Source organism: Glycine max, chromosome 18 (assembly GCF_000004515.6).
Source record: "Glycine max cultivar Williams 82 chromosome 18, Glycine_max_v4.0, whole genome shotgun sequence".
In the NCBI taxonomy this organism is placed as follows: Eukaryota; Viridiplantae; Streptophyta; class Magnoliopsida; order Fabales; family Fabaceae; genus Glycine; species Glycine max.
In genome coordinates, this window is record NC_038254.2 from 48879250 (window position 1) to 49023428 (window position 144179).

Below are 144179 nucleotides of genomic sequence, written 5' to 3' on the forward strand. Positions count from 1 at the left end.
TTCACTACACTTCAATGAGGTCAGCCCTCTTATATTCCTAGGAATATAAATGTTATGTTATGCCTTATAGTTTTCACTTTTCACACCATAACGTTGTTTGAAGGTGCTTATCGTACACCCTCTTCATTTTCTTTTCCTTTTATGAGTTTTTTGTCAGTTTCAGCATTGAGTTGCATTGCACATAAATGTAGTGTTATAGCTTGCAAATCTGCATCATAGTATTGTCTATGTTAACCCTTTTTTTCCTTAATGAATGTGATTAGGAATCTATTCAAAGAGTTGTCAGAGAACATTAACAAGTTCTCAGCACTTCTGTTTGCTCTGATCACATCAACAGGCTCTTTGTTCATGAAACAGGACAAGCTGATGATGTTTCTAGTTTTTACCATTGTTCTATACTCAACACTTCTCAACACTTCTTGGTGATCATTGATACAATACTTCAGATACATAACAATAGAAGCCTTCTTCCAATCATAACTTGTGCCATGCTTATTGTGGGAGGCGTTGCTTCATTTCTAGCTTTGAGCATCTTCTCATTCACTTTTGCTATTATCAGTTTGGGCTTGTGGCTTGGAATTTTGGCATTGTTTGTGTATATCTATGTTGTTCCTCAACGAAGCTCAGGGTTGTTGCCTTTCTAGACAAAAGCATAGCACCCCTGCCAAACACTGTTCACACTTTTTAGTGTTATTGTGTCTCAATTATATTTTGTTTGGTATCTATTAATGGTATACTTTCCTTTGTTTAAATTTGAATTTGGATTCTTGAGTTAGAAAGAATCTGTCATTGGATTGATGAAATAACAATGTTCTTTTTACTGCTTAATGGAAGGTGTTTTTCTTTTGTTGTGTCTAAATAGAGATAAGGATGCAAAATAGATGTCGGTCAAAAAATAAAGATGATGGACTTGATTGAGTTAAAGTTAATCAGCTATGTTGTTTATTAAGAAAAAAAAATCTCACAAATAGATGGTAAATCTGACTTCCTTGCTTATTATCATATAAATATATAAGTAAAATTAGAGAATTGGTAGAAAATAGAAATGATGTCACATATAAATATATAAGTATAATTTAAATTTTATTTTATCAAAATTTATACAATTCAACTTTGAAATAAACAAATTTTAAATTAATCATTAAAGCTAACAAATTGTTGTAAATATTTCGTTGACATCATGTGTCATCAGAGTTCACTTAGTTTCTCTCCATTGTTGTAAATATTTGTTTCCTGTGCTTGTTTAATAGCTGAAGGAACATTCCTTTGAGAACTCAATGTAACTTAGTACAGTCACTCTATTTCAGAAAATTAACAGAGTAAGATTTGGTTCTTCAAGTTTTTTTAAATTCTTTCTTTTTTGGTTTGCTTCTAAAATTGTTTCTGTTTTTGTTAATATTTTATTACTAATTTTTATTTTATGTTACTATTTTATGGTTATTTTCTTATCTATTATGATACTGATAAATGTTAATTTGGTACTCATATGGTTATTTTTGTACTAATTTTGGTTTCCATTATTTTTAGTTGTTAATTAATTGCAAGTGAGGCAGATTCTAATAGAACTTGTCAACCACCAAAAGTTCCAACAGAATCACAAGAGACACAAGGAATCCCAACACAATAAGCTCAACAAACTCAAGAAACACAAGGAGAGGCTAGACAACAAACTCAACCACAACAAGGACAATACTTTGCTAGGTGGAGATTTAATGCATATGAGATGTGTTGCTCACATTTTGAACTTGATTGTAAGTGATGGATTGAAAGAAATTGACCTTTATGTTAGTAGAATAAAGGCTGCATGTAAATTTGCTAGGTCTTCTCCATCTAGATTGGCTACCTTTAAAAGGTGTGCATATGAGGTAAGTATAACTAGTGAAGCTTCTATATGTCTTGATGTATCAACTAGGTGAAATTCTACATATTTAATGCTTGATGTTGCTGAAAAATTTGAAAAGGAATTTAAACGGATTGAATATGATGATCCTCAATATTTGATAGCTCTTGCCAATGAGGGTGTCCTAATAGTGATGATTGGAATCGTGCATGTATGTTTATTAAGGTGTTGAAGGTGTTTTATGATGCAACCCTTATGTTTGTTGGTTCATTGCATGTTACAATACACATGTTTTTAACAAAATTGTGTGACATTAAAAAATTATTAAACAAGTAGAGGAAAAGTAATGATCCAATCTTGCAAAAGTTTTACTACACATATGCAAACCAAGTTTTTGAAATATTGGGAAATAGTGAGATAAATAACTTGTTTTTTGTGGCTGTGTTTCTTGATCCATGCTATAAGCTTGAATATGTTGAGTTTTGCTTTGGTCGGTTGTATGGTAAAGAGAGGAGTCAAGAGATGATAAAAAGGTTAAGAGAGATCATTGAAAAGTTGCTTGAGTGTTATGTTACAATGTATCCTCTTCCTATTAATGGTAGTGATTTTGGTAGCATATTATCAAGTGTTGCTTCTCAACCTAATTTTTCCACTAATGATGATAATGAAAGGGATTGGGAAAATGAGTTCAGGATGAAAATTATAAATAAACAAGGTGAAGTGAAGAGGAATGAGATGGATGGGTACATAGAAGATGATGTTGAAGACTCACGTCCCAATATTGAATTTGAGATTTTAAAGTGGTGGAGAATGAAGTTAGCGAAGTATTATATTCTTTCCCGTATGGCTAGAGATATTTTAGCCATCCCAATGTCTATTGTATCATCTGAGAGTGCTTTTAGTATAGGAAGTCGAGTCCTTGACTTATTTTGAAGTTCCTTGAGTGTTTCTACTATTGAAGCTTTGATTTGTTGCCAAAATTGGCTAAGGGCCTCTCCTAGTCCTAATCATATTGAACTATTGTAAAGGCAAATATCACAAGAAGGAGGGTTGAATTGTAATTTTTACTAAACTTAATTTTTTTTTAAAACAACAAAGTTATCGTCTGATGAAGTATAACTAAGGAAACAAATATTCGATTTTCGCAAGGCAAATCAGACAATAGTTTAAAATCTTGTAAAACATAACCTTTTTCAAAAGCAAACATCAAATTCAAACCATGAGTCAGTTTAAAGTGAAGAAGAGGGAATAAACAAAATAAGACATAAGAAATTTATACTGGTTCATCTCAACCACCGAAACTACATTCAATTCTTTGTAAACCACAAAGTTCCAGTAACTTTAACAAGTTACAAGTATTTATCATTGTCAGTTCTAGCTCCTTAGTTCAAGCTCTACACTAAACTTGTTGCAATCAATATTTTTTACCCTACCAAGTCACTACTGGCTTTAACAAAAATCAGAAGATTATGTTGGTTTGGTTGCACAATGACTAATACTCAATCATCTTACAGATGAATAGACACTTTCAGCACTTAGTCTTTTCTCTAAAGAGAAACAAAGTTTTTTAAGAGCTTTACTAAACTTTACAAGAATTTAGACAAAAAGCTCTTTACAAAAATAATTTGAATAATAAGTGCTTCAATTCGTACTTAATGTCTTTAAAGCTTTTGGTATTTATAGGTCATCTTCAATCAAACCTTTGTTGTCTCTAAACATACATATTTCCTCTCTTAAGCTTGTGTCTGAAGAATGTGGTTGTTGGGGGCATTAAATGCACGTACTTATTTTTGTTGAGAAACCATTCTTCATCGCTAGCGTGTTGAACACCACAACAAGAAATCGCTTCCTTTTGCATCAGAGCAGGTCTGTGCAACATAACTCTTCTTTTAATGACAATTGAGAAATTTCAGAGTTTGACTTCATTTATTCTTCATAGGATTTGACAGATCCTAAGATATTATCTCTGCAAAATAGATCTCAAACACAGAATATTAAATTAAGTCTTAAATGTCATATTTAATGTTGTATCAGATCATGATTTCATCTTGCTATCGTCTGAAATATCAAATATAGACTTCGTGAAACATATTTTGATAGCGTATAAGACGTAGTTTTTAACCTTTGTATTTGTTTACATCTAATCAAAATAATTAAGGATCTTGATTCATCTCAAGACATAAATGTCTTTTGACTTCAAAACTACGATATGAGATCAATCACAAAAGCTTGAATCAATTATAAAAAATTGTTTTATTATTCTCAGGTTTAGTTTGTTAATTTATGCTTATAGATTTATGGTCTAATTTGTATTTGTATTGTGTAGAGTTGTTTGGACTAGATATAAGTGATGGTAAAGCTATTAATTCTACATCTGGACCTAATTCATCTTAAGGTTATCAATTTATTTTAAATTTATGAATTTGTTTTAAAATAAATAGTAAACAACTTATAACATTTACTTTCACTTGATATCTTATTGTAGGTTGACATTCAAGAATTAATTCCCCAATGGTTAAGAATAATGCATGAAGAGTGAAGACTTTAATTATGTTGGACAATGGACATTTCTTTCATTTTTGGACAATTTAGTTTATCTTGTATGTTTTTTGTTGGACTATTTGGTTTGTGTCTTTGTTTAATTAGACAATAAGGTGTATGTTGGTGGATCTAGCTAATTTGGTTTATGTTTGACATTTTGGTTTATTTCATGTCTATTATTGTAGATGGATTTGACTAATATGGTGTATGTCATGAGATTATTTGTTAATTTTGGTATAAAACTATTATTTTATATTTTTTTACGAAACATATTTTTTAGTATTTTTTTTATCGAATATCCAATGATCTGAATTGAATCAATCCATTCAACATTCGTTTAGTTTGGTTTGGGTTAGACAAAAAAAATCTAAAATCCAAACCAAACTAAACCAATTAAAACCAATCGGTTTATATTTCATTTTCCCCCAAAACTGATCCAACCCCACCCATGAGTAACACTATATATAATATTGGTTTAATGGTTGGGAAGAGGAAACTTAAGGATGAGAAGAGGAAGCAAATGGTTGTGCGTCCAAATTTTTCCATTAATATTTTTAACAAAATTAACAAACTAACATATATGGATTAAAAAATCTATACACTATACTATTGCAAAATTACAATGCAGCTAGATTGGTGCCTAGATGCACGAACAACGTGCATATATGGGTCATGCATACTTTGATGCAACATAAGAAGCAACATTGAATCAACAGTACCGGTAGAAATTCTCTTGGTTAGTATGAATTTCTTTTACTAAGTTGATCCCCCCAACCCATCCACCCACAAAAAAAAAAAAACAGTGTAAATCATTAGTAGTTGAAGATGTGCAATATCAACATAGAATTAGACACCATATGTGCCACACTTCAACAAATTCCAACAATAGAATGGTACAAATTTGTGACTCGATGTACAATTGTGCAAATCCATTATTATTCTTAATAGCAAACATTTGACACGCAAAAACTATGACAATTAAAAGCACAATAGATATGGATATTATTTAAAGTGTTATTTTATATTTCTTCTATTATCATTTATTATTAAAGGAGAAAGTATCCTAATTAGTCATTTTGTTTTTTGCTTGATTTTTTAATGAAAGTTTATTTGTAAAAGATTAATTGGCTAGAAGTTGTCCAGCTAATGATATTACTCTGTTAAATTACATTTATTTCAATGGAAATTGCATTATGATAGGTGATGAAGCTTAGCTAAATCTAAAGCAAAGAAAATCGAGAAACCGATGCTATGTTTTAGTTGCTTTCAGGAATAATGATTATCCCCACAAACCAACATGAGACTTTTTAATGTGTTTTGTTCTCACTCACATGCTTTTTTGGAAAACTTTTCAAAAAGTCATTCATCTCAGTAGTAGATGCATCTTGTTTGTATATGTAATATTAATTAATTCACTTAAGTCATCCTCAACTGTACAGTCTCATACTTGCACAACCTTTGGATCCCTCTCTTTCTGGTGTGATTTGTCAGGGTTTTACAATTGGTGTGCTAAGCTACTATCATGTAATTAATCTTTATATTTGTTCAACTTTATTTCCTATGTTATTGCTTGTTTTATGGTTTGATTACCTTATCTCTAATTCTTTGTTTTGTCATTGGAAAATGTTTGAAGACTGAGTTTTGAATATAGCATCTAATGAATGTCTCATCTAGGAATGGAGGGATGTTTGTTAGTATCATTAGTGATAAACAATATAAACATGTTTCATAGTTAAATATCATTGGCAAATGGTTTTTAACTAAGATTTGAAAGTGACTTCTAATGAGTGTTATGTCTAGGGATGGAATAACACTTGTTAAACTTGTTCTTGAATCCAAGTGGTTTAGCTTGACTTTTCGAGGGTTTAGGAGTTGAATTAAACAACTTATTAAGTTCTCTCACATAAGAAATCATGGTTAGAACACTATCGTAAGTTGAGGTAACATTAGAATAAACATTGGATAAAGAAAATCCTTGCAATGATTGAGATTGTTTGTTTAGTATAGTCAAATCTCCAACACTTCATTTATTTTGCATTTAGTTCATCTTCTCCACTAATTGTCTTTGTTTTTGTTCACCTTTAATTTGTTGTTTTTTTAGTTTATAACCAATTTTATTTTTTTCTTTGTTACATTTAAAACAAAATCTCATTTGCTTAGAACTTGAATTTGCACGAATAGCTTGATACAAGCATGTCTTTGTGGATAGATATTTAGACTTTTCTTTATATTATTTGTACAATACTTTTATCTGTTTTGCCAATGACTTATGAAGCAAGTTGAAAGTAAACCTATAGAAAACCTTTATAGCAACGTGTAAGTTGTTCTTATTTAGCCATCTCATGTTTTTCATTTTATATTGTGTTAACGACAACCTTTATAGCAACATTGCCACTAACATAACTTCCAACTAACAAAAAAATATTAACGTAAAAATATCTTAAAGGACTAAATTTTTTTAAAAAAATAAGTTTAAAAGCTAAACTAAAATCCGAATTATACTTTTGAAGACTGAAAATTATAATTTTGCCAAATTAAAATTTAGAAACCTTAGATTTAATAGGAAACAAAAGATTAACATGCCATGTTAGGCTAAGAATAGTATGTGATTATATTTTTTCTGTTTTAAAATCAATTTTTACACCGAACCAAATTAATTTTAAAAACATAAGTCAAACAAATTTCAAAGATAAATAGAATTAATTATAGGAAGGGACTTATCAATTTTTTAAAAGTATTCTTACGTCTTCAAAAATACTCTATTATACTATTTATTTTTTTAATGTAATATTAGTGTAAAGTATAAGTAATCTTCATTGGAAAAATTGACAGAACATTAAATAAATTTAATTCTTTTAAGCTCAGTATTAAAATATAATTTCAAACCTTAAATAACTTTTAATCCATTTTTAAATCAAAGTATATATAATATTAATTCCTGCAAAATCAATTTTATAGAAAGTTAAAGTAAATAATTCTTATTTGGTTTAAAATTCTAAAACTTACTCAATTTAAAACTCGACTAAGCATGAAAAAGTAGAGATGCTTTCATAAATCCAACAATAGATTCTTCCTGAATCAAGAATCTAGAATCCTAAATCAAACCAAATCAAAGAAAAAACACAACATAACCACAAAACACAACAGAACTGATAAACTCTAACTATGTGAACAGAGAGTATAGTCAGAGTTTGGCAAAGGTACTTTCTCTAGAGAGGCAACAACCTTAGCACCGTGTGATGCGACCGGTAATCCAATTTTTGTCCTTTTATGAGCACCATACTCATGAGAAATCAATGTGAATATTCCAACCCACAAGGCCAAAGTGATCCAAGCAAAAGTGAATGAGATGAAGCTCAAAGCCAGAATTGAAACAACACTTCCCAACATAAGCATAGCACATGTTATGATAGGAAGAAGGTTCGTGTTACTGTTATTATATGTATGAAGTTTTGTCCCAAGAGTAGCCAAGAAGGAATAAAGAACAACGGCCAAAACCATACGTCCATACTCATCATCTGCTTGTGTTGTTTGTGAACAAAAAATTTCCTGTGTCAGTGTTTGTTGCTGCAATCAAGGCAATCAACAGTGTTAAGAATCTGTCATGAATCTTTTCCAATTCCGTAAATAGATTGTGTACTTAGTCCCTAAACACACCCATTGAGACAAAACAAGAAAAGTTAGATACACTAGAATTACGATGTAGTTTTGCTAGAAATAAATGTAGTTAAAAGCCAAATCTGGCAGAAAAGCTAAACACAACAAAAAAAAAGTCCAAATTAGTCGATAATAAGAAGAAATGGGATAACCTCGTTGAAGTGAATTGTGAGATGACGAGTGTGTTTCCCGTTTGAGAATTGTTGGTTGGTGTTTGAATTGTGATCATCATATATTGGATGGAATGTTAAATAGGGGCAGAGGATATGGATTATTGAAAATAAATACTATGATTCTGAAAATTCATGTAGGACCCCCACCACGTACTAAAAATATGTATTTTATTAATTTTATCTTCACGCACAACACTCTTTTGAGTTTTGGCCTACGTAACTTTAGAATGTTAACTTTTTTTTCTCATAAATAGACACTTTTTTCGTCTGAATGTGTAATTTGCTTATAAATGCTCTAAAAGATAAAAATAAAATTTAGTCTCCAAAAATGTAAATAACATGACAAATATATTCGACCACCTTTAACTTATGCACTGTTAATAAAATATCCAATGTGACACAAAAGGACAAATTTATGAAATGAAATAATTGTCAACGTAGTTATCCCTAATTGTCAACATATAAATATATTGGTCATATAATATTTTCTTTGACTTTTTATCTCCTCATTCTATGGGAATATGAATATCTTGTGACATTAATAATTTTAAATAAAAAATCATCCTTTAGGTTGTCTCCTCTTCTTCTTCTTACACAGTACCTTGGCTCTTTTTCTTCTTCTTGTATAGTTTTGTTGCTCCCTTCCCCGAGGTGCTTCCTTTTTTAACTCGTTGTCTTTTCGATGACAACGATCACCATAGCATTTTTGTCTTCTCTATTGCACACCCAGATTTGCATTTTTTTTTCGTTTCACTATTAGAAAATATGTTTTCTACATCGATTGTTTATGACTTTCAACATCGGTTTTTGAACCGATGTTGAAAGTACCGACACTGATAGTATTATCGTTAACATCGATTTTTTAAAAATTGATGTTAACATAAAATTACCAACATTGGTTATATAAATAACCGATGTTGCTAATATGAATTACACCCAAAAAATGTATATTAATGTTGAAAGTTAACATCGGTTTTTACAAAAAACCGATGTTAACGAATGTATTAATGTTGACAGTTAACATCAGTTTTTTCAAAAAACCGATGTTAACTAAAAAACTGATGTTAACGAATTTGTTAATGTTGACAGTTAACATCGGTTTTCTGTAAAAAAAACCGATGTTAACGAATGTGTTACTATTGACAGTTAACATCGGTTTTTTGAAAAAACCGATGTTGTTTTCAGGAATTGTTGTTACATAATTGTAACACATTCCACAAGTTATCAGAGCATTCACATAGATAGATATATTTATTATTCCAATTTTTATTATAATGCCCTAAGAACTAAACATGTAATTTTGTGCAAATGTATTCCAACCCATACATAGAATAGAACCTAGTGCGAGATAGAGTTACCTTTGCGCTTGAGCTGTTTAAGTTTCAAGGCCTTCTTCTTTGAATGAATTTTTGGTGAAGGTCTAAGGGTATCTTTGGTATCCAAACCAATGTCATATTTTCCAAGTACCTTCAGCAACTGCCATTTGAACATCTTCCATGGTTACCAAACCATTCTGTAAGGCGTCCTTTTGGTCCTGAAAAGTGAAAACGCAAAGGGTTAGGGTTAGGGTGGGTCAAGATTTGAAGAGAAAACAAGGAAAGAGAAAGAGAGAGAGAGAGCTTGCGTTTGCGTTTTTCAGAAATCAAATGTTGTGAAGGGTCTCCATGAAGCTGTCTCTTCTTCTCTGCTATTAGAGCGGTTCCTTTGTAAGGGCTTAAGGGCAGCGAGGTCAGAAATCTCGTCTTAAATCTCACGCTGCCTATGAAGACCAAACCCCTTTTCTTTCTCGTGAAATAGTGAGAAGAAGAGCCCCCTATATTTCACACGAGTACCAAGGCCTTTTCCGTGTGAACTCCACGACGTGCAATATTGCTCCAAAAGAAAAAGGAAATATACACCTGCAAGTGCAACTACATTCTTCTTTTCTTTTCTTTTCTTTTTTGAGGTTACATTCTTCTTATTATTTCATTTAGATGTTGAAAAAATCACTAGCATTTTAACGTGCGGAATATATAGGATAAATAAAATATTTGTTTTCTATAACACTAAAATTTATTATAAACTAATAGCAATTAAAACCAAAAAAAGTCTATATAATATGCCATGGTTTGATCGATCCAATGTAGAATATGGTTTGTGGAATTCTAACAAGTAGAATGGCTAAAACTAATAGCAATTAAAACCAAAAAAGTAAAAAAAATTATGGGGGCATGCACTTTGTAAAAAGTTAGTAATTAATAAGTATTGTGAAAATTCGTATGATAAAATAATAACTCATATATATATAGTTAAAATGAATAAAAAAGAAAATACTGTGTCAAGAAAATGAAAATATTTTTATTTTTGTTCTGAAAAATTTATTTAAAAATAATGAAAATATCATTTTTTTTAATCCTACAAATATATGAGATAATTATAATTATTTAAATTAAATTACTGTAACATATATTTTCAATAAATCAAATTAATATATACAAATATTTTAATTGACTTTAAATTTAAAGATAATACGATAATATAAATATAGTAGGATTTCATAGAATTTTTAAACAATATTCTCCATTTACCTTTTTAAGAAGAAAAAAACTAATTTTTTATTTTTATAATAATTAAATAAAAATATATTAATAAAAGATTTTAATTTTTTTATGATATAATTGTTTTTACCAACATTCTATAAAAATTCTATAAAAGTTAAACTCTATTATTAAAAACAGTTTTTTTATATATTTAAATTAACTAATATAAAATAATTTATATAAATGTGTGTTATATTTAAATGATAATCATGAAATAATAAAATTAAAATTAAAAAATTCATTTTAAAAATTTAGTTTAATTTTTAAATGCTTACCTTTTGAATTTATTATTGTTTATTAATTATTTTATTTTTTAATTAAAATATAATTAATAACGCAATATATGATTTTATTTAAAATATATAAATAATTAAAAAAAATTATATTAACATCGGTTATTTGAAAACCGATGTTAATAAAATATTTGAATGAATAAAATTAAAAGCAATTTTCTATCTATGTAACGTTCCACGAGTTAAGTGGCATTAATTATCAACTTTCGACAAACTTGGCTAGTTAATTTATTATGTTTTCTTGAGAGAAAAAAACAATAATTTTTCTTCCATATTTATGTAAGTGCCAACGCAATTAATTTGTATAAGAAAAAGAAGAATAAAAATATGACCTGTATCTCGGGGAGCAAGCCACTGATGTTGCAAACAATGATGACGGAAATTGCACCAAAAACATTGAACACCTTACTCATGACTTCACTTTCGCCAATATCGTAATCCCTATTCGAATTTGATCTCCCTTCCAACCACAATATATAATTTAACGCTAGTTATTATTATGGTTTGAGGGCAAGTTTGGTGAGAACAGTTCATTAATGTAGTAATATTTTGAAAGCGAATGCTTAATTACCATCTTTGATTAAAACAATCAAAAGAAATATAATATATGTAAAACAATCAGAAGAAATATAATTTTTTATTTTTATAATAATTAAATAAAAATATATTAATAATATTTTAATTTCTTACGATATAATTATTTTTACCAACATTCTATAAAAATTCTATAAAAGTTAAACTCTATTATTAAAAACATTTTTTTTCAAATTAACTAATATCAAATAATTTATATAAATGTGTGTTATATTTAAATGATAATCATGAAATAATAAAATTAAAATTACGAAATTCATTCTAAAAATTTAGTTTAATTTTTAAATGCTTACCTTTTGAATTTATAATTGTTTATTAATTATTATATTTTTTTAATTAAAATATAATTAATAACGCAATATATGATTTTTTTAAAATATATAAATAATTAAAAAAAAGTTTATATTAACATCGGTTTTTCAAAAATCGATGTTTGTTAACATCGATTTTTGAAAAACCGATGTTAACGTGTATGCATTAGCATCGGTTTTTTGATCATTAGTTAACATCAGTTTTTCAAAAAATTGATGTTAATGCATACACGTTAACATCGGTTTTGTCCAAAACCGATGTTAATAAGTCGATGTTAAAACTGCTTTTTGTAGTAGTGTTTGTTCACTCTTTTTTGCACACATCTTCTTTATGTCATTTTTGGTTGGCCGTAATGGCACCGTTGGCGTCCGTCGTCGATGTCCACGATTATTTTTTGAAAATTCGTTGGTTTTGGGTTTCGAAATCTCTAATGATGTTGTTGCTGTCGCGTCGTCCATCGTTGTCATCATTCATTTGGATTTTGAAATTTGGAACACAGGGATTCATTTTGCCTCTATTCTTAAAATTTGACGGTTATTTTACTAATGTTGTGTTTAAACAGAGTTTGTGAAAATAAAAATAATAGGGAAACTAGGTTGGCCATTCCTAAGGATTTGGATTCTGCATTGGCTATTCCTAAGGATTTGGTGTTGGTAGAAGCAGAGGTTAACATCCATATGTGTATAGGGTTTCTCCTGAACAAAGCAAGGCTCTTGGCTCTGGTTCAGCCAAAGCTTTGAAGGATCATACGAAGTCTTCTGCAACTGATGGTAAAATGCAACAGTGGTTTGTGAAGGTTTTGCAGGTGATTATCTATATATTATGGCTTTCCTTGTGAGTTTTCTCTGTATAGGTTGCGTGATAGGGATGAAAATGTTAGATTAACTCTTTCTCTATTGGCTTATGTTATGTCCTCCTAATTTTTGTCTAATCTAATTGTGAATATTCTAGCACATATTATAGTTTTAAGGCTTTTAATTTTGGCGATGATCAAGTCTTGAATATGCTAACATGTTTTGTGTTTCCTCTTTGTTCCTTAGTTTCCCTCGACTACAAATCATGTTATTTGATCATTGAAAATTTGTATGATATAAATATTTATGCAATAAGTTTCCTTAGTTCTTTCATATTTCTTTCAAATTGGTTGGTTAGATGGACTAGTTTGATGAGCATGGTTTTAAATGATCTTGAATTAAAAATATCTTTCCAGTAATTTTTGCATTGTTGGTTCATTTCTTCATTGTTGTAGCTATAGAATAGCTTTTTCTTAGGCCATGATTAGGGGTGGAAATGAGTCAAGTCAAGCCAAGTTTTACTAGGTTTGAGCTTGACTTAAGTTCAATACGCAAGGCTTAAGCTTGACTCATTACCTTTCATAGACTTTTTTTAAAGGTCCGGCTTACATAAAAGTCTGGCTTGGCCTACGAGCCTAATTAAAGGTCTGCTTAAAGACATCTTTGACCAATTAATTGTTTTAAAACCTAGTGAAATACTAACTAAAAAAAGAAACTTATAAAATTTTGTATAAGTAATGTACAAATCAAAAAATAATTGATAAACAAAATCATATTGAATTCAAGTTGTTAAAACACAAAGTATATCAAAAGAAAATTAAAAAAAGAGAACATAATATTAAAAAATATATGGATTAGAGATGATTTATATTAATATAGCCAAATAAAAAGTATTTAAATTATCTAAAAATGTCTTTACAAAACATTCTTTTCTTTGGAAGTATGAATCCAGTTGCATTATCCTTTTAACTTGAGTCTTTTTCTTTTTAAATTTTTTTTACATGCAAGTGAATTCTCTAAACACTTTATGTCACTTCATCCTGTCATTCATAATATCATAAAAATGATATAGATAATAATAATAATTATTATTATTATTACTTAAACAAGTCGGTTTGTCAAGCTTAACAAGCTTTTTTATAGTTTGACTTTGATCTTTTTATCTAAAAAAAACTTTTTAAAAAGCTTGAACTTGACCTTTATAGTAAACAAGTCAAGCCGAGTCGGGTCTTAAATAGACCGAGCCAAAGGCCCTTTGACAAGCGAATCGACTCGTTTTCATCCCTAGCCATGATATACACTCATTATTGATGGTGTCTTCTTGTGAATATAAGAGCTGAAAACAATGGCTTCACGGTGTCCACCTCTCAATCATGCCTGAGCAAAGTTTTTTTCTTTTATGCCAAAATAAAGGACCCTGTTGGCCTATTTTGATAACCTACATAACGTTGAAAATACATAGAGTTTTCTTGTTCTCTGATATAGGGCCAATGTTAAGTTCTGGCATGTGCACTGAAGTTTTCCAGTTTGATGTTTCTCCATGTACTGGAGCAATAGTTCCTATAACATCAATAGCCAATGTTTCCACTGAAAACCATCAGAATACTACCAGTGTCAAGAAGACCAGGAATAGAAGAACCCTTCATGAGCTCCCAGAGCCGCTTAATGGGGTCTACACGTCTAGTCTAAACATAACTGAAGAACAAGTGAAAAATTTGCAGGAAGACCACCTTCATGTGGTAACAAGTCTTCTATGGTGGTTTCAGTCCTTGTTGATCCCAGAGAGGTTGGTGATGGTGATGTTGATGGCATGATGAGGCCAAAATCACTCTCTTGGATTTTTGTGGTTGTGCTAATTGATAGTGTCAAGTATGTCACTTACTAGTGTGGTCTGCCTCGTGCTTCTCCTCATTTGGTGACTGGTTATGTATGACAAATTCGTCCTTCGGTAAAAAGTTTTGATGCAGCCGAAGCATCTAACCTGAGTTGTTCTAGTTTCTGTAACAAAGGATGTGGGGGACTGGGAAGGAAAGAAGCTAATCTCCAGTTTTGTATACATTAACATATTTAAAGTAGCAGTCTCAAAAATGTATATGAGAATTTAGAAGTTGGGCTTGACCAACTGCATGGACTGAGGTTTTTTTATGAATACTGTGTGTACTGAGTTGAGACCTTTCTTAGATACTTAATAATATATGCCCACCTTAGAGTTTAAAAGTGGATCCCTTGTCATGGCATTGTTGAATTTTTAGTTGAAATGTGTGTTTGGCTTGATTTTGGATAATTATGATTTTATACAATTGATTTTTGTTTTTATCAAAGCACGAGCTTCATTTTATGATGATTATGTTTTTGCAAAATTGATTTAGACTAAAAACCCAGTGAAGTGTTTTAGTCGCTTTCATTACATATTGGTTTATTGGTTATTATTTGACTAAATTATTCTTTTAATTTCTAAAAGTGGATAGTACTTAGTATCGAAAAAACATTAAAGTGGATAATACTGTCATATTGTCTTTGAATTTAGAAAAAAAATAAAAAAATGAAAGTGTGATGTTGTGTTTGTGCTAATAAAAATGATAAAAATTTATTCTAAAATTATATTTTACGCTTAAATAAAATAAAATTTTGAGTCTAATAAATTAATCTAATAAAAACATATGAATATTTAGGTTCAATAAAAAATTAGTAACATTTGCATCTAATAATGATAACTTATTGATACTTTGGTCCAATGGGACGTATTGACATTTAGGTTAAAGAAATCACTGATATTTTTTTAATAAAAAATATTGATATTTTCGTCCACTAAAATTACTAATGTTCAAGTCCAAAAATGATATCTTTTTGACATTGTTATCTAATCTAGTCAACATGATTACGTTAACAATTACTTTAATGACAAATTTGTCTATCTGTGTCACATAGACTATTTTATTAACTGACAGACAAAAATTAACGGTTAGATATATTTGTTTCACTTTTTACACTTTCGGGAACTAAATTTAATATTTTTATCTTTTCAAATACGTATTTATCAACAAATTACATGTTTAGAAAAAAAATCACAATTTACCCTTTTTGTTTTCAACTTGGAAATTGCTTTTAGAGGGGATGTTTTTTCTTCCTTCGAGAGGATTTCCACCGGTTATTAATAATAGACTACTTATAAATACTGTAAAGATGTAATAAAATTTTAACTTAGTGTTAAATGGAATTACCACCCACACCAAGGCGTTGCAAAAAATCGTATAAATAATAAAGAGCCAATTTAAAAAGTCGTCTTTACCCTTCTTGTTTATATCCTAAATTTAATGTTGTAGAGCGATTTTAGAAATTCTCACTTTCTCCACTAAGTTTCATTCTTGATTTGGACTTATAACCGATCTTATAAATAATAAAGAGCCAATTTAAAAAGTCGTCTTTACCTTTTTGGACCTCTGTGCTGCGAAATCACTTGTTTGTAAATAAACCCACAAGGATTGGTTTATTTACCTTTTTGCCATAAGCAACTCTACCCTCGTATTAAAACCCTCAACGATTGGTTTATTTACCTTTTCGCCATAAGCTACTCTACCCTCTTATTAAAACCCACAACGATTGGTTTATTAACCTTTTTGCCATAAGCAACTCTACCCTATTTACATGAAACCCCTTTTCTTCTTCAGACATGAAGCCTCATTATACATCTTAAGTTCCCTCATTATCAATATATATATATATATATATATATATATATATATATATCCTAGCACATGTTCCTTCCCTTAACAAATTAAGTGTGAAGAAGCCTTCTCAGGATACAACAAACAAGCATGTCTGTCCTGAATTCCATTCATTTCACTTCATTGAGGTTATTATATACACTATATGCTCTTTCTTTCCCATGCATTTTGATAGCAAGGAAGCAGCAGAAACCAGACCCAAAAGGAAGAAGAAGATACCAGCATACCTCAGAGACTTTGTTTGAGCAGAGGTGCTGAGCTGGATAACCGAATTTGATGAGTTGGACATCTAAGGATCTGTGCCTTGATCTTGTCTACCATTTTAGGAATATTCTCTCATTTCTGTTAGGCCTTGTCATCACAGAATTACAAATTTTGTTATTGTAATCCATTATAAATACCATCTAAATGAAATAAGGTAGACCATGAATTGCAATCACAAACTTAGCTTTTCTTTTATTTTGGGAGGTCTGGCCCTCGAAGCCCAGAACCACTAATTGCGTTCCTAACAATTTGGTGCTCTCGTCTTGCACTCATGGCCTCGAAATCCAATTCTGACAAGTTGGAAGACGCCATAGCCAAGCTCACCATCCATCAACTCAGCCTCAGTGAAAGCCTGCAAACCATGACTCATAAGCTCAATACCCTCATTTCTACCTTGACAACCAAATCTCCTGAACCTTCCCCAACCTCACCACCACACGTTTCCCCGTCTTCGCCCTCATCCCCTCATCCTCGCGTCAAGCTCGATGAGCCCCGGTTCGATGGGTCTGATCCATTGGGTTGGATATTCAAAATCACTCAATTTTTTGAATATCACCACACCCCAGACCACGACCGGCTCACCATCGCGTCCTTTTACATGGACGACAGAGCTCTGGTCTGGTACCAGTGGATGGCCGGTAACGGCCAACTTTCTTCCTAGCAGAGTTTCCTCCATGCCCTGCAAACTCGCTTTGCATCCTCCCAATACGAGGATCCAACTGGGGCCCTATTCAAATTGACACAGAAAACCACAGTGCAGGCTTACCTCTCTGAATTCGAAGATCTTGCGAACCGCGTTGTCGGTCTCCCACCTCACTTCCTCCTCAGCTGCTTCGTTTCGGGCCTCAATGCTGACATCCGTCGCGAGGTTCAACCCTTGCAACCATTGACGGTCACCCAAGCTGCTGGTCTTGCTAGATTGCAAGAGGAGAAGCTCTTCGAGGCGAGAAAGGCTTTGCGCCCCCGTTTACCACCATCTTCATCTCAGCCTCTACCCATGAGCCCTTTCCCACTCTCGCACCCCTCCTTGCCCTCAGGTTCCACAACCAAGCCACTTTCCATCATTCCATTGAAACGCCTAACCCCTGAGGAATTAACTTCGCGCAGAGAGCTCAGTTTGGCTTCAATTGCGACGAACGATACCATCGTGGTCATCGTTGCAATTCTAGGGTAAATCTCTTAGTGGCTGATGAAGACGAGCGCCCCGTAGAAGACTATACCCTATTGGGCCTGGAACCCGACCCGTCTGACCCATCAATTGTCAACGAGGCCCAACTAAATTTACACTCCCTCACTGGACCCTTAGCACCTGAAACTCTGCGTTTCTCCGGCCTCATTGCTGATCATCAGGTGCTCATCCTTGTAGATGGGGGGAGCACCCATAACTTCATTCAGGACTCCATGATTACTGGATTTGGCCTTATCCCTCGTCCTACCACACCTCTGAAAGTTATGGTGGGTAATGGGCAATTCCTTCGGTGTCAACAAGTCTGCCAAGCGGTACCACTGACAATTCAGAACATTGTCTTCATCGTTGACCTTCACGTGTTGCCTCTCTGTGGTGCACACGTTGTCTTGGGGGTCCAATGGCTACGTTCCCTTGGTCCAGTCTTAATGGACTATACCTCTCTCTCGATGAAATTCATGCATCAGGGACAAATTATTGAATTTAAGGGTGATGATACTTCCACCCTTCAGCCTCTTACTTCAACCCAAGTCCGGCGTCTGGTTCGCACTGCCAGGGCCACCGTCTACTTCCACCTTTCCGTTATTCCCCTAGACACTTCCCCTTCTGATACACCCAATCTTTCTTACCCTCCTGCTATTCAGTCACTTTTAACCAAATTTGCTTCCCTATTTCAACCCCCCACTGCTCTCCCTCCTTCCCGATCGACAGACCACCATATCCACTTAACCTCAAACTCACAACCCGTCAATGTCCGCCCATATAGATACCCCCATTATCAAAAGACTGAGATTGAATCCCAAGTTGCTTCTATGTTGCAGAGAGGGATAATTCGTTCAATTACAAGTCCCTTTTCTTCTCCGGTTCTTCTTGTCCGAAAACACGATGGAACCTGGAGATTTTGCGTGGATTATAGAGCGCTTAATGCCCTCACTATTAAGGATCATTTTTCGATACCCACGATAGATGAGTTATTGGATGAATTAGGTGGTGCTTCCTGGTTCTCTAAATTAGATTTATTACAAGGCTATCATCAGATTCTCATGACTGAAGAAGACATCTACAAAACTGCCTTCCCTACACTCCATGGGCACTTTGAATTCAGGGTGATGCCCTTCGGGCTATGCAATGCACCCTCGTCTTTTCAAGCTACGATGAATACCATCTTTCGCCCTTACCTTCGTCAATTCATTATTGTTTTCTTTGATGACATTCTGATTTATAGCGCCACGTTGGAGGATCACGTGCTTCATTTGGAGCAAGCTTTTCAAATTTTGTTGCAGGAACAATTCGTTTTAAAGCTCTCCAAGTGTACATTTGCGCAGCCTCAGGTTGAATACCTGGGTCATGTTGTATCAGCACAGGGTGTGGAACCAGTCATGGCCAAGGTCCAGGCTATACAGCAATGGCTGGAACCGCATTCGGGGCGCGCACTCAGGAGTTTTTTGGGTCTTGCTGGTTTTTATAGACGCTTCATTCGCGGCTATGCAACCATCGCAGCTCCTTTGACCAAATTGGTCACGGCGGAACCTTTTCAGTGGACCGACGAAGCTCGTGCTGCCTTCACTCACCTCAAGCAAGTGTTGACCTCCACTCCTGTCTTGCGGTTGCCGGATTTCTCTCTTCCCTTCACGGTGGAGACGGATGCTTCGGGAACAAGCATGGGAGTCGTGTTGACCCAACAGGGACATCCCATTGCGTATTTTAGCAAAGCTTTTCCTCCAAAATTAATGGGTGCCTCGACATATGTTCGAGAATTGTTCGCGATCACCGCCGCCGTTAAGAAATGGCGCCTGTATCTCCTTGGCCGTCGTTTCCACATCTTAACGGATCATCGCAGTTTGAAGGAGTTGCTTACTCAGGTGATTCAAACACCTGAGCAACAGATGTATCTCGCTCGCTTGATGGGCTACGATTACACCATCATGTATCGTTCTGATAGCTCTAATAAAGCTGCTGATGCACTCTCCAGACTGCCGAAATCTTCTTCCACTAATTTAATGCTTTTGTCAGTACCCTGTTTCACCTTTTTGCAGGAACTTAGGCAACAATTGACACAGAACACTGAATTCACTTAACTCCGTCAATCTATCTTGGCACACCCAGATGCTCATCCTGAATTTTCAGTTACTAATGATTTGATCCTCCATAAAGGACGTATTTGGCTTCCCCAAGCTCTGCCCTTCACTACAACTCTGCTCTCTGAATACCATTTGACTCCCACCAGCGGTCACATGGGTATAGCCAAGACCTTAGCACGATTAACGGAAAATTTTTATTGGAAGGGAATCCGTCAAGATGTAGAGCGCTTCATAGCTTCTTGTGTCGATTGTCAACACACGAAGTACGAAACTCGTAAGCCGGCGGGGCTGCTCTGTCCATTACCAATACCATCAAAGCCATGGGAGGATTTGTCCCTCGATTTCATCACAGGACTCCCGGCGTTTCAAGGACATACCGTTATCCTCGTGATAGTTGATCGATTCTCCAAAGGCATTCATCTTGCAATGTTACCCACGCGACACACTGCATACACGGTGGCCGATCTTTTCATGGACCTCGTCGGAAAACTCCATGGAATGCCCCGGAGCTTAGTTTCCGACCGAGACCCTTTATTTTTAAGCAGATTTTGGCAATAGCTTTTTCGTCTGAGTGGAACGAAGCTCAGGCTCACCTCTGCTTATCATCCTCAATCTGATGGGCAGACTGAGGTCCTAAATAGGGTGATCGAGCAATATCTTCGTGCTTTTGTTCATAAGAAACCGTCGTCCTAGGGCAAGCTCTTAAGGTGGGTAGAATGGTCATATAACACTTCTTGGAATTCAAGTTCAGGCCTCTCCCCGTACAAGATTACCTTTGGGAAGAAGCCTGTTAATTTCCCAAGGTACTTAAAAGGTGACTCCACCATTGTTGCAGTTGAAGATATGCTCTCTGAACGTCAAGCTGTCTTCGAGGAAATTAAGAAGAAACTGGAAAAGGCCCAGAGTCGTATGAAACGCTTTGCTGATGCGAGAAGGCGTGATGTCCACTTCAATGTCAGGGACATGGTCTTGGTCAAACTAAGGCCCCATCGTCAGAGGTCAGTGACGGGTCAACTCAGTGGATTTTCTAAATTAGACAAACGGTTTTATGGGCCGTTTCGGGTCATCGAGCATATTGGGCCAACTGCTTATAAACTTCAGCTACCAGATAATGCTCGTATACACCCTGTCTTCCACACTTCACTCCTCAAGCTTTTTCGTTCTTTAGAACCTAATAATGACCAATATTGCAGCACATTGCCTAGCCACTATGAGAATGATCAACTTGTGGTTACTCCGTTAGCCATTCTCGATACACGTCACTTTGCAGACTCTAAACTCGAGGTTCTTGTTCAATGGCAAGGATTATCTCCTGATGATACTACTTGGGAGAATTGGGATCAGTTGCGTGAAGTATATCACCTTGAGGACAAGGTGCTTCCGGAAGGGGTGAAGGATGATAGCAAGGAAGCAGCAGAAACCAGACCCAAAAGGAAGAAGAAGATACCAGCATACCTCAGAGACTTCGTTTGAGCAGAGCTGCTGAGCTGGATAACCGAATTTGATGAGCTGGACATCTAAGGATCTGTGCCTTGATCTTGTCTGCCATTTTAGGAATATTCTCTCATTTCTGTTAAGCCCTGTCATCACAGAATTACAAATTCTGTTATTGCAATCCATTATAAATACCATCTAAATGAAATAAGGCAGACCATGAATTGCAATCACAAACTTACCTTTTATTTTATTTTGGGAGGTCTGGCCCTCGAAGCCCAGAACCACTAATTGCTTTTCTTCTTTCTATTACTAGACAATCCTTGTGTTTCGCTTTTCTGTCAAATTCTGCCTTCATGTGTTTCTAGCAAAATACTACCTTTTATTTTCCCATAATTGTGCTTAACTAATTACTTAGGGACCAAGTGGTGAATGTATTCAAGGAATTGCAGGAGATCCACATCAAATTCTTAACACTGATCATTGCTTAGATTTCAGTAACAAACATTGCGTCAGGGAAGCTTTTGTTTACAGAACAACACAAGCTAATGGTGTCTCTGATTTTAACCATCGTCTTATACTTCTTCTGTGCTACCATTGGAACAATACTTCAAATATATGAGGGAAGCCTTCTTCAACTCATAATTTGGATCATGCTTATTGTTGGAGCTGTTGTTTCAGTTCTTTCTTTGAGCTTCATTTCAGCCACCGTAGCTTGGATCACTTTGGCCATGTGGGTTGGAATATTCACAATGGTTGCCTATGACTATGGTGTTCCTTAAAGGATCATCAATTGGATTAATTAAGGGTCCATCACTTTGTCCTTTGTGGTTAGTTGTTGTTACTTATGCTTTTTCTTTCTGATATGTTGTATTATACGTTTCTAGATTCTTGACTTAGGAAGAATCTATTGTTGGATTTGTGAAAATATATCTTCTTTTTAATGATTAGGCAAGTTTTGTTTTCCTTTATCTCTCCCTTTTTTATGACTAATGGAGTTAATTAAGAATGCCAAAAAAGAATGATTTTGATGTAAGTAAATGGATTATTTAGTTTAACTTGTGATAAAATTGATTAAAAAAATAATATCAAAAAGAATTATTTTTAAAAAGTATGTTAAAAAATTAATTTATGTTTAGAAATGATATTTTAATCAAGTGAAAGATCTTTTACTAAAAATAGTGTTAATATTGACATTTTTCAATTGTCGAAAAATAATCTTCAATAAAGTATTACAAAATTATTTTTTAATAAATTATTTTGACTAAGTGTTAAAATATAATTTGTTAACTAATTGTACAATGATAGAACTTATGAAGACTTAGAAAGCATCAAGATGTGAAAGCATCAAGACACTAAAAGATATCACCGGTGGAGATTGAAGATACATGTTATCAAGGGTAAAGATTGAAGACAAAAATCAATGATAGTGAACATGACGATTAAAAGTTATTTGGAAAGTTATGAACAGGTAGAAATTATTATCTATAAAAACTAGTTTGTACCATTTTAACAAGGGTTGGAACAACACCCTCATATCCTAAGTCCACTCGATGTCTACACATTGACGGATTAGAACAATATTTTAACTCGTATTTCAATTCTAGTTTTTATTTTTCTCTAAACACTTTTACTTTTTTTCAATTCATTTCTTCTTGAAACTTTACTTTTTTTTCAATTTTCGTTTCTTCTCAAAACTTTTACTATTTTCAATCCTTATTTCTTATTATTATCATCTAAATTACTATCAAAATTATTTTTGAAATCTCTATTAGAACTATTATCAAAATACTATTAGAATTATTATTGGAGTCAATATTATCAAAACTCATCATTTTTTTGTTTTAAATTTGTTTCATCGATTGATCTTTGATATTGATAGAAGTTTAATACATAAACCTATGATGAAGGGTCTACCAAGAAGATAAAAGGCCTCCAAAGAAAAAATTATTATCTTCCTCGAATATACCTCTCGATTATGTTTGTTAACGAAAACAATCGCAAATTTCATGGTTAATAAAATGGTGCCCTAAGTAAGGGACCCAAAAATGGATAGCATGTGTTAAACTTTTTGTTATGACTATTAGTTATTGGCCAACATTATTACATTCAAAATCCCTTCAATTGATATTCTTAATAGTCAATATGATTAAATTGAAGATCTTCAAAGAATAAATTTATTTATGCTTTTGATATTACTCGAGTTTATGTATAATAATTTTCTTTTAATGGCGGATGATTATTTATCAATAATCATTCATGAAAAAAAATTTGAAAACACCAGTGATAGATGGATTACAAGTCATTGAAATCTAATTGGACATGAATTGAATTTAAATGGCTTAATAAAACTGGTTATTTTAAAATGAAGACTTGTAAAGAAGTTTGGAAAAACATGTTTCAAAATAATAATAAAAAATGAAAGTGCCGACGGTTTATTAAGAGTTATTTTTGTTACACTTTAAAATTAGTTAGCATTTTCTTGTACTTTTCCATAAGGGACGTCTAAAAAAAAATTGGTTGTTTTTCAATTGTGGAAGTTTTAATTGTCAATTTAAAATTTATAACGTCACGAAAAAAAAAGGGTTGATTTCGAAGTAAAAAAAAAAAATGAAATGACAAAGTCTCATATTGTGTTAATCGAAATCCTAAGTTTACCGATTGCAGACAATCATTATTGAGAATAATTCTCAAATAGAGAGAATGATGATTCTCGAAGGATAGCATCAAGAACACCTGTATCACTAAGGAAACCTAACTAATATTTTCATTGGCAAAAAGGAATCCCTTCGAAGAATGTGCAACTTCCATCCCCATGGAATACTTGAGAGGGATCCAATGCCCATGATACCAAGCTAATGATGCAGAAATCAATTCACCTTGGAAAGCTCTTACTAAGTTTATGATCAATTGCTGATTATATGAAGTCATGGTTAATAAGGAAGAAATAAAGCCTTTCATACCACTTCTTCCTAGCATGCTTAACTCCATAAAGGGACTCGAACAACTTGCACACCTTTCCTATATGTTTCTAAGTATCAATCAACCATGTTCAATTAATAAATGGCAATTGATTAATTAAACTACTAATAACCAATTAAGAGAAACTAACTTATTGATAATCGTTATTTAACAAGTTAACATTTTTTTAAAAATAAACTGTAGTGTTCCATATTAGTATAGACAGCCGTGTTCAATTAATGAGTTTCACATACAATATGAAAGAAAAAGAAAATGGAACAAATATGATATACAGATTATTAATTCATTCATCGATTGATGAATATTCACATATATGTGCTCTTTCATAGTTAATTGTGTTCAAATAACGAATGACAATTGATTAATTCTTAAGTACCAATAACCAATTAACAGAAATATAGTTATTTGTTAAACTTTTTTGTAACATAATTATTTGATAACTGCTATTTAACATGTCATTTTATAAAATACATGAAAATAATAAAAATAATTTTTTAAAAAGTATTATCTTTGATGGGATAATTAATTAAAGGAAAATAAAATATGGATTTATTCAATATAAAAATCCACAAACATATGTAAAAAAAAAAAAGAAAGACACTCAACTACAAAAAAAATTAAAGTTATTATAATTTAAAAAATATAAATATTATACAACAGATTTTTAACATTAAAATTAACGTAAGTTTTACTTTTTATATAATAATTTTTATACAGTAAAAAAATATAATATATTTTATTTAGCATTTAATAAAATTAATATGAAATCTACTTAATAATAAAGAATATATTAAAAATAAAAATATTAACATTTCTCCCCATCTTTAGAACAAAATCTTATATTTTGTAATCTAATGATAAATGATAAATAACTTGGAGCAAGTCATATAATTATTTAAAACAAGAAATGTCTCCTAGTATTTTTTGATTGTTTTTTTTTTCATTACATACATGTTGTAGTTTTAATTTTTTGTGTATAATACAGTACACAGCACAGTACCAAAAGGGTAATGTACTATAAATAAATAAATAAAAAATAAGGGGAAAAAATGGAAGGTAAAAACCCTACTCGTTTGTACTCTTGCAACGAAAATGAAAACTCCTATATAAGCCAAAGCTGCCTGTGGCTGTAACCCTAGTTGCACAGGAGCACCGTTTGGCTCTACAAGTCTTTCCTTTTCTATTTAATTCCTAAAATCCCATTCTTCTTCGCTCATTCCTCTGCACTGCCATCATCCCCAACTTCCTCACAGTGAGTGTTACTTCAAAATCCATCAATTTCCGAATGTTTCATCTTGGTCTTCTTTGTTTATCGGTTTTTCATTCTCTTGCACGACCCAATTGGATAAAGATTGGTTTTTTGTTTTTGTTTTCCTCATTTCTTTGTCCCATTTCATTTGGGTGTTTCAGAGGTTACAAGGACTAAAGAGTTGTGCCACCATGTCGGACGATGAAAGGGAGGAGAAAGAGTTGGATCTCTCTTCTGCCGAAGTTGTCACCAAATACAAAACCGCTGCTGAGATCGTTAACAGTGTGTTCCTCACTCTCTTACTCTTAATATTTGTGGTCTCAAATTTTATCTGGGTTTTGGTTATTTTATACATTGGACACAATTTTTTTCTGGAACCTTGCTGGAGTTCACTTTTTTTTTTTAAATTTACATTTTTTGTTTTGCTAAGATTGCACTGGATTTTTTTTTCTGTGTTTGTCTATGATTTTACAGAGGCCTTGAAGCTAGTTATTTCAGAATGTAAACCAAAGGCGAAGATTGTGGATATTTGTGAGAAAGGGGATTCATACATTAGAGAGTAAGCTTATAATATTCATAAATGAAGGAGCATTGTCTGTTCTTAACATATATGTACATTCAATTGCTGGTTTGTGTCTTTTTTTAATATTTATGGATTAGCTAATTGGGTTTGGTTTGTGTGTAGGCAAACTGGAAATGTGTACAAGAATGTGAAGAGGAAGATTGAGAGAGGTGTTGCTTTCCCAACATGTTTATCAATCAACAACGTTGTCTGCCATTTCTCTCCACTAGCCAGTGATGAGGCCGTGTTGGAAGAAGGTGATATATTGAAAATGTAAGATTTTCAGGACATGAATTTGCGATGAAGGGGGGGGGGGGGGATGGAGTCGGTGATTTCTGCTAGTATTCTGAAGTTGATGTTTGTTTCTTTGGTTGGTTGCAGTGATATGGCATGCCATATAGATGGGTTCATTGCTGTGGTAGCTCACACCCATGTTCTTCAGGAAGGTCCTGTTACTGGAAGGGCAGCTGATGTCATTGCTGCTGCTAATACTGCTGCTGAGGTGGCCTTGAGGCTTGTCAGGCCGGGAAAGAAGGTAATCAGTTGTAACATTTTCTTTTTACTGTATCTGCATTTTTATAATCCAAGTTGATTTGGATTTTACTACATGTTGCCTTTCTTGATTTGTATCTTTGGTTAATAGGCATAAGGTCATACACTATTATAAGCAATTCAGCTTAGTAAAATTGGAGAGAAATTAGGTTGTTTCATGTGTATCGTTTGAAGGGTTTTCTTTGCCTAAAGACATGCCTTATGGATTTTGATCTCTAAATGATGAAAACTGCTGTGGGCTATGGATAAGCTCCGATGAAGCTTTATTGTCATAGTTACACTGATAGAGATCATTCATGTTTTTTCTTGTGTTTTCTCTCACATTACTTTTTGGAACTCCTCGTCTATAATTTGTATTTCTCACCTTATGCTATATGTTTTGTTCTTTTGAGATTACTTGGTTCTCATTTAAGTGTTTTTTATCTACATGATGAATGCTGTCATGCATTTGCATCAAAAACTTGATTTGTTTTCTATTCTGATTCAAATTGTTGTAAAAAAATTCAGCTGGATATGCCTGCTTTCTTTTGAAACTATCTTAATTTGGTTCATAATATATTGTAAATTTGATAAGCTGATCTCTGTATGATGAAGACATTATTGGCTACGGATAAAAAAAAATTCAGCTGGATATGCCTGCTTTCTTTTGAAACTATCTTAATTTGGTTCATAATATATTGTAAATTTGATAAGCTGATCTCTGTATGATGAAGACATTATTGGCTACGGATAAACTCCAATTAAGCCTGTTTCTGTCATAGTTACGCTGACAGAGATTTGTTCATTTTGTATTCCACTCTGTTATTTTACCTGTATGATAAATGCTATCATGTGCTGTCATCAAACACTTGTTATTTTTTATTCGGATAAAATTTTAGAAAAAATCCTGATGGGATCTCTCTTGTTTCTTTTCATATTCCCTCCTCTTAAAACTATATTATTTTGATCCATAATATTATATTGTATATTTTATGAACTGATCTCTATATGATGAAGATATCATAGGCTATGGATAAACTCCAATGATGCCTGTTTTTGTCATAGTTATACTGATAGAGAATCAGTCATCCACTATTCTACACATGCATGACTGTCCAGTGCCCACCATTTGTCATAGTTACACTGAGAGAATCAGTCATCCCGTAATTTACCTCTCATGTTAGCTTTATCAGTGTATATGTGGATTCTAATATTTTGTAGCATATGCGATGGCAACTTTGCCGAGGTGATCAGTACCATATTGGTTTCCTCTTTTCCCTGTTGCCGATACTAGAATTGGCTGAAAATAATTTCATGGTTGTGCTGATATATACAGTCAGTACACTTATCTAGTATAGCCAACATAGTACCATACTACCGTATTAACTATTAAAACCATTACTTAACACTTGCATAGAACTAGAAAAGAGGAATAATATAATACTATATTCAAACCATTAGTTTGGTTGAGTTATTTTAATATTCATGTGGGATTGAATACAGTAGCATTTATAAAACCTTTAGTAAGGAAAACTTTGCTTTGATGATTAATGGTATATTGATTTCCTCCTTGCTCTGTTGCCTGATTTAAAATAAGCTGGAAATTATTATGGTTATGCTGATCTATTATTTTCAACATGTTTGTCTAGTTTAATCAGCACGTTATTAAAATTATTATTCGTATACATAAATGATCTTATTTTTAGCAGTGGGTACTCATTTTTAATATATTTTTTTCTTTTATCCACAGAACAAGGATGTAAGTGATGCAATTCAAAAGGTTGCTGCTGCCTATGACTGTAAAATTGTTGAGGGTGTTCTTAGCCACCAAATGAAGCAGTTTGTTATTGATGGGAATAAAGTTGTGCTTAGTTTGTCTAATCCAGACACAAGGGTTGACGAAGCAGAGTTTGAGGAGAACGAAGTTTATGCAATTGATATAGTAACAAGCACTGGGGATGGCAAGGTAGGTCAATTATATTAACATGTATACTAGTATGGTAGAGCTTATGCATGATAAAAAGTAAATTTTCATTCTCTTGCAGCCTAAGCTGTTGGATGAGAAGCAGACAACTATTTATAAGAGGGCTGTTGACAAGAGTTATCACTTGAAGATGAAAGCGTCTAGGTTCATTTTCAGTGAAATAAGCCAAAAATTTCCAATCATGCCATTCTCTGCTAGGTAATTTGATTATTGCATGTTTTTGATACTGTGTCTAGCTGGTGTTCTAATTATTATTCTTATTTCCTAAAATTCCATTTGTTTTATAATAGGGCTTTGGAAGAGAAAAGAGCTCGACTTGGTTTGGTGGAATGCGTCAACCATGAGCTCTTGCAGCCATATCCTGTTTTGCATGAAAAGCCTGGTAAAAAACTTTTGCCCAGTAGGCATAATTAAATCCTGTGTTGTCATTTATGTGCGCCTTCATGTCATGCATTACATTGGTTGCATTACAGGTGATTTTGTTGCACATATCAAATTCACAGTCTTGTTGATGCCAAATGGATCGGATCGAATCACAACTCATCCACTCCAAGAATTGCAGCCCACAAAAACAATAGATGATCCTGATATTAAGGCCTGGCTAGCCTTGGGCACAAAGACAAAGAAGAAAGGTGGTGGAAAGAAGAAAAAAGGTAGGCTGGAAGAGCATGTTGCTATTGTTCTATTATTCCTTGTGTTGCATCATGCTTCTGTATTATTGCACAGAACTGCATCATTTGCACATGCAAAGTTTCAACGTTACTTATATCGAATGGCTCAACAAATAATGCTTCTTGGTTGTTTGCACAGGTAAGAAAGGGGAGAAGGCAGATGAGTCAGCTGAAGCTGAGCCTATGGACTCAACAAACGAGGCCACTCCTCAAGAGTGACTTAACTCTCCTCCCCTCTCCTCTCCCCCAAACAATGAAAGAAGTTTTTTCATTTCATTTTCGATACCCCTTTTCAATTTTGGTACACTGTTCACCAAATTGTATTTTGCTTGGATATCAATTTTAGTATAGTGTTCCGACATTGATTCTAATAGCAATTTTCATATGCTCATTTTAGTTGGGGTGTGTGCATGGTTCTTTTTTCTTTTTAACAAATAAAACCACTTCCATGGATTGGTTCTTAATCCAAACTGTTTGATAATAATTGAAAAGGGTGGTCTGGTAGGCTGCAATGCAGGAAAGAAACCAAAAAGGCTTTTTGAATTATCTTCCATAACTATGAAAAGAAACTGATAAGTTATCTTCCATCTTCTATAGTACTTTTTATGCAATGCAGGGCATTCACTTTTTTAAAATCAGTTTTAATGATTTTGTTATCCCCCATATCAATTATAAAAAAGATCCAATGTTGCTGAAAGATAATGCAATGAGAACCGAATTAATATCAAATTATGAAAGGTAAAGGGAGTGTGAAAGGAAGTAGATTTAAGAGTAAGCGTGTGTTTGGTTTTACGTAAGATTTTTTAGAATTTATTGAATTCTCCAGAATTATTTACTTTAGGTTATATGGTTGATTTTACTTTGAAGAATTGATTATTACAATAAAAACATAAATTACATTATTCTAAATGATAGTATCTTTCTAAAATTAGCAATAAATTATGGTGATCCTTAGCATACGACCATGCTGACCTCCTTTTGAAAAGGATTGGGAAGTTGAACTTCGTTTTTCTCCTGGTAATTCGAACAGTATTTCACATATTAAGTTCAAGTTTCGTTTACTGACATCATATTTTATCGTATTCCTGACTTGTGACAATATTATTTTGCATCAATATAGTATAAAATGACTTTTAAGTCAACAATTCTATGCAAAATAATGTCACAGGTTTCATGTGCATGATAAAAGAAGGTAAACAAATGTTAAATTTCATGTGCATGATAAAAGAAGGTAAACAAATGTTAAAAACTCAATTTTGATTCATTGCATTGTTTTAGTGAAATTTAAAGATTGATTCATCGCATTGATTGGTGAAGGTTTACAGACATGAGTTTATATAACACTCTGTCAGTATCATTCAATCATGTTCAATTAACGAGTTTCAGGTACATGATAAATGAAGAAAGGGGAACAAACATGTTTTCAATTATTGATTCATTGTAGTGACTAGTGAAGGTTCACATTATATAATGAGTTTTAAATACATGATAAAAGAAGAAATGGAAAGAAACATATTAAAGACTCAATTCATTGCATTGATTAGTGAAGGTTCACATACAAGAGCTTATATAACACTATCTTCCAGTATCAGTCATTGGTGTTCAACTAATGAGTTTAACATATAGGATGAAATAAGAAAGTGGAACAAATATGCTCAAGACTCTCTTATCGTTACAGAAAAAAAAAAAAAAAGACTCTCTTGTTGTTTCATTGCATAGATTGATGAAGGTTCGCATACAGGATCTTGTTTAACGTTCTCTGTCAGTATTAGTCAATCGTGTTCGATTAATGAGCTTCACGTACATCATAAAACAAGGGGAACAAAAATGTTAAAGACTTGATTATATTGATTCATTGCATTAATTAGTGAAGGTTCACATACAGGAGCTTATATAGCACTCTTTCTCAGTATAAGTCAATTGTGTTCAATTAATTAATTCCATGTACATGCTAAAAGAAGAAGAAAAGGGAAACAAATATGTTAAAGACTGAAGTGTTGCATTGATTGGTGAAGGTTCACATAAAGGACTGATACAAGATATAACCCACTGTCAAAATCAATAGTGTTCAATTAATGAGTTTAACATACAAGATATAAGAGAAGAAAGATGAACAAATATATTAAGACTCGATTATTGATTCATTGCGGATGGTAAATTAAAGGTTTTCATATAGGAGTTTATAGAATGATTTTTGTCAGTATCAAACAATCATGTTTAATTAATGAATTTCAAGATCATGATAGAAGAAGAAAAGGGAAATTAACAGACATGTTAAAGACTCAACTATAGATTCAGTGCATTGATCGATGAAGGTTCACCTACAAGAGCTTATATAACACTCTTTGCTAGCATCAATTAACCGTGTTCCATTAATGTGTTTAATACACAGAATAAAAGAAATTAAAAAAGAGGAACAAAATTTGTTAAAATAAGATTTAGTTATATGTTAATTCATTGCACCTATTGAAGGCTCACATATGGCTTTTATAACGCTCTATGCCAGTATCAATCACTCAATCGTATTCGATCAACGAGTTTCATGTACAAGATAAAAGAAGAAAACGGAACAAATGCTGTGCAAAAAAAAAAAAGAAAACGGAACAAATCTGTTAAAAAAAATCATTGATTAATTGCGTTGATTGGCGAAAGTTCACATACATGAGCTTATATAATGCTTTTTTTTGTCCCTTTAAAAAAAAATATAATGCTTTTTATCGGTATATATCAATCAGTTGATAACTTGTGATCAATTAACGAATGGCTGTTGATTAATCTCTAACTACCAAATAATCAATTAACAGGAAACTAATTCATTGATAACTCTTATTTAATAAGGTGTCATTTTGTAAAGTACACGTAAATATGAAAAATTAAATAATTCAAAAAGTTATCTTACTAATAGTACGTAATATAGATTACAATTTATAAAAATCACAAGCATTTAAATTTTATAAATTCATTTAATTCATAAAAATTAATTTATAAAAATTTCAATGTTTTATTAATATGTATATAATGATTAACAAAATATGTATGGAATTTTAATGATGTTTTAATAAAATTGGTATTTATTAAATAATGAGAGGAATTAAATGTTATCTTTAATGGATAATTAATTAAAAAAATGTCAATTTAATTTGATATAAAAATTCATAAAAATATGCCGTAAGATAAAGATGATACACGACTAGACAAAAGAAAATAAATACTAAAGTCATTCTAATTTGAAAAAAGATATATAATAAATAAAATATTTTCTAGCATACAGTAACATAATAACATTTATAAAACCTTTAGAATAAGGAAAACTTTTCTGAGGTATATTTAGTGGTACATTGATTCCCTCCTTTCCATGTTGTCTAATTATTCAAAATAAGCTGGAAATTATTTTATGGTTATGCTAAGTTATATATTGTCATTTGCCAGCATGTTTATCTATTTTAGACAGCACAGTATAAATGACCTTATTTTAGCAGTAGTGATATACTTATCTTTTTTAAACCAAATTTCTTCTTTCCTCAGAAGAAGAAGGATGTAATCGGTGCAATTCAAAATTTTGTTGCTTCCTATGACTGTAAAATTGTTGAGGGTGTTCTTAGCCACCAAATCAAGCAGTTTTTCATTGATGGGAATAAAGTTGTGCTTAGAGCATCTCCAATACAAGAAACTCATATGAGTTTCTTAATCATCTTTTTGTGATCCTCGCATCACTTTTTATGGTCCCGGCAGTGTCATGTCATTCATAAAAAACTCATAAAATTTTACTCAAATGCAAGAAATCGTAAGAAATCACAAGAAATTCAAACATTAGAGTTTCTTATATAAGAAACTATTTTTAACAATGAAGGAATTCACTTTGTCACGCCACTATGTTCCAATGCAGAAGAACTCACAAGAAATCGTTCCTTAGCTTAAGAAATCATGGAAGCACCTCTCATTGGAGATGCTCTTAGTTTCATGGATGAAATCATCTAGGTCAGTGAAATAAGCCAAAATTTTCAAATTATGTCATTCTCTACCAGGTAATTTGGCTTCTTTCATGTTTTTAATACTGTGTCTAGCTGGTGTTCTAATTATGATTCTCTTCATTCCTCCTAAATTTCATTTCATTTCATGATTGGGAAAACTTAACAGTGAATCGAACGGTCCTCGGTGGTGTGTCGTCATGTATGGAATTTCTAAAGATAATCGATAATACTAAATTAAATTTCATGACGTTCTCCAAAATAGAGACAAGAATACCGGTAAAGCAGATTGTCTTTTACTTTATCCCATGTTTAGGAAAATTGTTACATGAAATCAAAGCAGCTTAGAGTTCAGTTCAATACATTAAAAGTTGTATTTGAGTGAAAGAATCTTAATTGTACGCCCAAGTGTTTGTTAAAATTACATAAACATATAGTGTTTTACATAAAACATGATTGTTGAACTCCTTAGAGTGGAATGCACTAAAATCTTACATTTGCATACACCTTTCATGTCTTCTTTAGAAAACTCTTTCCGAAAGAAAAATAAATAAATTATACCGCACCCTCAATATAAATGTAATATGCTGTGTGCTTACTACCTTTACGAGGATCTTATGCGTCAAAAAGCCTCTAGACAACAAGTGAAAAAGATATATCCACCTAAAATATGGGATAACCATAATTTAAAAATAATTAGATTATAAGTAGGTATTATAATTAATTTTTATATAACTGGTCATAATCAGTTATTATTTTTAAAATAAATATATAAACTAATTATGAATTAATTAATTATATAACTGGTTATATCTAAAATCAACATAATCATAAATGAATAAAAATAAATTATTTAAAAAACTCATTTTTTTAGATAAAAATAAATTATTTGAAATAACCATAACTATAAAGCTGATTATAATTTTATAACTACTTTTATATAAGTAATTATATAAAACTAGTTATAGTTATAGTTATTTTTTAAAAACTAATTATTTTAGTAACCCTATTCCACACTTCATTGTGGCTAGTAACTGATAACCAGTTAAAGAAACGGCTAAAACTCGTTCCAAGTGAAAGAAGTAACATGGGGAAAACGGCCTAATGAGAGTAAAAATTCTAAGTTGTAAATTAATTTATAACTTGTAAGGTATCTAGATAGAGATAAATTGTAAGGTATCTCATAACTTCTAAGTACAAATTCGTAAATTAATTTATAACTTTTTTATTTTCTTTTCTACTGAAGTTGTAAAAATGTTTATGACTACTAATTTATTTTTTAATTACAACTTTAAAGTAATAAGTTTTTTAATTTTTATTAGAAGTTGTAAATGATTTACGACTCCAAATAAGTTTTTTTTATTGATAAGGAATCTTTTACTCATATTTTGCCTAGAGGGGGGCTTCTGAATAAAATTTTATAAGCCATGGTTAAGAGTACAATATTTGTGATAGCTTATAACTGATAGCTTAAAGATGAGATTCTTGATACCTGTGCATGTTCATAAGCATATAGACATATCGTGGTAAAAATATTATAATGCAACTGACAATGAATCAAGGTTGACGGCTTGGCTTTGACATCTTTGGAGTCACTTGTTCTACGGTATCTAGAATTTGGTTTGATTTGGTGAAGAAACAAGCCATCAGGATTATTATGGAAGAAGCTTCTTGGGTGTTGTTATTAATTAATTTTAATAATTAATCTTAAGAGTTCTAATAAAATTTCAAAAAAAAAATTAAAATAATTGCAACTTTAAAGTCATCATTAAAAAAATCAAAAATAAAATATTTATTTACAAGTAGCAAAAAAAAAAAGTTATATATTTACAACTTTGTGCCGTGGGACACCTTATCCCAAAACTTATTTCTTGGTATTAATTTAAAATTTAGCCTCATTTAATAATTTTAAAAAATTATTGTGGCCATTTGATCTTTTCGCCAAGTAACTTGTATTACATAGTTGAGTGCTACTAGGTGCACTCAACAATTTTGCTGGTGCACCCAACAATTGCTGTGAAAAGGCTATAATGCCCTTCACTAATTTTTTTTTAAAAAACGTAACCTCTCTCTCTCGCCTCTTTCTCTCCCGTGCACATTTTCTTCTTCCTCAAACGGTTCTGCTTCTTGCTTTTTCTGCTTCTTCAGTTTTCTTCTTCCTCCTGCACAACTTCTTCGTTCTTCTCTTCTTCGCCGCTAGTCTTCTTCTTCGCCGCCATCGCCGCCATTGTTGCCGTGTTTAGGAGGAAGGTGTGGGTCTTCGCGTTTCTGCTTCTTCTTCGAGGTAAGTTTGTCGTTCGCGTTTTGATTTTTGTCGGCGATGGCGAAAAACGCTGTCGGGAAGTTGCTGGGTTGTTTACGGATCACTTGATCCGTAAGCATTTTCCGGATCAAGTTGATCCGGAAGATGCTTACGGATCAAGTGATCCGTGAAGCATATTAAGTGGTTTACGGATCACTTGATCCGTAAACTACTCACAACTTCATTTTATTTGAAAAATTGTCAATTATTTGATACATTGTGAGTTTTTTTTTAAATTAGGAATTTTGGTTATTAGGATCAGCTCTGAATGTATGCTAAATATTTGATAAATATTGTCATTTTGGAGAATATCTACTGTTTCAATTTGATTTAATGTGAATATGTAATTGCCTTTGATGTAATTGCCACTTAGAATTGAATGTGGTATTGGAAAACTGATTCAAATGTCTAGACAACCTCAGCAAATTAAATTCAAAAGTAACATGATTAGGACAAATCTCTAAAACTTGATTAAATGTTGATCCTTGAGAGAAAAAGGAAAATGGGAAATCATTGCTTCACCTAACTCACTTGCCTAATGTCTATGAATTTATTTTGCTCCCTCTAAAGCTCAAAGGCTTGCAATCATTTCATTCTTCAAAAAGCAGCCCAACCTTCTTTGCTTTGAACAAAGACAATGAATTATTCATGTCTTAAAAGGAGAAAACATTCATTATCCGGTGGTCACACTACTAACTTCAATTTCAACGTTCACAACATATTTAGGACTAGCATTATTAGCTTTTTATAGAACTGGTCAACAAAAACATATTGGTCAATGTGGATTATTTCTAGATAGAATGCTATAAGGACAATCAATTAGTGTATATAGAAAACATTTAGAGAGAAAGTTTTATGAGGGTTAGGAGAACAATTAATCCAAATCCTATAATGATTGCAACTTTTACTAGCTGTTCTTATTTCTATTTCAGACTGAACATCAATAGTGTTCTATATATTAATATATATTGTTCTTAGATGGAATTGTCACAAGCAGTATAACAAGGAATGGTCCTAGTTGTGATAGCCAACAAGGGAGGGAATTGACATTGATATCATAATGAAGTGAACATGTTATGGCAATTGAATTAGTTTAAAGTAGTGGGTTACTTCTATTGGAGCCATCCAAATTTGTAAATTTTAGTAAGAATTTAAGTCTTCTTCTGCACTTGTTCAAGTTAGCTATTTTATTCCTTTACTCAATCCTCTAATGGGTTTTATTCTAGCTTTGGTCAATCATAAAAATAGAACAAAACACAATATTGTGTTGAGAAATGGTATATTTTGATTCTATTTCGTTTATCCACACACATCATTCCTTCATGAATCATTGTTTCTCAGATTCATAAAGCTCAGCAAGTTTCCCACTAAGCATTTGAGATGTTGTTGACCATTGTTTATGCTTAGTTTGTTTATCCACACACATTTGAGATGTTGTTGACCACAAAACAACACCTTGCTGAATCAAGGTCAATACCACTAAGCATTTGAGATGTTGTTGACCATTGTTTGTCAGATTCATAAAGCTCAGCAAGTTTCTCTCTAATAAGTAAAACATATGATAAAACAACAAGTGGTCATTAAAGTAATTGAATTGAGTTAACCAAATGCTTGAAATTTGAGAAAACGAAATGAGTGATGGATTTTGTGGTACTCATTTGCAGATCATGGTTAGGACTAGAGGATTAGATCATGCCTTAGGTCAGGTCACTGACATAGGTCTGGGTAGAGGAGATCGTGATGATTCCGATGATGCTCCGCAGGGTCTACGGCCTACTGCATCCGCACGGAGGCTGCGAGTCGCTGTGACTGCGGATCACGTCGATGAGCCAGTCATCCTTGCGCCAGATGTTCAGGATGACCCGATGGAGGCACCAGCTGCTGTGGAGGACATTCCTGCGGACGCAGGCGCAGAGGCGGCTGAGGATCAGTACCAGGGATTTCCGGGTGGTTCGAGCGACCCATCCGTGTTGACAGCGTATGCGGACCACGCTGCTTGCAGCGTATGGACGAGAGAGGTATTTATACTATTTATTTTTAGTTACTTGTAAATTATACTATTAGTTTTCCTTTAAATGATAATTTTAACGAATTTTGCATTCCTTTTATACTTCAATTCAGGAGCGTCCTGAATTGAAGCTATCCTCTCATGGGAGGAAGGTCCACAGTTTAGGCAGGCCTGTCCCTACCATTGAGGGACTTATTGCTGGTACAGGACTAAGTCCTCTGATCGCGTGTTCGGTAGACACCGGCGATCGGGGACTTTTGTCCGCGTTTATGGAGCGGTGGCACCGGGAGACGTCTAGTTTCCATCTCCCGATGGGAGAGCTCACCATCACATTGGACAACGTCTCCTCTCTTCTCCATCTTCCCGTTATAGGTGACTTACACGCATTTGAGCCCTTGCACGTGGACGATGCGGTTCAGATGCTGGTGGACTTGTTGATGGTGTCTCTAGAGTCTGTTAGGGCTGAGACAGTCCAGTGTCGCGGACCGTATTTACGCCTACAATGGGTATGTGATATATATCAGTGTCGATGCCAGGCAGGTCATTGGACAACTGCAGCTCACGCATATCTTCTTGACCTACTGGGTTGCACTCTGTTTGCTAACAAGAGTGCAACCAATGTCCATGTTGTCTACTTGGAGGCCCTTCGTGACCTCAGTATGACAGAGAGGTATGCTTGGGGAGTGACTGCTTTGGTTCATATGTACAATCAGCTGAATGATGCATCTATGAGCCACAGTCGACAACTTGGCGGTTACATCACACTACTGCAGGTAACAAATATGTTTTTCATTCATTCAGGCTAAACAATGTTCAACTTTAAATTTTGTTACACTTTCATTATTAATGTTTATAATTTGAATGTTACATATGTAGTGCTGGATTTACGAGCACTTTCCCTCGGTTGCGGAGTCCACCGCTGATCAGGACTACGACGAGGCTTCTCCGCGTGCGTGCAGGTGGATTGCGATGAAGAAGACCGTGAAGAACATTCGCACGCCGTCGTACAGGGAGCGCCTGGACCGACTCCGGATTTCGGATGTCTGTTGGATCCCGTATGGGGAGCATCGGGAGGTCCGGGACTTCCACGTCAAATCATGCTATTTCGGTTTCTTGCGTTGGGGGCCTTTTGTTGTTTATTATCTACCAGAGAGGGTTGTGCGGCAGTTTGGTTACACGCAAATCATTCCTGCTCCTCCAGTCGATTCATGGGTCTCGTATGATGATATACACGACAGGTGAATGCACTACGAGGATCATATCGTACCTGCAGGTGACGTGTGCGTTGTGCCAGGGGCGTGTTCCAGTGACTACATCGACTGGTTCTTCCGCATCTCCCATCCTTTCATGACACCAGGCCACGCATTAGATCCTCTGCCTCATGGTCACGCCCCGCAGTCCCGAGTCGTCCCTCAGGTCCCGCAGACAGATATCCCTCGCGTGCCGGAGCCAAGAGCATCGTCGACATCTGTGGAGGAGCCCAGACATGCAGTGGTAAGTAATACTAATAATTTACGTCATTTACCTCAATATTTGCATAATAATTTGTGTAATTAGTTTGTTTTGTATGTAACAGGAAGTTTGTGATGACATTGCTGAGAGGTTAGAGCGTCATCTGAGTCTAGGGGTGGTCACGCCTGGCTCATCGACACATGAGGTGATCGAAGAATGTTTCAGATTGGCCAGGAGTATGACACAGGACCATCTAATATACGTTAGGTGTAGACGCAGGTGGCGCACTGATCAGGCGTAGTTTATGTACATATTTTACATTGATATTCCTTGTATATACAGATATTGTACATGAACTCATTTCATGAGTATTGTTAGTTTTATTTATTTTCATTACTAATGTTAGTTTTATTTATTTTCATTGATTGTGTATTCCATTTGTGTCTATATATACGCGTGTTATTAAAATGGTCTAGTTAATTTAGTTTACCAACTAATAAAAAATAATTTAAAATATAACTTTAAATATAATTGAAATAAAGAAGTTGAAAACGGGGTAAAAAAAATAATTAACCAAAAAATGGACATCATTCGTTATCTAAAGTAGTTAGTATTTTAATTTTTTATATAAATGGACATCAAAATATAACTTTAAAATGCATTATAAAGTAGTTAGTATTTTAATTTTTTATATAATACTAATTATTTTTTTTATATTCTTTATAATATTAATAATTATATGATTAATTCTTTATAATATTATCTTTTATGTATTTATTGATTTTTATTAATATGTATAAAATAACCTTAAACAATAATTATAATAGGACTAAGTAAGTATTTTAATATCATCTTCTAAACAAATTTATTCTAAAAAAATATATTAAAAAATTAATTATTTATAATAAATAAATATTTATAAATATATTATAATTAATAAAATAAAAAATAGATTTAATTATATTATAAATAAATATATTGTATTTTAAAGTATATTATAATTATTTTTCCTCTTACGGATCAAATTGATCCGCAAGAGACTGCCGGATCAACTTTATCAGGAAGTTACGAATCAACTTGATCCGTATGAAAAAAATTAAGCAAAGGCAATTTTGCCATTTTTTAAGAATACTGGGTGCACCTAACAACACTCTACATAGTTTGACCATCATTTGCCGATTTTAAATAAATAAACTGGATTCTTGTAATGGTTTATTGTTCATATATCCCTTACTTGAATTAACTAATTACCCCAGCCAGTAAAATCAATAATTTAGTTAACGACTTATCATTTAAAATATTTACTCATTAGAATCGATCTATCATTTGATTTAACGCAACAGCTTAGTATGAGAAAAGGTATGAAAAAGTATGTGCGCAAATGATTATCCACGGGTGAAACCTGCAATTCAAAGAACTTTTGGTAAAATTTGCACTACACATCCGAATGTGCCCAAAACAGCATCTACAAACATTTCACATTTCCTGTCATTCTCAGTAAAGTAAATGAAACACTATGGACTCAATGCTGCCCCTTTCTATATATGATAAGGGAACAACATCCTATTTACATAGTTTCACGCTGCCAACAGGCATAGACAAATGATTTTTAATGAGGGGAAAACCATGACCTGGAAACAATTTTAAACAAGTGTGTCAAAAACCACCAGTCCAAGTAATAAAACTTCACTATCATCCTGGAAAAAAAAGAAGAAGATATTATTAACATCAGAATGATCAGATACAACTAGAGAAGTCATAAATTGCAATAATCCATAATCACAGTTTTTAGACAAGATAGTCACAGTAATTTCAATCAACATATAATTTCAATCATGATCACAGTAATCTTCATTTTGATCACTCGTTGAAATGTCTAGGGCCAGATAAAACTACTATGGGAAAATAGAAGAAAAGGAGAGTTGGAAAAAGGGAAACTGGAAACAAACCAGTCCATTAAGATCAGGCAACCCTTTCCAACATTTTATTATTATTATTGTTACTATTCACCATGAACACACAACTAAATGTTTCTCAGTCCAATGATTTACTGTCCAATAAGTTCATTGCTATTATTCTTGGAAGTCACAACTTATACGGCCTACAATTTGGAAGTTATTCTGTATGACTGATTCTGTCATCAATTGTGGCACTCAGGTTAATGAAAATAGAGAATGACTTGTATTACTGTTAAAGAAAAACTAACACATTAGGGAATTGGTAGGTACGGAAAGTAAAATAAAAATAGTAAAAGAAAGGGAGGGGGAGTAGAAAAGCAAAGTAGATGGACACAGAAAGGAAACATACCCTATAAGAAGTATCAATCTATGAACACAAAAACTGAGCCTGCACATAGCACCACCAGAATAAGAATTAAATGTCACCCAGTTATGTCATCTTTAACGCCTGCTTCAATTGTGCAAACGCAGATGGATGCATACTGCTCATTGCAGCATTGAATGATTCTCCATGAATAGCAGCACATGTTTGTAGATTTTCTCTCACACAGTCCTCAAGAGACAGCTGATTGATACGGTCTGAAAATTTGATCTAGTAACAAAATAAATAAATGCATTAGTTCCTTTGTTACTCTCATGATGTACATCATTCAAAAATGGAAATTTCATCTAGTTTTCATAGATTGTTACCTGTCTTTTTCTGAATTCTTTACTAGGAATAGTGCCCTCATCAGGAGACGTGCTGGAGCTTATGTCACCACTGTTATTGAAAATAGACGTGAAGAATTATGTTTTTAAAAAAATTACTGAATGCCATATAAAGCTAGGGAAATCCCCCATTATAGTTTCTAAACCATAAGACTTCCTTCAGAACTAATAAGCTTTTTCAAGTTATGGCAAGTCTCATTATATGAGACCTGCCATCACCAACTATTGCAACAGCTTAAGCTATTAAACAAAAATACATGAATGGTATCTCTAATAAGACTAAAAAACAAAACACATAAAGAAACCAGATCAAGAACAAGAATCAGCCAAGGTTCCTACCTACTACTCTTTACTAAGTGCCAAAAACAGACTACAAGTACAAAAAACTAACCTGGACTCTTCCTCAGTTAAGTCATCATTTCTGCCCAGAATTACACTAGTGCAAACACTGCACATCAAAACATATACAGGGGTCACTTACTCCTTATTTGCAAACAATTAATAATATTTAAAGATTAGTACCTCAAAATTTGATCCAGTTTGTCCAGTACTTGAGGCAGTCTTAACGTCAGAATTATTGAGAGGGCTAAGCCAATTGTCTTCTTCTGGATGGAAGAAACATTATCTACCTGGAAAAATTATATGCATAAATTCACAATAAAGAAAGGATACAAAATTAAATTGGCCAAAATGACCCATTTACACATAACAACTAAATGCCAACTGAAAACTTAATCAGATATTGATCTTTAAGACATGATGTGACATCCTACAGCACATAGCAGAGGACATCATATAAATTCTTCCAGCCATGGGCAAACATTTTTCCCTTACACCCTTGACATGGTGGTGCATATTGCATAAATTAAAAAGTAAATGTATCAAATGCAGCAGAGTAGTGGACCTAGACTAGATCACGATACTGTCAATGAGATTCAAACAAGACACTTCCTTTCCAAAATTATATACACTTCAGACACTTGTACATTCATCAAAAGTCACACAAACATAAATCATTTTAAAGTTGTGGTGTATTAATTAATGCAACTTACAGGTTAGTATAAGCACAGACAAGACAATATGCAATATATTTAGAACAAAACACTGTCTCTAAAGCATAGCCACACCAACCTTATCAACCCAAATGTCAACCAGACAAAGAAGTATATTTTCTTGAACTGGGATGGATGCTGTCTGAAGCAGTTGAGAAGTTGATGGATCTGATGCTAATTGGGCAAGTGAATTTGTATTCATCACCAAAAGCCTAGCCAGGATGGCAGCCGAAGATGCTTTAACAGATGTTTTAGAAGGATCGTGATCATCTCCTCCACTCAAACATATTACTATTAACTTCTGCAATAAAAAATTCAAGGGCTTCAAAAAATTTCTCTACATTGTGAACTATGAAACATTAGTTGAATGATAGATGGGGAAAGGTGTATGCTAGGAGATATCCTTGGAAGAGCTAAAGTGTTGTCAGTTAGTTAGGACAACTAGGTTAACTAACAGTTGGTTAGTTATAACTAACTGTTAGTTAGTTAGTTAAGAAACTATAAATAGAATTGAGAGAAGTTAGTTGGGGGTTAGAGAGAAAATTGAGAAGTGGAGGGTGGGGAGACCTCGAACTCATTTTATATTCTGTCTTGGGTGTTGGAAGCACCATCATAATAATACAATATTTTCCTCTGTTTCTGATCCAGTTCTATCAACTGGTATCAGAGCTTCGATCTTGGAGCTTAGAATTGTTAATGGTGATGAAGACGAACGCGAGAATGGAGACGTGCATGGAAGCCATGGAGAAAGCAATAGAAGAGAATCACAAAGCAATGGAATTGCGGTCGAGTTCGATTGAAGGGATGATACAAAAGCTGGCGGCGGCATGGGAAAAAAAATCTCCTACTACAAACGTCCACACACAGTTGACCAGTAACAGGGGAAAAGATTGTATTATTATGGTGGTGCTTTCAACACCCAAGACAGAATACAAAATGAGTTTGAGATCTCACCACCCTCCACTTCTCAATTTTCTCTCTAACCCCTAACTAACTTCCCTCAATTTTATTTATAGTTTCTTAACAAACTAACAATTAGTTATAACTAACTAACAATTAGTTTTCCTAGCTATCCTAACTGATTGACGACACTTTAGCTCTTCCAAGGATATCTCCTAGCATACACCTTTCCCCATCTATCAATTTCGAGCCTGGGAAATCCTTTTCAGGTGTTGTTAGCACTGGAACAAGAAGAGACAGTGCAAGGTTTCATAGGCCAATTTGAGAAGTATGTTGGAATGGTTGGCTGGTTTGGGTGAGGTTGAGGCGAACTTTGAGAAATTAACATTATAGAGGAATTATTAGATGAAATTGAAGGACCTGAATGGTTTTCAAAGCTGGATTTGCACTCTGGTTATCCCCAGATCTGAATGAAAGAAGAGGATGTCCAGAAAATAGCTTTTAGGACACATGAGGGTCACTACGAATTCTTGGTTGTGCCATTTGGGTTAACCAATACGCCATCCACCTTCCAAGCACTCATGAATGAGGTGCTTTGACCTTTTCTGCGACAATTTGCATTGATCTTCTTTGATAATATTCTGGTATATAGTCGCAGTTTGAAGGATCACAACATGCACCTGAGGGCAGTATTGCAAGTGCTGCAGCAACATGAATTGAAGGTGAACAGGAAAAAATGTAACTTTGGCCAGAATTCTCTAGAATATTTGGGGCATATCATCTCAAGAAGGGGTAGAAGCTGACCCAAGTAAACTGGTAGCAATGACTAATTGGCCCAGACCTAAGGATGCTAAAGGTTTAAGGGGATTCTTAGGGTTGACAGGCTATTGCAGGAGGTTTGTGAAGGATTATGGGAAAATTGCACAGCCCTTGAACGCTCTGCTAAAGAAGGATGCATTCCAATGGAAGGAAGAAACCACTCAGGCTTCTGAAGAGCTTAAGGCAGCAATGAAGAAGATCCTTATCTTGGCGGTACCAGACTTCTTGATGTGATCTTACTAGAAGTGAATCGCTTGATACATGTCACAAAGTTTGGATGACGCCACTTCCAGAGAGGGAAGATAAGTCAGGGTAGACGTCACAAGGATTATCTTGATAAGTCCGAGATTGGTTCAACAAGGAACCCAGAGAGCTTTCACAAAATATTCGCAAAATGTCAAAAGTTCCTCTATTGAAAACGAGTTCAATACATATAGTGTATCTGAGGTGTAGCTGGAAAGGCACCGATTTTATTTAATTTAAAATTAAAACGAAAAATAGAAAGAAAATAAAATTAAAACGAAAAATAGAAAGAAAAAAAGGCATGGGCCTTTAAATTAGTTTGGGCCAAAATGACAACGAAAGAATAGAAATAGAAAAAAAAACATATTTGACATGGGTCTTCAAATTAGTTTAGGCCTTCAGCAACAATTAAGGCTCTTGGTAGTACTTTTGGGCCTTCATCATTCTTCACTTGGGCCTTGTTAAGTATGTTTGATACCATTTGTTGGAGGGTATTCTCTGACTGTTTGGTCCTACTCCTAGTCATAGGTCCCTGTATTTGGGCCGTTTTTGGATTCTCATCACTTCTCTAAGAACTTTGTCCTAGAAACTGATGCGTTAGGAACTGGACTAGGAGCAATATTATTGCAAGAGAAACCCTTAGCTTTTTGGAGCAAGGCTCTCTCAGACAAGGCTCAACTCAAGTCAATGTATGAGAGGGAATTGATGGATGTGGTGTTACCAGTGAAGAAATGGAGGCATTATCCGGTGGGTAAGAAATTTATAATTAGAACTAATTAAAGGAGTTCGAAGTTCTTAAATGAGCAGAGGCTTATGAGTGAGGAACAGTTCAAGTGGGCTACTATCCAGACAGTTTTCATTTTCAGCAATTTCAATGGTGCAAGAGGAGGGAATTGGCTGATTGGGAGGAAGAAATACAAGCTTACCTTGAATTATATGAAATTTATCAAGGAATTCTAACTAAAACAACAAAGAAGCCTGGATATGCCATTCGTGGAGGTAAACTATACTTCAAGGATAGATTAGTTCTGTCAAAAAACTCCACTAAAATTCCTCTACTTTTGAAAGAATTGCAAGACTCCCCTTTGGGAGGACACTCAGGGTTTTTTAGAACCTTCAAGAGAGTGGCAAATGTGGTGTTTTGGCAAGGAATGAAGAAAACTACTAGGGATTATGTTGCTGCATGTGAAATCTGTCGGAGAAATAAGACTAGTACATTATCCCCTGCAGGGCTGCTATAACTACTGCCTATTCCAACTAAGGTGTGGACTGATATCTCTATGGATTTCATTGGAGGCTTACCAAAAGCTCAAGGGAAGGACAATATATTAGTGGTAGTGGATAGGCTGACTAAGTATGCTCATTTTTTTGCATTAAGTCACCCTTATACAGCTAAGGAAGTAGCTGAGTTATTCATTAAAGAATTGGTGAGACTGCATGGTTTTCCTGCCTCAATAGTATCTGACAGAGACAGACTTTTCATGAGTCTCTTTTGGAAGGAGTTGTTCAAGAAAGCAGGAACCTAATTAAAGATGAGCACTGCCTATCATCTTCAAACAGATGGACAGACTGAAGTAGCTAACCGATGCTTAGAAGCTTATGAGGTGTTTAACTGGAACCAAACCAAAACAGTGGCCTAACCACTTGGCCTCGGCTGAATTCTGGTTTAATACCAACTTCAATATCTCTACCAAAATGTATCCTTTTAAAGCTTTGTATGGACAAGAACCCCCACTTTTAGTTAAAGGAGCTGACATTCCTTCCAGATTGGAAGAGGTAAATCAGTTGTGTGGACAGAGATGAATTATTACAGGAACTGAGGAACAACTTGCTCAAGGCTCAGGATCAAATGAAAAGATATGCGAATAATCAACGAAGGGAGCTAGTCCTTCACGAAGGAGATTGGGTCTTTTTGAAACTGCAACCTTATAGAATGAAGTCTCTAGCAAGAAAGACAAATGAGAAGTTGGGTCCACGGTTTTATGGACCCTACAAGGTGATACAGTTTGGAGAGGTCGCTTATAAATTGGAACTCTGAGAGGGTAGCAAGATGCATTTGGTGTTCCATATATCTCTGCTCAAGAAAGCGGTTAAGCCCACTTGCTCCCCTCAACTATTACCAACAGCCCTGAATGAGAATTGGGAACTGCAAGTCCAACCAGAGAAAGTAATGCAAAGTATAACTTGAGAAGATGGCAGAAAAGAAGTTCTCATCAAATGGCGAGGCTTACCCCACCATGAAGATAGTTGGGAACTTGCTGATGAAATGCAGGCTGTTTTTCCTCAACTTGACCTTGAGAACAAGGTCCATCTTGAGGGGAGGGGGTATTGATAGATGGGGAAAGGTGTATGTTAGGAGATATTTTTGGAAGAGCTAAAGTGTTGTTAGTTAGTTATAACAGCTAGGATAACTAACTGTAGTTAGTTATAACTATAAATAGAATTGAGAGAAGTTAGTTAGGGGTTAGAGAGAAAATTGAGAAGTGGAGGGTGGTGAGACCTCGAACTCATTTTGTATTCGGTCTTGGGTGTTGAAAGTACCACCATAACAGTACAATCTTTTCCTCTGTTTCTGGTCCAGTTCTTTCATTGAACAGCACATAGTTTGATTTACAATGATATCTATAAGCTAATAACAGACTTACTTGTAAAGTACTGCTAATAAGTGGCGGCACATCCATGGGGAAACACTGTAAAGAGGAAAAATCAAATGAAAATACTGTTTGATGATTTTTAAAATATAAAATAAAGCAAAACTATCAGCCAACTTGTATCAAGACAAAAAAAATTACAGAATAATCCTATATTCAAAATTTAGTCACAACTCACAAGCACAGGAAATTATAATTCCTAAATAAGTAATTAGGTTTTCCACTTAATCAAAAAAAAAAAAAAAAGCATACCAATTGACTTAAGAGCCTCTGGGCATACCTTCGCATAGCGAAGAGCCTCTGGGCAATGGGATACGAAGTTTTTATACCAATTGACTTAAGAACTAAATACAAGAACTTAATTGCCAAAACTTCTATGTTAGTTATAAAACGTAGTAATTTAATTAGATGTGCATTTGGATGGGTTTATTTCTAAAAAGCCAAAAAGGTGGCAATGACATAAAGAAAGCTTTTATGCCAAAAAAATCAGTTTTAATAAATGTCGGAATGATTTTTTGTTGGGTGATTCTTCAGAAGTTAAATATTTAATTGAGTTCCTTTTGAATTAAAAATGCACTTTTTTTAGAAAACTAATCCAAATTGATATTAGATCCATCAATAGGTTATTAAAAATAAATTACTGTCCTACATGATCATAATGGTCCAAAAACAAAAATGCCTAATGCCTTAGAAGCTTAATAAGTTAACCTCAAGATGCTAATGAAGCTAGGAACTATCAAAGCACCCAATCCAAATTCAAACAAAAGCTTAGGGAGAAGAGGAGGAAAAGAAGGAGGTAGAAGATATCAGTAATATTATATTCTTAGTATTGTTAAAATAATGTTTGAGCAGTTGAGTTTGTACTAACAGAATTAGTACTTGACCTAGTATATAGTATGAATAAAGGTATTAGGTTAGACGTTAGAGTATTCTATTACATCCTATCAAATATCAATAATATGCTCAATGCTATTACTGTTTGCTAAACCTATAACTCTTAACAGGAGGCATCGTCATATACCAAAAGTCCCAGCAGTTCATATCCATCATTGTTAGTCTTAAAAATTGAAAAATTTGGAATGACGTACCTGTATTAAGATATCAACCACAGGAAGAACTGAAAGAATGCCTTTGTCGTTGACATTTCCAATAACTAAATCAAGAATTTTAGCAATATTTGTTGCATGCATGCTCAGAAAGTTATTTCCACCCAAAATTATGTAATCTTCAATTATGTTCACAGCAACCTGTACTTCAGATGAAGAGAATGAATTTAAAAAAATCACAAAGATATTAAAATCAGGTCCCCAACAGGCTGTTAGGGTTGGGGACTAACTAAACCAGCAAGAATATGTAACAGTAATAATGATCATAAGCCCAACAAAGTTATCAAGTTGATAAATACAGCACAAAGCAGTGGGATGCCATTGTCTGAAATTTCGATACCACCATCAAATTCAAAACTGAATGATTACACTTTTCACAAACTTAATAATTGTTGACTTATCAGGAACCCAGCTGAAAAAAACTACATTGATTTGCCTTCCATATATAGATTACACAAGTCTGTTTTTCTAGTACATATCCAAGAACAGTTTCCCTATTTTTAGTGCCACTAACACAATCACTGTCTTTCTCTTGAATACAGAGAACATGACTAAATAGTAAATAAAAAATTTATTAGAGTATGGCTAAGTCTGACCTGCAAATGGTCAAAATTTCTTTCCATTATCTCCACAAGGCGTGAAAAATATTGTAACAATTGAGGCACCATTGATGGAGCATGAGAAAGTGTGGCCTCCCATAACTGAAAGGTTATTCAGTTGAATTTTCATGATATACGCTTCACAACAATAGTACTATCTAATAAGTACAAAAGACAGCAGGATTACCAGCATGCTATCTTCTAGGAGATTGAGTTCATCTGGACTATTAATATCAATCCCATTCTCCAGAATTGGCAGTAGTATATTGTAGCAAATGGGTGACTGGTAACCAAGAGCAACCACAAAGTTCCTCAGAGCAACAAGAAGCTGTATCTGCAGCAGACTTTCACCAGAAGACTCCTCCCAGACCTTTCCATAATAAAAGAAATAGAAAGAAGACAAATTCCATTTTGATTAGTCGGGGATTTAACTTTAGCTACTCTGATATGTAACTTGCAGGATAAGACCTAAATAAAATTGTGATTAATAGAGTTGAGAGAATTTGAGAGAGGAGAAAGAATTGAGATTGAGAAATCAATATTGTTCAACCCAAATTGTAACTGATTACAAAACGGTTTATATAGTTGAGGTAACAGTCAACTACACTAACTGTCAACTAACCTTGATTAGTTGATACAGCTGTCACAAGCTGTCATAGACTAACAGACTTAACTGCTAACTAATAACAAACTAACTACTAACTACAGTAGTTAGCCTAACAGCTTATTACTAGAAAGTAAAAGACACATATAGAGTAATGTATACTCCTTATACACTTATAGTCATTAACAAGTTAGCATATTTTTATATGTATTCTACCATCCAAAACAATTTATTCTACATCCTTTGACAAGTGATTCAGGTAAGGCAAAATCAGTTGAATCGTAAAGTTAAATAAAATTAATCATACAGCTTAAGAAAACTTCTTGCTTGAGTTCTTGTAGCTATGTAAACTATGATTTGATCCTAATTATCAAGTTTTTTTTTATTTTATTTATTTTATTGCAACTCCTTTTCTGAAAAGAGAAGAGAAAGACTACACAAATAGTCTGCCTCATTAAAGAAAGACCAATCTTAAATTCTTATTTTCAAAAGAAAATTCATTTTTTAATGAAGGCGGATGAAATGTGTCAAACTGTTTGGTCTGCTGCCCTTCTTTAGGAAAGTCAACCTTGTTCCAGTGCACCCTACCCTCTGCCTCTCCCCCAATGCTGGTCCTCTCATCTTCCATTGTCATCTGGCTCTCTGCTGCAGTGCTTTGTGGTCGTACTGTGCTTTATGTGTTTTGCGTGCTGTGTAATAGGCTGTGTATGTGTAGTCCATTGGTTCATTACATTGTGGGGAGATTCTGAAATTAGCTGGGAAGTGCAACCAGCAATTAATAAAGCAGGAGGACTCTTATGTATATGGAGAGAACAGGCTTTCAGACTAGAAAAGAAGTGCAGTGACTGTGGCTTTATCTACCTAGAAGGGACATGGATTGCAGATGGTGTTAGAGTCTGTATTGTGAATATTTACTTGCCAAGTGATGTGGGTATGGAGAGAAATCTGTGGGATCAAATCAGAACTCTGAGAAATGCCAATTTGGGAGGCTTATGGTGTATTCTAGGTGACTTTAACAGCATAAGAACCACATCTGAAAGAGTGGGCACCAGTCAAAGACAGCAAGATGAGAGAAATATCAAGGAGTTTAATAATTGGATTGCTGACTTAGAAGTTGATGATGTGCCTTGTATGGGGAGAAAATATACTTGGTATAGACTAAATGGGACAGCTAAGAGTAGGCTTGACAGAATTCTAGTCTCTACAGATTGGTTTGATAAAAGGCAAGGCAACACTCAGTTCATCTCGGAAAGGAACTTCTCATGCCATTGCCCTATCTTGTTGTCATCCTCATCTATGGATTGGGGACCGAAACCTTTTCGAGTTCTGGACTGCTGGTCCCATGATAAGACGTTTAGAAAAGTGGTCAGCAAATGGTGGTCAACAAATTCCATAAGGGGCTGGGGTGGTAATGTGCTAAAAGAAAAAATAAAGGGCCTCAAACAAAGATTGAAAATCTGGAACAAAGGGCAATTTGGTGACATTCAGAGGAAGATGATAAGGACTGAAAGGGAGCTGAACTTGCTGGAAAAAGACGGAGAAGAAAGACAGTTGAGTGCTCAAGAAATTAGACTGAAGAAGCAGCTGCAGGAAGAATTATGGGTGGCAGCCAGTTCTCATGAATCCTTGCTTTGACAGAAGTCAAGGACCAAATGGCTTAAAGAAGGGGACTGCAACTCCCGCTTCTTCCACCTCTCAGTTAATTGGAACCGACAACATAGTATGTCTAAGAGGTCTGCTAGTTGATGGCTGTTGGATAGAAGATCCCAGCAGGGTAAAAGAAGAGGTCCGTCAGTTCTATATGAAGAGATTCCGGGAGGTGGAGGGGCCAGACCAAGGTTGGAATGGGTCAGATTTCAGACAATTAACCAGCATCAAAACGAATATCTGGTAGAAAGGTTTCATGAGAAAGAAATAAGAGACGCAGCGTGGGAATGTGGGAGTGACAAGTGCCCTGAACCGGATGGTTTAAACTTCAAATTTATGAAGGAGTTCTGAGATGCAATTAAACCTGATCTGTTCCGCTTCTTGGATGAATTTTATGTAAATGGACGATTTCCGAAGGGAACCAATGCCTCTTTCATTGCACTGATACCCAAAGTGCAGGATCCACAAAACCTCAACCAATATAGGCCTATTTCATTAATAGGAAGTATCTATAAGATTGTGGCCTTAGCAAAAGATTGAAGAAGTATTGTCGGGTGTTATTGATGAGCAACAATCTGCATTTATTGAAGGCAGACACATGCTTCATAGTGTGCTTATTGCAAATGAAGTGGTAGAGGAAGCGAAAAGAGGTAATAGGAGCTGTTTGGTGTTCAAAGCCGACTATGAGAAGGCCTATGATTTAGTGAATTGGGACTATTTGGTGTCTATGCTTAGGAGAATGGGATTTTGTTCTAAGTGGGTTACTTGGATTGTAGGCTGCCTTAACTCAGCCTCTATCTCGGTATTGATCAATGGGAGCTCGTCAGCTGAACTCATCCCCCAAAAGGAACTTAGACAAGGGGACCAATTAACCCCACTTCTGTTTAATATTGTGACAGAGGGCCTAACGGGTCTGATGAGAGAAGCGTTGGATAACACCCAATTGAAGGGATTCATGGTTGGAAGAAATATGGTGGAGATCAGCATCCTTCAGTACGCAGACAATATGATTTTCTTCGGGGAAGCGTCAATGGAAAACATAAAAGCCATTAAAGTGATGCTAAGGAGTTTTGAGCTGGTTTCAGGGCTAAAAATAAACTTTGCAAAAAGTCATTTTGAGCCAATGGGGATGCAATTGCAGTGGATGAGGAACATTGCATCATATCTAAACTGCAGCTTGCTACCTGCACCTTTCTCACACTTGGGTGTTCCGATAGGGGCAAATCCAAGAAGTTGTGTGACTTGGGACCCCATTATCAAAAAGTGAGAGAAAATTGGCGGAGTGGAAGCAAAAGCATCTTTCATTTAAGGGAAGGGTGACTTTGATAAAATCCACCCTGAATTCAATTCCTATTTATTTTCTTTCATTATTCAGGATCCCAAAGAAGATAGTCGACAGGCTAGTGAAGTTGCAGAGGTGGTTCCTCTGGGGTGTAGGAGTAGAGCAGAAGAAAATCGCGTGGATAAGTTGGGAATCAATATGCCTATCAAAGGAGAAAGGAGGTTTGGGAATTAGGGATTTGAACAAATTTAACGGCGCTCTTCTAGGAAAATGGAGATGAAACCTGTTTAATCATCAAGAAAAATTGTGGGCTAGAGTGTTGACTCAAAGTACGTGGGATGGAGGAGCCTGTATGTAGAAAGGAGGAATTTTGTTGAATCTGTGGTGGAAGGACCTTCATGATATGTGCCATGGGTCGGGGGAGGATAGCTGGTTTAAATCGATACAAGATGGAGTGTGGGATGTGGTTCAAAAGTCAGATTCAGGGAAGATGGGTGGAAAAATGATGGGATTCCGTTAACGATAAAATATCCTAGGCTTTATCTAAATTCGAACCAGCACAACACATACATTCAGCAGATGGGGAGCAGTGTAGAGGGAGCATGGGAATGGTTTCTGCTGTGGAGAAGATTACTGTTTGAAGCTGAGATAGGTATGAGTGCAAATTTTTTGGAAGAAATCCAAGGAGTCACCATAAATGCCCACCAACAAGACAAGTGGGTGTGGCTGAATGATCCAAGTGGGATATATACTGTCCATAGTGCATACAACCTGCTGGACAATGGCTCAAGAGATGAGAATCTGGATGGGGCATTTAAAGACATATGGAAGTTAAAAATCCAGAGCAAAGCTGCCTTTTTTGCGTGGAGACTGATAAGGGACAGATTGCCCACTAAGTCCAACTTCTGCAAGAGAAATGTTGACATAAATGACAAAATGTGCCCATTCTGCAGGGATAAGGGACAGATGACAGCTCATTTATTTTTCAGCTGTCCTAAAATTCAACCGATTTGGTGGGAATCATTGTCTTGGATTAACATGGTCGGGCCTTTGCCAAATAACCCAAGACAGCACTTTCTTCAGCAATCATTTTGTAATTTGTACCAGCTTTCTTGGTATTAGAATTCAGCGTGGGATCACCTGGTGGATTTCCCTAACTTGGTGTGTATGGCACCACAGGAATAGGATGATCTTCTCAAATGACACAGCCTAAAGTTAACAAGTTGATGGAGGATGCTATTTTTTTCTGCTGGACTTGGATGAGAAACCTAGAAAATGGTTTCGATATACCTTTTCACCATTGGTCCAGTAATATCAGGGACGGATTTGTAATCAGGGGAAATTAGGATTAGGTGTTGGGTGGATTTACTAAATCTCCATAGTCAGATTTCTGGTTCCTTAATTGCCTGCCAGGTAGTGTGTATTAGGGAACCATACTTCTGCTTGGGAGAGTATTGACATGCATATATATCAGTACCACTGGTACTGTTTTATCATATTAATATATACTATTATTTTTTGCTGATAAAAAAAAAATGTTAGCTATATTCTTAAGTTTATACATTTAAATTCGTCAATTATGTCAGGAGTTATTTGACTTTAAAATGCTAATATCTAGATATTTGTAATCTTCTCTTAAATGAAAAATATGTGCTATTTTTCATTATTGATGAAGAAGCTCATAATTCAAGATATATTTTGATTTGTGATCTGGAATATAAGCCTTCCAATTCATGATTGATTCCCAAATATGTTGATCTTAGAATGTAGCTTGGAACCTAACTCAACCCCAAAAGCTAGCTCATGGGATGAGGGTTGTCCATCATTTATATATTCTATCTTTGCTATATCTCTATAGCAAATATGGGAGTCGGGTTTTTCCCAATAGTTAAAGATCTCACATCGACTAGTGATAAGGCTAAATAATGTATACAAGTGCAAGGTAATCCTCACCTTCCAAGTCAGTTGGGGGGGGTTGAATTAGGCCTAAACCCAAATTCTAATTTGGTCTCGAAGCCTATCCTAGCAATTATTTTTGGGCCTTTATTGGACCATCACAAACATTCAATCCTACAAATTTCACACTCAAGATGTCCAGTCCTCAGCATGAGGGGGGTTTTGAAGATTCCACATCGACTAGTGATTAGCCAAAGTAGTGTATGTAAGTATGGGGAAATCCTCCCCTTACAAACCAATTTTGTGAGGTGGAGTTAAGCCTAAACCCAAATTCTAATTGCTATTTTTCATTAATGGTAAGAATCTCATAATTCAATATATGCTTTGATTTGTGATCTGGAAAATAAGCCTTCCCATTCACGATTTGATTCCTGATTTAATAACCATGATGTGCATATTAAATCAACCCTAAATTTCTCCTGAATAACTCATCCAAATTATGTTTGGCATGTCATCTCACAAATTTTTTATCTTTAGCAGCAAATTAGTAATAAACTTAGAGACTTGTACACAAATCAGAGCATCAAACCAATGAGTTGATTTATTTACTCATGACATACCTATTTTCTATTAAAGAAACTGATTCACAATTCACTAAAAAAGAGGGGAAAAAAATGAACCTTTTTCTTTCATTGAACCTAACCAAGTATTAAAATACAAAAGTTAGAAGACAAAATAAAATAAAAGACTGGATATTTCTAGTGTTACCTTCTGAAAAAATTGCACCAACTTGTTTGCAAATGGAATAACTTCACTAACATGTCCGATGAGGATAGAGATCAAATTCAAAATCTGAACCTGAAGTAATATTTAAAAACAAAATGAACAACAGTTCACTAATAGAATCAAATGTGCCGATAAAAAAAATAGGATCAAATGTTGAACGAAAATTCAGTTTCAGATTATAATTAACACAATATATGTTTGCTCTTGCCAGGCAGATAAATTTTAGTAATGTGGAAGAAAATGTAATGTGCCTGTGTAGTCAAGGGCACTTAGAAGTTGAGGTGATGCCCCTTTAGTGAGGCACTCATCTCAGCTGCCTTAGACAAGATGCTAGTCTTTAGCAACTAACTGATAACAAAAAGTTCCAAAACCCCAGCCATCTATAACTTGCTAATTAAAAGGGAGGTCAAACAATGAATGGTCCATACTGGCTAGTAACATCCATGCCGGCTGCAAGGATCAAATGATGTCATTGGGATCAACCAAAAACCAAATATTTAGCAAAACTATTTAAAGCAAGGTCTAGTTTGTTGTAACCAGAAATTGATGCAGAAGTTAACGTATCTAAACTACGGCCTACTTGCTACATCCATCCAAGGGCAAAACAAAGAAAGTTCACTATTATAAATGCATATTTTAAGGAATAGCCATTCATCACCCAAACTGTAATTCCAATAGACCCAATTCCTCACTGTTGCTGAGGTTTACAACCTTAGTATGAGATTAGTACACTACATAACCCTCAGCGTCCACCACAAATGTTCTTGAAAATTGCTTGCCAGTGCAGACTATTTGGGTGGGGTCACATGACAGGCTAGGTCAGTGAGTTTTAAACTCCCAACCAAGGAGAATTATTTCCTTCGTACCCTGCATTACACCTTTTCAATAGTGTCTAAAATAATTTAGTTTTCAATCAAGAAGGAAAAAGTTCCCAGTATTTACCTTTGAATCGAATTCCTGAACTTCCTCGAACAACTTAAAACATGAATCCCAACAAATAGGAAGAAGATCAACAAACTCCCTTTCCGAAAAGTTTGCATCTTCGATATGCAAACATAGGGATCGACATGCTGCCAGCTAAGAAAAAAATATTCACATGGTTAGTCCAAAACAAGATAAAGGATATACACGTTGAACTAGCAGAGAAACATAAGTAATAATAATAAGAAAACAGTATACATGTCTATGTAACATACCCGGACAGATAAATCTTTGCCCTGTAACAATCTGATTAATGCACAGTATACAGGCCTTTTTGTATCATCTTTGATCTGTTAAGCATAGAAGAGACATAATAAAGTGAATACAAATGAATTTTTCCTTATTTGAAGGTTTTAGATGGATTAAGAGAATAATGAGTTATTTTACTGTCATAAACCTTTACTGAACCAACATAGAAATATAGGTTTTGAATTTCACAACACTGGGGACATGAAAGAAAATAAGAAAGGTTCTCATCAAATCTTTTAATAAAATTTTTTTTTGGTCAGCAAAGATATATATATATATATATATATGAAAAATGAATCTGAGTACCAGAGGTACCGTGATTACAACAAAAATGCAGATAAGTGGTTCCCAAGCCAGACTAGACAATTGAAGCAGTCTTGCTGGGAACCACATAGACAGTTTGGTTATACATCTATCAATACACTATGACTGCTTTCCTTGTCTAAATACAAAAGCCTCTCTAAGATTAGATGACCACTGATTGTAGTGAGATATAGAATCTTTCTCATAAAGCAACTCAATAAATTGAATTGTGAAATTTTGAAGTTTATTCATAAAGCAACTCAATAAATTATATACCTCAGAAACCCACTGCCCCAAAATTACAGCAACTTTACGATGAATGATACGCAAATTTGGATGTTCATTTGAGAGTTCGAGTGATAAAGCACCATTAAACCTGCAAATATTTTAATAGTTAATAGTCAGAGTACTTTAAAATCCAGCGACAGCCTAACAAAAGAAGGGTCTAAGATCAAAAAAATATTTTAATAGTTAATAGATTAAATAAATATAAATCTGAGCCATTGAATAAGTTAACTCTAGTGACTTGTTGCAAGTTAGATTGCCTCGTATAGCTCCCGTAATGTGTGTTTTATGTGTAGATCTGACACTGAAACTGTGCCTCATTCTTTTTTCCAGTGTAGCTGTGTGATTATCTTAGAACAACAAACTTACTTTGGTTGAGAATGAGATTTGGGTGTCCTAATTTGTTTGATCAGCTTCTACTTTCAAGGGTTTGATAAGAAGGAAAATAACCGGTTGTGGCAATATTCCATTGCAGTTGGGAAATGCAGCCAGATGTTTGAAATAAGCAATCAGGGGATTGTAACTTATCACAGGATGAAACTTTGTAAAGAGTTCCATTACCAGTGGGTGGCTCTGTGATTTCTTGGGTTACTAAAGTCCAGGCACGACAAAATTGAAAGATCTTCAATTTTTTAGGAATGACAAGATCGAAATATGGATGACTTACGTCAATAAAGCATAGTAGCTTTGAACTTACCAGTCTTTAAAACTCAGATAGTTTGAGAGTTCATAATAAACATAAGCAGTAGCACCATAAGCAGCATCTTTAAGAAGCAATGCAGGAGTAATTTCCGTCACTGGAGTTGGGCAATTATTCATAGACTCTTGAAGAAGAGAGACCACAACAGGACCTAGCAACTAAAAATAACAGTCACAACCACACCCATATTAATCTATAGTCAACCCAGTCAATGATTGAAATATCTCAACAAGTGAAAATACACGATAACCTGTGATGTTTAAATGGCACCTACTTGGCTATTAGTTTCAAATAATACAATGTACAAAGCTTCAGCACATGGCCTCAATTTTTCTGTCCACTGAACCATATCCTGCTCATGGTGAAAAGACTCGGGGTTACGATACCACTCTTCCAAATCACTTGCTGTCAGAACAAAATACCTGTTGAAAGATAAAGGCATTAGTCTGGTAATAGAGTGCATAATCATAAGGAGAAATATCACTAAATCTCAAAGCAAATTACAATCATATAGTTGAATAACAGAAGCTCATCACCTCCAAAATATAAGAAAAAAAAAGTTTCATTTTATATCTCCTAATTAGTAATCAATGAATTTCAAAACCCACATTGACACCTTAAATTGCTCACAGCTCAGTAAAATAAGTACAAACTTGCATACCACTCAATCTAGTAAAAAAAAGGAACCTCTAAAAAATGACTTCTTGACAAGGGTTCTCTTTCACTGATTTGGAGAAATCAAATGGCTTGGAAAAACTCCTTTCTTCTAATTTGACTCTATTTGCATAAAACTTAACATTTATAAACACATAGCATACCTTTAGGCCTCACTCAATTTAGAAAACAGACAAACAAGTAAAATAAGCAAGTCAAGAAGGGGTTGCAAAGTGAATACCTCGATATCAATACATTACACAAGTGGACTATCCGTTCAGTGGGAAGAAGGGAAGTTAAAACACCACCAACAGCACTGGAAATGTTTTTCTTCATCAGCTCCAGTGTAACTCCATTTTCATCCATCACCCTACCAGTAAGACTTGGCTTGTACTCCTTACATTCCAGAATATTTTTAATCATCACCATACACTGAATGAGAAATTGCTCAAATGACAACAGATATGGCTCAGGATCTGTTATCCTATTCAAACAGAAGTCCAAGACGGATGAAAGCACAAATTTATCACCAAATGAGTACGGATGTCTGCCCTGAAAGGCAACTAAAATTTTCATCAACTTGGTACATGCCCTCTTTACAAAGTCCCAAAATTTAGGATATTGCTTTTGAAAAGACGAATCTGCAAACAACCAAAATGTCTTGTAAGAATAAAAGGAAGAAAAAAAAAGTAACATTTTATGCACAAGAAAAGGCACAGAAAGTAGATAAATAATATTTTACTTTTCTTGGACTATATATGAGAACTAGACATTGTAGATTGTAGTCTGACTAGGGAAGGAAATATTAGAATTTAAAGGTTCAATTTTTTCCGCACAGCATCTCATCACATAGCAAATAGATAGCATTTATTACTTGCAAAAAAAAAATGAGAAAAGCAAAAACTAATGTACTACAGTCCTGGGTACTGAAAGATAAAGATAGATTAAGAAACACAAACATGGTTATAAAGATATATGTTAAATATTCAAAGCTACAAAAGCCATTGCCAGAGATTAGAGAAAAGGTAGTCAATGTATTTGCCCATTGTGCTTTACAAAAACATCATTTTAAGGGTCATTCACCCCTTGTTTATTTTTTCCCTGTAAATCCACTATCTACCTCAGTATATTTTTAACTTTGCTATATTTATTTATTTTCTGTTTTTTGTTGTCTTCACACTTCACTATGCAATATCCACACCCATAGAGTATTGCTGGTCTTGCAGCTGTCAAGGAGAATTTTCCTTTGAATTTGATAGACACTTTCCAATAAAAAGTTATGCTCAATTTTTCCCCATTTCATCCAGCCAGCTTGACTATTATGTGTGACATTTTGTCCACAAGGACCACAACTCAAGTTTAGAACTTACTCCTCCTGACTCACCAACTAAGATAATATCATCCAACTTCAGGCAAAATGATGCATTAAAGCATGTTTGAACTGTCTCCAAAGAACAAATCATCCAACTCTAGGGTGTGCCTAAGTACATTCAATCCGAAGTTAAAGAGTGTGTGGAGACACAGTTGGCCTATGGTACAATCTTCCATTACACCTCCACAAGTTTGTATACCAATTAAATGAAAATTATTTACACCATGTTTGGATCATCAAAATCCCAGCTAAAAATATAACGTGAATATTTACACCATGTTTGGATCATCAATATCCCAGCTAAAAATATAAAGTGAAGTCTCCATTACACATTATCAGTCTACAAAACTGTAACTTGGCATGCTTATATGTAGCACGCTATGAAGAAACGACTTTTGTCCAGGAACCGAATGATTCTTAATGTTTTCATTTTACAAACGTTTATAACTTAGTTATTTATACTAACTTAAACACAAGGATGAACTATATACACAAGAAATAGAAGTCTCACAGTATGGAAGGAGTGATTGAATGGCACTCAAGAGCACAGGTGAGACTTCCTTGACTGGCCGAACCTCCTACAAAATAGTAATATATGGCCCAATACCTTAAATTTTGAATTTATCAATTTGAAAAAAAATAAAAGGGTGCTAAACTTCAAGACACAGAAATCATCATAGAGAATTAAAACAAGAGATGGATAGATAACTACCTGAAAACACTTTGAATCACTTTGAAATCCTGAAATAATTAATTGCCGAACAATCTTCGAACATAACAGCCATCTCTCACATGTAAGATAAAGTTCATGAGGCTGATCTTCAGCATTCAAATTACAGCTTCGAGAAAGAGACGAGAAACCATGCAGTATTGTCTGCACATCACTTTGCCAAAGGCGCCAGCTATAATCAAAGAAATGGGATGATATCTGCCAAACAAATTGGTTGAATATTTGAATATATTATATTTTCTAAGTCATGCACAGGTACTAAACAGTAATCTTATGGTATAAGAACTACGTCAATCAGAAGCAGAATTTTGAGGCAGAAAGGTGAAGATGCAAAAAATAGGGGAAACAATAAAATGGAATACAATATAAACCCCAACAGAGCCTATATGCTAGACCTTACGTACTTCATAAGGCTGGATAAGAGCAACCATTGAAAAAATTAAGAATGAAGTACCAAACATAAAAAAATAATGGATTTCAATACAACTTATAGCACATACACCCCGCCATTCATTCTGGCTCTTTATCATTACGAAAGAACAGTTATCCTTGGTGATGTTAGTATTGAGCAGTGACAAACTTAAGTTGACAGCGGCATCAAATGCTTTTATCTAGCTAATGTAGTTGATATAGATAGAGACCACCTAAGACATACAACACATTGCAATAAATTGGACTCAAGTACCTGGCTCTACTCAATGCTACATATCCTTTACTGATATTCCTCTTATATATATTAAATTCATCACCCTCTTGGCAGGATTAAATTAGTAAATAAAGTTCCTCTTAATCTACCACAATCAACTCAAAATTATTAACTTAATGGTTTAAATTAAAAAATGACCCACAAAAGGCAATGAGACATACTCCCATGCAGATATGCCTAAAATTGAAGACACACTAGGTTGAGTGATACACATCCCTTCCAAAACGAAAAAACAAATTAAGCTACCCCTATAGACCTTAACTACTAGATAGTTGGGACAACCTTTAAAGGGAGAGTGGCGATACTGCCTCCTCAAAAGTTTAATGTATCGAGCCATAGAGCCTTCAAATACCTACATCCAAGTTTCCAACAACTCACCAATAGAACCTCCTCGCTACCCTTGTAAGAACAAGTTAAAACATATTATGAAAAAAGTCATGCATATTTGTGACTTTGTATATGTGTAGCCAAGATCTCTTCATTATGCTGACAGCAAATCTGTCTAAACAAGGTTTTCTTTTATATAGAAGATTTTTTTCTCCAAAGAACAAGAAAGACAATATTATTATTGAGGCCTGCATTTTATTCCAATAATGGCAGAAAACATTTAGCAAGTTTTCAATGTACAGCATAAAGGCAAAGATTTAGACGGTTGAAAGCAATAATAAACAAAAAAAAGAATAACAGAAGGAATTGCACCTCTGCAAAGTTGCGTTGGTCTGATGTAAGGCGTTTTGTGGACAACTCCTTTAAGGTCCTAAATAAAATCAAAAAGATTCGATGGGAGGCAAGAACATTTGCTGATTGAAGTTGTTGTGATAAAACCAAAAAGATATCTGGCCTGAGGAGTCATTAAATTAGCATATCAATATATAGGACTTGCTTTAAGAAGAATGTTAAAATCAGAAAAATGCATAGAAGCCAAACATTAAGACAGCTCATAACATGTATGCAGCAAAAAACCATGCATGTTGATAATGCCTCTCAAAGAAAACTAAAAAACTGAAACATTATTTTGTTTGAATATTAAAAATTTATTAAAGACAATTTAGACAAATCATTTTGTAAGGTATGAATTGCATAGGAAATTAAAACCCATTAGACAAAACATATTGCCACGGAGTTCATTAAGATAAATAGTGAATCAAAACAAACAATGAAAGAGAGAAGTAAAAGGTGAGAGGGGGTGAAATTTCAATTGCGGTATTAGACACTGTAAATATTCTTGAAAACCAAAGAAATAAATGCCAAAAAGTACCATTCTTTGGGATAATCAATGCGAGCGATTTTGGAGATGAGCACCGCCAGCATCAGAGCTATCTGCATTTTAAAAAATGAAAGGGGTTAGAAGTAGTAAATATCTACAACTCATCACAATTCACAAGCATAGCCAATAAAAATAAAATACCAAACATTTGAAATGCATACTGGGGAGAAGGATGGCTAGTATCATTTACCATTAAGTCTAACCAAAACCATGCGTCCATGTCTCCATGACAAAGTATCTAAAGATCAGAATGTCCGTCACAATGGAAGGTCACAACTTGTAACCCATGCAAATTGAACAGCATGGGCTATGAATCAATCAACCCATCACCGAACAACAAAGAACATTTCTAGAACCAAAGTAACTAATGAACTTGGCATTGAGAAAATAGCAACACTCTAAACCTCGCCAAGTACGAAATCACTAATAGGCACTGCCCAAGACATAAAACACAGCCACTAAAAGAAAGAAAAACAAAAGCACCTGATCATTCTCTTCTCTCGAGTACATCAACAACTTCTGCCTCAGGTGCATTTTCTCTTCATTGCTAATTCCCCTGAACAAAACGAAGAAAAACACATTAAAAAAACCACATTACTATCCACACAATGTTGCATGTATGATTCAGCTAGATTTTCACACAAAAACAACTTTGCAACTCAGCTACCAATACTAAAAACCAATAAAAAAAAGGGACTTCTAAGCGGCATTTCGATTATACATTTTTTTCATTTTATTTTGTATTTACTGCAGAGAAAGGTAACAGAAACAAACGTTCCCTAACAACAAAACTCAGAAGCGCTTACGAGGAATCGCGGCGGTGGCGCCAGTAGCGGTTGACGCTGTTCTTGAAATAGACGGTGGCCATCATGCGCACATCCGTTTGCGACGCCAAATCCTTCGCGGTAATCACTTCCTGCGGTTCCATTCACAGAAGCCAAAACCTCAAAAAACGAAACATAAAGCGCAATGCAAACTTCATCGGAACCCTAAGAGAGAGAGAGAGAGAGAGAAAGAAACGTTACGAGGAGGCAGGAGCAGAAGCCAGGCCTGGACTCCGATTGCGCAAGCGCGTCCTCCGCCGGACCGCGGAGGCGGTGATCGGCGCTCATGGAATTCGAAAGCAGCGAGTACATCGCTGCCACGTCGGAAGCCGAAAGCGCCATCGGCGACGGTGGTTGAAGGGAAGTGTTGGTTTCTCTAAGATTTGATTTGAAGAGTGTGTGAGTGAGTGAAATCTGTGTTAAGTGAAAGAAGGATTTGTTTTGTAAATATTTGTAGCTAACTAGAAATGAAAGATATATATATATATATAGAGAGAGAGAGAGAGAGAAAGAGGAAGGAGAGTGAGGAGAAAGTGTTTGTGTTTGTGTCTGAGAGAGAGAGAGAAGAAGGAGAATGAGGAGAAAGTGTTTGTGTGTGTGTCTGAGAGAGAGAGAGTAGATAGTTTGTTGAATAGAGAGAGCGTTTAGCAGACAACAAAAATGGGAGTGTGGAGGCTAATAATTGGGACCCATGGCGTCGTCATAAGCGTTTCGGATTCAGACCAAGCAGCGTAGCTGCGCCATTTAGTCCCTTTTCTGCCAACTCGGAATGCTTTTTCTTTCTTCTCTCTTGCTTTCTTTGGTTTCGGTCCATTCCTAAAACAGTGATGGGCTGGCTCATTTTGTGTGTGTGATGAGGGTGATTCCTATGACAGATAAACTTGTAATGAAAAGCCACAAAGGTCATCATACATGGATATTAACATAGACATGACTTTACTCCTTTGGAAATTTAAATTGTTGGGTGAAAATATAGTCATGGTTTCTTTTATACGGGTTGTTCGTGCATGTTTCACCCAAAGAGTGTTTTCATGTTGACATCTAATTAAGAAAATGATCAACATCACTTATTGGGAAATATTAAGGAGGGATTTTGTATGTTTTTATTTTTAAGTGTTAACTTACTCTTGTATACAGTGGTGATGGTGATATTATTATCTTGATTCCTAAAAATAGTTTTAAATATTTAAAGAAATTAAATACTACTATACGTTTTTTGGGGGGAGAGGGTAAGTAATTAGAAGACATGTCATTTAGTTACATGACATTTGTTTATACGATAATAGGTTGTTTTCCAACAACTAATTTGATGGTTCTTGTAAATAAGGCAGTTTACAAAACCACCACTTGTAGTGGAATAGTTTAATAGATGAGTTAGAGAGACTATTAATTGGTCATTTAATTGCTTGTGTTTACATAAATTTTTTACTAATTACCACCAATTACATGGATTAACTAGTGTGAGATTGTTTTAATTTAATCAAAGGTCTTGAATTCAAGTTTTGAGTATACAATTGTGTTAAATATTTAGAAGAATAGCTTTGTCGCTCATAGAATCATACTCTATTTGAACAAAATTTTCACAACTTGACTTTGACACATGATGCCGATATATTGTTAAATGGATTTTCACAACTTGACGTGTATAGTAAAATCACCTTGAAGACTAAAGTTCATGAACTTGTATTTATGGATATCACTTCAATGTGTCCGTTTCCAATTAAGGTAAAAACAAAGGGTGCATCAAAGTCTGTGAAATATAATAAATGTGCACCTTTAATGTGAGAGTGTGTCGATGAAATGAACATGATGGTTGGAAGTTCGAGAACTCTAAGTGTGGCCCAGAAATTTGTCCATGACAACAAGAGGAACAAAATGAGTTGCAACCATACATTATCAAAATTGTTGATGTAAGACCAAATGGAAATTGTGATTAAGGATGATTATAGCTTTGCTAGGCCAAGGTGAGGATTCTTGGGCTCTAGTTTGCCGAGACTTGATTCTAGAACTTCAAACATGACACTCACTTTATGTTGATATGTCTAGCTCAAAACAAAGTATAATGGAATTAATGACTTTTTTGTATGTCGAAAGTGGCCCAATAGCACCCGTTGAAAAGTGGATGATCATTTATGACATGGGTTATGTGATTGTTAGTCGGTATAATGTTGTCTTGATCCACTTATCTAAACTACAAAGTTGGACTTTCTTTTTTGTCCAGGTTGTGGCACAATAATGCCTTGTTGCAATTGGATTTGTTAACAAAAATCACATAACGCATGCCAAGAATTGCAAAGTTGGACTTTCTTTAAGCATGCTTATAACGCCTTATTACAAGTGACTTTGTAAGCAAATCACTTGGTGTAAGCATGTATTAACAATCACTTTGTAAGCATCTACACACATGGTTTTTGGACATCAATTGGACTTGCAACTTTCTATACATCAACACCTAAAAAGACCATTTAGTATTGTAAGCATGCATAAACTCTACCATTTTCTACGATAATATAGCTTTTTTAAGGGATAATTGTCCCCTACCTCTTATTGTACTACAGTGGACAACATACTGCACACTTGAAATTCGTTCATGACAAAGGTCTTACATGCAATGCAACGCATACAAGAATTCTATAATGACTCGCCTCGTCGCTATGATATCACCACTCTAAATCGCGAAAATTTCAATTTTTAAATGAAAATTCCATTAATTTGCTTATGAAAAATGAAAGTAAAATTTTCATGATATACATTCACCAAACAACGCACAATTACTTAAATGAATATATATATATATAACTAAGTACACATCATTCACATAATAGAAAGTAAATTAGTCCATACATATAATTAAATATGTGATTTACATTCTTAATTAAAAAAGAGAATTATAGAACCAGCTACGGAGAAATTGATTAACAAAACACAACTCTCTCCCGAAATATTTCAAATGTCATCACGTCGGCTTGCTAGTTCCATAAAAAAATCTCACTTCGCATACTCTATTGTTGTCCTTATGCTCCCACAAATAAAGGTTCACGATCATCACATGTACCAACCACACGGTACAAAAATTGCAAAGGTGAGTTTATTATAACAGAAATTAACACAAAAATCAAATAACCATGACTAGCAAGAAAACATTAACAAATACCATAATCATACACAAACATCCATTAGTCCAAAATACACTCAACAAGTACTCATCCATAATTCCAATCAATCATACTTAGTATGTTGCATGCACCTGACCTCAACCCTCAAATGCAATGTGGTACCATTCATCAAGAAATAGCTTAAGCGTGTCCACATGACACTCTCACTTGGGAAAACTAGGCAGCAAGTGTCGAGGTCACTCTGTCGTGCACAGGCAACTCCCCCCCCCCCCCCGATGGTGATTAGCTTGAGTCTCGAGAGTTTCAAACTGAGTAACATACTCCCAAGTATAAGTATTCCCCCTCGTGAGAAACTACAAATACTTACTGACAAAGTTTATACTATTTTCATGCAATATGAAGTATGAAACATGGGCACCATCAATGCACTGACCATGGATAATTAAAGATTTTAAGTCATCCTCGTCCATAGATGCTTAAAACTCTTTAACCACTCTATTTCTCCCACCAGGGATATCCATCATGGTCACTGCACCCCCATGTACATCACATCACACATCATTACAATGACATTTTCAACATCAATAACATTTCATCTCAATGTCATTATCAACATCAACATCAACATCATTTCATCTCAATGTCATTCTCAACATCAATATCATCTCATCTCAATGTCATTGTCAACATCAACATCTTCTCATCTCAATGACATTATCAACAACAACAACAACATCATCTCATATTAACATAATCATCAATAACAACATCATCTCATATCAATATTATCATAAACACTAACATCATCTCATATCAATTATTATCAATATTGTCTTCAATAACAACATCATTCTCTATCAACTTTATCATGAACATCAACATCACCTCATATCAATTAATATCATCAATAACAATATCATCAGTAAATCATCTTTCGTATATACATACATATATAGTTCATGCCTCAGATGCACACTCTCCAGGTCTTCAGACAACACAAGTCTAATAAAAACAATAATGTCATCTATCAATAACAGACATATCGCATCCCATTAGTCAAAAATATTGTTTTTCTTGAAAACTAGCATGCAATAGGGACAAACATACATCCTTATAGTTAGGTTCCTTGACCCCAATTATAGTATCAAAAGCCATAAATTATAATAAACTCCCCTCACTTATCGTGAGCTCCCCGTTAGTTCCTCTTTGTATCGCTCAAAGACCTCTCTCGTTCACGTCCGTCAGTCCAAACGCAATGTTTTATATGCCAAATCGAAGAAAATTTAGTATAGATTTCAAAAACAAGGTTAATAAAAATATTCAGGGTCAATTGCCCCTGTCAAAATATAAAAGGGCTAAGGGGTGTTTCAGATTCTACTAAAAGGAGACATCATTTTGAAATTCAGATCATGCCAATGTGACCGGGGTTCAGCAAAGGTCACAAAAATAACATCAATTTTATAAAAAGATAATTTTTACAATGTCTCATTTTCAAGGGTTTTTCAAAGGAAGTCTAAAAATATCCTATTACAATACCCAAAACACAAGAGACACTAAGAGAAACTCAAACTAACTAGGAGAAAGGCTTAGAAGTCAAGATTACCTCAGAGAAGCTATGAAAGAAAGGATTGAGAGATTTTTCTCCACTGAATCCTTGAGGTGGATTCTGAGGATTCCGCTCCGATTAAAATGTTCCTCTCGATGTGGTGGTTCGGTGGCAGGCAACGACGGCTCGTGGTGGCCACCGGTGGTCGTGGGTGGTGAAGGGGGAGGTTTAGGGCTTGGGTGGACGTTTGGGGAGAAAATGAGTGAAAAATCATTTTTTTCACGATGAATAACGTATTTATAATATGCAGATCTTGCTTAGCAAGCTCGTCTCGCTAAGTGGGAATCCACTTTTGGCGCTAAGGGTTAGTCGTCATTTACGACTAACTTTTGTATAGAAAAGTTTTATAAAATGTTTATCTTTTCCCCAATTTATGGTTCTTAATGTAAGTTTGTACATATTTTTTGGTTTAGTTTAATTTTGTTCAGTAGAAATGCCCAATAGTGTGAATTTAATGTGTTTCAACTTCAATTTCAGGTAAAAAAGGATGAAATTTGTGAAGGCTTGCAGCTGATGTCTCGCTAAGCAAGGCTTGTGTGCTTAGCAAGAATCATGCGCTAAGCGAGACACTCAGCCCGCTTAGCAAGTTGGGAGAATCTGGAGGAGAATTTGAGAAGCATCTGTGCGCTCAGTGCGTCATCAGCTCGCTTAGCGAGGTGTTTATCTCTTCCTGTGCTAAGCGCGCCCAGCTTGCTTAGTGGATATTCACTAACTCGCGCTAAGCGCGAAAATGGCGCTAAGCGAGCCTTCAAGGACAGAAAGCCCTTTTTAAGGCTGCAGTTGGAAAAATCGAGCAAGTCGTCTAGAATTAGGCTAATTCAGAGTGTAGAGAGCAGAACAGAGGCAAAAAACAGAGCAAGGAAGCCAAAAACCTCAACTTTCAAGAGGATCTTAGGTTTAGGAGTAATTTCTAGGTTCCTATAGGTGGAGGAGACATCCCCACCACTGTGTAATCTGTTATTTTCTTCTGCAACCCTCATCTTGTAACTGAAAGGTGTTGCCTTGTGATGGAAGGCTTAGTATCTCTGTTGGGAAATTCTACTGAAACTTGATGTAAATTCTTAACTATCTATTTAAAGTTGTTTCATGTGTTTATTGCTTCTATCTGCACTTAATCATTGCATGTTTTTTGTCTGATCACCCATTGGTGTGTAAAGTTAGGATTTTTAGCATTGGAAAATGTATTAATCCTTAGAATTGGATAGAACAGGGCTAGATAACTGCATTGCTAGACATAGAGTGCAAGGTTTTAGTTTTTGATATGCTGTGATTGTAATGTTGTTCGGTTAGGCTAAGTTTGACGAGACATCCGAGAACGAGATTTAATTAGAATTAGTCCATTCACGCGAGGAATCGGTGTTTGGTATTTTAGTCCTTAGCATAGAACACAAAAATAATTTTAATTAGAGAAAAATCTTTTAATTACATCAAGCGTTCAATAGAAGGACCCAACGTTTTAATCATTTGTTTTCTCTCCCGTTTTGATAAGCGTATTTGTAGTTATTTTAGATTTACAGTATATACATCTTTGGTTTAATTCTATTTACATGGCTTTATATCAATGTCTGCTTGTTGAATGAAACTTCACCGAATGAAACAAGTTCCCTGAGTTCGATACTTGGTTTCTTACCGTTTTATTATTACTTTAACAACTCGGTACACTTTCCAATAAAGTTCGGAACTATTCTAGTGTTCGAACACTAAGCGCGACTTTTCGTGCTTAGTGCAATCCCTCTTGGGTTGGGATTTGTGCGGAGTGTGACAATTCGCGCTGAGTGCAATTCCCCTTGTGCTAAGCGCGGCAATTCACGCTCAGTGCAATTCCCTCTCAGGTTGGAATTGCGCTTAGCACGCTTCTTGCGCTAAGCGATAAATAAAAAATTGTTAATTTGAAAATCCCAATAGTCAAAATGTGGGGACATGTTCTAGGAACCTACAATCAAAATTTGAAGACAATCCAACGGTTAACGAATATAGGATCCCGATTTTACCGGAATAGGTTTAGGTATAATTTGAAATCTCATAATTTCAACTTAGGTCAATAAAACTCCACATCCACATCAAACAAATCACACATGACTAATTTACACCATACCTCAACTCATTCAAGTCAATCATATAATCAAGTAATATGATAAATAAAATTAAATATCAATTTACAATTATCGAAATTTCAGGGTGTTACAAATTCAACTTAATATAATTTCATCCAGTTAAAGAATCTCAATATGTAGTGAACCTTTTTGGGGATTGATTTTAGTGACGTTATAACTCAAATATTATTAATTTTAGACTCCTAATGTTGACTACAAAGCTTTTTTGGTGCACACTCAAACACAATATGCTCATTGATTTTGTTTTGTTGAGATGTTGTCTTTGTTTGACAAAGAATACAATGAAAGTATGATTTTGTTGCACAATATACATTGTAATGTTGGGGTAGGGGGAATAACTATACAACAAAAGTATGATTGCTTTGTACATTGTGTCCAACGAAATCATACTTGTGTTGTAATACAAGATTGTGAAAAAATATATGTAACGAAAATATGATCCCACTGTACACAATGTAGAACGAAATCATACTTCCATTAAACAATTATTTTCCCACCCTAACATTATAAGGAAGTATGATTCTACTATATATTGTAAAAAAAAATATACTTTCATGGGAGAAGGTATTTTTTAAAAAAATTAGTCAAAAGCCACCATGTGGGTGGTGCCAATAGAAAATTGGTAGAGATCAAATACTAATGCCCCAAATCTAAATCGATGTCCAAAAATCATGGAGTGTTGCTAGGTGAACCCAACATCATTGCTGGTGCACCCAACATTCTAAAAAAATGACAAAATTGCCTTGCTTATTTTTCCTCTTACGGATCAACGTACAGATCAACTTGACCCGTAAGAGGAAAAATAATAATTTATTAATTATACATTTAAATATATTTATTTTATAATATAATTTATACATTTAAAGATATTTATTTTATTAATTATAATATAATTAAATATATTTATTTATTTTATTAATTATAATATATTTATAAATATTGATTTATTATAAATAATTAATTTTTTAATATATTTTTTTAGAATAAATTTGTTTAGAAGATGATATTAAAATACTTACTCAGTCCCATTATAATTATTGTTTAAGGTTATTTTATACATATTAATAAAAATCAATAAATAGATAAAAGATAATAATAATTTTATAAAATTAATATTATCATCATTAATTTATTTTTTATTTTTATAATTAATCATATCATTAATATTATAAAAAATATAAAAAATAATTAGTATTATATTAAAAATTAAAATACTAACTACTTTATAATACATTTTTTTACATGATCATTAGTATAATAGGAAAAATAGTAATTATAAGAGAATTTAAAAATATTAGTACGTTATATAAAATAAGGATCTTAAATAACGAATGATGTCCATTTTTTGTTTAATTTATTTTTTTCTACACCCTTTTCAACTTCTTTATTTCAATTATATTTAAAATTACTTTTTATTAGTTGGTAAACTAAGTTAACTAGACCATTTATAATAATTTACATATATTATAACTAAGTTAACTAGATCATTTTAATAACACGCGTGTATATAGACACAAATGGAATACACAATCAATGGAAATAAATAAAACTAACATTACTAATGAAAATATCTCATCAATGTCATCATAAACTTTCTGTTACATACAAAACAAACAGATTACACAAATTATTATGCAAATATTGAGGTAAATGACGTAAATTATTAGTATTACTTACCACCGCATGTCTAGGCTCCTCCACAGATGTGGACGATGCTCCTGGCTTCGGCACGTGAGGGATATCTGTCTGCGGGGCCTGAGGGACGATTCGGGGTTGCGGGGCGTGACCATGAGGCAGAGGATCTGATGCATGACCTGGTGTCATGAAAGGATGCAAGATGCGGAAGAACCAGTCCATGTAGTCACTGGCACACTGACCTGGTACAGCGCACACCTCATGTAGAAGCAAGCTTCATGATGAATCAAGATTGATTCAATGAGTTTTGATGATAACAAAGATGATGACAAAAAGCTCAAAAGTCAAGAACACTTCATGTTAACAAAGATGCTGACTTCAAGAATCAAAGAATGAGTTCAAGATTAAATCAATAACACTTCAAGGTTCAAGAGGAAATTTGATTTCAAGAATCAAGAATCAAGTTTCAAGATTCAAGTTCCAAGAATCAAGATCAAGATTCAAGAACCAAGAGAAGACTCAATCAAGATAAGTATTAAAAAGTTTTTTTAAAAATTGAGTAGCACATGAATTTTTCTCAAAACCTTTTACCAAAGAGTTTTTACTCTCTGGTAATCGATTACCAGATTATTGTAATCGATTACCAGTAGAAAAATGGTTTTCAAAAGGCTTTCAACTGAATTTACAATGTTCCAATTGATTTCAAAATGTTGTAATCGATTACAATGATTTGGTAATTGATAACTACTAAATAATAGTGAATTAATAGTGGAAAATCGGTCTAAAATTAACTTAGAATTAATTATTTAGCAGTTATTTATGCTTTAATTTGGAAAGATTTAATTAATTTTGAATTTTGATTGCAAATGTGAAAAAGGGAGCTACAACAAGCAAAAAGGAACAGAAATAAAGGAAAAAAATAAGAAAATAGAAAAAAAGCCCAAGCCCAAGTTTGCACCTATAAATAAGAGGGTTAGCCTAGGAAAACAGACACACTTCCTGAGAGCTCAGTTTTTAGACCTCTGGCACTCATTTCTCTCCTTTTCCTTCCCTTTTCTTATATTCTTATTTCTTTCTTTCACCCCTCTTCTCATTGTAAAGCCCTCAGGATCATGAGTTGCTAATCCCCTTAGTTAGGGCTTGGCAGGCCTAAAAAGCCAATGATGTATGGAGCATTTCAAGAGTTATCAATAAAAAGAGGAATTCCCTCCAGGTTCTTTATTTATTTACCTTTCTTCCTTTTTACATCCTGTATCTCTGAACTTGCTTTCTGTTAGGGTTTAGTCCACTCGGGAGAGGGTAAAGCCTAATTAGGGGTAAGGAATGAATACTTGAATCTGTTTTAAGGGTTAGACCACTCGGGAGAGGGTAACGCTTAACAGAACACTAAAAGGAGGAAATTATCGAGTTATCTTTTAGAGGGTTTTTCTTCTAGTTTCTTTTATCTGCTTTTCTTTCTTGCTTATTCTGCATCCCAGACTTCATTTTCTGTTAGTCTTTAGGCCAGTCGGGAGAGGGTAAAGTCTAATTAGGGATAATGAATGAATGCGTGAATCGATTTTAAGGGTTAGGCCACTCGGGAGAGGGTAACGCTTAATAGAACAATTAAAGAAAGAAATCATTGGGTTAACATGACTTAATGCCTCAATGCCCATGCTTTAGCAAACATCTAGAATGTAATCTTAAGGCATCTTAGTTATTGAGTCTTCGCAAAGGGCATTTGGAAGATAGGTAATTAAGGTAGGCTTGTCATCATGAGGCATCAGGGGCAAGTAGATGGATAGATGTGGGGCAGAATTAGTTCACTGGTATTGATAACAGACAAATCCAGAATCCATATATCTAGGCTAATTAGACTTGTCGGGTTTTAGCGATTTTAATATATAGATTTTATTCCCTATTTTTATTGTTGGTCTTTCTTAGAAGTAGTTATTCCTTATTTTACTGTCGGGTTTTAGGAGTAAGCAATTAGATTTAGTAGATTTAGATTTTATTTATTTGAATTTCGTAGAAGTAGTTATCTTTATCGCAATTTAAATATTTTATCTTATCTTATCTCTAAATCTTTTATCTTATCTTATCTATTATCTTTATCTTTTATTTTAAATTTTAAATCTTTTATCTTATCTATTATCTTTATCTTTTATTTTAACTTTTAAATTTCTTTTATCTTATCTTATCTATTATCTTTTATTTTAAATTTTAAATTTCTTATTCCTTGCTAGATTTAGATTATATTTACTAAATTTACAAACTGAAAAATACTTCACATAAGTGCAACAAAATCCCTGTGGTACGACACTCGGCTTACCGAGAAATTATTACTACGAGCGATTTGGTACACTTGCCAAAGAGCTAACAAGTTTTTGGCGCTGTTGTCGGGGATTTTGTTTTCGCATTTAAGTGCCATACTATCAGTTTGTAATTTGTTTCCCTCTTGGCCATTCTCTTGGCCATTCTTTTGGCCAATCTTTCTCTCACCACTCCTCTTTCCCCATTCTTTCTTTCTCCATAAATTACACAGGTACAACCTTGTGTTTTTATGCGAGATAAATCTACTATCGTTCCCATAGACTTAGAAATCGAAGCTACCTGTCGGCGTAATAACGCCGCAAGAAGACGAAGAGAGCAAGACATAGATACTTCACCTCCTCTCTCTCCAAATCACGTTCAAATGGACGGAGAACCAGTACGAAGGGTTACATTAGAAGATTTCTGTCAAACTACTACTCCTGAATTCTTCACAAGTATCACACCGCCAGAGGTTCAAGCCCTTAATATTTCGTACCCTCATTCTCTCATTCAGCTGATTCAGGGGAACCTCTTCCATGGTCTCCCAAGTGAGGATCCTTATACGCATCTAGCCTCATTTATAGAAACTCTTGTGTGTTTGTCTCCTTCTTCCCCACTCTTTTAATTTCCGTTGTGCACTTTAATTCCCGCTTTTACTTTTGGTTAAGTTTCTTTTCTATCCTTCATTTACTTAACAACATAGTAAAAGCCTTAGAAGAGTAAATTTTTAATTAGTAAAGGTTTAGGAATAATTAATTCAACCCCCCTTTCTTAATTATTGATTATTCTGAGGCCACTTGATCCAACACCTCACCTGCTGGAACGATATGATCCTAGTAGTGCGTCCACCTGTCGTGTATATCATCATACGACACCCATGAATGGACAGGAGGAGCAGGAATGGTCTGCGTGTATCCAAACTGCCGCACAACCTTCTCTGGTCGGTAATAAACAGCAACAGGCCCCCAGCGCAAGAGACCAGAATAGCATGATATGACTTGGAAGTCCCAGACCGATCGGTGCTCCCCATACGGGATCCAGTAGACATCCGGAATCCAGAGTCGGTCCAGGCGCTCCCTGTACGCCGGTGTACGTATGCTCTTCACGGTCTTCTTCGTCGCAATCCACCTACACACACGTGGGGAAGCCTCGTCGTATTCCTGATCAGCAGTGGAGTCCTTGACTGATGGAAAGTGCTCATAAATCCAGCACTACAAATGTAACATCATAATGATAAACATTAATAAAGAAAGTCTAACAAAACTTTAAGTTGAACATTGTTTAACCTGAACGAATGAAAAACATATTTGTTACCTGCAGCAGTGTGATGTAATTGCCAAGCTGTCGATTGTGGCTGATAGATGCATCGTTCAGCTGGTCGTACATATGCACCAGAGCAGCCACTCCCCAGGCATACCTTTTCGTCATACTGAGGTCACGAAGGGCCTCCAAGTACACAACATGAACATTGGTTGCACTCTTGTTAGCAAACAGAGTGCAACCCAGAAGATGAAGAAGATATACGTGAGCCGCAACTGTCCAATGACCTGTCTGGCATTGGCGCTCGTATATGTCACGTACCCATTGCAGGCGTACATACGGTCCACGACACTGGGCTGTCTTAGCCCTGGCAGACTCTGTAGAGACCATCAATAAGTTCGTCAGCATCTGAACCGCATCGTCCACGTGCAAGGGCTGAAAGGCGTGCAAGTCGCAAACTACAGACAGATGGAGAAGCGAGGAGACGTCGTCTAGCGTGATCATGAGCTCTCCCACCGGGAGATGGAAACTAGACGTCTCTCGGTGCCACCGCTCCACAAACGAAGACAAAAGTTCCCGATCGCCGGTGTCTACCGAACACGTGATCAGAGGACTTAGTCCTGTCCCAACAACGAGTCCCTCAATTGCAGGGACATCCCTGCCTAAACTATGGACCTTCCTCCCATGAGAGGATAACTTCAACTCAGGACGCTCCTGAATTGAAGTATAAAGGAACGCAAAATTCGTTAAAATCATCATTTAAAGGAAAACTAATTTCAATCATAAAGTATAATTTACAAGTAACTAAAAATAAATATTATAAATACCTCTCCCGTTCATACGCTGTAAGCAACGTGATCCGAATACTGGGTCAACACGGATGGGTCGCTCAGACCACCCGGAAATCCCTCATGCTCATCCTCAGCAGCCTTCGCGCCTGTGTCCGCAGGAATGTCTGCCACAATGTCCTCAGAATCAGCTGGTGCCATCCGGAAATACATCAGCCTCAACATCTGGCGCAGGGACCACTGACTCATTGTGCGCCGCAGTCATAGCGACTCGCTGCCTCCGTGCGGATGCAGTAGGCCATCGACGCTACGGAGCATCATCGGAATCATCACGATCTCCTCTGTTAGTAACGTGACCTAAGGCACGACCTAATCCTCTGGTCCTAACCATGATCTGCAAATGTGTACCGCAAATTCAATCACTGATTTCATTCACCCAAATTTCATTGGTCTAATGCAAATTTCATTGACTAAAAGTCACGCAAGTTGTCAGGCTTTCATTGATTGTAGGACATGTATGTCAAGAAAGGCTACACATGTCAGGCTTTTATCGGGTTAGTTTTTATTCAGTACACTATATGATTGAATGGAAATTGATTATGGATCCTAATATTATTGATATTAGATGAACAAAGCAACCATTGTTGAGGATGCCATCTCCTACATTGAACCCCGACAAAATATTGTGCAGAGTCTCAGCTATGAGCTTCATGAAATGGAAGCAACATAAAAGGAAATAAAGCCAAAGAAAAAAGAAATCAAAAATTGGTTTAACTTCTACTCATGATTTACTCATGATTTTAGGATACAAAAAGAGAAAAATATTGGTTTCATTTAGTAAGAGAATTATAATTAGGGATGAAGAAGTATCTTTTAAATTTTTAGACCACATATATATTTAGTAAGAGAATTATAATTAGTATGAGAATTTTTAGACCACATTCATTTTGAGAGTCTCAACAAAGCTGAGTCATTTTCAATCCATGAATTAAAACTAAAGATAGAACCACATCATGATAGACACCAAATGAAGCCAAATAAAACAAGTTTGGCCCCAAAAGAATGGCAAAAACAAATGGGTGAGAAAAGTTTAGAGAGAGGGAATGGATAGTGAATGGCAAAAAACACCTTCTTAATTCTGCTTCGAGAATCAAGTTTGGCCCCAAAAGCTATCCCCGACCAGTCATTTTACCATATGATAATCGAAATAAAACAAATGGGTGAGAAAAGTTTAGAGAGAGGGAATTTATCTTGTTCTAATGAGAGGACATGTCTTGAGCATAAGCTAAAACTTATCAATTCAAAATGTGTGTCATTTTAATGTCATAAGCATTGGCTAAAACTTATTGAAAGAAATTCATCCTTAATTTAAGTGGAGTACTTCAATTCAAATAACAGTGAATGTTTTCTTTTTACTTCTTTAGTTTGTACACTTTGATAGTGTTAGTTTTGAGTATACATATGCACACTATATGCATTTAGAGAAACATGGGAAGACGTCTTGTAATTCGATGATGGACATAAAAGTTTAGATGAAATTTGGTCCTGTAACTGTTTTTTTTTTTTTTTGTGTTTGTGCCTAGAATATTTCTCTTTGAAAGTTAAAGAATAATCCCTTAGGTATGTATATCTGTTTATAAAACTTTCTCTCTAAATGTTTTCTATGTACACGAATTGATTGTCCATATAGCATTCTATCTACAAATAATCCACATTGACCAATATGTTTTTGTTGACCAGTTCTATAAAAAGCTAATAATGCTAGTCCTAAATATGTTGTGAACGTAGAAATTGAAGTTAGTAGTGTGACCACCGGATGAAATTTGGTCCTGTAACTGTTTTTTTTTTTTTTTTGTCTGTGCCTAGAATATTTCTCTTTGAAAGTTAAAGAATAATCCCTTAGGTATGTATATCTGTTTATAAAACTTTCTCTCTAAATGTTTTCTATGTACACGAATTGATTGTCCATATAGCATTCTATCTACAAATAATCCACATTGACCAATATGTTTTTGTTGACCAGTTCTATAAAAAGCTAATAATGCTAGTCCTAAATATGTTGTGAACGTAGAAATTGAAGTTAGTAGTGTGACCACCGGATGTTGGGCTGCTTTTTGAAGCAACTACCATCAATTTTTGAAGAATGAAATGATTGCAGACCTTTGAGCTTTAGAGGGAGCAAAAGAAATTCATAGGCTTTAGGCAGGTGAGTTAGGTGAAGCAATGATTTCCCATTTTCCTTTTTCTCTCAAGGATCAACTATTGATCAAGTTTTAGGGATTTGTCCTAATCATGTTACATTTGAACTTAATTTGCTAAGGTTGTCTAGGCGTTTGAATCAATTTTTCGATACCACATTCAATTCTAAGTGGCAATTACATAAAAGGCAATTACATATTTGCATTAAATCAAATTGAAACAATAGATATTCTCCAAAATGACACTATTTATCAAATATTTAGCATACATTCAGAGGTGATCCTAATAACCAAAATTTCTAATTTCAAAAAAAGCTCACAATGTATTAAATATTTGGCAATTTTTCAATTAAAATGAAGCTGTGAGTTTTACGGATTAGGTGATCCGTAAAGTATGTTGAGTAGTTTACAGATCAAGTGATCTGTAAGCATTTTCCGTATCAAGTGATCCGTAAACTATTTGTTAGTAGTTTACAGATCACTTGATCCGTAAGCATCTTCCGGATCAACTTGATTCGAAACATGCTTACGGATCAGGTGATTCGTAAAGCGCACAACAACTTTCCGATAGCGGTTTACGCCATCGTCGGCAACAATGGTGGAAAAAACAAAAGGTTCACGACGCTTACCTCGACTGTGGACGATCACGAAGCTCCCTCGACGGTGGACGAAGAAGAAGAAGCAGAAACGCGAAGAAGAAGCACCACGACACCTTCCTCCTAATCACGGCAACAATGGCGGCAATGGCTTGGGAGGTTCACTTGGGAGGCGAAGAAGAAGAAGAAGAATGAAGAAGATGCAGAAACTCGAAGAAGTAGAAGAATGAAGAAGCAGAATCGCGGCGCGGGAGAGAGAGAGGCGAGAGTTATTTTTTTAAAAAAATACTGAGGGGCTAAAAGACCTTTTCACAACAATTGCTGGGTGCACCTAGCAGCACTCAAAATCATGTGCTGATCAACGGGTTATACGCGTGGCCGTGAGTCCAAGTCCAAATGCCCAACTTCTAATCTAAATTGGGTAAATAAATAAATTGTTTAGAGAAGCTACGAGTTATTCATAAATTAGTTTTTAAAAGATGAAAAATTTAAAATTATTCTCTAAATTTGAAAAAATTAGGATAAATCGTAAATAATTTGATGACAAATTAATTTTTAAATTATGCAACTTAATGTCAAATTGATCCTTAAAAAATAAAAATTATTGTCAAATTAATCTTTAAATATTATAACTTAATAACATAATGATCTCATAAATTTAATAACAAGATTAATTTGTCACATTTTTTTCACATTTAAAAATTAAATTTATATTTTTCTCATCTTTCAAGAAATAATTTATCACTATATCACACTTTTAGAGTGGAATTTTACTATATATCCCATCTAATTTTGAAGAAGATGTTTTAGAAATAAGAATTTTCTTTCTTGTTGTCTTGTTCGATACAGTAGGAATAAGATTTCTAAGATTTTTTCCCATATATACAACAATTTTTTTTTACCAAAATATACAATTCCTTCCATTATTTACACCAATATACATGTTTATTGTTCACAGAGTAAATTCGAGTTGGGGGACCCAAATTTATAATATGATTTTGAAAAAAAAATTGTGATTTTACGTTGAGAATTCGGGTCCCCAACTTGAAATCTCAAAGTGTTTTTTCATTTTTTTTAAAATTTTGAAATAAAATATTTTTTTAGAAATATATATAAATAAAGGAAATTAATAAAATTAGAGAAGATTATAATATAATTTTTTAGTTAAATTTATGTGTTGTCGACAATTTTATTTTGTTGTATACGTTATTAAAAAATGAAAAAATTAGTTAGTAGTATTAAAACAAATTGAAAAACACATGAATAAATAATTGATACATCTTTATTATATAATACACATAAAATTAAATCGTACAGTGACTGAGATGATAGACGAAAATAACGAAACATACTAAAAAATATTTGTAATGTAGATTACTTGCAATATGTTAGTCCAGTATTGGATTATGTGTCAATTGTCTACAAAGTCCCGTTAGCATGCATGTGTCATTATGATTAATGACAAGGAGCACAATTATATATTAATCCAGTCATGAGGAGAAACAAAGAAGGTCGACCAAAATCTACAAGAATATGCACTAATGTGGATAAGAAAGAAAGAGATCAACAAAAATGGTGTTAGGTGTCTCATTGTTCCAAAAGTTCAAATCAAGCAAATCATTTTTTTTATTATCAATGTATTTTATTTTATATCATTCATAAATTAATAAAAAAGCATTCAATTATACAATTTTTAACTAATATAGATCTTTAAAACTAATTTACACAGTAATATTTTAAACTAATTTTGTTTGACTTCATTATCTTATCTAATTTTATTAATTTAATTTATTTATATATTTTTAAAAAATATTTTTGTCAAAATTAAAAAGAAAACAAAAAAACACGTTGAGAGTTCAGGTTGAGACGACCCGAATCCTCAACATAAAAATGCAAAATTTTGTCAAGATTACACGATAAATTTAGGTTCCCTCAATCTGAATTTACACTTTAAATAATATATATATATATATATATATATATATATATATATATTGGTGTTGTAAATAATGAAGGAATTGTATGTTAGTGATAATTTTTTTTTGTTGTATATATGGGGGAAAAAAAAATCAGATTTTTGATGGTGATATCCGTACGTAGATGACATACCAAATCAGAAATTCTGAAATGTGATTGGCCAACATGCGTGGTAACACATTATAGTGCCACGTCTACTTAACGTCCTTAACATGGAAGCATCTGGACTCTCTCCCGCGAACTCTGTTTCACACAAATATAAAACCGTCATTCCGTCACCCTCACGGTTATCTCCGATAAACTAACAACGTCCCTATTTCCGGTTTCAAATTCCCTCCGGCGACACATTCGGATTCCAATATGAGGACCCGTTTATCCTCGACTCGGGTCATCTTCGTGGCCTCGCTCTGTTTCCTCGCAAGCTTCGAATTATTGCAAGCCAAAACCATCGACCCCTACAAGGTTTGAAAACTTTCATCTTTTTTTCTTTCTTTCTAGTTTAGTGGAATTTGGTGTGGGGTTTGGGAATTTGTGGTGGAAAACGTGGTAAGGTGTTAAATTTGTGTGATTTGAAATAGATTGATTGGTGGGTTTAGGTTAGTTGCATTGCATTAGCATTACATTCTTGGGAATTTGCTACCCAGCTTAATTTTTGGTTGCTATACTGAATGCTCATTTTGGGTTCAATGTGAAATTAGGGTTTTGGCCAAACTGATTTTTGCTTTTGTTTATCACATCACCAAAGTTTGGTTTTTTCCTTTCTTGGCTTGATAGTATCTAGCAATGTGTTGTGTGTTTAAGTTGAAGAATATTCATTTGTGAGTTTTTGTCTTTAATTGTATCGTAAGTTCGAAGCCTGAATGAGAAAAGGGTGTCATTTATCTGTTTCAAGCTGTCACTGATCAATAATCAAGATGGAGAAAGAAAAGGGGATTTTTTTTTCTCTATGTATTTATTTGCATGAACTGATTGTTCGTGGTTCAATTTTATCAGGTTCTTGGGGTTGATAAAAATGCAAGTCAGCGGGAAATTCAGAAGGCTTTTCACAAGTATGTATACTTGGAATTCTTGTTTGTCACACTTCATCATGTAGATGCAATTTGATAACTAATTTTTCTTTATTGACTTTGCTCATATTTATTTTTTCAGGCTATCTCTTCAGTATCACCCTGACAAGAACAAAGCCAAGGGTGCACAAGAGAAGTTTTCTCAGATCAATAATGGTATATAAAGTTTCTCTCTCTCACTAACATACATATGGTGCATACACATGAACTTATATTTACTGGAATAAAGAGTTGATATAGTAATCAGTTATATAAGTAGTGACATGCTGTTTTTGTGCTTGCTTTCTACCTTTACCTTGTTTGAGGATATTAATGTGTGCCTTTCCTTTCTTTCTACAGCATATGAACTTTTATCCGATGAAGAGAAGAGAAAGAATTATGACTTGTATGGAGATGAGAAAGGAAACCCTGGATTTCATGGTGGCCATCCTGGAGGTCAGGATGGATATACTTATTTTACAGGGGGTGGTCCTGGACAAAGCCATTTTAACTTCAAACCAGGGGGGGACTGGCAGGGTATGGGTGGTCAGGGAGGATCTAAGTCATTCTCCTTTTCTTTTGGCAGCTCGGGCAATTCCAATCCTTTTGGATTTGGCTTGGATGATCTTTTTGGCAGTTTTTTCGGTGGTGGAGGTGGTGGGAGTCAGTTTGGTGGTTTTGGCAGTTCAGCCAAGTCTGGGTCCAAGAGTTCTGCCAAAAGTCTTAGAGCTGTAAATTCACAGATTTACAAGAAAGAAATACAAAATGCAGGAATGACTTGGCTTTTGTTATCTTATATACCCTCATCGAAGGGGATCCAATACTTTGAATCCACTACAGAGGAGGTTGCCAGTTCATTGCAGGGAGCTTTGAAGGTTCTTACTTAATTTCTTAATTGGCTTAAATTTATTAATGTGAATAAATTTGGTTTTAGTTCTTTATTTTTGTTGTTGATGTTCTTAATAAATTTTTAATATTTTGAAAATGGTCCTTAGCACCACTTAGTGCTGACATGACATGTTTAGATGCATGTTGTGCCAATAGCCATTTTGAGATGACATATTGACATATTTAAATGTAGTTAATGTCATCAATAACTGGTGCTAGAGTATTTAAAAAAAAAAATTGATGGGGACGGCAACAGACAAACGAAAACCTTTTGGAGAACTAAAATCAAATTTAGCAATATTTACATGAATTAAATTCATATTTTATCCTATTCTAATTCATTCATTTTCATTGATTGTTTTGGAGTAGGCATGGCTTATATCTCTCTTTTGTGTGACAGGTTGGAAGCATAAACTGTGAAAAGGAAGTCTCATTCTGTAAGGAGCTTGGCATATATCCACGGAGAGCTCCTAGGCTTTTTGTTTTTTCTTATAAGGAGAATGAAAAAGGTTCTTTGGTGGAGTACAGTGGAGACTTGGATGCTAAGAATTTGAAGGCTTTCTGTCAAGAACACTTGCCAAGGTTTTCAAAACGAACCGACTTGAATCATCTTGATCAATTCAGCACTACTGGAAAGTTGCCTAGGGTGCTGCTTCTTTCCACCAAGAAGGACACTCCTGTAATTTGGCGTGTCCTTAGTGGCTTGTATCACAAACGCATTACTTTCAGTGATGCAGAGGTATGTAAAAGCTGGATGTGAAAAACATTTTTCTCTGTTAATTTCTTTCTTTGGACCTATAAGGAAAGTCTTATGCTTTGTTTTAAAGGGTAAGATTTAATGTATATCTTGAATGATTTGTAGCTTCATGATGTTGCTGATCCTAGAGTGAAAACACTAGAAGTTGATGCACTTCCAGCTATAGTAGGTTGGCTACCAAATGGAGAAAAGCGTATCCTGAAAACTGGGATATCTGTGAAAGATTTAAAATCTGCAGTTCTTGATCTTAGTAACATACTTGATAGTTTTGAAAAAGTAAGTAAAAAGGAATCATCAGGTCAGGCCAAGAAGGCACAAACTGACTCAGACGAGGGACGCATACCATTACTTTCTAAATCAAACTTTGAGGCTCTATGTGGTGAGAAAACTCCAGTCTGCATAATTGGTGCCTTCAGATCTTCTAAAGCTAGAGAAAAGCTAGAATCAATCCTCTCTTTGGTAAGTGTACATTTCATTCACTTACTAGTTTAATGGGGTCATGTAAATTTTTTCTCAAAGGATGCACTGTGCAAATTTTTCAGGTCTCTCAAAAATCTTTGTCAAGACGACCAAGTCAGGGATCCAGCAGCTCTAGGGACTCCATTTTCTATGTTCTCTTAGATGCTGCGAAGCAAAAATCATTTCTAAAGGCATTTGACAAAACAGATTATAAATCATCAAATAATTTGTTGATTGCCTACAAACCTCGGAGAGGGAAGTATAGTGTATTTATGGGCGAAATGACAATAGAGGAGGCAGAGAAGTTCATTAGCTCCGTTCTCAGTGGAGATGTACCCTTCAGAGAAACAAGTAGGAAGCCTGTACTAGAGTATTAGATCATAAAATTGGGTTTTGCACTGTTTTGGATGCATGCTCATGTACATAGTCAAAGAGATCATAAAATTGGGTTTTGCACTGTTTTGGATGCATGCTCATGTACATAGTCAAAGAGATATATAAAATATTTTGTTTTGTATACTATCAAGAGTGCAAAGGATCTAATTAAGATAACAGCACATAGGATATTATTGATCCATGCTTATTCCTCAAGGATGCTTTATCAAGCTTTTACTGTCATTGTGAATTCTGCATTGGTGGTATATTTGGTTTAGGAAGGAAAGTGAAAGAAAAAAAAAGAAGACAATAAGATGATTATGTAGCTTTTTTGGTAAGAAAGAAACTGAAAAGAGAAAAAAGAATATGTATCTAAAATGATATAATGGCTTAAATAAAAAAGAGATAAATATTGGTGTTTTTGTCTTCATACATAAAAAAAATGTCATTTGCTGTTTGACTATATATGGGTCGTGTATTCTTATCATAATGTGTCTCCACCTTCTCCTCCTCCTCCCAAGTGAATGACTTTTCAAATAAAATAAAAGGGATATTGTCGTCCTAACCTTCATGTGGTAGTTTTATTCATATTTGCTACTATGTGGGAATTGCTGCGATTATTGTTTAATTAGATTGATTGCTAGTTTTTTCCGATTTTTTTTCTTAATTCATTTTATCAGTCGAATGAGAGAATGTAGACTGGGATGAGTAATAGACAGTGGTATTGGAAAGGGCAGAAAGCCTGTTGAACTTATGTTAGTGGCACCGTGACAGAGCGCAGTCTGCACTTTACAAAAAAGAGCTGCCCCTGTGCCACATATAAAAGAGGAGTTTGAGTTATTTGCAATTAAAAAATGTAAAATAATATTACATAACTTTTTTAATATTTTTTTTTATCCACAAATGTTAGTGGTTAGAACTTTTTTTCCTCTCATTGTCTCTTCTTTACTAGAACAATCTTATATTTTCATTTTTCTTTTAATTTATGTTGAATTTTTTTGACTGAAATATATTTATCGTTCTTAGGTAAAATTTGTTTTTAGTCTTTACAACAAAAATTGTCTATTTTTTATTTTGTAAAATTAAAATGTGATTTTTGATCCTAAAGTTAGGTTTGGACAACCTATCCAAAAGGTAACATTTTTTTAATTTAAAATTTAAAATATTATATGTGGAGGTTAAAATGGTTATAAATTACAGAAAAAATCAAATCACATTTTCTGGAGCTTAAAAAGTAGGAAAAAAATTTGCAAGCGTTCCCTTTCTCCCAAACTCAGGTTGGAATTCGGAAGTTTAAAATCCATTACCATAACAACCGCCATCAAAACCACCAAACACTCAGTGCCTCCCACATAACAGCCACCATCAAAACACCAAACCCGTATTCCGCCGTGCCTTTTGTCACCTTCGCCAGCGAATGCATGAACTTCCTAGTTTATTCTTTGCTGTATATAGATTCATTGAAATGAGGTTAGATTGTTAAATAACCCTCGGTTGATGTTTTGGAAGGTCTTGAGGATACCTAAAAGGGGTCTGGGATGCCTTCCTTTCTAGGTGTAGGAATTGAAAAACTAAAAATCATTAATTCTGTCCAATGCCATAATAATTCTTTGGGCAAATTGACCTAATGGGGTTAGTTTTACAAACTAATTCCCAAAGTAGGTCTGTTTTCAAACAAATGACTAAGGGTGTCTATTTTTACGTAGCCCCAGCCATGCATGCACGTATATCGCCATGCATATACGCTTGGGACTGGATATGTGACTGTTCCGCCAGTGTCACTGGCGAAATAGCTGACATAGTGATTTTCGCCACTTTGACTAGCGATTTAGGTGCAGAGGACGCGTAGGTGTTCAGAGCAGGAGAGCAGCGTTCAGAGTAGACTATGCTGGTTTCACAACCAGTGCTGGTGAAACTGGGGGCCATGTGGCATGCATATTTCGCCACTACCATTGGCGAAATAGGTGTGGAGTGCCTTTCAATAGCAGCTTCACATGTTGATGCTTTGTTCTTCTGCCTTTAAAATTTCTGAGCCTTCAAGTGTTTCTAAAGTTTCTCAATCAATAATTTCTCTCGCATCATTTTTATCTGAAGTAATTATTTTGAGTCTGGAATAAAGTTTTAATATGAAATTTCTAGTATTTTTTTGTAATTAGATTTGTTTATTTTGAAGTTATTATTGTTAAAATTAATTATTTATAATAGCAACTTCGTTGATGCTTTGTTCCGCCTTTAAAATTTCTACTTTCATAGCGTTCAAATTTTTGAAGTTTCTGACATCATATTTATTTGAAGTAATTAATTTTTTGTTAGAATAAAGTTTTAATATGAAGTTTCAGTGTAGTATTTTTTTAATTAGATTTTTTTTATTTTGAAGTTATTATTATTAAGATTAATTATTTATAATAGCAACTTCGTTGATGCTTTGTTCTGCCTTTAAAATTTCTACCTTGAAAGCGTTCAAGTTTTTTAAGTTTCTGGCATCATATTTATTTGAAGTAATTAATTTTTTGTTAGAATAAAGTTTTAATATGAAGTTTCAGTAAAAAGGCTTTTTGTTATTAGATTTTTTTATTTTGAATTTATTATTATTATGATTAATTATTTATAATATTGTTTTTGTGGGTATATGATGAATTCAGTTATAACAGTGTTGTATTTCAATGGAATGAAGAAAATGATGGTGTAATCTTTGAAGGCAGTAAAAAAGCGATTTAGATTAAACGTGAAATTAGTTTCAATGCTTTGAAAAAAAATTGGAATTAAACAATATTAGTTGCAGATTTTTAGTTTCAAGAAAATATGTTGCGTTGCAAACTTGTGATGACAAAGATGTTGAAACTATGATTGAAAGTTTTCAACAACTAGAACAAATGTCAGTTTTGGAATTGTACATAGAAAAGGATATTGCTGGTGGTTCTATGTTTCATTATGCAAATTCTGTTATATCATGTGGAAATAATTTATCTAATAATGAGTTGGAATCGCCAAGAAATGTAAGCAATTTACATGATGATGAAGATGATGATGATTATCTTGTGTCTAACTCATACATTGAAGAGTCTTTAGATGAAGATGATAGTGTGGACGGTATATCTGATACAGATGATGAAGTCACCGACATGATTCAATCAGTAAGAATTGTTCACCCAACAGAATGTATATTTTATTAAATAAAAAAATAGGTGAATACATTTATCATTTTATGACAATTGTATTTAATGGAAAATAAGTACGATTGTGATATTGATCTGAATTTTATTTTTTTAACTATTAGGTGTAGAAGGAATTCAAAATCCATTTTGGAATGATGCTTTGCATTATAACAATATCATTGGAGTCATCCTGATGAGGAGGACATTTGCGGTTTGGAGATGCTATCGAGTTTTAATGTTGGGCAAGAATTATATGTTGGCATGGATTTTGATAGTAAAGATGCGGTAAAAAATGCACTGAAACAATATGTTATGAAGGTGCATCAAAGTTTTAAGGTTGTTGAAACCAAATCGCACAAATACATCGTTTGTTGCCCGAATAAAAGCACAAAGTGTTCTTGCCCTTTTTATATGAGGGCAATTTTATCTAAAAAAACTTATTCATGGGAAGTGACACAATGGGGTGAACTACACAAATGTCTAAATATAAGTATGACATAAGATCATGAGAAGCTTGATTTAGATTTAATTGTCAGTTGTGTGGTAGGTACATTTTTTATGTTCATATTATCATACTTTTGCGTTATTTGTTATTTAATTTTTATTTTATTTTATTAACAGGCATGATTAGAGAAGATCCATCAATAAAAGTTTCTTTGATTCAAGAAAGGATAAACAGTGAATTTTCCGATAAGGTTTCGTACAAAAAAGCATGTATGGCAAAACAAAAAGCGATTGCAATTGAATATGGTGATTGGGAAGAGTCATATACGAAACTTTCCTCGTGGCTAAAACACATGCAAAATCATTCTCCTGGATCCTATTTTCAAATACTATATGACGATTTTATTGTTGAAAATAAGGTGAGTCGCGAACACCGTCAGTTTCATAGAGTGTTTTGGACTTTTGGTCAATGTAAAGAGGCTTTTAAGTATTGTAAGTCAATCATACAAGTTGTCAGCACACATTTATACGAGAAATACCGTGGGACCCTGTTAATGACCACATCACAAGATGGAAATGGTGGTGTTCTTCCTCTAGCATTCGCCATGGTCGAAGGTGAAACGTTAACAGCGTGGTCATGGTTTTTGGCACACTTGCGTGATCACTTGACAAATAAAAATGGTATTTGTCTCATATCTTATTGTCACGTGAGTATAAAGTCTGCTGGTTCTAACGAAGCACTTGGTTGACAACCTTTCCACGGTTATCATGTTTACTGCGTCCGACACATAACAAGCAATTTCAATCGCAAATTCAACAATGCCAAACAAAAAGAAATGTTGAAGAAATTGGATAAGATTTAATTTATCATGGCCACGTTAATTTAAGTTTCATATACACTTAAAATTGTTGTTGCTAACTAATTTCACGCATGTTACACTCCTTGCAAGCATATATTTGATCAAAATTTAGAAAAATTTCGTCAACTGAGTCCAGCCATAGCAACATGGATTGATCGCATTTCAAGGAAATGGACCATGACTTATGATAAAGAAGGACGTAGATATGGCCACATGACAACCAACCTCTCAGAATGTGTAAATAAGGTATTGAAGGATTGTCGCAACATACCCATAACAGCGTTGTTGGAATCAACATATAGTAGGTGTCAAAAGTACTTTATTGATCGTGGTCGCCAAGCCCAAAGACAATTAAATGAAGGACAAGTTTATCGTTCTAAGGTTGTTAAAGAACTTCAAAAAAATCAAGAACAAGCTTGTTCACACATCGTACACGTCTATGATATCCACTCGACAAGGTTTGAAGTAGAGGAGACCTTCAATCCTATAACGTAACGTGGCAGACAAAATTGGGCAGTTAACTTGAATGATCATTATTGTCAATGCGGAAAGTATTCTACACTTCACTATCCATGTTCACACATTATTGCAGCTTGTGGTTACGTGAGCATGAACTACTTCCAATATATAGATGTTGTTTACACAAATGAGCACATCTTAAAAGCTTACTCCGCACAATGGGGGCCTCTTGGGAATGAAGCGGCAATTCATCCTTCTGATGACTCATGGACACTTATCCCTGTATAATTCATGTGAAAGGTCAGTCAAAATTAACAAGGATAAGGAATAAGATAGATTGGCTCGAACCATCTGAGCATCGACAAAAATATAGTAGATGTGGAACAGAAGGGCACAACAGGCGTCGATGTCCAATGCAATCTAAACGTGGAAGTTGTTCATTTAATTGATTTATGTATGTTAGACAAGTGGCCTCAAATATCTGAGACAAGTGACTTGTATTGCTTGAAGTTCTCTTGAATGTATTTAGTTTATGTTCTTCAATGAAATCGTTAGTAACATTATTTATTTTGGTTTGTGTTCTTCAGTTTGTTTTTAACATTATCTATTATTATATTTTGGTGCGCAACATAAACTGCATCCATTAGTAAGCCTTGATAAAATAAACGATAGGTTAAGTCTCAAATTGAAATGAGCAACATACAACAACATATTTAAATAGAGACATGAAAATCATTTGTTATGATGTCCGTGTGATGACGTAAGGATGTGCCTCATGGTCGTTCCCATCTTCGTGCTTGTCTATCGGGATTTCTTCTGCCCCGATGTCCCCCGCTTCAACTTGGTCAGCCTCAGCAGAAAATTAGTGACGTAAATCAACATCTAATAACCTATCCATATCAGGTATTCCTCCTGGTACATTCCATTGAGTACCTAATGGGACATTAGGTGTTGGAATTAGAGCATCATGTTGTTGTCAAGGGGTCATAGTAGGCCATGAAAAATTGGGATATGTTTCCGCAACATCACCTACTGAATGTTCGCTTGCAGAAGTATCCCTTTGATGACCTTGGAATGAATACTGATACATCTGTGTCGATCTGTGTCGGATACTGAGAAAATGTTGGTGGTGTGTAATACATTCCTTGGCCACGCTCCACCATCTGTGGGTACAAATATGGTTCCGCTTCAACAGCCTCCCTTCGTCTACCTATGCCTTGAGTTTCAACACTTGAGAGTGGAGAATATGAAACTCTTGTGCGGTAAATTGATGCTCTGTTGCCGGACCATGTGACATAGGCTTAGTGATTCTCTCTTGCTCTTCGGATAAAATGGTTATTTTCTTCACATAAGGCACGAGATCATCAACTGTCCATGTATTTCCCTTGTGGAGACACCATGTACTGTAATGTATCTACAACTTCAGCATGTAATTATTAGGGTCAACAAATTAATGGCGATGGTTTCAAAGATAATTGGAAGTTAAATATTCAAAAAAAAAAAAAATACCAGTGTAACTGTATTTGCATTTTTAGGGTCAACAAACATCTTCCTTTTTCGCCTATACCAGACCATATAATCGGAGTTAAAGTTCAATAGGTCCTCCGAGGATAACCATTGACCCTGAAATCAGCTCGATTGTTTCATTGACTGATCATTGGTTGCGAACAGTTGCCCCCAATTTTTTTTGTAAAGAAACAAAGCATCCAAATTGTATAATGAGGTCTCTTAGTATTTTTTGTGAGACTCATTATCATAGGAAAAATTCTTTTGAGATGATGATGAATATATAAATCTTGATTTTCAATTTAGATCTTTTATGAATATCGCTCATATTTAATTTTATGTTATTTTATTTAATTATATATATATATATATATATATATATATAGTCGTGTTCGTGTCCTATATTTTGGACATTACAGGTGTTCACATGTCCGTGTCGTGTCTAGTGTTTGTGTCACTATCGGTGTTTCATAGGATACAACAAAGGCTTTGGAGGCATTTCTAGGATATCAAGTTCCTCTTCTAGCATCTCTACTACTTTTTTCATTGAAGGATGGTAATAGGGTTTTAATTGAATGCAGTAAAGTGCAACTATGATCATCTTCTTTACTATATTGTTTTCCTCCTCTTTGCTATCATCCAATTCTATGTCTTCTCCTTCATTAAATTGATCATAAATCCATGTGGGAAAGAAAACTTGGCTTGAGTTTTCTGCTTGAGAATTCACATTCTTCTGTCTATACGCCATTTCCATCAACAACATTCCAAAGCTGTAAACTTCAGCCTTGAAGGAGACTACTCCAATATTCCTATAGAACAATTCTGGCGCCATGTAGCCAATTGTGCCTCTTGCAGCAGTCAAAGGATGATGCTATCATCTACAGGATACAGCTTTGCAAGTACAAAATCTGAAATTTTTGGGACGAAGTTTTCGTCAAGAAGAATGTTGTAGGGCTTGATATCAAAATGTAGAATTTGCATGTCACACCCCTCATGCAAATAGGCAATCCCATGGGCTACTCCAAGAGATATTTGATATATTTGATCATAACTTAAGGGGATATTTTCTTCTTTAGGGAATATATACTTGTCAAGAGAGCCAAAGGGCATGAATTCATAAACAAGTGCGCGCTTTAGTCCCTCAACACAATATCCAATAAGCCTAACTACATTCACATGGTGTATCCTTCCAATGGTTGCGAATTCACTAATAGAATCTTCGCCATTGGTATTGGATTTTTCCAACATCTTTATAGCAGCTTAAGGCCTGCTGCGTAGCTTCCCTTTATTCACAGATCTGAATCCCCCTTGACCCACTCTGGTCATATTCACGATTTCTGAATAAGAGTACCTTATATTTTCGTATGTTGGTAGATGTATTCTACTAAATATGGTGATGAAAAATACCAATAACAAATGATATTTGAGACACAATTCTGAAGAATATGTATGATGGGAGAACATGCCGTGCAGTGAGTAATCCTAGGTAATATGGTGCTGTTCCAGCAAAATCATCATCAGATGACAGCAACTCATGGCCATAACGCAATTCATATAGTCCTGTCACGTGTCGCCAAGGTGAGATGTAGAAACATATTTGCAATGCCAATTTTTTGGTTGCAATCAAGAGCGCATTTGCAGCTCTATGTGTTCACTATTTTATTTATTTCTCTTAAAATTTAAGCTGACATCAATATTTTTTATCTGATGTGCTACAAAACCCAACATATTGTATGAGCAAGCGCAGTGGTACAGCTAGCTTAAAAAGGTACGGGATCTTACCTTCCACAAGTCCACGGAAATAATCTGCAAGAAAATATTTAAGTTAATATGAATCAATCTGAAATGCATCATACACTAGTTATAAAATTGACTCGTGGTTGAAGAGAGAAGAGTGGCTAAGAATCTCTCCAACTAACATTGTGACAAAGCTAATAATTAACATTTGATGATCATAAAAAATATACATACAACACAATTATTAGATTCCTTTTAATCTTTGAGTAAGTATCCAAAAATGATAAATTTAATGTAGAACACATTGGTAATCTTAAAATTTCCTCTCAAAAGTAATCTTAAAATAAAATCACAATTACAAGTTATTTAGTTCAATTTTAGCTGGACACAATTAATTCTTTAGGAGGAATATCATGATCTGCATTTATGAACTTTAAGAAATAAAGTAAGATTCATGTATTCATGACATCTTTAAATTCTTAAAGATCAATATATATTCATTCATACAAAAACTTGTAAAAAAACAAAATAAAAGATTAATATATTCATTTCTAAGATTTTTCAACCCTATGAATATTGACGTTGTAATAATGTAAGATTTTACTGTTTTCACATATAAGAGAACGATTAGTCTTTGATTCAATGGATTGGGAGATCCTAATAATATCTAGAAAAGGACTAATTCTTTTATACACAAGTCAATAAAATTTAATTAGATATATGGATGAATCTGTAGGAATTCAATCAATCAACCTAATTTAATTTTAACAATCAATCATCAATCCTAACTACATGAATGTAGAGAAAAATTCGTGCATAAAGATAAACGAAACCCCATTGTGTTCCCATACTCAAAACCATGATGAAAAACTAATTGCGGAAGCTTACCTAGATTAGCCATGATGAAATGATGAAAGGTTGATGAGGTTCAATATTAGTTTTATGATCTTTCAAATGTAGAGAGCTTTGTGTTTTTCTCTGAATTTTTTATTCTGGGATAAAAAAAAATTCAAACTGTACATTCTATTACTTCTCTCTACAAATAGGGATTGTAACCTCTTGTATTGGTAAATGTCATTGGTTATCCCAAATTTAATAATTATAATTTGGTCCCTCATCAAATTATAATATCACCAATTATATCTACACAATTAGTCACATATATGTTCTTAGTCATAATTTTGTATTGATTAAATCACTCTAATATATATATATATATATATATATGTATAATCTAAAATTGTTAGGGAACTCAAATGGAATAGATCTTGTAAGTGTGTGGGAGAGAGGATTCATACTAAGCGAATTGTTGTTTTACCCAAATACATAGACAATCAACGGGAAGTTTCCTCGCCTCTTAAACTGTTTCATAAAATCTGCATTATGACAATTGAAAAACCATTAATTATTGATCAAAATAATAAAACCATTAATTAAGCTATCGAAAGCTATTTATTAATTAAGCAATCTAAAGTAGTATAAATATAATTTACTCTTAAACTTATCCACAAATTAATATATTTTTATTCATTAAAAAAAACAAAGCACAACTTAAAGAATCTTTGAGTGGGAGAGATCTTAGTTGAGGGGAGGGAGAGTTCCACAAATTAATATTATTCCACCAATAACATTTAGGCTAATATTAACTAATATCTTAAGGCATTGTTTAAGATATAAAAGAAGAAAGAATATTCTTTAACATCTTAATTAGGAATATTGGTTAACAAAATCCTAAAGGGTGATTTGATTGCGCAAAATAAAAAATAATTAAAAAAATATTTGAATTAAAGTAAAATGGTGAAGATGTTAAACCCTCACTATTTTTTTTAAAATTCTTGAATAATAATTTTTTCTCTCCAACCAAATCACATCTAAGACACTCTTGAGAAAGAGAGAGAAATTTTAAATGTGATTAAAGTTTGAATTGAAGATTAATCTCATAATTGATTCAAAAGATAACACTTGTGAAATCCCTCGCGATCCTACCAGAAAGAAAAAAACCCTAAGATTTAAGCCAAAATACCAGACGTTATAATTAACAAAATGTTGTTACCAAACGTTCCTACATGTGCGTATTGCGAGACACGGGGACAGACATTGTCAGGTTCAACCTGCAGGGTTGGGAAAACGTATGTCCTGCACAAACCTTCCAGCCACGAAAGCTCAACACCATATTCCAATCTATTTCGTATATCCGAGCTGGAAGTGCTTAACTGATCTTTAAAAACGCCAGGCCAGGACATCATGTATATCATCTCGATCTTCACGAAACTCATCAACCAGCCTCAAATCCCTCAAATAATTGCCTCCGATACTAATATAAACCCTCCTTTTCTTCTTCTGATTTTTCCATGGCCAATGCGAATAATTCATGCACCCGCCAATCTCGACGAATTTATTGGGTTTTCAGTGCTCAAATATGTTACAAGCTTTGACAACTCGTAAGTTTTTTTATGCACGATTTGCAACCAATATGAACCGTTGGATTAATAGGACCGGGTCTGATCATGCCTATAGGAATCATAATTTTTGTTGTAGCTGCTGAAGTTAAAGGCAGACAAAGAATAACGAGGAAGAAATGAGAAACTATTCTCCTTAATATTTGAGTCTATGTTATGAATGGGAAGAAAAACACAGAACATTATGCAGCAACAGAACAATATGCAGAATCAAATGATGCAGCAAAATCAGAGCATGAGGTAGAACCAAACAAGGAAGAATGCCAAAGGCCAAAAAGGGAAATTAACAAGCCTTATTACCTTAAGGACTTTGTCAGCAAGTAGTGGAGTGAGCATGGTTGACTTGGCAGGAGGTAGTGCACACCCAAGGATTCCCCTGTCGGCTGAGCAGTACAATGCTGTTAGGATTTGCATTTCACTTTTTGTAATTTTTGCTTTTCCTCCAAGGCAACATGCCAAAACACCATTAGCGAATTGTTAGAAGAAAAACCTATATATAGTAAAAAATGTATTCTAATGGAAGCAATCAATATAAACAAAAAGTTTCTCTCCTTTAATCCCCCTTTTCTGGAGGTACCTACCTAGACCTCGAACGCTAGGATCTTATGAGCAGAATTTCTGCTCATAACAGTCTACCACTCGGATTATGTAGTTTATGTAGTCGATTGCCTTCACATAGTATTTGACTGAAATTAAGTAAGTACAACACTGTGAGGTTGTTCTGGCAGAATAAATTGTACCTGGAGTCACTGCAGTGTTCTGGATGTCTCCACAAGAAGAAGGACACATTGGAGGCTGTTTCAAGGAACATGAGAAGCACCAAAAATGAGTATAAGATGACTTTCTCTCCGTAGCTCTCCATCCTAAATTTAGAAGATGATATTCATACATTTCAGAATGGTACAATTTACTTCTAATTCTATCTTATTTTTCTCTCGAATAATTGAATTATTTATACATGATTGATGATGTAGTATGATAGAAAGACAAATATAGAGAGAGAAAAAATTATTAATTGGATATTTAAAATTTGTCAAATGCTAATAAGTCTCTTAAGATGATTGATTAAAGAAATTAAAGTAAAAAATATTTTATTAAGAAACAAAAAATTATGTTGTTTATGATCTTTTTTATACTCTTTTATGATATAATTTTTTCTTTTAACTCCTTAACCAATATCCTAAGAATTCTGGTTATAATGTCCTTAAAATTTTTAGTTATCAAAATACAACTACTTTTTTCTCTTTACCTCTTTTCATTTTTCTCATCATATTATATATTATAATAGTTTCTCTCTCTAGTCTCTCTTCCCTCTCACATTCATCCCAAATTAGGGTTCATGTCTATCATTTCTCTTAATAATATAGAATTTGATTTGATTCGATTTAAATATAACACAAAATTTTGTGGGTTTAATTTATTGTTATAATTTAACAAATTCATCAACTAAACTTAAATAATTAGTAGTATTATGCTATATTATTTTATAAATGAATTTTCATTTTTTGTTAAATCTTGTTTAGCATATCTTAGTTGAAAAATATTTTCACTTCTATTTAATATTATTATAAAATAATATTATTCAATCTTTTTGTAACTTGTAACATATCTGTAATTTATGCATCACTTGATATTTAACACTACTTTTAAACAATATTGGTACATTCTTTTTTAACATATAATAGTAAAATATTCATCTTGGTTATAAAGCAAACAAAATGTAATAAATTATTTAATACTTATTATTAATTATCATAAAAAATCACATATTACAAGCTTATTATAAAAAAGTAAACTATAAATCACATATTATAACCATTATACATTTAAAATAATACTAGCTACATAATATTAAACATTCATTAAATAAAATCAATATAATTATAATATACTGTTTGATTTGGGTTTTATAACACAATCCAAAAACTGAACAAAATTGTAAATATATATATATATATATATATATATATATATATATATTAGATTTTTTTTGTTTTGTTTAAGTGGGTTTCATTTTTTTTGGATTGACATAGTGGTTTATGAATAATTTGGTTCAATTTTAAACAACTCTATACATACTTACTCCATGCTCAAACTCAACTTTTTTTATCAGAAGAATGGAAGCAGCAAGGATCAAACTCTTGATTACTTGATCATAAATATTTTGATACAATGTCAAGAATCAACTAATCTGAAAATTTTCATAAAATTCCATGATCCAATTGAAAAATAATAGGTTAGAGATTTAATTAAAAAATAAATACAAATTTAAATATCTAATTGAAAAAAAATAGTTCACCAATGTAATTAAAAATTATCAAATAGTTCAAAGATCTCCAAATAAATTAAATCTCTTTCATAAATTAAAATTAACTTATGCTTAAACTTGTTTATGAAAACTTTGTTATTTAACTCCTCCCAAAGCTAATTTTAATTTATGCATAAATTAATTTTAACTCATGAGAGAAATTTATTTATTTTTTATTTTCTTTTCTTATAAGTACTTATTAAAAAAAATTATATAATTAGACTAAAATGTAATTAAAGAAAAAACTGTAAATTTAATAGTCAAGCACATAAGATTTTGGGGGTAAAACTCAGAACCTGATGATAGAATTTTAGTAAGTTATAGTCAGAAGAATCCAATAATTTAGAATAAAATATTTCTTAAAAATTAATATATATATATATATATATATATATATATATATATATATATATATATATATATATATATATATATTGACTTCACAATGATAAAAATTATTAGAAATAAAATATCTAAATAATAAAAACTAATGATAAAATATAGTATATTTATAATATACAATGTTGTTATGTTTTTTATTGTTTTAAAATTAAAATAAATTCAGTTAGAATTAAAATAAAAATAAAATAAGAATTAAAAATATAAGATAGTTTATGGAACTTATTTAATAGTTTTATAGAGATTAGTTAAGCTATATAAAACACAAAATATATATGTGTCGCGAACTCGCATTAGAATCCACATAAACACATAAGACTTAAAGCTACTTATAGGGGTAACCAAAAAAGCAACATAGGTGAATTGCAATTTTAATGGACTCACAAGTGATTTTTAATCTATGAAAAATTACTAATACATATATATTAAAAAATAAACATAAAACTGATAAAAGCATATTAAATATAATAAAGTGATGTATCTAAGTAACATATATAAGATATTCAATAAATACTTATATTTTATCAATTTTTATTTATTAAACTAAATTATTTTTTCTTACAAAAGACTAAATTACTTTAATTTACTTGAAATCACCTTAAAGTCCTTAATTTTTTATATGTGAGAATAAAAAATTATATAAAAAATTTATAATGACTCACATTTTTAATCAACAAATTAAATACACTCCTTGACTATTCAAAGTTCTTATTAAATCAAATATACGTCAATTCTAAATTCCAAATTCAACGAAAGAAACACAGGATACAACACTACCCTCTCGCAATATCAGTTGAGCAAATACTATATTATATGGTACTAAAAAGTCGATAAGAAAATTATATATTACATGGAACACTATAAATTTTACTTTAAGTTCCTCTCCTTGTTGACATCTGTGAGAGTGATTGATGCTCACGAGTCACCGTCCACCATCATGGCAAATATTGCTAGTACTTGGAATCTTACCGCGCGAGCCACGTGAAAGTCACGACGAACGAACACGATTCAAATCACACTCGCATGCACGTGGCTTCAATTCATTACTTCCAACTTGCTTCAAAAGCCTGCGTGATTTTTGTTAAATTCAATTACCAGCGACTTCCCTGGTTCCTGACCTCACAAATCAATGGATTTATTTATTTATTAACAACCATCTTAATTACTTGATTTCATTTAAGGTTTATTATTCATATTTAAGAATTTTTATCTGTCCTCTACCATGTATTTTTGTGGGAGTCAAATTTATGTTTTATCCCACACAAACTCTGTCTGTTATAACTGAGTTATATAATCTTGAGTAAAAAAAATGAATTATGAACACCTTTAATTTTTAAGTATATATTTTTTTCTTCATCTTTATTTTTAGCTGACCCTTTGTCTATACCGTCTTTAATTTCTTTTTTGTTTTTGTTCACAAGAGTTACATCATAATTACTTAAATTTTGAAACATTAGATTTTTTTTGGGTATATTGAATCAATTAATACAATTAAATATAAACATATATTTTTCCATTATTATTTTAAGTTGAATTCTAAATATAAGGACCAAGATTTTACTCAATTTAGCAATTCAACTAATTTTATATATTCGTTAAAAATAATTGTGTTGGATAGTAGTTTCGGGTAGGTTATTCTTCCCCAACTCTATTAATGTTTCGATATGAATAAATATTTATGATTACCTAAGAATTTAAAACATGATTTTAAACATCATAAAACGAAAACAAACAAATAAAGTTTAACGTTACACATCATAATTTTATTTAATGATTTAAATTTCATGCAAAATTTAAAATATCTCGAATAACATATTTAGTTTAAAATATATATTATAATAATGATTTTATTCTGAAAAATGTTGCTATGTCCATTTTGTCTTCTGATGTACAGGTTCAACCTTTTGAATAAAACTCATCCAACCTTCCACCCTAAAAAGAAGTCATTAGAGGACAATAAATACTTTTTCTGATTATACAAATGAAAAAACTCGTTTGTAATTAAATTTGCTGGTACTAACAAAATAAGTGTTATGATCTTTATTCTTAATTTAGTGCCTTCACCAAAATAAGTACCCCATCTTCATTTGTGTTACGTGTAGCAAATAGCAATTGCTTCTCTTATCACATTGTGAGCGATCGATGAAAGCTAAGCTGTAAGCCGAAGATGAAATGATTTGATTTATTCTCATCTCTATTTCATCTGTGGACAAAAATGGATTAAATTTAGATTTTATAAAATATTGAACTTAGTTTCCTTTCCAAATTCAAGCACAAGCTTGACCTTATTTATTTGATAATTGATATTTTTATATATATTTGCATTAACATTTTAAAGACTGTCTTGACTTTTTTTTATGACAGTAAATACTATATCTTGACTTGAGAATTTATTTTGAAAACTTACTTAAAAGTAAGGTCAATTAAATAAATTAAGACTATCTCTATATTATTAATAATCAACTAGATTAATTAACAATTATATAACTCAAATATCCAATGATAAATTTGATATAATAACTACATTATTAATATTATAGGGAAAAACAATACAAAGTCAATAAGTTTCTCGTGGAATTGATAATGAATTTTACTATCAACTTATTCTTAAAAGAAAAAACTTTGAAATATAAATCATGTTTCTTCAAAAATAATTTTAACTTAAATTAATTGTATAAAATCAATTTCATTCCAAATTTGTTTTTGTAAAATTTTAACACACTTAAAAATTCCGCGTCTGCCACTGTGCCATTGACCATGACCATAATACCGTTTACGATTTTGCTTTTTGGTTCTGTGGTCCAGTTTATATTTAGGACCAAACAAACCTTTGCAATCATTTTGCAGTTTTCTTTCCCCTTGCTCGCTCAATAGTAGACAGAAAACTAGGTTCGTCTTTGAAGTTTGAATTTCCGAGATTCCAGAACAGTGAAGAAAAGGAAACACACAAACAACACTAACCAATTTCATTATTTATTTTTAGTATAATTAATAATATATATTTTTAACACATTTTTCTTAACATACAGTTTATTATTAATTAATATTCATTAAAAATATAAAATTAAAAGAAAAAAATCATGAAATAAATATTAAATCTATCAAAACTTCTAAATTTTAAGAAAATTTATCAATAATAAAGAGTATCTTAATTGTTATTATAAAACAACTTTAGAAAGTTTTACAATCATAAATCACTATTTATTTAAAATAATTTTTAAGAAGTTAAATATTTATGATTAGATGATGTAAAAATGAATAACTTTTTCTTTAATAAAAAATACATTCAAAAGAGGAATAGATAAGTATTTTAGTCCCTCAACTTATGAACCGACAACAATTTAATTTATAGAATAATAAAAATTCTGATTTAATTTTATATAAAAAAATATGATAATTTTGTGTTGTTATTAAGTTTATAGGATTATTTTACCATATTTAACTATAATATTTAAAAATTAATTTAACATTAAATTATATTCTATAGAATAAATTCGATATTAGATTGTAAAGTTGAAAAATTATTTTATCTATAAATCGTACAAAGAAAGTAAGTGCCAGACACTTTTTATCCATTCAAAAATTAAATTTAATCATTCAAAACCTAAATTATCTCTGATTTACACATCAAATTTGTCCTATATCCTCCAAAAGAGTGTTAAGAATGTTTTGAAAAATTTTCTATTTTACTTTTTTTTTTTTATAAAAAAAAGCTCAAAATAAAAAGAAGAAACCTACTACTTGCGAGTCAGGACACAACCACCAACACCAAAAAGGAAACAGTAAACCGCCCCTGGTATATGCCAACAATACAATCCCATTTCCAGGCTACTTTGTTTCTGTTACCACTTACCACTTTCCCAAGCCATCCATTCTCACACACAAAACTTTCCACCACATACTATATAAACATCCCATTCATTTCCACACTCTTCTCATTCAAGTCCTAAAATACCAAAAACCCATTCACTTTTCCACAAGCCTTAGTTCTTCTCATTTATTCTCTTTTTCAAAATACTTTCACTCTCTCTAACCTTCCAGTTCTCACTAAACCTCGTGAAGCTCGTGATGGACACCAAGATAGGTTCACTAGACGCGCCCAAGCCCAACAGCAACGACGTCGTATCATGCAACCTCACCAGCAGCGCCGCCATCCAGCCCTGCTTGCCGGCGACGGTGATCAACGGCGCCGGCTGTAGTGACTCCACCTTGGGCGGCCACCTGGCCCGCCGGCTGGTGGAAATCGGCGTCACCGACGTGTTCTCCGTTCCCGGGGACTTCAACCTGACGCTGCTGGACCACCTCATCGCGGAGCCGGCGCTGCACCTGGTCGGGTGCTGCAACGAGCTCAACGCCGGGTACGCCGCCGACGGCTACGCGCGCGCCAGGGGAGTCGGCGCGTGCGTGGTGACGTTCACCGTCGGCGGCCTCAGCGTGCTCAACGCCATCGCCGGAGCGTACAGCGAGAACTTGCCGCTAATTTGCATCGTCGGTGGGCCCAACTCCAACGACTACGGCACCAGTCGGATCCTCCATCACACCATCGGGTTACCCGATTTCAGCCAGGAGCTAAGGTGCTTTCAGACCATTACTTGCTTCCAGGTCCCAATTCTCTCTCACTCACTCTGTTCTTATTTTATTTTTTTCTATCGTTTTTCTTTGTATTTTTTTCCCCATCTAGTTGGTTATTTTTGTTAAAAATATCAGGATCAGTTCCTCTTCCTTTTCCCTTCACTCTTCCCTAACCAATAAACCTTTTTCTTAATGTGAATGAGTCATGAAGTTGTTTGTTGCTACTTTTTATTTTTTATTTTATAAAAAAACTGAGGTGCATAAGTTGATTATAACTCCATTCATTGTTCTCTTATTTTCTTTCGTTTATTGAGAAGTTTATTCAAATAAGGTAAGTTATGTAGTTTTGTTATTTTTGGTTGTGCTTGTGTTGTGTGAAGTTTTTATCTGTTTATTTTACGGTGAAGGTAGTAATGTGGCTTTGGTGATTGGTTTTGTTTGATGATAGGCTGTGGTGAATAACTTGGAAGATGCTCATGAGTTGATTGATACAGCAATCTCAACTGCGCTGAAAGAAAGCAAACCTGTGTATATAAGCATTAGCTGTAACTTGCCTGGGATTCCTCACCCCACTTTCAGTCGTGACCCTGTTCGTTTTTCATTGTCTCCAAGGTCAGTTTTTCATTTTTGTTTTCTACTTGATTGGAAATGTTGATGATTAGTTGCTTATGTTTGTGATTTTTGTTTCCTATGTAGATTGAGTAATAAGATGGGGTTGGAGGCCGCAGTGGAGGCAGCGGCGGAATTCCTTAACAAGGCAGTGAAACCAGTGCTGGTAGGTGGTCCTAAACTGAGGGTGGCAACAGCATCTGATGCCTTTGTCGAACTGGCTGATGCGTGTGGTTATGCGCTTGCTGTGATGCCGTCGGCTAAAGGGCAGGTTCCAGAGCACCATCCCCATTTTATCGGAACTTATTGGGGTGCTGTGAGCACTGCCTTCTGTGCTGAGATTGTGGAGTCTGCGGATGCATACTTGTTTGCTGGTCCAATTTTTAATGACTACAGCTCTGTGGGGTATTCACTTCTTCTCAAGAAGGAGAAGGCGATCATTGTGCAGCCTGATCGGGTTGTGATCGCGAATGGACCTGCTTTTGGGTGTGTGCTGATGAAGGATTTCCTCAAGGCACTCGCAAAGCGCCTCAAGCACAACAATACTGCATATGAAAATTACCACAGGATATTTGTCCCTGATGGGCATCCTTTGAAGGCTGCACCCAGAGAGCCTTTGAGGGTTAATGTTCTGTTCCAACATATACAAAATATGCTGTCTGGTGAAACTGCTGTAATTGCTGAGACAGGGGACTCCTGGTTTAATTGCCAAAAGCTGAAATTGCCAAAGGCATGTGGGTAAGTATCTAATAGAATGTGATGTGCTGTATTTATTTGTCATCTTGTTTTTTTAGTGTTTATACTTTATAGTGTTAATAAAATTTTTGTTAACAGGTATGAGTTCCAAATGCAATATGGTTCAATTGGATGGTCTGTTGGTGCTACTCTGGGTTATGCTCAAGCCGTTCCTGAGAAGCGAGTGATTGCCTGCATTGGTGATGGAAGTTTTCAGGTTTGTTTTGCATAACTACTTAAAGCATGATTTCCATCAGAAAGTAATATATTTTTCCTCGAGCATTTCAAAATTTCACTAAATCTTCACTCGAATACAATTCTTGAATTGAAATATGGTGTTTTAATCTTTTATTTTTAAAATGTTTTGCAGGTGACTGCCCAAGATGTATCGACAATGTTACGGTGCGGGCAAAAAACCATCATCTTTCTGATCAACAATGGTGGATACACCATCGAGGTTGAAATTCATGATGGGCCGTACAATGTGATTAAGAACTGGAATTACACTGGGTTGATTGATGCAATCCACAATGGTGAAGGGAAATGCTGGACTGCCAAGGTCAGTTTCTTGACATTATCCTCAAACTTCATTGCTTTAAGTAAACATAGAGGAGTGCCGAAACTTGAATACCTTGTATTGATTCATGCATGCTTTTCATTTCAGGTGTTCTGTGAAGAGGAGCTAGTTGAAGCAATTGCCACAGCCACAGGACCCAAGAAAGACTCCTTATGCTTCATTGAGGTGATTGTTCATAAGGATGACACCAGTAAAGAATTGCTTGAATGGGGCTCAAGGGTTTCTGCTGCCAATAGCCGTCCTCCCAATCCTCAGTAATCTTCAGAATTTATCCTATGACTAAATTGCTGCAGTTGCCCTTTAGCTCTATGAAAGTGAGAATCATTTGAGATGATGCCCTTGTAGGGAATTTACCTTTGTTAATGGCTTGAAACATTTATGCTAAACTGACTCCCCACTTGTTTGTGTAAATTCTTTCACTTTTGTTCACCTTTGTTTATCACCTTTGTTCATTTCGATTATTCTTAAGTAAAGCATCGTTCTTTTTATCCTTTTCTGTTTGCTACATTTTGTTAAACAGGAACCGATTTCATAATTGTTTTTTTTCCTTTTAATTTAATTTATTATATTTTTTTCTTACATTTTTTATAAAATTTGAACTTTTTTTTTTAATTTTACTAATTTTCATATATTAATTTATAAAAAAATATAATTTATCTAGAATAGGATTTAAAAAATAATTAATGCTTAAATGAAATTCAATTTTTTTAAAACATATCGCATGAATTATCATATGATTTATATTGTATTTAAATTTAGTTAAATATTGTTCTTGTTATGATTTATAAGTTATCATATGGTTTTTTTTCTTTAATGTAAGAAAAAATTAATTATTATCTAAATACTCAAAATACGAAGTATATTCAAATTATTACTTGTAATGAGATTATACTATTCATGTTCAATCAATTAATTATTCAATTAATTATTATATTAAAAGAACTTTTAAACTAACAAATAAAAATAGATAATATATAAAAAAAGAAAGATTTAGTTACACTACATAAAATGTATGTGAGGGTAAGTTGTTGTTCAATCTTTATTTTAAAAATGTAAAAGTAATTAAATACTAAATATTTTTATTTTTAACTAAATGAATTTTAAATCAATTTTATTTTATTTTAGTAAAATATTTTAAAAAGATTAATTTAATAATTGAAATATGAATTGAAATATAAAATATATAAAAAGATGTGTTGAATAAAACATGGATAAGTGTTTTTAATATTTATAAAAAAATTGTTATAATTTATCTCATTGTGTTCTAAAAAATGTAAAAAATAATACAAAGTGTTCTCAAAATAAAATTATTTTTTATTTAAACATAAATATAGGTAATTAAAAAGGAAAAAAAATTAAAAGAAAAAACTAATTATGAAATCAATTTTTCAAGAATTGGTTTTATAACACTTTTAAAAAAAATACTTTAAAAATCGGTTCATTGAAAAAAAAGTGAGAAATCAGGTTGGTGAAAATCGATTTCTGACTTGCTTAATTGTTTTTATTGATAGAATAAATATTTTTTTATTGTCTTATTTGAATAAATATTTTTTTTTATATAAGTTATGTTTGGAAAGTGTGCCGCTCAATTGAGATTTTGAGATGGCTAGATTTGAATTTTTAGGATGAAAATGACATGTGAATCTATTGAGCGGTGCTGGCTTAATTTATTTTGCTATTATCAGTACGAGGGCCAGTCACATCTGCGAACACAGGCTAAACAACAAAAATTCCTCGTCAAATTTTACATTATTTGCTCATTGATGATTCATGAACATGAGTTGCAGAACATGGGATTTTTTTTTTATAGGGATTAAAGTTAAAACAATTCACGCAATTTACAAGTATATTGTATCACCGCTTGATTCGCATACATAATTATTATTTTTTATTTTGTCGTCTTGCACAATGAAAGGTGTGAAGGTGCCTCTTGAAAAAGCATAGGTGAGAGGGACTCCACATCGTATGTCCAGTGAATCTTCCTGGTTGGTATAGTCTTTGATCCTAAATTCGATTCAGTCGGCAACTTGAATGAGATAATGGGTTAATGGGTCACTGATTTAATATGTGGATTAGGATTATTTGATATGATATATGTTAAAAAAATTTAAGATATATTTATTATATAGAAATATATAACTAACATTATTTGATTAAGAAAAATTTATCATATTCTAAAATTTAAAATAATAATTGAAGTATTAAAATTGATAACATAAGTCTATAAATAATAATTCAATAATATAATTATACAAGTTCTGAATTTTTTAAAGCATTATGGAACATTTTCTTTTACGCGAAACAAATTTAAAAAATTAGATAGTGTCGTCGGATTTACTTCAATCCGACTTCATCTAACCGGGTCATCTCGAGCTAGATACATGGTCGGTCTAATAATCAAACCGGTTCGATTATGCTATTGGATTTCGGTTGAATTGATTCGATCGACCGGATTAGATTGAACTTTTGAACTATGATACATGGTAAAAAAAAGTTAGATATGATATTTATAATAAGATTTAGTTTTTCTATAGTAAGATTTTATTCTTAGTGCGAGGGTAGGTATATGAGATTTAGTTATGAATTTGCATAATTTTGGGTTATTATATGTAAAGCGAGTTTGGCTATTATGTAGAATTATAGATTCGTACATATGTATTTTAAATAAATGAATTTTTTTTATTAAAAGTATGTCTGAAAAAAAAATCCTTCACAGTTTTATAAAGTATTAAGAGTAATGATATACACAATTCTATTTTTGGGACGTATGAACAAAAAGAAAAACTAGATAAAGAAGAAAAAAATTATAAATGTAACAAATAATACGATGAAAAATAAAAATAGAGATAAAAAATGATATGAAAGAAAAAGTTAGTATATATTTAGTATTTTTCTAGTGCTAATTTATTATAACAGCTTTTATTTTATAATTTTCATATTAAAACAATATTTGTAGCAATAATCATGAATTATATCTATTTAATATAATTTAATAATGTGTATAAAAAATATAATTTAATACTATACTTTCTCTTAAGAGATTTAATGTCTTTTGGTATGATTTACCAACACTTGAAACATTTTATCCTTTGTTATGATTTTACTAACGCTTGAAGGGGTGATGTTTTCTTAATTTAAGAGTACACTATTATTTGTACAACAAAAATAAGAGATAAACCATTTACTATTTTTTAGAGTAAATTACAACTCTTCCTAACAGGTGTTTGATTCACAGCTATTTTTTTTTAGTCTAAGAGATATTATTTCTGGAAATATAACATGAGAATGTTATTTCTGAATATTTTATAAGAAAAACGTGTTTGATTTACTATCAAAGACAGTGGAGAATATTTAAGTTCATTTCTTGAAAACAAGACATATGGAGCTGGCTTTTGAATGTTTAAGTTCAATTCATGAAAACAAGCTGAAGCTCTGCAAGTTGGCTAACTAGCTAACTCGTTGCGAATTCTGTTTATAACAATACAAGCCTATTCTATATTTTTATGACTGAAAATTTTCATTTTCAAAAACCATATAAATAATATCAACTTCCAATTTCAAGTGAATTTTTCAAAACATGTGTCGAGTTCCAACTATCACAACAGGGTTCCTATCCTCAAAACGTTGAATGATTATTATATTTCTATTAGTTGTTAGTTACACCTTCTTTTTTTTATGTATAAACAAGAGAGTGTTTAATCAGTTGCAAAAATTGAACTGGAAAATACATTTCCCACTAGTTTGAGCCTCACTATTCAGAGCTAAAAAAATATTATCATTTATGGAAAAAGAATAATCATTTGAACTTTACAGTGATGTCAAAAAGAGAAAAAGTGTGTTCTGGTGTCATAATTGAACTGCACAGTAAATTGGCACGGTTTAACCACCCAATTCATAGATGGTTCCACTTATAAAAATGTTGAGCAAATGAAACTACACACTTCTGCAAGTAACCACCATTTAGAATTCCTATTCCCAAAAGTTGAACTCAAGGATGGTGGTCCTGCAGGTGACAATAGGGATCATTTTCAATGAAAATCCAAACATTCTGGTGACTTTCAATAACAATATTCTACTTTGTGTGCCTATTTGACCTTATTTTTGTTGTTTCTGGCCCTTGTCTTGAGGATCAACAATCTATGCTGCTCAAACTTGTGTCCTAGAATCAAAGCATTGCTTGCTGTGAGTGGAGTGGTGTAACTAGTGACAATGAGGGACATGTTATTGGTCTTGACCTGAGTGGAGAATCAACCTATGCTGGACTTGACAATTCAAGTACTCTTTTTAGTCTCCAAAATCTGCAGGTTTTGCATATGGCTAGAAACAATTTCAATTCTGAGATACTGTCAGGATTCAGCAAACTGAAGAACTAAAACTTATCTGAATTTGTCCTATGCTGTCTTTGTGGGGTATGCCTCACTTAACAATTCCAATGGAGATTTCTCAGTTTACAAGGTTGGTTACTATTGATATCTCTTTTTTCTATTATTCAACAGGACAACCGCAGAAACTTGAGAGCCTAGAGCTACAAAATTTTGTCCAAAACTTCAGCAGGATTAGACAACTGTATATGGATGGTGTAAGCATAAAATGGGGACAAGATTGGTACAATGCATTGCTACCATTGCTTAGTCTTGAAGAGTTGAGCATGTCAAACTGCAATCTCTCAGGACCCCTTAATTCTTCACTAACCTGACTTGAGAACCTCTCAGTCATTCATCTTGATCACAACAACTTATCATCACCGGTGCCATAAACCTTTGCAAGTTTTCGAAATCTCAAAACTCTTGACCTTAGTTCTTGCAGGTTGACAGGAATATTTCCACACAAGATCTTTCAAGTAGCAACATTGGCTGATATAGACATAAACCTTTGTTTTGAATATGAGTAATCTTAGGAAGTTATCTATGTTGGATCTTTCCAACAACAATTTTCATGGTCAGCTGCATGAATTTTCAAATGTCTCTTTTTTCATGTTAGAGAAACTTGATTTAAGCGGAAATAATTTTGAAGGTTGGATTCCTCAGTCTATTTTTCATTTCAGATCACTTAATGTCCTTCAATTGTCATCCAACAATTTCAATGGCACATTAAAGCTAGATGCTATTAAGAGTCTTGCAAATATAACTATTCTAGATCTTTCATACAATAACTTGTTAATAGACACAAATGTTATTGAGGCACACCGATCTTACTTCCCTATGATGAGCATTGTGAAATTGGCTTCCTGCAACTTGATAGAATTCCCTAGTTTATTGAGAAACCAATCCCAAATAAGCACTTTAGACCTCTCAAGAAACCATATTCAAGGATCTATACCAACATGGATTTGGGAAACTTGACCAGCAATTAAATATTTCTCACAATATGCTCAGCAATTTAGAAGGACCAGAGCATAACTCTAGTTTCACTTTGAAAGTCCTTGACCTCCACTCTAACCAACTCCAAGCGAAGCATCCAATATCTCCAGTGAATGCCACTTATTTGGACTATTCAAGCTGATGTTTTTTGTTAATAACAACAGACAAAAGTATTAAAGAATGAAAGAGAGCGTAAAGAAAATTGAGACTGCAAAGGCTTATTTTATTCAGATATGAAACAACGTATTTATAAACATAGAAAAGAAAGTAATTACTAACAAAGAGATAACATCACTAACAGATCATGCCTAGAAAATAGGACCAAACCTGCTTTATTCTATCTGTCAACATGACTTTTATTTTTCCTAAAAAATAGCATAAAAATCTAATCTACTATAGTTTGTTAGACAGTTCCAACAGTCACATCTTAACACTCCTCCTTGACTTTGAAACTACAAACTCCAAGCTTTTGTCTCAAGTATTCAAATTTGGCTTTTGGAAGTGCCTTGGTCAGAATGTAAGCACTTCGATTCTCTGTTTTGCAATACAGTAACTTCACTTCTCCTTCCCTTTGAACTTCTCTTAGAAGAAAAAGCTTTATCTTGAAATGCTTAGTTTTGCCATGAAACACCTGATCATTAGTAATTGAGATTGCAGCCTGGTTGTCCACAAAAATCTGTGTGCTTTCTTCTTGTTTCATATGCAAATCTGTCATAATTTTCCTGATCCAAAGAGCTTGATTCACTGCAGCAACAACAACTACATACTCTGCTTCTACAGTTGATTGAGCTACAACTTCTTGCTTTTTAGAACACCAAGAAAAAACTCTAGAACCAAAGGAAAAACAGTAACCAAAGGTGCTTCTCATGTCATCAATACAACCTGCCCACTCACTATCAGAATATCCATGAAGCTTAAAATTATGAGAATGAGAGTACATTATACCATAGTCTAAAGTGCCTTTAACATATCTAACAACTCGTTTGGCAGCTTGAAGATGAACTTCACTAACACAATGCATGAACCTTGAAAGTATACTTACTGCAAACAAAATGTCAGGTCTTGTTGCAATAAGATACATTAAGCAACCAATCAAGCTTCTGTAATGCATTTCGTTAAATTTATCAGCTCCATCATCCTTGCTAAATTTCTCCTTTTGGTTCATTGGAGATGTAGTGCTTTTGCAGTCCTCCATATGAAACTTCTTGAGTATTTCCCTTGCGTACTTCTTTTGGTGAATGAGGATTTCATCATGATCTTGTTTCACCTCCATTCCCAAAAAGAAACTCATCAAGCCAAGATCTGTCATTTCAAATGCTTTAAGCATTTCAACTTTAAACTCCTTTATGAGTTTCTCATCACTTCTTGTCACAAGTAAATCATCAACATAGACAACAATAATGATTAAGTTTGCATCTACCAATTTCACATATAGTGCAGCCTCATTTGGACTTTTGACAAATCCAAGATCTTGAAGATGATCATCTATCCTGCTGTACCAGGCCCTAGGAGCCTATTTAAGACCATATAATGCCTTTTCAACTTGTAAACTTTCCGTTCCTCTCCTTTGATTTGAAACCCCTCAGGTTGCTCTACATAAATTTCCTCCTGCAAGTAACCATTTAGAAAGACAGATTTTACATCTAAATGATAAACTTTCCACCTTTTATGTGCAATCAAGGCAAGTAACATTCTAATTGTATCAAGACGTGCAACTAGAGCAAAGGTTTCTAAAAAATCCACTCCAAACACCTGAGCATAGCCTTTCACCACCAACGTGGCCTTGTATTTATTTATAAAACCATCTGGATTAAGTTTGGTTCTATAAACCCATTTTACCCCTATAGGTTATTTGTGTTGAGGTCTGTCCACTAGCTCCCACGTGTCATTTTTTTATCATTTTCAACTCTTCCTTCATAGCATTTATCCACTTGTCATCCTTTTTAGCTTCTTCAAATTTTGCAGGTTCTAGGACAGCTACATTGGTCTTTTGATAAATCTCAGATAAAGATCTTGTACCTCTGATAGGAATGTCATCTACATCATCATCAAGGAACTGTGGGATTTCTGGCAGTTGCTTCCTTATTGGCTCATCCCAACTCCATTGTTGATCTTCCATAAATTTGACATCTCTACTTACAAGAATTTTCCCATTTTGAGGTTGGAAAATTCTGTAAGTTTTGGAGGTGTTGATGTATCTAATGAAAACTCTGGGTTTTGCCTTCTTATCAAGTTTGTCCCTTTTAACCTGTGGAACATAAGAGAAACAAACACAACCAAAGATTTTTAGATTTTGTAAATCTGGTTTGTAACCAAACCAGCCTTCAAATGGAGTCTTTTTGTGCAGAACTCTTGTAGGTAGTCTATTCAGCAAAAATACTGCAGTGTTTGCAGCCTCCGCCCATAGCTCCTTTGGCAATTCCTTTTCATGCAGCATACACCTTGTCATCTCCATGATACTTCTATTTTTTCTCTCACTCACACCATTTTGTTGTGGGGTGTAAGGTACGGTGAGTTGGTGCTCAATGCCAGCTTCTTCACAAAATTTATCAAAAACATCATTTTTGTATTCCTTCTCGTTGTCAGACCTTATTGTTTGCAACCTGCAACCACTTTGATTCTCCACCAATGCTTTAAATTTCCAGAAAATATTAGCAACCTCGGTCTTGGATTTAAAGAAATAAATTCAACAAAATCTAGTATAATAATCAATAAATGTAGTATAGTATTTATTACCATTTAAAGATGATACTCTCTGAGGTCCCCCAACATTTGTGGGAACCAATTGCAGCTTTTGAGTTGCTCTCCTAGCTGATTGAGGAAATGGTTTTCTAACTAGCTTACCATATTAACAAGCCACGCAATCGACTAACTTGTCTTCAAGCATTGACACACCTTTCACCAAGACATGTTTTTGCATGTATAAAAGTCCAGCAAGATGGAAGTGTTTGAGCCTTTTGTGCCATAGTTCAACATTGGTGGTCATGCTTGAAAAGCTATTTGCTTCTCCTCCATCAGATTTAGAGCATAGCTTTTAGCCCTCATTTTCACCCTGAATACGTCTTTGCCCTTTGCATCTTTGATCAAACACCAATTTTCTTCAAATATAACTTTTAAGCCCTTCTCTACAAGCTGAGCAACACTAAGTAAATTTTGATCAATGTCAGGCACATACAAGACATGTTAACTCGTTGACAAGTGTACCAAATTGTCATAAGTAGTAAAGTACTCGAAAGTTTGAGTGTCGAATCTACATGGACTTTGTTTGTACTTAGATTAATGCAAACCCAAATTAAAAGCAATAGATAAAGAATTTAAAATAAAGAAATATATTAGATAAGATAAAGATTTAAAAGAAAAGATAAAATATTTAAAGATAAAAATAGAAGATAGAGAAGATAAAATATTTAAATTAAGATATGATAAAGATAAAAGAAAATAGAAGATAAAAGATAAGAAAAGTAAAAGATAAAAATAGAAGATAAGAATAAAATAAAATCAAAATTTGATAATGTTGGGACCTAGCCTGCCTTATCTGTGACACCCTCTACCCTTACAATTATAACTAACTAATTACATAAATCATACAAAATTTATTTTATAGATTATAAACACATAATAATAAAAGAAGAAAAAAAAAACATGCAAAATTAATTAATAATTTTTTTAAACACATTTAATTTAAATCAATTCAAAAGGATAAAGGTCCACATCCGCTTAGTGAAAACATAATAGATTTTTTTTATATATAAATAAAAGGTAAGATTATCCCGACTCAAAACAAGGCCGTCCACTTTAAATAAATAATAAAAAGAAACTAAAGTAGAAAAGTATAACGCAATTGTATCATTCAGTAAATCATAACATGTGAAAATCATAATATGAGAAGTAAAATCCTAGCCCCAATGTCACACTTATCAGAGCATATCCCTATCACAGACTAATTCTCTCCATCTCTAGCATGTGACTCATCATATGAAGGCTCACCTAAAACAAAGTGGCAATCAACCCAAACACAAACACACACCGGGAGTGAGTTATCACATTCGTATATAATAAAACATTAGAGCATGTGAAACATATAATACTTAAAGCTGAATTTATATAAATAACATTACTGCACAAAATCGCACACATTATTCACACCCATTCAAGTTTACACACTCCATAAAATAACATCAACCACAATTGTTAACTCAATGAAATTCAAACACAAGTGTTATGCAACAATTGTACTAAGACTCAAGCCTATATGCAATGTGGTACCATGTCAGTGAAAAACAACATTGGGGCGCTTAGGAGTACATGACAAAACACACCACACAATGGGTATACTCGGTCACTCTCACTAAGTAACATCATAAGGTGACCAGTCAGGGTTACTTTGTTTTGCGAGAATGTCCCAACCACATGGGATCAACATGGACTTAAATGAGCACTCAAACCGAGTATCTTTACCCCCAAGGCCTAGACTCCGAAGAATCCGTTTGGGCCTCACCTTCCTGATTCAGGTCCAACCACTAAAATATTTTTTTTTCCATGCAGACACTGTTTATGAGTTATATAATACCCACGACCTCACTCTTATATTTCAAATATATTTAACAAATTGTGCTATAGTTTAACCCTTCAGGATCCTAACTAGGAATCCTACAATTTCCTTTAACACTGTGCATAAAAGTTCTCTCAAGGTAAACACTGGTCGGGTTACTGTATAACTCATAACTCACATGACAATTAATATCACTACAAATATGAATCACACACTCATTTACAACCATATTTCATGTCTAGAGTTTAACATTTCACACTTTAACTAATTACAAAATATACTCAACAATTAAATAACAATGTATCATAATAATAATAACATACAATATTTAACTTCAAGGCTTATAAACAAATAACTATAAAATACACGTAAAATATATTCAATATATATATTATATATATATATATATATATATATAACATATAAAAAGTATTAAATATATATTAATATAAAATAATCACAATAATATCAAATATATCATTAAGTAAATACAAATTATATATAACAATAAAATATATACTCATATTGATTTCTATGAACAATATGTATATCTATATTCTAAATATATTTCAACTAAGTTACCAACATCAAGAAAATGTCTAATTACAATGTGAATACAACTTAAGTTAATTTCTTAAAATGATTTTAGTCAATTCAATTATCCAACAATCCCTACACATACGAATTTCATGACGAGAAATCACCCACGTGAAATACAATATAAAGTTTGTAAAAAAAATAGTATCAATATATATGTACATGTATACACTGCGGTGTGAAAAAAAATAAAAAAAAATAAAAAGAACAAGATTGAAAGGCCAACATATCTGGTATAAACAAAATCACCACCACACAATTTTTATGCTAATTATAAAGAATTCTAATTCCTAAGGTACACACCTAACACAGGAACACATCAATTCTACAACAAACTCGTAACAGAACACCAATTGGTTCATCAAACACACTCAATCCGCGATTAAACATGAAAACATAATTAAATTCATAAACACCCCAAAATAACCCAAAAATTGATCCTTAGGGATCCCTATAAATGTTCATTCTAATCCCCAAGCGTGAGTAACTCATCCCTTACCTCGATATAGTCGCTTAAATGTTCTCTGTTAGCAATGGTGGCGTCTCTGGTGCTCTCTAGAGCTCCTCCTCTGGTTGCTCTGTTAGGGTTCATGTGCGTCAGAAAAGAAGAAAGGAACATAATGTGTTTTCTAAAAAGCTGTTCTAGGTTAACATTTGGCTTATATAGTGGGAATTTATGACCTAATAATTATTTTTTTTACTTATTTATTTATTTATTAATTTATTAATTACTTATTGAAAGTTACGGCTGTTACAATTCCACCCCCCTAAAAAAAAAGTTTCGCCCTCGAAACTTACCGGTATCGAATAAGGTAGGATATGCATCACGCATCTGACCCTCTAGTTCCCAGGTGGCATCCTCGCCCGAAGCACTTCCCCATACTACTTTGACCAAGGGAATCTCTTTCCCCCTTAGCTGCTTAACCATACGATCGTCGATCCTCAGTGGTTGTGTTTCATATATCAAGTTCTCTTTCACTTGGACATTGTCCAATTCGATCGCGTGTGACGAATCATGGACATATTTTCTGAGCAGAGAGATATGGAAGACACTGTGGAGATTCGAGAAAGATGGTGGCAAAGCCACTTGATATGCAATTGGGCCGGCACGCTTTAGGATTTCAAAGGGACCAATGAATCTAGGTGTGAGCTTACGGGACTTCAACGCCCTACCAATCCCAGTCCACGGAGTGACTTTCAGAAATACATGATCACCTATAGCAAATTCAAGATCCTTTCTTCTCTTATCATAGTAGCTTTTTTGCTTACTTTGGGTTGCTCTCATCCTTTCATGGATCAACTTAACCTTTTCAGTGGTCTGCTGAACTACCTCAAGTCCTAAGGCAATGCTCTCACTGGAATCTACCCAACATAAAGGTGTCCTACATCTTCTACCATACAATGCCTCGTAAGGCGCCATACCTATGCTAGAGTGAAAACTATTGTTGTATGTAAACTCTATTAAGGGTAAGAAACTATCCCAACTACCCCTCTGCTCTAACACACAGGCTCTTAAGAGGTCCTCTAAGGATTGGATAGTGCGCTCGGTTTGACTGTCAGTCTGTGGGTGGTAAGAAGAACTCAACCTAAGCTTGGTCCCCAAGGCTTTATGAAGACTCTCCCAAAATCTAGAGGTAAATCTGGGATCTCTATCAGAGACTATGCTAGAAGGAACACCGTGTAGTCTAACTATCTCACTGACGTACAAGCTAGTCAACCTCTCTAAAGAATATCTGATGTTAATTGGAATGAAGTGAGCAGATTTGGTCAACCTGTCTACAATAACCCAAATGGAATCTAAACCTTTGGGGGTCCTAGGTAACCCCACCACGAAATCCATGGAGATGCTATCCCACTTCCACTCAGGTATCTCTAAAGGTTGCAACTTCCCTGAAGGCTTCTGGTGTTCTATCTTAGCTTTCTGACACACTAGGCATGCAAGGACAAACTATTAACTTCTTTCTTCAGACCCGGCCACCAAAACATCTGCCTAAGGTCCTGGTACATCTTAGTCGCTCCCGGGTGGATACTCAGACTACTTCTATGGCCCTCTTCCAAAATCGTTCTTCTAAGTTTGGGTACACTAGGAACACACACCCTATCTTGAAACCTCAAGACTCCATCAGTTCCCACTCTAAAACTACTCTTCTCCCTGCGACTATGGACTTTAACTGGGCTGACAAGAATGGGTCAGACTTCTGACCCTCACGGATCTCGCTCAATAGTTCGCTGGTGACTCTCAACATACCCAAATTAATGCTACTAGAGGTGATCTCACATGCCAAACTCATGTCTCTAAACTGCTCTAAGAGGTCCAACTCTCTAACCATCAAAGCAGACATTTGAAGGGATTTCCTACTTAAGGCATCCGCTACTACATTGGCTTTACCTGGTGATAGCTAAGCTCAAAATCGTAATCCTTAAGGAACTCTAACCATCTCCTCTGCCTCATGTTAAGCTCTTTTTGATCAAACAAATATCTAAGGCTCTTATGGTCACTAAACACCTCAAATTTAGATCCATAAAGGTAATGCCTCCAAAGCTTAAGAGCAAAAACTACGGCTACTAACTCAAGATCGTGTGTGGGATAATTCCTTTCATGTATCTTAAGCTGTCGAGAAGCATAGGCCACTACCTGTCCCCGTTGCATAAGCACTCCACCCAAACCCATCTTGGACGCATCACAATACACCACAAAAGATTCACTCGGTTAGGTAACACTAAAACTGGTGCAGTGGTAACCTTTCCTTAAGGGTACGGAAACTACTCTCACATTGGGCATCCCACACAAAAACTTGACCCTTACGAGTAAGCTTAGTCAAAGGTAAGGCTAGCTTAGAAAAACCCTCTATGAATCTACGGTAGTATCCTGCTAAGCCAAGAAAGCTCCTAATCTCAAACACTGACTTAGGACTCTCCCAACTCATCACCGCCTCTACCTTGGAAGGATCTACTGCTATCCCTCCCTTAGATATAACGTGCCCTAAGAAGCTCACCTCCTCTAGCCAAAAATCACACTTGGACAACTTAGCATACAGTCTATTGTCTTTAAGGGTTTGCAACACAACTCTCAGATGCTCCTCATGTTCCTCTCTAGTCTTAGAATACACCAAGATATCATCTATGAAGACCACTACAAAACTATCTAGGTAGAGGTGAAAGATCCTATTCATATAATCCATGAACACACCAGGGGCGTTGGTCACACCAAAAGGCATAACCAAGTACTCATAATGACCGTAACGGGTCCTAAAGGCAGTCTTCGGAACATTTCAGGCTTTACTCTAATTTGGTGGTAACCTGACCTAAGATCTATCTTACTGAACACACAAGCCCCTACTAATTGGTCCATCAGGTCATCTATCCTAGGCAAAGGGTACCTATTCTTAATCGTTACCTTATTAACTGACGATAATCTACACATACCTCATAGTCCCATCCTTCTTCTTAACTAACAACACCGGTGCTCCCCAGGGTGACACACTAGGCCTCACAAATTGTTTCTCTAAAAGTTCCTCTAACTATTTCTTAAGCTCACTCAACTCCACAGGGGACATCCTATAAGGTGCTATGGATATGGGTCCAGTACCGGGTACTAGGTCTATAGAGAACTCACCTCTCTCTCTGGTGGTAATCCTGACACCTCCTCAAACACCTCAGGAAACTCTCTCACCAATGGTATATCACTCACAGGGTTTGTAGTCTCGACACTCATACTAGCTAAATCATGTATATCCGTGCATCCTCCCTCAAAGATGCCTCAACTTGGTTATCAGACAAAAACATATCACATTCACTCACACCAGACTCAGGAAAGACAACAGATTTCTCAAAACAATTTAATAAGACATGATTGAAGATAACCAGTCCATACCAAGAATAACATCAATCTGACTCAAAGGTAAACAACTAAATCAATTTGAAACTGTCTATCAGAAATTAAGACAGGACATTGCAAGCACACATCAGAAGTTAAAATAGACCCACTAGTAGGTGTATTCACAATCAAGTCAAATTTCAAGGAAGACACAGGCAAGGCAAGTTTTTCAACACAGACACGAAAATAAATGAATGGGTCGCACCTGAATCATACAATACAACCAAGGGAACTTGACTTATGAAACACATACCTTGGATGAGTTCATCAGACTGTGCGACATCAGCACCACTAAGAGCTAACACTCTCCCTGTGGTCCTTGGTCGTCCACTCTGATTATTAGACTTCCACTCCTCTTCTCCCTCCTCGGATATGGGCAACTGGTACTGAGGTGGCCCTTACCTTGGCAGTTAAAGCAAGTCACCTCTCTATCTGTGCACTCACGAGCAATATGCCCAAGCCGACCACACTTCCCACACCTGAGTGGTGTAGTAAAATAGCAGGAGCACCACTACCACCACTACCTCTACCCGCAGACTGAGACACCCTGTTAATTTGCTGAGAACTCCTACCAACTGGTTGAAGTCCTCCACTGGTCCTCTGTCCTCCAGAATGGTTTCCATATTTCCCTGGAGGGGCAGAATATGGCTTAGCACGACTGTGAGTCACAGGCTTCTTCTCTTTCCCATAACTAGCATTGGCATTCCTGTAAAAAGCAGCCTTCTCCCGCTGATCTTCATCAAAGATTCTACACATATTGGTCAACTGTGCAAAGTTATGAATACCGTGATAATTTACCATCATCTTTACTTCTGGTCGAAGGCCATTAACAAATTTCACGCATTTGGACTTCTCCCCTGCTTCCCCCTGATAATGAGGAAAATACCTTACAAGGTTCTCAAACCTCGCCGCATACTCTGCCACCGTCATACTTTCCTGTTTCAGCTCGAGAAACTCCATCTCCTTCCTATTCTTCACATCTTCTGGAAAATACTTCTCCAGAAAAGTATGTCTGAAAGTCTCCCATTGGAAACAACACCACCTGCTCCCTCTAAACGTGGGCGAGTGTTCTCCCACCAGTACTCTGCCTCATCTGCTAGCATGTGAGTAGCAAACAACACCTTCTGATGGTCCTAACACTCCATCACCCGGAAGATCTTCTCAATCTCCCTCAGCCAAGCCTCAGCACCCTCAGGATCATAACCCCCTTTGAAAGTAGGTGGGTTGTTCCTCTGAAAGCGATCTAACCCATGGTACATAGTTGCTCCTCCACCGCCTCCCTGATTGGCCATAACTTGCGCCAAGTTATTCAAGGCCTCGGTAAGAAGTTGTTCTCGCTCATTTCTCGCAGCCATTACTTCCTATGTCACGCAAGAAACAAAACTTTGAAAAAAAATATATAAAATAAATAAATAAAATATAATATATATATACCAACACAATATAGTACACCTCTAATCAAATAAAACAAATACAACACATCAGAGTACACAAGGAAACAAAGAAAGCTCATAACACGCATGGCCGAAAGGTTCAACGTGCTCTGATACCACTAAATGTGACACCCTCTACCCTTACAATTATAACTAACTAATTAAATAAATCATACAAAATTTATTTTATAGATTATAAACACATAATAATAAAAGAAGAAAAAAAACATGCAAAATTAATTAATAATTTTTTTTAAACACATTTAATTTAAATCAATTCAAAAGGATAAAGGTCCACATCCGCTTAGTAAAACATAATAGAATTTTTTTTTTTAAATAAAAGGTAAGGATTATCCCGACTCAAAACAAGGTCGTCCACTCTAAATAAATAATAAAAAGAAACTAAAGTAGAAAAGTATAACGCAATTGTATCATTCAGTAAATCATAACATGTGAAAATCATAATATGAGAAGTAAAATCCTATGTCCCAATGTCACACTTATCAGAGCATATCCCTATCACAGACTAATTCTCTCCATCTCTAGCATGTGACTCATCATATGAAGGCTCACCTGAAACAAAGTGGCAATCAGCCCAAACACAAACACACACCGGGAGTGAGTTATCACATTCGTATATAATAAAACATTAGAGCATGTGAAACATATAATACTTAAAGCTGAATTTATATAAATAACATTACTGCACAAAATCGCACACATTATTCACACCCATTCATGTTTACACACTCCATAAAATAACATCAACCACAATTGTTAACTCAATGAAATTCAAACACAAGTGTTATGCAACAATTATATTAAGACTCAAGCCTATATGCAATGTGGTACCATGTCAGTGAAAAACAACACTGGGGCTCTTAGGAGTACATGACAAAGCACACCACACAATGGGTATACTCGGTCACTCTCACTAAGTAACATCATAAGGTGACCAGTCAGGGTTACTTTGTTTTGCGGGAATGCCCCAACCACATGGGATCAACATGGGCTTAAATGAGCACTCAAACCGAGTATCTTTACCCCCAAGGCATAGACTCCGAAGAATCCGTTTGGGCCTCACCTTCCTGATTCAGGTCCAACCCCTAAAATATTTTTTTTTTCCACGCAGACACTGTTTATGAGTTATATAATACCCACGACCTCACTCTTATATTTCAAACATATTTAACAAATTGCGCTATAGTTTAACCCTTCAGGATCCTAACTAGGAATCCTACAATTTCATTTAACACTGCGCATAAAAGTTCTCTCAAGGTAAATACTGGTCGGGTTACTGTATAACTCATAACTCACATGACAAGTAATATTACTACAAATATCAATCACACACTCTTTCACAACCATCTTTCATGTCTAGAGTTTAACATTTCACACTTTAACTAATTACAAAATATACTCAACAATTGAATAACAATGTATCATAATAATAATAACATACAATATTTAACTTCAAGGCTTATAAACAAATAACTATAAAATACACATAAAATATATTCAATATATATATATATATATATATATATATATATATATTACATATAAAAAGTCTTAAATATATATTAATATAAAATAATCACAATAATATCAAATATATCATTAAGTAAATACAAATTATATATAACAATAAAATATATACTCATATTGATTTCTATGAACAACATGTATACCTATATTATAAATATATTTCAACTAAGTTACCAACATCAAGAAAATGCCTAATTACAATGTGAATACAACTTAAGTTAATTTCTTTAAATGATTTTAGTCAATTCAATTATCCAACAATCTCTACACATACGAATTTCATGACGAGAAATCACCCACGTGAAATAAAATATAAAGTTTGTAAAAAAAACAGTATCAATATATATGTACATGTATACACTGCGGTGTGAAAAAAAAATAAAAAAATAAAAAGAACAAGATTGAAAGACCAACATATCTAGTATAAACAAAATCACCACCACACGATTTTTATGCTAATTATAAAGAATTCTAATTCCTAAGGTACACACCTAACACAGGAACACATCAATTCTACAACAAACTCGTAACAAAACACCAATTGGTTCATCAAACACACTCAATCTGTAACATCCCAATTTTTATAATCTAGATTAAAAAAGATTGTTATTTATAAATAAATAGAGTTTTAGACAAATGATGAGATTTTATAAATAAATAAATAAGGAGATTTAATTATTAATTAAAATAATGATTTGAGAGAAAATAAAAAGGGTATTTCATTTATTTGTTTGATAGAAAATAAAATAGAGTTTGTTTTTATAAAATAAATAAATAAATAAATATAGAGCAAATAATAGGCTGAATACCCTAGGTATAAATAGTTATGTTAAGTCAGGTGCCTCTTTTTGGCCTCATTTTCATTTTTCTCTTCTCCTCTCAAAACCCTTTCTTTTTCCCGCAGCCCACCAAACCTGTCTCAGAAAATGACGATGTTGGACTCATTCACCGTTGGATCATCGTGAAATTTGAGTACCATGTTCGCAACCCAATTTCGAACATTCTCACTGCTGGGAATTTCAAAATGATATCTGAGCTTAGAGGAAAACCCTTCGCATTGTAGCATTTTAATTTCCCGCAGAAACCCAAAACTGTCTTGGTAAAACTACAATCTCGGTTTCGTTAACCGTTGGATTTTCATGAAATTTGGATATGTTGTTCAAAATTTAATTTCTCACACTTCCACCGTTGGGATTTTTGAGATAGTATTTGTGGAGGGAGAAAAAGGAATCGCGTGAAGACAATACAAGTGGAGGTTTCAATCTCTTCTCCGTCTCTCTGACGTTTGGGAATTCTATCGGAGCAGTCGGAGGAATAACTAAAGGAATCTCAGGGAACCGCTAGAGATGTTACTATCGCTGGCTGAAGACACGTGAGTCCGCTCAGAGGTAAGGGATGAGTTATTCATAATTGGGGGTTAGTGAGAACATGTGTAGGGATCCTTAGAGAATTAAATTTGGGTTTATTTTAGGATGTTTATTGAATTATAATTTTTCTTTATGATTATGAATGCAATATTATTGTGTTCTATGTACCAATTGATGTCCTGATGAGAATTGATTGATAAACTTGAGTGCTCTTGATGTCTTTGTGTTTAACCCATGATTTTGATTAATTGATTTTGATACAATTGTGAGAAACTATTTTAGAGGCTTTACATCCCATGTTGTGATAAAATCTTTTGTATAAATTATTAAGTTGAGGTTATGAAATGATGATTCAAACTGTGAGTATTTGATAAATTGAACATGTGACAGATGATGAAATACATGCGTATTGAGATGAGATGTGTGTATTGAGTTGTGAACTATGAACTGTGCAATCACACAATTGTAAGACCCTTTAAGGGCGACGAGTATTGTGATGGGATCCACTGTGGGAACCCGACGAGTTAAAATGATTTTGAAAACAATTGAGTAAATGTGTGCATTGCATAATTCATAGATAAAGTGTATATGATTCATGAGGTGTGATAACATGTTAAATTGAGATTATACCATTGTGATTGGGATTAAGTGTATGTGATAAATTGAGTATGTATATGATTGAGATATATATGTGCATTGAAGTGTTGTGTGCATTGAGTTGTGAACTATGGATTGTACAATCACACGATCATAAGTCCCTTCAAGGGCGACAAGTTAATGCTAAGTCCCTTTAAGGGCGACGAGTTGATGCTAAGTCCCTTTTAGGGCGACGAGTTGATGTTAAGTCCCTTTAAGAGCGACGAGTTAATGATAAGACCCTTAAAGGACGACGAGTTAAAATTATTTTGAGAATAATTGAGGAGTCGTGTGTTTTGTACAGTTCATAGATAGAGTCTGTGTGACAAAATGTGTTCTGGGTTGGACCTAAATCAGGAGGGAGAGGCCCTGACGGACTCTTCGGAGTGTAGGCCTTGGGGGTCACACGGTTTGAGTGCTCCTTTAAGCCTATGTTGATCCCATATGATTGGAGCATTCTCGCAAAACACTGTGACCCTGACTGGTCTCCCTATGATATTACCTAGTGAGAGTGACTTGACTTATTATTGTGTGGTTTGTCTTGTCATGTACTCCGAGGTGCCCGACAAGGTTTTTCACTAACATGGTACCACATTGCATATAGGCTTGAGTCTTAGCATAACTGTCGCATACACTTTCTAATTGTTTATTATGAAATTGATGTGTTATTATGTCATGATCGGAGTGTGTGATTCCTGTGTATAGTGATTGATGATTGAAAGGTGTGATTGATGGATGAAAAGTGTGATTGATGAATGACAAAGTGATGAAATAATGTGAGATATGCTAAGTAAATTGTATTTGGCTACTATATGTTGTGTTGTTTCTCTCTAGTAGTTAGAAATGTGATAACTCACTCCCGGTTTGCTATTTGTGTTTGGATCCTGTGATGATCTTGAACTTTGTGTTCGGGGGAGCAGATGAATAGGTGGATGACTATGAAGAACCTCATGCTAGAGGACACGGGAACACCACGCTCTGATAGAATGTGACATTAGGATATAGATTGTATATTAATTGTATAAGACTTAGATGGCGTTCTTTGAGTCGAGATGACTTTATTATTTATTTGGACAAGTTTGAATATGATGTAGAAGAAAGTGAATGTGAGTCTTTTACCCATTTGAAAAGCTTGTATTTAAAAATGTTTTAAAAATACTTTTAATTAATATTTGAATTTTTATTCCTTTATTAATATATATGTGAGGGGTAGAGGGTGTCACACAATCCGCGATTAAACATGAAAACATAATTAAATTCATAAACACCCCAAAATAACCCAAAAATTGATCCTCTAGGGATCCCTACAAATGTTCATTCTAATCCCCAAGCGTGAGTAACTCATCCCTTACCTCGATATAGCCGCTTAAATGTTCTCTGTTAGCAATGGCGGCGTCTCTGGTGCTCTCTAGAGCTCCTCCTCTGGTTGCTCTGTTAGGGTTCTTGTGCGTCAGAAAAGAAGAAAGGAACATAATGTGTTTTCTAAAAAGCTGCTCTAGGTTAACATTTGGCTTATATAATGAGAATTTATGACCTAATAATTATTTATTTATTTTACTTATTTATTTATTTATTAATTTATTAATTTCTTAATTACTTATTGAAAGTTACGGTTGTTACATTATCTGCCTAGGATGTATGATTTTAGGTTTTTCTTTATCAATTTGGTGAATTTTTCCTACCCACATCTGTTAAAATACTTGCCCCTGATGTCTTACGATGACAAGCCTATCTCACCTATCCCTGCATGAAGTTTTAATTCTAGATGTTTGCTTTGATGCATAGGGCACTCTATGTCTAGGAATGATTTTATCAAGATATTCCTTCCTTTTAGTTCTATTAGAAATTATCCTCTCTCGAGTGACTAATTCCTAAAACATATGCATGCAAAACCTTTCTTGTTTTCTATTAAAGATTACCCTCTCTCGAGCACCTAACCCTCAAAGATGATGCAAGAATGAATAATGTATGAAATTAAAAGTAAGAAAGGATAATAGGAAAGAAAACACCCATTTGCATTGATAAATATGAAGTGTACAATACATCTTTTGACTTTTAGGTCTGTCAGGCCCTAACTAAGGGTTTATCCACTCATGGTCATTGAGGGCTTTACAATGAAAGGGGGTGAAAGAAAGAAAGAAAGGGAGAAAATGATTTCCCCTAAAGGGGATTCTGTAGTGGTGTCCTTGTCTGCTTGGCTTGACTCCCTTTTTATAGTTGTTATAGTAGACTTGGGTCTGATGCTAGAAATCTTTCTTTTTTGATATTTTTGATATCTTTTGGATTTGTTTTGCTTTTAATCATATCTTCTTGAGACTTCCTGATATTTTGGATATTTTCTCGATCTTTTTCTCTTTTAATCTCTCCTTTTCATATTTGCAAGCCATAAATAAGAAAAATATCAAATCTTAATATTTAAGTCAAAGATATATGCTAAATAAATATTTTCAATATATTTTTATTATCAGAATAACTCATATTTAGCAGTTATCAAGACATCAGAGATATATTTCAAACCTGTCAAGCTTTCAATAGCAACAGTCCCTTTTCCCTTAACTGAGATGAAATCACCATTTCCAATTTTTACTTTGGAAACAATGGTTTTGTCAAGTTCTTTAAAGAGGTTCAGGTCATTGGTCATATGGTTTGTGCAGCCGCTGTCTATTAACCATGAATCACTGGAACTATTGCTTGTGGCAAAACATGTTGCGACAAAGAGTTGCTCATCTTCTTGTTCCTCCGCAACCACCTTTGCTTCCTCTGATTTGGACTTGCATATTCGCTCTACATGTCCCATATTGCCATAATTTCTGCACTTGATATCTAGCCTCCACCAACATTTTCTTTCAGGATGATTTGTCTTTTTGCAATGCAGACAAGGAGGAAAGGTCTCACCTTGCTGCTTTTTGGAGCCTTCTGGTTTTTTGTTCCTCCATTTGTTGTTCTTCTTGTCTTTGCCACCTCTTGAATTTTGTGCTTTCGTATGAAACAAACCTTGTACCACCTCCTCTTGTCTCATCATTCTTCTCTACTCCTGGGCTTGTAGAGCATTTATGAGTTCTCCCAAGGTGATGGTTGACAGGTCTTTAGACTCCTCCAATGCTGATATCTTTGATTCATACTTCTCGGGTATAGTGACCAGGATTTTTTGCACTATTCTTTAATCAGGAAAGTCCTTCCCAAGAAGCCTCACTCTATTTGCTATGCCTAATAGTCAGTCATCATAGCCTTTAATTGTTTCAGTCTCTTTCATGCTCTGCATCTCGAATTCTCTGTCCAAGTTGAGTACTTACATGCCTTTGGTTCTTTCACAGCCGTGATATTCTGATCTGAGATAATCCCAAATCTGTTTGGCAGACTTGAAGTTCATAATTCTTGTAAAAATAATTTTTGACACAGCTGAGAAAAGGCAATTTTTAGCCTTAGCCTTTTTGGTCTTCCTCTCTTTGTGATTCCTCATCTGAGCCACCGTTGGATTTAAAGGTAGTTCACGAACATCATAATTTTCTTCTACTGCCTCCCAAAGATCCAAAGCTTCAAGATGAGTGGTCATCCTTGCAGCCCATAATTCGTACTCCTCACCATCAAAAATTGGTGGTGGACCTGCTGTGTATGGTGTTTCTCCCTCCATTACGATTTCTCTCAACTCACAGATCCCTTAAAGATAAGAGCTCTGATACCAATTTGATGTTTTTTTGTTAATAATAGTAGACCAAAGTATTAAAGAATGAAAGAGAGCGTAAAGGAAATTGAAACTGCAAAGGCTTGTTTTATTCAGATATGAAGCAACGTATTTATAAACATAGAAAAGAAAGTAATTGCTAACAAAGAGATAACATCACTAACAGATCATGCCTAGAAAATAGGATCAAAACTGCTTTATTCTATCTATGAACATGACTTTTATTTTTCCTAAAAAATAGCATAAAAATCTAATCTATTATAGTTTGTTAGACAGTTCCAACAGTCACATCTTAACACAAGCAATAACTTGAGTTCTACTATTCCATCAGATGTTGGCACTAACTTGTTTTCCAAAGTTTTGCTATCTCTTTCAAAAAATAATTTATCCGGGAGTATTCCTTAGTCCTTGTGCAATAAACCAACTCTATTAGTTCTTGATGTTTCCCATAATCACTTCAATGGGACAATTCCAGAGTGCTTAACACAGAACAAGTTTCATGGCAACATTCCAGTCACATTTTCAGCATCTTGTGCTCTAAGGACTCTAGATGTCAATGAGAATTTATTGGAGGGACCAGTTACCAACTCTCTTGCGAATTGGACGTCATTAGAAGCATTAAATCTTGGAAATAATCACCTTAATGGTGGATTTTCCATGGTTCTTAAAGAAGTTATCAAGACTCCATGTAATGGTTTTGAGGGGAAACCAATTCCATGGTCCAATTGCATGTCCTCACACTAAAAACACTTGGCACAAGCTTCAAATAATTGATCTGGCTCTCAACAATTTCAGTGGTTTACTCCCAGGAAAGTGGTTTAAAACCTTTGTAGCTATGATATTTGATGAAGTTCAAGATTATCAAAGTCCAATCACATGGGACATACATTTGGTGACATATATTATGAGGACTCATTGATCCTTACCTGAAAAGGAATACAGATGGAGCCTTTTCATAATCTTATCTGTGGACACACTTCTCATCCAACAATTTTGAAGGGCCACTGCCAAAGGAGCTTGTGAACATTACAGGACTACATGTTCTCAACTAGTCACATAATGCTTGGATTTGTCTAGCAACTATTTTGATGGAGAAATTCCCACACAGTTGGCCAGTTTATGTTTCTTTTCATACCCGAACCTGGTGGATAGGATCCACACAGGTACAGAACTTCAATCATTAATTTGAAGCGAGGTTCTATGAAGGCAGTGATGGGTTGTGTCACGAAGTGCATGTGTTGTCATTGTCACCACGTGGAAGGGTGCATGAAATTGATTGGAATATCATGAGTGCTGAAATAGGATTCAGTTTTGGTCTTGGACTTGTTATTGGTTCCCTTGTGTTTTGGAAACAATGGTACAGCATGTTGACTTCATGTTGTTTCGTATCTTCCCAAGCTGAATCTCGAATACAAAAGATGTGGAGGACAGAGCTATCATTTTTTAAGGTGGAGGTATTAACCATTAGGGAGTGAAAAAATGTTAGTTGCATGTAAGTCAAACAAGAGCTTTGTAATGGTGTTTTCTTCAGCCTGCATATATTGGAATAACTAGGGAAGGTCCAAAATTTAACTAGTGGGCAAACATGGGAAGATGTGCAAATCCAAGGCTCATTTGAACAACCTATCCCAACAACTTTGGATTCAAATTGAAGTTCTAAGGTTCAGATCGTTCAATTAACAAACATATGTAGCTACACAAAAAAAATTACATCCGTCCATTTATTGCATACACATAAAGAACGGTGGTGCAATTGTTATAAGAAATAATAAAAGCAACATAATTATTGACTTTGGAATAAAAAAAAAAGTGACAATTATAATTTATCAAATCCAGCAGTTATCAATAAATACAACGGAATTTTATTAAAGTTAGAAGAAGAAAAAAATTTAACCACGTAATTCTAAAACTATTTCAGTACTTCATGCTGTAAGCCAATGTTGCGAGCTCCATTTTACAAGTTAAGCTACCCAAAAAGTCTTCATACAAGAAGTGACCTTGGAAAACGAATGCAATAATAGCAACATTGTTTTTCATTCTAATCCTTGGAATATTTTGGTAAGGATAATTAATTACAAATGGCACACGACAAGGACGTGGTTTACTTTGACTTAGCTTCACCATCTTACACTCCTTCTGAGGCTAAGTCTTTCCCATTCACCTTTTCCTTGCATATATTCCTACCGAGTAATTCTAACATGCATCCATGCACCGTGCATCTCTTACCGTCAAATCTGAATAAAACACTTTTGATGCATTTTAGAATCACTTTTGATGACATTTCCTAGCCAAATTGCATTGTAACATAAACACTGGAAAACAAAGGGTCTATAACACATCATTAGCCTGTTCCCTTCTTCAGCCTTTGTTGTTTTGGTTCGTTGTGTGTCTCTCTCAGTAGACTCCAATGAGAATTCCCCATGTTTCATTGCTTTCCTTCATATTCTGCTACTGCTTCTGGATACACCACAGTGTTTACTACACTGGGGTTTCAGCCCAAATTGTTGAGGATCAACAACAATCATTGCTCAAACTGAAGAATAGCCTCAAATTCAAGACTAATAAGTCTACAAAACTTGTGTCTTGGAATCCAAGCGTAGATTTCTGTAAGTGGAGGGGTGTTGCCTGTGACGAGGAGAGGCAAGTTACAGGCCTTGACTTGAGTGGAGAATCTATCTATGGTGAATTTGACAATTCAAGTACTCTTTTCACTTTGCAAAATCTCCAGATACTGAATTTGTCTGATAATAACTTCAGTTCTGAGATACCATCCGGTTTCAACAAGTTGAAGAACTTAACATATCTGAATTTGTCTCATGCTGGCTTTGTGGGGCAGATTCCAACAGAGATTTCTTACCTGACAAGGTTGGTAACTCTTGATATCTCTTCTGTTTCCTATTTATATGGGCCACCACTGAAACTTGAAAACATAGATCTACAAATGCTTGTCCGAAACCTCACCATGCTTAGACAATTGTATATGGATGGTGTAATTGTAACAACTCAGGGAAATACATGGAGCAATGCTTTCTTTCAACTTGTTAACCTGCAGGAGCTGAGCATGTCAGACTGCAATCTCTCTGGACCCCTTGATCCTTCCTTGACAAGACTTCCGAATCTATCAGTCATTCGTCTTGATCAGAACAATTTCTCATCCCCAGTGCCAGAAACCTTTGCTAATTTTACAAATTTAACCACCCTTCACCTTAGTTCTTGTGAATTGACTGGAACATTTCCAGAGAAAATATTTCAGGTAGCAACATTGTCTGTTTTAGACTTATCATTCAATTATCATCTGTATGGATCTTTGCCTAAATTCCCACTGAATAGCCCTCTTCAGACATTGATTGTGAGTGGCACAAATTTCTCGGGAGCAATACCACCTTCTATAAATAATCTTGGGCAGTAATCCATCTTGGATCTTTCTAATTGCCATTTTAACGGAACACTACCCAGTTCAATGTCAAGACTCAGGGAACTCACTTATCTGGATTTGTCATTTAATGACTTCACTGGTCAAATTCCATCCCTGAATATGTCCAAGAATCTCACCCATTTAGACTTCACACGCAATGGTTTCACAGGTTCAATCACATCTTATCATTTTGGCGGCCTAAGAAATCTGCTCCAAATTGATTTGCAGGACAACTTCCTGGATGGAAGCCTTCCTTCCTCTCTTTTTTCTCTCCCACTGCTACGAAGTATACGACTTTCCAACAACAATTTCCAGGATCAACTGAATAAATTTTCAAATATCTTTTCCTCCAAGTTAGAGATCCTTGATTTAAGTGGAAATGATTTAAACGGGTCCATTCCTACAGATATTTTTCAACTCAGATCACTTTGTGTCCTTGAACTATCTTCAAACAAGTTAAATGGCACGTTGAAGCTTGATGTGATTCATAGACTTGAAAATCTAACTACACTGGGACTTTCACACAACCATTTGTCAATAGACACAAATTTTGCAGATGTTGGCCTAATATCTTCCATCCCCAATATGAAAATTGTAGAGTTGGCCTCCTGCAATCTGACAGAGTTCCCTAGTTTCTTGAGAAACCAATCAAAAATAACAACTTTAGACCTCTCAAGCAACAATATTCAAGGATCTATACCAACATGGATTTGGCAACTTAACTCTCTCGTTCAATTAAATCTTTCTCACAATTTACTCAGCAATTTAGAAGGACCTGTGCAGAACTCTAGTTCCAATTTGAGTCTCCTTGACCTTCATGATAATCACCTCCAAGGGAAGCTTCAAATATTTCCGGTGCATGCCACTTATTTGGACTATTCAAGCAATAACTTCAGTTTCACTATTCCATCAGATATTGGTAATTTTCTGTCTTACACAATTTTCCTGTCTCTTTCCAAAAACAATTTATCTGGGAATATTCCACAATCCTTTTGCAGTAGTTCAAATATGCTAGTTCAGGATTTTTCCTATAATCACTTGAATGGGAAAATTCCAGAGTGCTTAACACAGAGTGAGAGACTTGTGGTATTAAATCTGCAACATAACAAGTTCCATGGCAGCATTCCAGACAAATTTCCAGTATCTTGTGTTCTAAGGACTCTGGATCTTAATAGTAATCTATTATGGGGCTCAATTCCCAAATCTCTTGAAAATTGCACATCATTAGAGGTGTTGGATCTTGGTAACAATCAGGTAGATGATGGATTTCCATGTTTCTTAAAGACAATATCCACACTCCGTGTCATGGTTTTGAGGGGAAACAAATTCCATGGTCGCGTTGGATGTCCTCATTCTAATAGTACTTGGTATATGCTTCAAATTTTGGACTTGTCATTCAACAATTTCAGTGGTGTACTTCCAAAAAACTGCTTCAAAACTTCGAAGGCAATGATGCTTGATGAAGATGATGATGGATCAAAGTTCAATTACATTGCATCTAAAGTCCTTAAGTTTGGTGGTATATATTATCAGGATTCTGTGACACTTACAAGCAAAGGTTTACAGATGGAGTTTGTTAAAATCCTAACTGTCTTCACATCTGTTGACTTCTCATCCAACAATTTTGAAGGAACAATACCAGAAGAGCTTATGAATTTTACAAGACTTCATTTGCTCAACTTGTCAGATAATGCTTTAGCAGGCCATATCCCTTCATCTATAGGGAATTTAAAACAGCTTGAATCATTGGACCTGTCAAACAACCATTTTGATGGAGAAATTCCCACACAGCTTGCAAATTTAAATTTCCTCTCGTACCTAAACGTTTCCTCTAATCGTCTGGTGGGAAAAATCCCCGTAGGTAACCAGCTTCAAACATTTGATGCATCTTCCTTTGTTGGTAATGCAGAATTGTGTGGAGCACCTTTGCCTAAAAACTGCAGTAATGAAACATATGGGCTGCCAACGTCACCACATGCAAGGCCATGCACATTTGGTTGGAATATCATGAGGGTTGAATTGGGATTTGTTTTTGGCCTTGCACTTGTTATTGGTCCCCTTCTGTTTTGGAAGCAATGGAGGCAATGGTACTGGAAACGCGTGGACCTCATTCTGTGTCGTATCTTCCCACAGCTGAATCTTGAATATGAAAGCAGTGGAGGACATTGCTATCAAGTTTTAAGGTGGAGGCATTAGTCATGAGGGAGTACTAAAATGCTAATAGCAAATCAGCCAGATAAGCACCGGTGAGGATGCCTTCTTCAACCTGCATTTCTCTATTGCATTGATTGCTCTTTGGGTTGATTTTATTTTTACTTAAGTTGAGAAAATAGAAAGCAGTGGATGAATAATGATCGGGTCTGGAAGTAAATACATATGTATGATTTCTCCTAAGTCCTAATAAATATAAGAGTGTGTAGGATTATGCAGATGATTCATGATCGTGCTTTCATTTAATAATCCATATAAATGAAATGATGATGAGAAAAATCACAGATACTTTTATGTCTCTTAAGCATATTGTTACCGGTACGTACGTAATGCATAAAAAAAAAACATTTGGTAGGAGATGTCAGTCAACTCAATCTCTTAATAGATATTTGCAGCTCACTAGATTAGTCTCTTACTTTCAATCACTACCCTTAAAAAAAAATCTTATTCAGGGAAGTAGTATTTGAAGTTATGAAACATGAAGAATTTAAGTACGTAAAAAAGAAGAAGAATCAAATTAAGAATTAGATGGATAAAATGGTGAGGGAATAATGAAGAGAGGGTGAATTGGTTCTTCGAATTTATAATAAAATTTTACAAAGATAAAAGTCGATGAAAATGATTCTGCTATGTGGAATTGTGGAGTGATTCTGGAGGCTTGAATTGGACCAGAGATTAGCATTGTGACTAAGCTTTTCTGCTCACACAACTGACATTGCATCTGAATCTGACACTGAAGGTGGTAAAGAGATTTTGGCAATTTCACTCGAGTTGAGGGCATGTTTGCTTAAGTTTTTTTAAACGTTTAAATATATTCTTAATCCTTATAATTTAATGTTTTTGTTCGTCTTTATAAATTTTTTTAGTCTTGTAATTAATTATGTTTATTTTTTTTAAAATACTTTAGATAATATTTGAACAGTAAAAAAAAATATTATCTAAAAGGTGACAAAGTCAGATCCCACTCAGGTAGTGATCAAACACTGAGGTGGAACTTGACGATGAAGAAACCATGTCCTATATCCATTACATCATACGATCCTGCTAGTTTCCACACCCATTTCAGCTTCTCCTTCATTACTCAAAAATGAGGTTCTAAATTATATGTTAAAATAAATAATGTTGTACAAGATTAGTTGAGAGTATAATTTACTCATACATTATAAACTTATTGTTGATTCATATACTCAAACTTCTAATAAGAAAGAGCGATTAAATGTATGTTAATTACTGTAAATATTATTTCAATGTAAAGACCAAATGAACTACAACAATAAGCTTACATTACATTGTTCAAAGAAATAGCATTAAAAGATAATACATCAACTAACATAAATCATCCTTAATTTTAATAATTCACTTATTTACCCGATCGTGCGGGTTTATATCTGGTTTCAACTCAAATCCATCTAGTAGTTGTATGTGTTTGGTAATCCGTCCATTACGCCCGTTTCTGCTAATTTTCACGTCAATATTGAGAAAAACGTCCAAGCTACATATTTCTAGTCAATTACGCGCATTTGATTTTGTGGGACGTACATCCAAACAAGCCATAATTGGTTCGACATTGTTTTTTCAGGTTCAACTTAATGAGACTTCGTCACTTTTAGTTTGAATTAATTATGAATTCATTTAATTGGTTTCAAACCCAACTACTTGAGACTCGATTCATAAATGTATAATTACTATGCAGCTATAAACATTTTATTCATTATTTTCACTTATCACAGGAAAAAAATCAACCACCCATTTATATACATGTCATGAACAATGTAATTACCAACAAGTTTTAACATAATTGGTAGATAGCTAAATTTCTCTACTATGTTGTCAGGAATTTCACCAAAGGAATTACTTTCTCACTATCCGTTATAGGATCCCTAGTATAAATCAAAGAACAGTGCAATTTTTATCATATATATTTCTTTGCCCAAAAAACAATCAACATATTTATTGACTTTTCAATAGATTCGACGGAATTTTATTAAAGTTAGAAAATTTTTTTTTAACCATATAATTCTAAAATTATTTCATGCTATTTCTATATATAAACTTTACCATTTTTGGTAGCTCCATTTTACAAGCTAAGCTACCAAAAAAAAATTATTAAGATGAGAAGTGACTTGAAAAATGCAGGCAACAATTACAAAAAAAATAATAGAAAACACATGGTTTACTTTGACTTAAGTGACTTTGATAAAGGTTGGAAAAGAGAAACTGGTTTTCGAGGAACCAGGGACCTCCAATAAAAGCTCAAAAGATAATTCCCATTTCATTCATTCATTCATGCCTTGCTTGATTTTATTTACATATATTTATACTATGGTTTCTAACAGAATTTGGATATTTGCAGCTCAAGGAATCATAATCCGTTAAGCTTGTCCCCCACTACCAAGCACGTATCAAGCAAGCTAAAATACCAAGCTAAATTCCTATCTCGCCCCTTATACATAATCTCTCAGGTATGATGGTTTGACAATTGGTCTTTTGGGCCTATTTGCTAATTGTACCCTCTGTTCTGTTGCCTCTGCATTTTCCTGATTTGCTGCAATTGTAGTAGCTTGTTCCTCTGTTATAGTGGGTTGCAGTGTTTGTTCCTCCGTATAATTCCACGGCCCATGGAGAAGCACCTTGTCCTCAAGGTGAAATTCATCGTGAAGGGTATCCCAGTTCTCCCAAGTAGCATCATCTGGAGACAATCCTTGCCACTGAACCAAAACTTCCATGAGTGTATCAGCCTTTCTGCGTGTGGCCAAGATAACCAATGGAGCTACTGGTCCTTGCTGATCGAAGGGAAGACTCGTGAAAGAGTCCGACGCCACTGCTGGATCACCATGGAAGAGTTTGAGCAAGGAACAATGAAAGACGGGGTGCAATTTGGCCTCGGGCGGAAGTTGGAGCCGATAAGCAACTTTGCCTACGCGCTCGACAACTTGGAAGGGGCCAAAAAACCGCTTAGAGAGTTTGTTCGTGACCTGCTCAGAACCTTTGGCAGAGACTTGTCTGTGAGGGAGAAGTTTAAGTAAAACCCAATCACCAGGGTTGTAAGTGACTTCACGGCGTTTGAGATCAACTTTGTGTTTCATGGCCTCTTGTGTCTTCAACAGCTTCTTGTGAATCATGTGAAAAACTTCATTGCGGTCTGTGAGTATCGTGTCCACCGCGTCAATGGTGGATTGACCTGCGAGGTAAGTGAGAAAATTAAAAGGCTTTCTTCCAAAGGTCACTTCATACGGTGTGGTCCCCGTGGACGAGCTCCATGACGTGTTGTGAGAATATTCTGCCCAAGGAAGAAGTCTGCCCCAAGAAGTGGGTTTCCGATGGACGAAGGCCCTCAGGTACTGCTCTATAACCCGATTGATGACTTCAGTTTGCCCGTCACTCTCTGGGTGGTACGCCGAGCTCATCCTTAGCTGGGTACCACTCATGCGAAAAAGCTCTCTCCAAAAATTGCTTATGAATAATGGATCCCTGTCCGACACCAAGCTCCGTGGTGGACCATGAATTTTGACTACAATGTTCAAGAACAAAGAAGCAACTGCATGCGCAGTGTGAGCTGTGGGTAACATTCCTAAATGAACGCCCTTGGAGAATCGATCGACAACAACAAGTATTACAGTATGGCCTTGGTAAGGTGGTAACCCAGTAATGAAATCAAGGGAAAGGTCCTCCCAAGGCTGTCGGGGAACTGGTAATGGGCATAACAGGCCAGGCTTCTTCTTGGTCTCGTATTTTGTGCATTGGCATTCAAAGCAATTGGCGACAAAGGTAGAGACATCACTGCGCATTCCTGACCAAAAAAAATTCTCAGAAAGCCTGGTCAGAGTTTTGGTGATTCCGGCATGGCCCCCAGTAGGAGTAGCGTGGTACTCACGAAGCAGAGTGGGGATGATGGACAGATCGCGAGGAAGCCAAATTCGATTGCGAAAGAGGATGAAATCGTCAGTCAAGGTAAATCCCTCGAAGCTGGTAGGATCAGTTGTGATGTTCTGACGTTGACGAAGATAATCATCATGAAGTTTCAGCTGTTGAATGAGTTCCTCCAAGAAGGTGAAGCAGGGAACTGAAAGAATCATGTAGAGAGTGGAGGAACTCACAGGAGCGCGCGACAAGGCATCTGCTGCTTGGTTGTGGGCTCCCGATCGATACATAATCTTATAATCGTAGCCCATGAGACGGGCCAAGTACATGTGTTGTTCCGGTGTCTGCACAGCTTGAGTGAGAAGTTCCTTAAGGCTTCTATGGTCCGTCAGAATGATGAAGCGGTGACCCAGCAGGTATTGGCGCCACTTCTTGATGGCGGCCGTGATGGCAAAGAGTTCCCGAACGTAGGTGGAGGAGCGAAGTAATTTGGCGCTAAATGGTTTGCTGAAAAATGCAATTGGGTGACCTTTCTGAGATAAAATGGCTCCCATACCCACACCCGAAGCGTCTGTTTCCACTGTGAAGGGAATACTGAAGTCCGGCAAGGCTAGAATTGGGGCAGAGGATAACGCCTGCTTCAAATTCTCGAACGCAAGTTGGGTTTCCGCCGTCCACTGTAAAGGGTCAACGGTCGTTGCCTTGACCAGAGGGGCAGCAATGGTGGCATACCCTCGTATAAAGCGACGATAGAACCTGACTAAGCCCAGAAAACTGCGGACCGCCTTGGTGGTCTGAGGCATAGGCCATTGCTGAATAGCAGTGATCTTGGAAGGAAGGGGCTCGACACCGGAACGTGAGACCAGATGACCAAGGTACTCTACCTGTAGTTGAGCAAAGAAGCATTTAGAAAACTTGAGGACGAAGTGATTGGCAAGAAGTACCTGGAATGTAAGCTCTAAATGGTGCAAATGGTCATCCATGGAGTGACTATAAACAAGAATGTCGTCGAAGAAGACGATGATGAACCGTCGGAGGTACGGTCGGAAAATCTGGTTCATAGTGGCCTGAAATGAAGAAGGGGCATTGCAGAGCCCAAACGGCATGACTTTGAACTCATAGTGGCCGTGATGGGTCCTAAAAGCGGTTTTCAGAATGTCGCCGAGATGCATTCGAATTTGGTGATACCCCTGCAGAAGGTCAAGCTTCGAAAAGTAACAAGCTCCGCCTAATTCGTCCAAGAGTTCATCGATGGTCGGAATTGGGAACCGGTTGCGCACCGTCAAGGCATTTAGTGCTCTATAATCCACACAAAAGCACCACGACCCATCGCTCTTCTTAACCAAGAGCACCGGAGATGAAAAGGGACTGGTGCTAGGCTGAATGAGGCCCCTCTGAAGCATCGAATCCACCTGCTCTTCAATCTCGCGCTTCTGATAATGAGGGTATCGATACGGTCTTACGTTGACCGGAGCAGCGTGTGGTAACAAGTGAATGTGGTGGTCAGTGTGTCTCGGAGGTGGGAGTGACTGAGGGGGTTGGAACAGTGAATCGAATTTGTCAAGGAGTGTTTGGACGGGCTGAGGAAGAGGGTGGGTTGTTGAATTGAGGTCTGGTAACAGGGTGATATGATAATACATGGCATTATCGGGTTTTCGGGATAAACGACGGAAAGAGGATAGTGAGGTCAAGGAAGCATCCATGTCTCCCTGTAGTGTGATCAAACCACCATTATGAAAGAACTTCATGAGGAGCGTATTGTAGTCCGTCAACACTGGTCCCAGTGATTTCAACCATTGAACGCCCAACACCACGTTGGCGCTGGAAATGGGAAGAACATATAAGTCAACGTGAAAATTGTGAGCCTGAATGGTGACCGGAATTTCCTCGCAGATGGTGTTGCACTCGAGTTGGTTGCCATTGCCAACCATGACACGCAGGGGGGTTGTGGTTCTGCAAGGGAGGCTCAGTTAGGTCACGAGTTGCTGTTGAATGAAGTTATGAGTGCTCCCGCCATCGACAAGGAGCACTACATCGTTGCCGGCAATCGTGGCAATGAAACGGAGCGTTTCAGGAGCTAGGTGGCCCGCCATGGAATTCAAACTTAATTGGGCCGGGTACAGGTCAGGGTTATGGGTCGGGTCAAAATGGGGGTTGGGGTCAGGGTCCATGTTGGTTATAAGAGGTGAGTCGGGGATGGTTAGGGTGTCGCCGTCCTCAGCGAGAAGGAGAAATACCCGAGAGGCACACCGGTGTCCTCGATGGTATTTCTCATCACAGCTGAAGCACAGTCCTCGTTCTCGGCAAGAAGCTATCTCGTCCGAGGTGAGGCGCTTGAACGGCGGGGGTGGGTTGGGGCGAGGATTTGGGGAGGGTAACGGAGGGTTCTGTTTGGAAGAGGGTGAGGGAAAAGAGGGTGGTGAAGGAGAACGAAGAGGTGGGGTGGGGTAAAAAGGGGTGGGGTGTGGTCGCGGACGGCTAGGGGGAAGGAGGGGTCGCGACTCAAGGAATTTTTTCTCCTGTAGTTTGGCGAGGCCCGCGGCCTGGGTGAGGGTAAGGGGTTGGTGGGCTTGGACTTCACGGCAGATTTCCGGCGTGAGGCCGGAAATGAAACAGCCAATGAGGAAGGTGGGGGGAATGCCAACGATGCGGTTCGCGATATCCTCAAACTCCGACAGGTAATTAGTGACTGTGGTTTTCTGCATGAGCTTGCAAAGGGTGCCAATGGGGTCCTCGTATTGAGACGTCGCGAACCTGGTCTGAAGCGCCTGGATGAACGCCGGCCACGACGTGAACTGCGCGTTGCCGGACATCCACTGAAACCATGAGAGGGCGCGACCCTCCATGTAGAAGGACACAATCTGGAGACGTTCGTGCTCAGGGGTCCCATGGTAATCAAAAAACTGATTGACCTTAAAAATCCAGCCAACGGGGTCCGTCCCATCGAAACGAGGGACCTCTAATTTGAGTCTGTGTTGCTGTGCAGGATTGGAAAAGACGCGAGGCAAGGAAGAGGGAATAGCAGGTGTGGGGTGAGCAAGATGGTGGATAAGGTCGTCAATTTTGTGAGATAAGGACAATTGCTGGGTAGTGAGGGCCACAAGAATTTCTTCGAGTTTGGTGGAAGATGGTAATGGAGGTGGGTCAGCCATGGAAGGCAATGAAAGCACCACTGATACGGGTTGGAAAAGAGAAACTGGTTTTCGAGGAACCAGGGACCTCCAATAAAAGCTCAAAAGATAATTCCCATTTCATTCATTCATTCATGCCTTGCTTGATTTTATTTACATATATTTATACTATGGTTTCTAACAGAATTTGGATATTTGCAGCTCAAGGAATCGTAATCCGTTAAGCTTGTCCCCCACTACCAAGCACGTATCAAGCAAGCTAAAATACCAAGCTAAATTCCTATCTCGCCCCTTATACATAATCTCTCAGGTATGATGGTTTGACAATTGGTCTTTTGGGCCTATTTGTTAATTGTACCCTCTGTTCTGTTGCCTCTGCATTTTCCTGATTTGCTGCCATTGTAGTAGCTTGTTCCTCTGTTATAGTGGGTGGCAGTGTTTGTTCCTCCGTATCAGACTTGGACCATTTTTTTTTGGCTAAGCGGTCTCTCCCACTTAACTTTTTCTCTGCATATATTTGTACTTGTTATTCTAACATGCATTCATGCACCATGCATCTCTCACCATTGGATCTGAATTAAACACATATATTATTTATTTTGTTCGGAACCAATGGTCACAAATATAAGTGGCATTATGCAGCTAACTTAAAAATTGAATTGTAGAATCACTTTTGATGACATTTACTTGCCAAATTGCATTAGAACCTAATCACTGGAAAACAAATTAAAGGTTCCATAAGCCATCATTAGCCTTTCTTTCGGTTCATTATGTGTCTCTCACAGTACACTACAATGAGAATTCTCCATGTTCCTTTGCTTTCCACACAGCTTCAAAGTCTAACTTTCCTCTCATACCTGAACCTTTACTATAACCGTCTGGTGGAAAAAATCCATGTAGGTAACCCGTTTCAAGGTTTCGATGCATCTTCCTATGCTGGTAATTAATGCAGGATTGTGTGGAACACCTTTGAATAAAACCCTTGTAGTGAAAGGACACGTGTGGCCTCCATGTCACCACGTGCAATTGGTGAGGAAACTTCCTATGTCTTCTTCAGCCTGCATTTGTTTGTTGCATTGATTGCTATTTGGTTTGATTTCATGTTTTATAGAAGTTGAGACAATAACATCATTGCTTGAATAATGATGGGGTCTGGAAATATTACAGCCTGTAATCTCATATAGATTATCGTGTTTTCATTCAATAATCGATCAATAGAAAATATAGCCTATTCAAATTTTCTTATTCAAGGAAATATTATCTGAAGTAACAAGATACTATCTACTATTATCTAATGAAGTATTTAAAAAGAAACTGGGTCAGTTGATAAAAAAAAAAAATTGAAGTAAAAAATGGTGAGAGAGTACTAAAGTAAGTAGTGGCATTGAAAATCAAATCAAACTGTTTGTAATCTCTCAAATTGATTAAAAAAATCAAAAAGCATTTAAACTCCAAAAAAAAACCAAAAATTTAAAAAAATTGCACAATTTTATTTGTTTGATTTGATTTTTAAATTTTGTTTTAAAAAATCGAATCAAATCAAATAAATTATATATTATGACTATATTAATTTTTAGTGTAATATAAGTATTAAATAATTTATTATCTTTTCTCTGTTTTATAATCCATATTCTACTTTTATATGTTAAAAAATAATATACTAATATTATTGAAAAATAATATTAAATATCAATCCACAAATTACTAATATGTTAAAAAATATTTAATAATAACATTTTTAATTAATATTAAATAGAAGTAAAAATAGTAAATTTTACTAAAATATGTTACATGAAATTTAATAAAAATAAATTCATTTTTAAAATAATATAGCATATATAAAAATTATGTAAGTTTAGTTGATGAAATTAAATTAGGATAATGGATTAAAAAAATAAAAAAATTATAAAATCGAATCACATCAAATAGTAAAATATTAATTAATTTAATTTGAATTTGATATTATATTTAAATTAGACTGTCTATTTATTTTATATTTGATTTGAATAATTTTTTATCTAAAATTTAAACCGAAACGAACACCCACATATGTGAGGGCGAAATGGTGAATTGGTTATTGGAATTAATAATAAAAAATTATAGATAAACCTCAATGGAAACAAATCAGACACAAATATTACAATCGCACAAATAAAATAAAATAATTCAAACCCGCAAATAAAATCTTTGAGTTAGGTCATTTATTATTTGGTAATCAATGTTCTTTCAAATAAAATTATTCACATCCACAAAGGATCGTGATAACACAACAAAAATTACACCATAAAAAAAGTAATGACAAACACAAAAATTTAATGTGATTCGATACTTCTTGCATACATTCACAGAATCGTTTTAGAAAGTATTTCACTATTACACAAATGGTTACAAGATTGTAACACACCCCTAATAATGTATCACCCTACAAACCCGAGTACCCCATTTAATGGTTACAATTTTCAATATGCATGCACCTTATTTTTTAGCTTGAAACTCTACAATTCTCCCCTAAAGTCAAAAGAGAAATATCTCTCAATCAATTTAAAAATGAACAACCCCCCCCCCCTCCAATGGAAGTATCTCCCAACACTTCTACAACATTAGAAAACTTCACTTTCTTCTTCACTTTGCTTTCATGGTTCTTCTTCAAGGCTTATCCATCCAAATAGCAAATGTTACTTTTTTGTCCTCACAACACCAAGTGTCTCCCATTGTAGACCTTGCATCCCTACTTTGAACCAACATACTTGTGCCCTTGTGATGTCATCTCCCCCATAGAAATCATATTGACAACAGTAGAAGGTACAAACCTCACATTTGAGAAAGTTTGAATAACACCATCATGGAGCTTCATCCTCACGCTCCCCATGCCTTCGACCTTCATTTTTTCACCATTCCCTAACTTAGAATGGCTGAATTCTCCACCAGTTTTCAAAGTGTCAAACATCTCTCGATCTCTACAAATGTGCTTTGAGGCAGCAAAATCCATCACCCATTTTGTTTTAGCAACCTCATCGTTTGTTGCCAAAAACACATCATCTCCATCTTCAACACTTTTCACTACATTAGCTTGGGAGTTGACACCATCTTTGTTCATATCTCTTAATTTCTTCAAGTCCTCTTTCATTTGTTTGCACCTCACTTGCACACGATCATTCTCACCACAATAGTAACATTGTATGTTACTCATATCTCGTTGCGGATGTGATTGCGATTTTGATGTTCCTCTTGGACCATCATATCTCCTTGAATGATTCCTCCATCTCTCAGACTCCACCATAGCTATTGCATGGTGTTCATCATCAACATTTCCAGTTCTCATTATTCTCTGATTTTCTCTAAGAGTTGCAGTCACCTCATCCAAATTCAAAGTTGATATTCCTACAAACAACGTTTGAACCAAGGCTTTGAAGGACCTTGGTAGTGAGGCCAACAACAACAACACCTGCTCCTCATAAGAGAGTTTATCATCTACATTCAACAATTGACTTACTAGCTGATTGAACTTGTTGATGTAGTCATGGAGATCTCCTCCCATCTCCATTTTGAGTTGATACAATTCCATCTTCAAACAAAGGCGATTAGTTAGCGACTTTAACGCATAGATATTCTTGAGCTTCTCCTACAAGGACTACGATATTGTCTCCTTCAACACATTGTGTTTTATCTTGGGAGCAAAGACTAACTGAATCATGCTCACAACTCTCATTTGGTTCTTAGTACACTCAGTTTCATTTATAGAAGCCGACCTTTCATCTTGTAATACTTGATCAAGACCTTCAGCACCAAAAGGTCTTGAATAATACTCCACCAAATCATAAAATTTATTTTTCCATCAAACAACAATATCTCAAACCTTTGTGTGTTCCCGACCATAGCTTTGATACGACTTTTGGGTAATCAATACTCTCACAAATAAAACTATTCTCACTCACAAAGGATCATGGGAACACAATAAAGATTACATCGTAAAAAAATAATAACAAACACATGAATTTAACGTAGTTCGACACCTCTTGCCTACGTCCACAAAATAGTCTAAAAAAGTATTTCATTATCACAAAAATGATTACAAGAT

The 144179-nt window shown here is 34.6% G+C and overlaps 9 protein-coding genes, 1 long non-coding RNA gene and 2 pseudogenes across 13 annotated transcripts in view; 9 read left to right on the forward strand and 3 right to left on the reverse strand.

Moving 5' to 3' along the window:
* Positions 1 to 17043: 17043 nt before the first annotated feature.
* On the forward strand, positions 17044 to 20036 carry LOC102667098 (uncharacterized). Its single transcript, XM_006603478.1, has 3 exons — positions 17044 to 17388; positions 17518 to 17715; positions 17880 to 20036. The coding sequence occupies exons 1-3, from the start codon at positions 17044 to 17046 to the stop codon at positions 20034 to 20036; spliced, it is 2700 nt and encodes an 899-aa protein (XP_006603541.1).
* A 5556-nt stretch (positions 20037 to 25592) lies between these two features.
* Positions 25593 to 29829, forward strand: LOC100781302 (proliferation-associated protein 2G4-like). Its single transcript, NM_001254659.2, is given in 10 exon segments — positions 25593 to 25707; positions 25866 to 25986; positions 26179 to 26263; positions 26390 to 26539; positions 26648 to 26801; positions 28548 to 28763; positions 28843 to 28979; positions 29072 to 29163; positions 29255 to 29434; positions 29592 to 29829. Coding segments are annotated over 9 exon segments (1185 nt in total). The 5' UTR covers positions 25593 to 25707; positions 25866 to 25895; the 3' UTR covers positions 29672 to 29829.
* Positions 29830 to 37353: 7524 nt separating this feature from the next.
* On the forward strand, positions 37354 to 38972 carry LOC102667364 (protein MAIN-LIKE 1-like). The gene is made up of 3 exons (XM_041011836.1): positions 37354 to 37740; positions 37844 to 38503; positions 38607 to 38972. Exons 1-3 carry the CDS (start codon positions 37354 to 37356, stop codon positions 38970 to 38972), a joined length of 1413 nt encoding a protein of 470 aa, XP_040867770.1.
* Positions 38973 to 40590: 1618 nt separating this feature from the next.
* Positions 40591 to 64367, reverse strand: LOC100780767 (importin-11). Of its 3 annotated transcripts, none has more exons than XM_014770815.3 (24): positions 63706 to 64366; positions 63487 to 63596; positions 63164 to 63236; positions 62672 to 62733; positions 62113 to 62254; positions 60690 to 60905; positions 60489 to 60555; positions 58847 to 59246; positions 58226 to 58373; positions 57949 to 58109; positions 57243 to 57342; positions 56630 to 56704; positions 56376 to 56510; positions 55416 to 55505; positions 49406 to 49588; positions 49216 to 49320; positions 48602 to 48760; positions 47508 to 47552; positions 42980 to 43222; positions 42371 to 42477; positions 42240 to 42296; positions 41831 to 41900; positions 41490 to 41732; positions 40591 to 40879 (listed from the first exon to the last, which is right to left on the reverse strand). In XM_014770815.3, exons 1-23 carry the CDS (start codon positions 63844 to 63846, stop codon positions 41571 to 41573), a joined length of 3051 nt encoding a protein of 1016 aa, XP_014626301.1. In that variant the 5' UTR covers positions 63847 to 64366; the 3' UTR covers positions 40591 to 40879; positions 41490 to 41570. The 3 variants fall into 3 exon arrangements, with proteins under 3 accessions (XP_014626301.1, XP_003552264.1, XP_040867638.1); XM_003552216.5 differs by having other exon boundaries at positions 42980 to 43201; positions 63706 to 64364; XM_041011704.1 differs by lacking the exon at positions 42980 to 43222 and having other exon boundaries at positions 63706 to 64367.
* A 10733-nt stretch (positions 64368 to 75100) lies between these two features.
* LOC102667486 (protein MAIN-LIKE 1-like) lies at positions 75101 to 76564 on the reverse strand. Its single transcript, XM_006603480.1, has 4 exons — positions 76370 to 76564; positions 75849 to 76241; positions 75582 to 75746; positions 75101 to 75478 (listed from the first exon to the last, which is right to left on the reverse strand). The coding sequence occupies exons 1-4, from the start codon at positions 76562 to 76564 to the stop codon at positions 75101 to 75103; spliced, it is 1131 nt and encodes a 376-aa protein (XP_006603543.1).
* Positions 76565 to 81314: 4750 nt separating this feature from the next.
* Positions 81315 to 84758, forward strand: LOC100796871 (dnaJ protein ERDJ3A). The gene is made up of 7 exons (XM_003551516.5): positions 81315 to 81548; positions 82080 to 82135; positions 82236 to 82309; positions 82493 to 83007; positions 83421 to 83759; positions 83883 to 84236; positions 84320 to 84758. Exons 1-7 carry the CDS (start codon positions 81447 to 81449, stop codon positions 84611 to 84613), a joined length of 1734 nt encoding a protein of 577 aa, XP_003551564.1. The 5' UTR covers positions 81315 to 81446; the 3' UTR covers positions 84614 to 84758.
* Positions 84759 to 86090: 1332 nt separating this feature from the next.
* Positions 86091 to 95027, reverse strand: LOC100797402 (rust resistance kinase Lr10-like; annotated as a pseudogene).
* Positions 95028 to 101693: 6666 nt separating this feature from the next.
* Positions 101694 to 104842, forward strand: LOC100782747 (pyruvate decarboxylase 2). The gene is made up of 6 exons (XM_003552219.5): positions 101694 to 102540; positions 102959 to 103122; positions 103207 to 103857; positions 103954 to 104071; positions 104225 to 104413; positions 104519 to 104842. The coding sequence occupies exons 1-6, from the start codon at positions 102007 to 102009 to the stop codon at positions 104687 to 104689; spliced, it is 1827 nt and encodes a 608-aa protein (XP_003552267.1). The 5' UTR covers positions 101694 to 102006; the 3' UTR covers positions 104690 to 104842.
* A 2676-nt stretch (positions 104843 to 107518) lies between these two features.
* Positions 107519 to 109443, forward strand: LOC121173908 (uncharacterized). Its single transcript, XR_005889528.1, has 2 exons — positions 107519 to 108840; positions 108928 to 109443. It is a non-coding gene; the product is annotated as an uncharacterized lncRNA (long non-coding RNA).
* Positions 109444 to 129890: 20447 nt separating this feature from the next.
* On the forward strand, positions 129891 to 130892 carry LOC121172708 (receptor-like protein 6). The gene has a single exon (XM_041011838.1). It carries the CDS (start codon positions 129891 to 129893, stop codon positions 130890 to 130892), a length of 1002 nt encoding a protein of 333 aa, XP_040867772.1.
* Positions 130229 to 133513, forward strand: LOC106796801 (leucine-rich repeat receptor protein kinase-like; annotated as a pseudogene). The gene is made up of 2 exons (XR_005889529.1): positions 130229 to 130348; positions 130536 to 133513. The product of XR_005889529.1 is annotated as a leucine-rich repeat receptor protein kinase-like (transcript).
* Positions 133514 to 142817: 9304 nt separating this feature from the next.
* Positions 142818 to 144179, forward strand: part of LOC100305444 (disease resistance protein) — an 8063-nt gene continuing 6701 nt past the window's right edge. Inside the window, exon 1 of the mRNA NM_001248553.2 lies at positions 142818 to 142903. The gene's annotated coding sequence lies outside the window, so the exon portion shown is untranslated. The remainder of the gene's footprint in view (positions 142904 to 144179) is intronic.

Excerpts from the sequence above, each read along its gene's own strand:
- LOC102667098 (XM_006603478.1), top strand. The coding sequence starts at position 17,044 with ATGGCCTCGAAATCCAATTCTGACAAGTTGGAAGACGCCATAGCCAAG. Across the intron at positions 17,389-17,517 it reads ACATGGACGACAGAGCTCTG|AAAACCACAGTGCAGGCTTA; the intron begins GTCTGGTACCAG and ends AAATTGACACAG. Across the intron at positions 17,716-17,879 it reads AAGAGGAGAAGCTCTTCGAG|AGAGCTCAGTTTGGCTTCAA; the intron begins GCGAGAAAGGCT and ends AACTTCGCGCAG.
- LOC102667364 (XM_041011836.1), top strand. The coding sequence starts at position 37,354 with ATGAGTGATGGATTTTGTGGTACTCATTTGCAGATCATGGTTAGGACT. Across the intron at positions 37,741-37,843 it reads GCAGCGTATGGACGAGAGAG|GAGCGTCCTGAATTGAAGCT; the intron begins GTATTTATACTA and ends ACTTCAATTCAG. Across the intron at positions 38,504-38,606 it reads GTTACATCACACTACTGCAG|TGCTGGATTTACGAGCACTT; the intron begins GTAACAAATATG and ends TTACATATGTAG.
- LOC100780767 (XM_014770815.3), bottom strand. The coding sequence starts at position 63,846 with ATGGCGCTTTCGGCTTCCGACGTGGCAGCGATGTACTCGCTGCTTTCG. Across the intron at positions 58,374-58,846 it reads TGTAATGTATTGATATCGAG|GTATTTTGTTCTGACAGCAA; the intron begins GTATTCACTTTG and ends ATCTTTCAACAG. Across the intron at positions 41,733-41,830 it reads AAGAATTCAGAAAAAGACAG|ATCAAATTTTCAGACCGTAT; the intron begins GTAACAATCTAT and ends TTTTGTTACTAG.
- LOC102667486 (XM_006603480.1), bottom strand. The coding sequence starts at position 76,564 with ATGAGTCAGTGGTCCCTGCGCCAGATGTTGAGGCTGATGTATTTCCGG. Across the intron at positions 76,242-76,369 it reads CGGATCACGTTGCTTACAGC|GAGCGTCCTGAGTTGAAGTT; the intron begins GTATGAACGGGA and ends ACTTCAATTCAG. Across the intron at positions 75,747-75,848 it reads CGTATGTACGCCTGCAATGG|AGTGCAACCAATGTTCATGT; the intron begins GTACGTGACATA and ends TTTGCTAACAAG.
- LOC100796871 (XM_003551516.5), top strand. The coding sequence starts at position 81,447 with ATGAGGACCCGTTTATCCTCGACTCGGGTCATCTTCGTGGCCTCGCTC. Across the intron at positions 81,549-82,079 it reads AAACCATCGACCCCTACAAG|GTTCTTGGGGTTGATAAAAA; the intron begins GTTTGAAAACTT and ends CAATTTTATCAG. Across the intron at positions 82,136-82,235 it reads ATTCAGAAGGCTTTTCACAA|GCTATCTCTTCAGTATCACC; the intron begins GTATGTATACTT and ends TTATTTTTTCAG.
- LOC100782747 (XM_003552219.5), top strand. The coding sequence starts at position 102,007 with ATGGACACCAAGATAGGTTCACTAGACGCGCCCAAGCCCAACAGCAAC. Across the intron at positions 102,541-102,958 it reads AGACCATTACTTGCTTCCAG|GCTGTGGTGAATAACTTGGA; the intron begins GTCCCAATTCTC and ends GTTTGATGATAG. Across the intron at positions 103,123-103,206 it reads CGTTTTTCATTGTCTCCAAG|ATTGAGTAATAAGATGGGGT; the intron begins GTCAGTTTTTCA and ends TTTCCTATGTAG.
- LOC121172708 (XM_041011838.1), top strand. The coding sequence starts at position 129,891 with ATGAGAATTCCCCATGTTTCATTGCTTTCCTTCATATTCTGCTACTGC.